General features: G+C 46.6%; 6 protein-coding genes across 7 annotated transcripts in view; 5 read left to right on the top strand and 1 right to left on the bottom strand.

Annotated features, from left to right (window-relative positions):
* Positions 1-6549, top strand: part of RCC1L (RCC1 like) — a 10175-nt gene extending 3626 nt beyond the window's left edge. The window contains exons 6-12 of one of the 2 annotated variants that reach the window (XM_078873687.1): positions 49-100; positions 535-619; positions 2051-2232; positions 2688-2775; positions 2965-3131; positions 4465-4550; positions 6131-6549. In XM_078873687.1, the coding sequence (XP_078729813.1) occupies positions 49-100; positions 535-619; positions 2051-2232; positions 2688-2775; positions 2965-3131; positions 4465-4550; positions 6131-6134 (664 nt within the window). In that variant the 3' untranslated portion in view covers positions 6135-6549. Of the gene's footprint in view, positions 1-48; positions 101-534; positions 620-2050; positions 2233-2687; positions 2776-2964; positions 3139-4464; positions 4551-6130 lie in introns of both variants that reach the window. The other variant, XM_078873686.1, reaches the window with a different exon arrangement.
* A 4911-nt stretch (positions 6550-11460) lies between these two features.
* PHKG1 (phosphorylase kinase catalytic subunit gamma 1) lies at positions 11461-34958 on the top strand. Its single transcript, XM_078873702.1, has 10 exons — positions 11461-11668; positions 16428-16553; positions 18040-18215; positions 24531-24585; positions 26731-26796; positions 28484-28647; positions 29373-29463; positions 30004-30157; positions 31783-31908; positions 32290-34958. The coding sequence occupies exons 2-10, from the start codon at positions 16456-16458 to the stop codon at positions 32566-32568; spliced, it is 1209 nt and encodes a 402-aa protein (XP_078729828.1). The 5' UTR covers positions 11461-11668; positions 16428-16455; the 3' UTR covers positions 32569-34958.
* A 5506-nt stretch (positions 34959-40464) lies between these two features.
* PSPH (phosphoserine phosphatase) lies at positions 40465-46759 on the top strand. Its single transcript, XM_078873685.1, has 6 exons — positions 40465-40943; positions 43193-43364; positions 43893-44027; positions 44515-44660; positions 45227-45375; positions 45891-46759. Exons 2-6 carry the CDS (start codon positions 43225-43227, stop codon positions 46011-46013), a joined length of 693 nt encoding a protein of 230 aa, XP_078729811.1. The 5' UTR covers positions 40465-40943; positions 43193-43224; the 3' UTR covers positions 46014-46759.
* CFAP119 (cilia and flagella associated protein 119) lies at positions 46164-53907 on the bottom strand. The gene is made up of 9 exons (XM_078873684.1): positions 53736-53907; positions 50165-50196; positions 49569-49634; positions 48914-49083; positions 48276-48346; positions 48043-48159; positions 47899-47962; positions 47206-47331; positions 46164-46954 (listed from the first exon to the last, which is right to left on the bottom strand). The coding sequence occupies exons 1-9, from the start codon at positions 53754-53756 to the stop codon at positions 46776-46778; spliced, it is 846 nt and encodes a 281-aa protein (XP_078729810.1). The 5' UTR covers positions 53757-53907; the 3' UTR covers positions 46164-46775.
* A 12069-nt stretch (positions 53908-65976) lies between these two features.
* On the top strand, positions 65977-85741 carry LOC144945285 (tricarboxylate transport protein, mitochondrial-like). Its single transcript, XM_078873683.1, has 9 exons — positions 65977-66296; positions 74325-74432; positions 75111-75210; positions 77993-78131; positions 78414-78498; positions 79309-79413; positions 80454-80569; positions 81032-81105; positions 81527-85741. The coding sequence occupies exons 1-9, from the start codon at positions 66125-66127 to the stop codon at positions 81639-81641; spliced, it is 1014 nt and encodes a 337-aa protein (XP_078729809.1). The 5' UTR covers positions 65977-66124; the 3' UTR covers positions 81642-85741.
* An 8093-nt stretch (positions 85742-93834) lies between these two features.
* Positions 93835-135009, top strand: SBSPON (somatomedin B and thrombospondin type 1 domain containing). Its single transcript, XM_078873682.1, has 5 exons — positions 93835-94578; positions 121184-121369; positions 122442-122532; positions 124228-124401; positions 128312-135009. Exons 1-5 carry the CDS (start codon positions 94230-94232, stop codon positions 128418-128420), a joined length of 909 nt encoding a protein of 302 aa, XP_078729808.1. The 5' UTR covers positions 93835-94229; the 3' UTR covers positions 128421-135009.
* Positions 135010-144179: the final 9170 nt, after the last annotated feature.

The raw sequence follows: 144179 nt of genomic DNA, 5'->3' as shown, positions 1-144179 counted from the left end.
GATACATGCTTAAGCGTGGTATTGTCGTTTCCTTCTCTTTCATTACAGGGGCAGCAGATTAATTCATAAAATTGAGGGCATAGAAGGGAAGGTAGTGGAGGTAAGACACAAGTGAAACGCTGTCACAATCTCACTGAAGTTGTTTTTTTTTTCAGCGCCGAGTCTACCCTTGCAGTAGGGTGCCACTCAATACGCAAACGAAAAGTTTTTAGTTTTTTTTGGGTCACACCCTCTTAATTTGCTTCTATTGGTGAAAAACAACTAGACAAAAAACATCAATATTCCATTCAGGCTGGTGGAGTGAGCAAAACGCTACAAACGAGACGTAGGGAATAGGAGACGTGACAAATGAGACGTTAAAAAATAGACAAAAATATCTCATTGTGGAGTCGAATTTCTCGGCTGAATCGCTGGAGGGTGGTGATAGGTTGAACCATTACATGCCTATTATTTGCGTTGCCTAGAGCCCTACTGCTCAGCAGTATGCTCGCCACACTGCTCGACAATCTCTGATAACACACTTCCGCATTGCAGGTGGTGTGTGGGCAGGACCACAGCCTGTTCCGCACGGAGAAAGGCGAGCTGTATGCGTGTGGCTGGGGTGCAGATGGCCAGACTGGTAAGGGCGAAAACGCCAGAGCAGTGTCCTCTAACAGTGTTCCTCTCGTCACACTGACACACAATGCCGTGTAACAATATACGGTGTGAATGGATTGCGTGTATCGTATTTCACTACATAACAGGATAACGTGGAGAAGGAGGCCATCGGTATAGAGCGAGAAAACAAGCTTCCGTAAAAAAAAATCTAAGATTAAATTACAGAATTCGAATTAGTTCAACAACAAATCATTAGGTTATGGTGACAATTTTTATTATTTTATGTGAAGAATGAATGGCAAGTGTAAACATTAAGAACATGTTTTTAAGTTAATTTATTGGCCTTACAGCAACAGTTGTTTATAATTCATATTTAGTTTATTTTGCTTAGATCGTGTGGGTATGTCAATTATTAACTATAGATTTTTATCCACACACGACTTAACAAAAACAGCATTGTTAATATATTGGCTACAAAAGCCTAGTATAGAATTTACGTTTGTTTAAACAAACAAACTGGACCGGTTTTCCTTGTTTAAACAAATGCTGCAAGAAGTTTAGTTTCACAGACTAAAACATTATTTTTTACTGTGGTTATACAAAACGGAAGTCATGTTTTTCTTTAATTTTTAAGAATATGCCACAACAGTGCATAACGAGTGTTTTACATACATAATATATGAATAGAGACGAATGATTTATATGAATAATGACTAGTTATTTGTTTGAAGCTCACATTGTTTGCCTCATCATTCCATGCGTAATGAGCATAATTCACTAAGGCACATTTATGAAATTTCCATATTTCTATTTTGAATACCTCAAACAAGCATTCAGGCGCATCTTAGTTTTCGGAGGGATTTGGAGTTCGTAAGTGATCTAACTGTGAATGTAATGTATCTTGGGGGAAATGGTGGGGGGGGGGGAAGTGTGGTGCTCATCACACAAAAACACGCAAAATGCAAAACGTTGAGCTATAAAAAAATATATTATGGGGGTGAAGTTGCGCAACGTGTTGTCTGTTCTTTTTAAAGTAATCGGTTTACCTGCGGACATTTGTGGTCACATGGGCACCGAGTCTGTGACCTCTCAATGAGTGTCGAGTATTTGATTTCTATAAATGTTGACATGATAAGCCACTTCGTTGAGCTATCATTTCTGATGGCCAGGGTACTTCTGAAAAATGTATATATAGCTCAGTGGGCCTTACCTGCTAAAATAAAATATAAATAGATTGCGGAGCAGAAAATAATGAAACCACCATACCTAGAAAAAACACTTTTTTTTTGCAAGCACTGTGAATCCACAACCTGGATAAATCTGCCCACGGACAATAGACAATTAACATTATAGGAGGAATCTTTTAAAGACGGACATGGATCAATTAAATCTTCCCATCGTTCACAATGGAAGGTCGAGCGGTCCACGTTGTCGTCACGTGTTGCGTCCACAGGTCTGGGCAGCTATGAGATGTGCAGCACTCCGACGCGGCTCGGAGGTGACTTGTCGGGTGAGCCGGTGGCCCAGGTGGCGTCGTACGGAGACTTTTGCCTGGCAGTCAGTGAGTCGGGCGAGCTGTTTGGCTGGGGCAACTCGGAATACCGGCAGCTGGCTGCCATCACAGATGCCGTTCAGGTACCGCGTTTTGACGAGGTGCAGGTGTGCACGATGTACAGCTCTTTTCTCAATCCATTGCTGGATGAGGGCTTACCCACGCCGTGCTGGTCGTGAGGAGTTATTTTGTCATATTTCACTATGCTGGTGATTGAAGTTTGGTTAAGGTGGGAAGCGTCGATGGTGAAGCTTTATAATAATCATACAGCAATAGATTTTGCTGCGCTGCCCTCTGCTGACGTAACCCCACAGCATCCTACAATACCTATGTTATGCGTTGTTGTAACCCATCCAATGTGCTGTCCAGTCTTAACTCTGCTTGTCTTTTGAGATATGATGAGATTAGGTGCGTTTTTGGTGATTTGGCCATAACTGTTTGACAAGTTGGCTGTCTCACATTACCAACTAGAATCACCCAACACTCAAGCCCTGATCCTGCGCAGTTGTTCCGTTGACGTGTGTTAATGTCTCCGCAGATAAATGTTCCCAAACGCATACCGTTTAAAAATGTGGGGAAAGTGAAAATGGCAGCTGCTGGTGGCACCATTTGTGGAATCCTTAACGGTGAGAAATCGGTTTATATTTTTCCCCCCGCTTTGTTTCACCTACGTTCTGCCTACATACTGATTCATTAGTCGATCGTGATAATTTACTGAAAGGCGGGGACGATGGAGGTGGGTGTATCATCTCACGTCGAGTCATATTTTGCCGCCAACACTGATCCCTCTTTGTTTCTCCCGTGACCGCCATCAGAGGAGGGCGAGGTGTTCGTGTGGGGATACGGGATCCTGGGGAAGGGGCCTCGGCTCTCGGAGACGGAAACTCCCGAGCAGATACCACCCTCTCTGTTCGGACGCACCGAGTTCGACCCCGACATCAGAGTGAAGATGCTTCGTTGTGGACTCCACCACTTTGCTGCCGTGAATAGTACGGGGTGGGGTGGGGGCCAGGGAAGGGGGGGGGGGGTGACGCGGTCAGGAGTCATTTGTTTCACATTTTTGGAGAGTACAGTAAAACCTTGGATTGCGAGCATAATTCGTTACGGAAACGTGTTTGTAATCCAAAGCACTCGTATATCAAAGCACTCGTGTATCAGTTGTGATCACGTGACGCTCGGCAGACAAAGCGTATACACGTACTACTCGTATTGCAAGACCTCGCTCGTTTATCAAATTCATATTTATTTTAAAAATGTGCTCGTCTTGCAAAACACTCGCAGACCAAGTTACTCGCAATCCAAGGTTTTACTGTAGTAGCGTAGTGGTTATCGCACTGTCCTATGAACCCTACAACACAAATTTGATTTCTGGCCACGGTGAACATCAGTGGTGAGTGATATCCGATTTGGAAGACTTCCCCATACCGTGTCATTCATGGAACTTGTGTTTGACCATACTTCATCGCATTGCTCGCTGTGGGGTTTGTTGAAAGCATGGCGCAGGAACAGTTCTGATATCCCTCACCGTTTATGTTAGCCATAGCTGGGGATGCAACTCAGGTCACCGGATTCACTGCACTACAGCTCCAAATAACCCGTCATTCTTGAATCAAAACGTGACCCTGAATTGTGACAAGTCATCAGATCGTTGGGGGGTTTGGGAGATAAATTGATACTTAGCTGTGTGATGTTTTTTTGGTTTTGTACCGCATATTTTTTGGCAATTTATCCGACGTTTCGCTCCACGTGCTGGGAACTTCTTCAGAAACTGAAGAAGCAGCTCACGTTTCCAACGCTTCTAAAGCACTGACGACTGCTGCTGTTGTTTGAAGTAGACCAGCCGATGTTATTGAAGTAGACCAGCCAGCACTTGTGCATACAAGCTTATTACACAAGGGTGTCGTGGTGGCGAGATGTTAACTACCTCACCAGGTATACAGGAGGTTGTGGGTTTGATTCCAGCCCTACGCTTCTATATTTGGAGTTTGCGTGTGTCTCTCCCTGTGGTCACATGGATTTTTCTCTGGGTCCTCTGGTGTTTCCATCCACGTTTAAAAACATTCGTTAAGATAATTTGGCAGCTATACATTTCCACGTGATAAGCCATTTCGTTGAGCGATCATTTATGGCCAGGTCGCTTCTGCAAAAGAGCTGGATAGCTAGCTCTGAGCCTTACCTGCTAAAATGAAAATAGTTTTTCGATATTTTTTTATAGTTACACAAGCTTATTAGCACATGCGCATACGTGGTGTGTATTTAATTTTGATGTGCCTATTTATCTTTCCCGATGTGTTGTTTTATTTCCACCTGTTCAGCACGCGGTGAACTTTTCAGCTGGGGTAAGAACCTGCGCGGGTGCCTGGGAATTGGCCGGCCAGATGACCAGTACTTCCCCTGGAGGGTACGTCGGTGAAGAAGCTTTCATTTTTAAGTTCTGTTCTTTGCGTTCCGAACCAAAAGGAATTTGTCTCTTCGTGTCTATCAAACCAGAGAAAAAAAGTTACATTTCTGTGCATTGTCCAGACCTTTTATCGGCAATAACTATTTAACAGTCAACACATTGTTACATGTTGAATTATGCAAACTTCATATATTATTGATGAAATACTACTACAAATAATAAGGGTAATTAATGTATGTGTAGTGTCAGTGAGTCGGGAGACGAGGTTTGTAGAGGCACCTTTATTGAACACACACGATCCCCACCTGCACAGTCGCTAGCCTATACACAACACTAGCCGTCTAACATCGACGGCGCTGACCGAGTTAGTTAACAGGCTATCCAGCAGTGCAATACCGAGCGAACACGGCAGCGACGATGGCGACGAGATGACGCTCTCGGCCCCTTTTATGGTACCAGCGCGGCCTGGCTCCGCCCTGGCCGTGCCTCCCTTCTCGATCCCACGAGCAGGTTCCAGGGGCTTCCAGATGGGGCCCTCCATGACCCTTGCCCCAGTTCCTCCGCCCTGCCAGCACACCCGTGTACATGCTCACCGGCGTGTGTACTGTTTGTCCACCGCAGTTGCCGCTGCTGGTCACCAGCCGGCGCTATTACAATGCATATGCATGAGAGATTTGCATTGCGATGTTTGGCTAATATGATTAATGAGTGTATGCTGTTTTGGGGGGAAACTAGAGAATGCAGGAAAGAGCTCGGCATAATAGGGGATATAACCTTAATGCTTTATATATGGCGCCGTTGTTGATGCCAATAGCATCTCGCAATCGCTGAGGAACCACAAGCTCGAATGCAGTTGCCAGGTGGTGAGCCGGCGCCAACAGTTGCTCTGCAGTCCTCTATATATCAATGTTTTCGGCCAATTGGTGAGTGTTTATACATGTGGCAGGAAACCCACACATGAAGGAACAACACTCTATCCCATTTACAAGAGAGAGATGATATCAGCATTCACTTTGCTGTACTGCATTCTGCTGGCCAGCCAGGGCATTGCACCTCGACGCCCACGGGAAGGGAGTCGCGCAACATTTTGTCATTGGTGCGGTGAGCCACCAACCCTGGCTGCTTCCTGCACAGTGCTGAATTACTAACCACGTGCAGCGCAGCCACCACCCACAATTGGGATTTTAGAGTGAATGGCCGTGCCACAGCTGAATTTATGAGACTGAATCAATCGTCTGTCATCGTTTTAACCCTCTTCTTGGTTCTTTCGGTAAAGTCACGTAGAAGGGAAGTAATAAAATAATACAAATAAAACATAATAAAATAATTCTCACGACGTTTCGGCCACAACGCAAGCAGCCGTCCTCAGGTGAAGACCAGGTCTGCCGGGGAGACAGTGTCTGAATGGACGCTGTCTCCCGTTGTGGCCGAAACGTCGTGAGAATGATTTTATTATGTTTTATTTTTATTATTTTATTACTTCCCTTCTACGTGACTTTACCGAAAGAACCAAGAAGATGAATCCCTGCAGTCACGAAAGCTTTAAATCCTTTTAACCCTGTTGCAACTGTCATGTGTAGGTAACGGTTGCAGGGGAGGTGGTGGACGTGGCGTGTGGGGTCGACCACTCTGTGGCGCTGGCCAAGACGTTGATGTGACGTTTGCCGACATGACCGGACAACAACCAAACCTGTGGCGCTACCCCCCCCACACCTCCCTCAGTAGCTTGGGGGGGGGGGAGGTGCATGACACATGACACAGTGTTAAAGTGTTAAAGTGTAATCTTATGAGAATAAGATCACACTTTAATTGATGAATCGGTGTATTGTTAAATGCCCAATGCCCAGTAGTGTACATGGATTTGTCCATTGTTATGTATATTTTGTAAACTTGTTGAAAACCGTTAATTTGGCTGATTATAGGAGCCTGGAATAGCATTGAGAATAATTGGAGTTATATTTTGTGAATTTGTTTTCATATTAAAAGCCATTTAAAGGTGTGATTGTTTATATCATTTTGCTACAATATAAGATACTTTAAAGATGTGGGTAATGAATAGTATAATTATGTTGTCACCGTTTATAATTGGGAATAGCGTGTCAACAAGTTGGAACTTTAATTAACGTAGAAATATTTTTGTCCACCTTTATAACGGAGAAATACTCGTCAAATACCATGGTGTTGGACATACTTGGACATAGTCTTACTTATCATGCTCGGATGATGACTTATTTTTACAAATTAGCCATATTTTATGAAAACAAATTTCCTTAAAAAATTACTTGCCTTCTATATTATTAATATTTGTTTTATATCTACGGACATTGCATGATTAGAGGATAACCCAGGAGGGTCACTTGAGTCTTGGCAAAATAAATTTACGATAGCTCAACGCATTTGTGAATAACACCGTCTTAGAAGGAAAAAAATATATAAGAGAACATTTTGGGCAATGACCCTTTACATCAGAGATACTTTGCTAATAGCAGATATAGTTTTTATAGCAGAGATCCATTTATATGAAAAATTGCCATTATGACGTATTTTTTCCTTTTTTTTTTCCTTTTAGGGCAGTGTTGTTGATGAATGTGTTGAGTTTTGTTATTAAGTATTACAAATGTATTACAAATGGTTTCGTTTAAATCGGGGAAACAAATGTTGCGGGGTTTTAAAACAAAGGCCTGCTTTGATGCAGTAGCACGGCAGCCAGACCCACTGTGGCCGTGTGTTACACGAGACGGTACGCCACATTTGATTACACATTTTGTTTATACATGTCTGTCTATGTTTAACATGTTTAAATATTCAAACTCGTTACCCAATTGGCCCATTAAAATTCCAAGCCTGTAACGTGGGATGTCTTGCCAAGACCCAGCCATGCGGAAGAAGGTCGGCTGTGCCTTATTTCAAGACCAAAATATATTCCGTACAGCACAATCTTAATTGAGCTAATATTTGCAGTCCTCGTTACAGAATATAGCATTGCCTAATGTCAGGTAAAGGGAAAAGGGAATGGAATAGGGGGGGGGGCATCGTGGCATGAGATGAATTCATTTGGATCTCTTAAATCTCTTAAGTATAACCTTTCATGCAACAGCCCATGGCAGTAGACATCACAAATACTTAGGTCCCTTTAGGTGACCTGGATATGAACTCGTGGGCAAAATATTCTAATGTCCCTTGCTAGGAGATGAAAGTTTGCCAAATTGTATTGAGATTGATGCATTTATTTAGGATTATATACCCTAACTGTGCTAGGAAAGCAACGTTGAACGTACTAGACAGCAGTGGCCAAAATGTCATGGGTGGTGAGAGGGTTATGTGCCTTGCATCCCTTGAGACTTGTGGCTCGCTGTATGGAGTATATTTTAAGCATGGTTCTTAGGGCACGTGGTTCCGCTGAAGGGGAGACATACCAAAGAGACGTTTCTATAAACAGCAATATTGGCTTTTATTTTTCGATTTAAAGCTTTCGTGACTGCAGGGATTCATCTTGGTTCTTTCGGTAAAGTCACGTAGAAGGAAAGTAATAAAATAATAAAACATAAAATAATTCTCACGACGTTTCGGCCACAACGCAAGCAGCCGGCTACGTGACTTTACCGAAAGAACCAAGAGCAATATTGGCATTGAATGTGTCGAGTTAAAATGGCCAATTCCCATCTGGTAGATCCTCTTATCATCGGACACGACCTGAAAGCATACTCCAAGTCGCGCGTCACATGGGGTGCACGAGGGACAACATTCGGAGGGGTTACCGTTTTTAGCTCTGCGGCTGTTTCATGAATACAAAGGATGAATTTACACAGTCCCACAGGGGCTGATGTAATGCCTTTGTAAATTGCAGTCCATATTTTAAGCCACCGTTGCTTCACAAATTACTTGGCCAATTCTGTCCGGTGTGTTTTTCGGGCCATGCCACGTGATGTCTAACATTTCGCTCCACGTGCTGGGAGACCTTCAGGAATTGAATTCAGTTTCGAACAATGGGTTTTGATAGAACTTGGTTGACTGAAATATACGGCTGGGTTTGGTCTCTGGGAAGGGTGGCAACCCTGAGGGGGAGGGGGTTATTTGAGAAACAGACACGTCATTGCAACTGCCGCACCGGGAAATGTATACATGAATGAGGTAACCGGAGGTGCCAATCGATACTGGGAACCTCTGGATTTGCCAGTCCAGCGTGCCAACCATCACAGCACGGCATTAACAAAAATCAAGAAAACAGCTTGACCTCTGCATCTCTCATTACACAAGGAATAGCTGTTCTAAGATTATGATACTGTACGTTCTCAAGCCGGTGGTACAAACTGAAGTGGCCTTGTACAGCAGTCATTACTCATGGTCACTCGTAGGATCCCGTGCCCGCATGTAACGTGAACATTGCGTACACTCGCGCGTCTAATAATACATTGACCTTTTTTTTAGCTTGCAGTGACGTTCGTAAGGAGTAATTGAGGTCCTTTTTTAATGATCACTTCACCTAAACCCACGCTGACCATGGGCGTGGTGTCGTCGAGTCGAATGACACTCCACGACCCCCACAGGCGTAAGGGGAGGAGGTCCTCATCCAGCAGTGGCTTCACTAAAGGGACTGTCACGTGTCCATCCATAGAGTGCTGTGCGGCGAAATCGACCTTCAACCCGTACTGACCAGAGTGGTGAAGTATAATTCTAGATTTGAAGCTTTCGTGACTGCAAGGATTCATACTCTTAGTTCTTTCGGTCTCCGTCATCAGGTGGGACCGTCACAGCCAGATTTGCACAGCTGTGACGGTCCCACCTGATGACGGAGACTTGTGTTGCCTCCGAAACGTCGTGATTTTTTATTAATTTTAATTTCATTTTTTACCTACGTGACTTTACCGAAAGAACTAAGAGTATGGTGAAGTATAGTCAAAGTACCCGTCACGGACCATAAAACGCGGGGAGGCCCTCATCCAGCAGTGGATTGACCACATCACAAAATTAAAGCCCTAACTGTAAATCGATTGGGTTGATGGAATTTCGCCCCAGTGTTGATCAGGGGTTCATATCTCGGTGTATAGATTTTCCCATGTCGCTAGTTTCGACGTTGGCACGCGAAAAATAGCCTGCGGATGTGTCTGGCCTAGTGTGGAAGATCAGGCCAAATACGCTCGAGAGGGTATTTGAATACAGCTGTTTCCAGTGGAGGCCCTTCTGCCAGCAGTGGCGTGAGCCAGCAATTGCAGGGTCCGCCCCTTTACCTTCGGCATCATGCCCGGCATTGGAAAATGCGGGTCGTGCGTGTACCATGGAGAGTGGCGCATTGGCGAAACAACATCAAAGACAAATTTCCCTCTTATCGCATAAACCTTTAGCAGTCTGTTGGAGGGGGCAAGTGCTGTTAGCGAGTAGCACCTATGAAGGCCGGTACGGCACACGAGGGGGTGGGTGGCCAGCACCACGCTCGGCCGCCTTTGTCTCCCTAGCGGCGATGTTTACACATCGCACCAAGTACTCATTTAAGGCTGAGTTGACCTAGGGAGTGAGGGGGGCCAGGACCGGTTCAGATAATTCGTCACTGGTTTTGGTGGCCGTGAACGGGAATCGAACTCGAGTCTCCGGGTTCGTAGCACAGCGCACACGAAGCACTCCACAAAACCACAACAACCACCAGCAAGTGGCGATGACGTCTGCATGACGCTCGTGCCAGGCTAGGTGCATTTTAAGGCCACGTGAAGCGTCAAACGCCCGCTGGCAGGAGGGCACGGGGTCAGACCCTGGTGGTGCCATGGGTTGACTGACTGAGATGACTGCCAGATGCACCACCTGTGCCTCCCCCCAACTGTGCCAACATCAAAGCACAGGTACACACACACACATCCTGGCATCTTGCTATATCTCTCTTCTTTTACAATCAGAGGAAACAAGAAGATGCTCGGTGTAGTCGGCACTTTGCTTCGTTCATCATTTCGTTTTTTATGTTTTGCTTTATGTTAACCCCCTTTTAAATGAAAGATTTCACGCTCTGCACTCCTTACCCCCCCCCCCTCTCTCTACCCCCCTCTCCCTACTCCATGTCTATGTCCCCCCTACGTTTTCTATGTAATATTTGTAATATTAATTGTTTCTCTCTGTTCAGTTTATCAGCATTTGTAGCTGTGAGAGAGGGCGGGCACAGAGCTCCTCAACTCGGGCAGAACCAGAGGCACGAACTGAGTGGGCAGCCCAAAATAAGCAGCGGATCGCGTTTCTCGTCTTCTCGACGGAGACTTCCACCCCCCCATCCACCACCACCCCCCTATCCACCACCATCATCATCATCGTGCTCTGTGACGCACGGAGCCTCCATTGCGGGGGGAGGAGGAGGGGGAAGGGGAGTGAGAGGGTGGCTGGGGAAGGAGGAGGAGTTAGGGAGGAGTGAGGGGTGGGTGGGGGAAGGAGGAGGGGGGAGGAGTGAGGTGGGGGAAGGAGTGAGGGGGTGGGTGGAGTAAGGTGGTGGGTGGGGGAAAGGGTGAGTGGGTGGGGAAGGAAGAGGAGTGGGGGAAATGGGAGGGGGAGGGGTGGGGTGGGTGGGGAAGGAGGAAGAGTGAGGAGGAGGGGGGGAGTAGTGAGGGGGTGGGTGGAGTGAGGGGGTGGGTGGGGGAAGGAGGAGGGGTGGAGTGGGTGGGGAAGGAGGAGGAGTGGGGGGTGGGGGAAGAAGGAGGGGTGGGGTGGGTGGGGAAGGAGGAGGAGGGGGGCAGGAGTGAGGGGGGTGGGGGAGGAGTGAGGGGGGTGGGTGGGGGAAGAAGGAGTTAGGGAGGAGGAGTGAAGAGGAGGGGGGCAGGAGTGAGGGGGGTGGGTGGGGGAAGAAGGAGGAGTTAGGGAGGAGGAGTGTGGGGGGCAGGAGTGAGGGGGTGTGGGTGGAGTGAGGGATGAGGAGGTGGGGGCTGGGCGGGCTGTGTGAAGGACGACTGCGTGCGAGGGGGATTGTTGGGGGAGTGTAGCCGGCATTGAATGAGGGAGAGGAGAGAGATTCGCATAGAACGAGATCCGTGTGGAATCTCTCTCTGTGTCTGTGTTGTTGTGGTGGTGGTTGTTGTTGTTGCGGGCAAGAGAGAAGCAGGTTCTTAATCTTTGTTCGCCAAATCCGACACGGGCTGATTCTTCTCGAGGTGAGTCCGATTGTATTATTTTAGATGTTTAAGAGGCGCTAAGTGTAGCCAGTCGTGTGCTTTGGGTACAATTGCAATGGTATTGTGATGATGCTGAAGCCTGCTTGCACTGTCTCCTCGCCATCTGTATGCGTTGTACAGTCGGTTTTCATTATGTACTGTACGCTGAACTTCTTTCGCACCGTACGTAGGTGCAGTTTGCATGGCACTACAGTATTTTTCCATCGCACATACCGTGATGTATTCACATTGTGCAGTACAATATACTTTAAACACAACGTATTTAAATGAAGGATCCGTGTTTGAACACCATTACATTGTTATACGTTTGGATAGTCGCAATACAAAGTCGATTTGCATGGAAACAAACGATGAATCCCCCGTGTGGCCTGTCACAGACAGATTGTTGTGGGGGGTGCTGTTAGCGAGCACCTATTAAGCCCGGCCGCCTTTGTCTCCCCAAGAGTGGGGCGATGTTTTGCGGACGCGCCGGTACTCGTTTGAGGCCGAGTCTACCTAGGGGAGGTCCGGTGCCCTCCGGTTATCGTCACTGCCGGTGTTGGTGGCCGTGAGCGGCGTGAATGTTTATTATTGTACACGCTTTTATTTAACTCAGTTGTTGTCGTTGCTGTTGTTGTCGTTGTTGGCGTTGTTGTTGTTGTCGTTATTATTACAGTACACGCTTTTATTTAACTCTGTTGTTGTTGCTGTCGTTGCTGGCGTTGTTGTCGTTGGCGTTGTTGGCGTCGTTGTTGTCGTTGTTGTTGTTGTCGTTGTTGGCGTTGTCGTTGTTGTTGTCGTATCCTCAAATCTTGTAACTCAATTTTAACCCACTTCCCAATGTGGTATCGACTGAAAACTTGCTATAGTTATGTCATACTGTTGACAATACTATATTATATCATTAAAAATTTAAATACATATTTTTAAACATTCTTTTTTCATGTTATGTTTCGGCTTGGGTCTAATTGTCCCTTACGTTATGGCAAGCCTCGGGGCCACTTCCTGGAGTCGTGGAGTTCTTCCGTTACTAGTACATTTAATTAAAGCGTGTTGTTAAAAAAGTAATTTTAAATATTACTTATTACGTTCGCACGTTTAGCCATTAAGTTCGTGGCAAGTCACAGAATGTACCCGCACTGCCCTCTTGTGTGACGTTCTTCACTGTCAACACAATCCACGCGGAAGCTCAGCGTTGGACCCCGCGTTCAATAATTTATCCATCGCAGTGTAACCCTTGAGACGAATACACGTTACCGTGTTTCGTGTTACGCAATGCAGGGTTTGCTGCCACGTGGTGTGATACTCAGCGGAACCAACAGGGGATTTGTGGTGGTAAGAGGTCTTTCGATTTCGATTTCTCGCCGAGTTGAATCCGAGACCTCTCTCCCTGTCTCTGCCCACCCAAACCATCATCACCATCACCGCGAGTGGTAGGGTAAAGTGAGTACTCGCGCGTATTCTATCTAACAGCGACGTGTGGACGATTAGGCCAACGTTGTGGCTGGTGCGTGGTGACGAGTTGTGTGCGGGGGCAGACCTTATCCGCCGGCAGTGGCATGAGCAGGCAATTGCGGGGCTGCTCCTCTACCCTTTGCGATGATCGACTGAACACTGTTGAGAAACTGCTCTTTGTGTTGAAGTTTTGTTGTTCCCCGCATACCTCCGATTAGCACGGTTGCCTACGTACGGTGCGAAAGAAGTTCAACATGGTTTGTTGCAGAGGTCGCAAACGGGTTTTGATTCCTTACCCGTACCCGGCCGCACCAGGGTCGCAAACGGGTATCGGGTACCTGATTGCGACCTCTGGGATGAAGCCATGTTGCAGGAGCGGGTGGGTTGATTCTAGCAACTTGAATTGTGAGAAGAGACAAGACGTTGGGAAATGAGTGACAAACGGTGACTCACCAGTGACTCACGGCCTACCCGTACCCGGCCGCACCAGGGTTGCAAACGGATACCCCGTACCCGGCCGGGTACGGGTATCGGGTAGGGTACGGGCATCGGGTACCCGGTTGCAACCTCTGGTTTGTTGTCTTTCTCCCCAGCACACATTCGATTGGCACGGTTGCCTAGGTACGAAGTCATTGTGCATTACATAACTTGCTCTCTCTGACACTTTGTTGCGGCCCTTTTTGAAACCATAGCGATGGGAGAACACACAAACAACAGCAGCAGTAGCAGCAGCAAGCAAGCAAGCAGCAGGTCGTGCTGAATGCACGTGCAACTTTAAAGGGGCTGTTGTTGTGCTCGCTCGAACAGCACTTGCCCCAACAGTGTGTGGAGGCTACACGGGGGATCTTTGTACATGTGCGGAGCGGTGGTGCAGCGGTTAGCACACGAGTTCGATTCCCGTTCCCGGCCAAAACCGGTGACGATTTTCTAAACCGGTCCTCGGCCTTCTCCCCTATGTCAACTTAGCCTCAATTGAGTACCTGGTCTGGTTTTTAAACATTGCCATAAGGGAGACAAAGGCGGCCGGGCGTGGGGCTGGCTACTCCCACACCCCCTTGTGTGCCGTTCCGGCCTTCATAGGTGCTCGCTAACAGTGTGTTAATCCTACACGGGGATTTTTGTGTTTGTGCGCATGTGTAGTATAATTGGCACAGGCTACATAGCAAACAACTGTGCTATCAACACAGCCACCCGAGTTCCATATCCCGGTCACGGCTAACATCAGTGGCGAGTGATATCAGAAGCGTTTGCTCGGCGTGCCCTGCGTTCACCAACCCGCAGTAAACATCGTGCTGAAGTATCGTCATATTTCGATTTAAAGCTTTCGTGACTGCAGGGATTCATCTTCTTGGTTCTTTCGGTAAAGTCACGTAGAAGGGAAGTAATAAAATAATAAAAATAAAACATAATAAAATTGTATTATGTTTCGTGACTGCAGGGATTCATCTTCTTGGTTCTTTCGGTAAAGTCACGTAGAAGGGAAGTAATAAAATAATAAAAATAAAACATAATAAAATTTTATTATGTTTTATTAATAAATAGTAATAAAATAATAAAGATAAAACATAATAAAATTTTATTATATTTTATTTTTATTATTTTATTACTTCCCTTCTACGTGACTTTACCGAAAGAACCAAGAAGATGAATCCCTGCAGTCACGAAAGCTTTAAATCGAAATATGACGATACTTCAGCACGATGTTTACTGCGGACTTTACCGAAAGAACCAAGAAGATATCGTCATATTGTACTACTCGCTTGATCGACACGGCCGTGGAGTGGTGTTTATCATCCAGCAGTGGATTTACAAAGAATTCTAGTTGTATACAGTACTTTTCGATACTATGCACGGCATACAATTCCTGTCTATTGAACTTAGTGTAAAAATTAACAGGGTAATTCAAAATTTCCCCCCACTGCCTCCTTAGTGGCAGCTGTTATTTTCAACCACCTCGTTCCTATTTTTGTATTGACCAATTCCCGTATATTAACCATGGCTCATGATTATATTTATTACTAACTTTTTTGCCCGTCCAAGGACGGGTTGAAATTGCATTGCATCTGAACTATTCAATAGGGGTCATCCATAAATTACGTCACGCGATTTTGGACGATTTTTGACCCCCCCCCTCGTCACACGGCGTCACAAAAAGTCAGACCCCCCCTCAAATATGACGTCACAAAGCTCTGCCCCCCCCCCAAAACCATATTTCCATTTTGAAAATAAAACATGCTTCAAATCGCTTTAAACTATTGTCATTGTAGTGCGTATTTAATGTGTCGCTGCACTCTGATGTAAGAGTGTTATAAGAATTAGTGTTGTCATAGCAATTCTATATTTAATTAAAGTTGCGCATTTTGATGTGACGTCACATTTCTCACTCGCCCCCCGTCACGTCGTCACAAATGTCTGACCCCTCCAGGTGCGTGACGTCATTTATGGACGGCCCCATAGAAAAATTGTGCAGCTCATGATTATTAATGAGGGGGGGGGGGGTTGCCCCATGTGGAGTGGCGTCACCTGCTAATGGTTATTGGGGAGGGGTGCGGCATGTGTAGTGACGTCACCCGCTCATGGTTATTGGGGAGGGGTGCGGCATGTGGAGTGACGTCACCTGTTAATGATTATTAATGAGGGGAGGGATGCTGCATGTGGAGTGCACGACCTTGTGCGTTATTTCCACGCGAGCATGAATATTAATGAAGGGGGGGGGCATCTTTTGCTGAGACGTCACGCACGGATGTAGCACTGTGCTGCGTAGATTTATTTTTTACTGTTACTTTCTGTAAAGAAACGTCATATTTGAAGCGACTTTGCGTAATCAATTTTTTTATTCAGCTCGACCTTCCTCTGCGTTAGTGTAAAAATCCACCCACTCATGAATATTAATGAGTTGGGGTGGGCCTCATGTGGATTGACGTCACACGCGGGACACACATTATTGGCTCATATTAGTAATTTTTTTCTGAGATACAGTATATACTGTGCAGTAGTGCAGTTTATATGTTCCCGTGACATTTTTCGGTTCAAATACTACGAGTACCTAAAATTTGTCTACCAAAACGTTTTGTGATTTTTTTACATGTTGCAAAACTACCTTATTGCCAACTCAACTAAATATAGAGGAACTGGAAGAGAGTTTACAAACGTCTAAAACTGCGTGAGATTGTCTTCGTGAATATTTGTTTTCATTCACTATCCACGTGGTGCGTAGATGCCACCATTCAGCAGCGGACCGACAGAAGGGTGGTGTGTGTGCGTAATAGTTTCCCCCCCCCCTTCCTCTCGTTTCCTTCCCAAGGTGAAGTCGAAGACGCCGGTGTGCAGGTATGACGCGTGACCTCGCCATTCCCGATGGCGATCACACAGAGCCGGTTGCGGCGCAGGACTTCAACGACAAATACGAACCAAAGGAGGTCCTCGGCAGGTGAGCTGGACAAGGGGAGATAACTGAGCTAGGCCCGAGGTAGCCTCTTAGACAGGAGAGACAACAGACACCAATCGGCTCGTGCACTCCAAAGGGTTCTGGGCCCACTGCTCGCCGGCTGAGTTCCGCTGTGACTTGATGTGGGATCTGTGGCGTAGCTTTTGAGTGTTCAGGTAGGTCCACCTACACAAGGTCCCACGGGCCAAATGGTCCCCTATGCTGAATTTATAAACATTATTGCCCACATTTTCTTGGTTCTTTCGGTAAAGTTTCGTGACTTTACTGAAAGAACCAAGAATATGAATTCCTGCAGTCACGAAAGCTTTAAATCGAAAGTTTTGCCCTCGTGTGCCATGCCAGCCTTCATCGGTGCTCGCTGACAGTACTTGCCGCAACAGTCTGTTAAGGCCTTTTTTTTCCTCCCATAGCACATGGTGGTGAGGTTATCCTGCCATCTGATTAATCACAGGTAGGCATGTTATGTGCACGAGTGGCTATAATGGCCTGGAAATTGGTGCGTGCTGTTCCTAATCTCAATTTCTAATCGGGATGCATTGTTCTGTAAACAAACCAATGCAGTGCCTTACTGGGAAGGAAACTTGGTTAGGTTGTCCAACAGATGAGTGAGACAGATAACATAATGTCACTTACACATAAATAACAAAATCTGCCCAAATTAACCCCTTGTTTCTCTGCTCACGAGCATTTATGATGCAGTCCTATTCCCAATAGTTTAAGTGAAAGTGATTTCCTGCTCAATTGAGCATTGAGGCATCGCTCATCTGTTGACAGCCCTCAGCCAGTTGCAGTAAATTCCACATTGCTATGACAGAGGCAAGGCTTTCTATAGGACAAGCCATGTCGACTTCCCCACAAAGCGATACTCCTTTTAATGACCTCAAAAGGATGATGGGCTGAGTCAATTTCCACTCAGGAGTTGCCTCCTGGTTGTGAGCCACACTACCACTGAGCCACCTGACTGGTTATTCTTAATGCAGAGACACGTTTTAGAACACGAGAAGGGATGATTGCCGATGGACTAGACTGGTGACAGATTATTATAAAGGAACACCCACGAGGACAACCATCACGGAGACGGAGTGGTGAGAGATCAGCTCCTGTGCAGGTGTGAGATGGGATTGTGGCTTTGTAAGAATTTAATGGATGCCGACAGTGTGGGGAAGCCTTCATCCAGGAGTGGATTGAAAGGGCTGTAATTTGTGTTTTTATTTTTGTCTGCACCACTGTGGAGCAGCAGTGCTATCATATCATACTATATTCGAAAAAGGTTTTGCTCGCTGGATGGAATGAGGGAGAAAGGGAGGGACGGTCACGCTCAAAGGATGATGGGCCGCTAGTCATAACAATTATTTTGCGACTCGCGCTAACTTTCTGTTATGAATTTTGTCATTATTTACCGATTTGATTATTCGCGTCGTGGTTACGAACTGCTTCTCATCGTTCTCACGGTGTCCGTGCGGTGCAGTGGCGTGAGCAGCGTGGTGCGGAGATGCGTGCACAAGCGCACGGGGCAGGACTTCGCCGTGAAGATCATAGACATCACGCCCGAGCGCCTGAGCGAGGAGGAGCTGGAGGACATCTACAGCTCCACCGTGAAGGAGGTGGACATCCTCAAGGCGGTCTCGGGACACCCCCACATCAGTGAGTTCCCACCGAACCTTCAAGCCTCAAAATCTCACACCGTCACCAAAAACGTCCAAGGGGGTAACCGTTGCAAGATTAGCGGGCAGAAAGATAACTGCATCTAAGTTGGACCCAAAGAGTGACCAACGTAGAAGTAAGAAAAAGGTTGCACATAGAGGAAGACCTGATGATGCAGGCAGTGATGATAAGGAAACTGGCGCTATTTGGACACACGTGTAGGATGGACAACTACAGGAGAATTAAAAGTATGTTGTTTGGAAAAATTGGAAGGAACCGGAAATATAGGAAAACCTAACAGAGAATTGCTTGACGACGACAGATTTGTTCCAGAAAGATGTGGCACTACTTGAGCACACTGGCACAAGACAGAGGAAAGTGGAAACAAATGATAAAATGTGCAGTGGACACCTACTAGCTATTTGTCCATGACAGGCGGACACAATTAGGAAATAATCCTAATTGAATAATCTTCGTCATCATCAGCCATATAAAAATCTCGATCATGCAATGTAATTATCCACCTCGCACCTGTGCACACAAGCTGATTTCATCACTCCATCTCCCCGGCGGATGTCCTTGGATAAGTTCCATTCCTGTCATAATAATAATGGCAATAATTTCCAACCCTTTATCGGACCATTTTTGTCGTTCATGAGGGTTTGTTGACCATACTTCACCAAGCTGGTCAATGGCGGGTTTAATGGTGAACGGTGGGGGAAAGACCCAGATCCAGTACAGATATCATGACATAGATTTATGATTTGATAACCACGGCATGAAATACATTTACATTTGCATCTAATTATAATCGTAGCGGATGATTCACTTTCTGACCCGCCCCGACTGGACATCTGTGATAAATAACTTTATAGCTAGTCAGATTTCTCCAGGATGAATAAAGATTCTGATTCTAAAATGCATCAGCACATACCTGAAAAAAAAAGAACCACAATAAAACTCTTCCGGGAGATCAAATCCACAGCCGAAACTTTGCGTTCAACGCCGTGGTGTTGTCACTCAAAACCCTGGAGCGAATTCTAAAAGTGCCATCGGCTATTTATATATTTCGTGGTAAGCGTATTATATAAGTTGCAAAACTGCTTGTGACCTAGCACGAGCATGGAAGTCTCAGCTACAGTACGCTACTCAGCCATGGACAATGAAACATCCAAAATTTGTACTCGCGAGCGAATACTTTCCCGCGGACTATTGTTATGCAACGGGCCTGAAATAAATAAATAAATAAATAAATAGACGGGCAGCGTCGCTTACCCTCGGATGTCCTTTGCAAGCACTGTATTAATAAATCACAGTGGCTATTTTCCGTTTATTATCCTTACTCAGGGATTCTGCCGTGGTGTAATGCTTAGCACACTGCACTGGTTGTGCAGAGGTCGTCGCCCGTTCCATATTCACAAAAAAACGGAACAAAAGCTGAAAGGTGTGCAAAGAAGCGTGGAGACACGCACGCTTGGAATTACACTGAGGCACAGTAGGAGTAGCACAGGGATTAGAGAACAGGTTAAGGACATCGTTCAACCGGTACAGGATATGGCTGATCGGCGTATCTCCGTAGCCACCCCAGCCGTCTGGGACTCTCTCCTGCTGCGCAGTCGAAGCATCCGAGCATCATCCACCTTCAAGTGGCAGCTCAAGGCTCTCACCCATTCAGGCCCTCACCTGTTCAGGCTCTCATCTGTTCAGACTCACCCATTCAGGTTCTCACCTGTTAGGTTCTTACCCATCGACGCTCTCACCTGTCCAGGCTCTCACCCCTTCAAGCCGGCATATGAGGAACTTTGAGCTCTGCTCCTCTGAGTTCTCGATTGAACATTTTGTCCCATTCCCCAAGCCCAAATAATAATAATTATGATTATATGGCCTTGAGGATGACTGCCATTGGTCAGGAATAATGACGCAGTGGTAGCCAAGGAACGGAACTGATTCGATAAGATGCCTAGCCAGGAGATGGAGCGATGAAATCAACTCGTGTGCAAGTGCTAGGCAGATTGTCACATTGCAGGATTGCAAGAGATGGCACAGGCTCGTGGAGGTCTTCATCCAGCAGTGGATTGACCTTGGAGAATGATGATGATGATGATGAGCTTTGTTGTCAATGTGAGGAGCTGATGTGCTCGTCCGCGTTTGTTTGCTCAGCTGCGGGTATAGACAGGGTCATATGAATGTGTACGCTCATAGAAGAGTACACGCAAGCTCACATTTCACACTAATACAGTACTTGTATTACCACGCCACAAACAACCACTCCAAGCTAATAATTAATAATGCCCTTTTATTTATCCAGGAAAGCGTGGATATTACGCAGAAGACCTTTCGTCAACAGTAACTGAACCTGCAACAGATTTATTTTTTTATATATTGGATTATGCAAACTTAATTTCTGTATTATTGACTTAAATACGACTCTGACTAATCATATCAATTATTTCTGCAGTACCATCATGAAGTAGATGTTCAGCCCAAGTGCCATTTAATGAGTGTTCAGCAGGCCGGAGGAAACGAGCACCCGGGATAAATCCCACCACAAATATGAGGGGACAACACTCAAACCTCTGCACAGATGGATTCAATCTATTGCTGTGCTGCCATTACATGGCCGCTTTCGCAGCCCAACCTTACGACGCATGGGGCTCACTCGGGGCGATTTGATTTGCTTTGGTTTGCCTTACATTGCCTCTGTCCTCCGTTACTTTTCCACGCCACTCTCAAGTTGCTGCCAATTATGCAAATTCACACAGTGCTATGTTCATCCGGTGGCAGTCTAACAGCTCAGCTGTCCACCTTAAATAGTATGCTTTTCTGAATGCGAGCAATGGAGAGATACTGTAAAACAATGATATCAATTTTAAAAGGCCATTTAAAATCCTCTGCTGGATGAAGGGCCTCCCCAGGCCATGTCGGTCATGGGGGTTGTTTGACTATACTTCTCCACTCTGGTCAGTGCGGGTTGGTGAAGTGGGAGGGCCAGGATCGACTCAGATGCCAGTCACCACTGATGTTAGCCGCAGCCGGAAATTTAGCGAGCAAAACTTTAACCAAATTTAACAAAATGATAAGCAAATTGCGCAGTTGTAAAAATACGTGGAAACATATTCCGCCGACAGTGAAAGTTAGCAGGACACTTCTGAAAATGTATCTTCAGACTCTTGAGACTTTCCTGGGTAAATAAATGTTCCTGCATATTGTACGTTGCCGAGGTCACAGCGGCACTAACCACTGCGCCGCCACTCCGCTCCCCTGAGGGATACTGATACGTTGTTAAAAAACACACGCATCTGTGATACGGATTACGATGACATAATTGGAGTGAATACATGGCGTTGGAAAAATGTAGCGATTCTGAGGGTGCCCCTTCTTTGAGAGCGAGACCCGTGCCATCGCGTTGCCACATCTACGTGGATTCAATTCCACGTACATGTGGCAATCTGAGGATCATTCAAAGTTCGAGCCGCTTAAAAATAGTCGGCTGACGCATGAGGCCCATCATCCCAGCAATGTGACATTTACAGCCCCATCCTTCTAGATTTGAACCTTTCGTGCCTGCAAATACTGTTTTTAAAACAGTCTGCATCAGCAGCAGGCCATGCTTTCCCACCTGATGACAGACGCTTGTGTTGCGCCCGAAACGTCATGATTGAATTTAGTTGTTTTCATTTTTTTATTTTTTACCTACGTGACTTTACCGAATAAACCAAAGAGAATGAGCCCCCATCCTGTAAATCATCACAGTCGATGGGCAGCTTGCTTGCATTATGGATGAAGTGGGGGCACTTCCACTTTTTTCAAGACGTCTGGCAAGCGTGGAAGAGTAGGCCAAATAACTCGTCGAGAGGCTGTATCGAGCTCTCTCTAGTGGAGGCCCCTCTGCCATCAGTGGCATGAGCAGGGAATTCCAGAGGTGCACCTTTACCTGTTCATCATCGACAGTGCAAACCCGTTAAAAACATGTTTAGCTCGGCTAAGTAATTTAGACTTTGTGTACCGTACTCAAGAGAAAAGGGCAGATTGTGCCTGCCTGTTTGAAATCCTCCAACGTGGATTATTTTGTTTTAATACTTTGTATAGGGATATTAAAAGCAACAAACACGTTTTGTGCATTGAAATTGTAAAGCCATTCGGTGGTGTCTTGGGTTACCAAACAGATTCCTGCACAAGAGTGATTGGTTGGTGGTGAGAGTGGTAGATTGTACTTCGCTGAGGTCACAATTAACTCCTTAGTTCCCCACTTAAGACGGAGACTCGCGTAGACTCATATGGAGCCCTATAGAGTTATATAGTGACCCTTAGACTGACGGGAGAGACCCATTGACTCGCATTGGACACGCAAACTCGCACTGACCCCATACAGACTTACAAAGACACCCAGAGACTCGTGTAAAATACCTATATCCCTGCATAGAGACCCACACACCCAGAGAGAGATCCGTGATTTACAATGCAATGTGATGTAATCTATGGATCATACTTGGCCCCTGCTGTAATTATCTGACTCCTTATTTCACCACTTATAGAGGAGGTAGCCACTCGTTCCAGGTGTAGTTCTAAAATGGTCGAGCATCTTCAAGACAAGAAAAAGCCAGGTAGCTCCTTCATTGGACCTTGAATGAGTGGCTGAGGGAACGCGATGGTTGGCTATGTATGGTGCAAAAGAAGTTCAACAACATACATACAAAGTGACCACGGATAGATGCGGAATGTGCGGTTGCTATAGCGACGATTCTAAGTTGTAGAAAAAAAGTCTTAAGAGAAAAACTGGCTTGGATAAAAACAGCAGTTTTTGTTTTCAATGCCAGACCCTTGATATTAATTAGTCGGAAGGTAAGGCCACTTTTTTCAAGATCGGTGGCTTTAAACGTTGTTCTAGGAGACCAAGTGACAAGTTTTCAAGTTTTTCTTGGCTTTGAGTGATGAATCTGGTTCAGCCATCTCATGCATATGCAGTAGAGAATCACAACCGTGCGAGTGAGTGACATGAATTCTAATGATCTTCTAGAAGGGATACAATGCAAAAATATAGCATGAATGCAGGCGAGTCTATGCCGATAGTAACTCGAAAATGTGGGTAATAAGAATAGATGTTCTGGAGGTCATGTCCTGTTTGAAGAATCCATTCGGAACTGCTGTAGAGCAGTATATGTCCCTGTGCTAGTTTGTTGTACTTCCCAGAACCTCCGATTAGCACGGTTGGCTACGTACTGTGCGAAAGAAGTTCAACATACATACGAATTACAGTGGCAGGAGGTACAAAACAACGGAATCGCTTCGGAAATTGCTACATTTGTTCTCTTGGCGACACTAGGAGGCAGCACCTGACCATCCACCTTGCTACGGAGAGAGAGAAAGTGTCAAACCCATATCGTCAATTCTCAGAGGTGGAATTCAGACACATCGATTTGAGAGGGTTTTGTTGTTGTTGTTGTTGTCATGGAGTCTTTGGTGACTGAAATGGAGGCCATCGATGCCTCAACTTCAGCACCTGCTTTAATCACAGTTGCTGCATTCACCACAATGTGCATTTTTGTTTTCTTTGAATGGCAGCGCTCAACCCCCTTGCATTCGAACCTGGGATTCTAACTGCCGGATCACAGTGGCGACACGCCATGCCGTCACACGCGTTGAGACTGTTCATCTAGACACATTATTAAATATAATTTATATCGGGGCCCCATGCTGTGCAGTAGAATCCCCAACTATTATTCACTCAAATCAATCTGACCTCTCCCTATCTCTCTGGTACGATGAAGGGTCATTTTCCTGCACCGTTATCTCCAGTACTTTACTTAAAGAGATATGTTCCTTTTCGATTTAAAGCTTTCGTGACTGCAGGGATTCATCTTCTTGGTTCTTTCGGTAAAGTCACGTAGAAGGGAAATAATAAAATAATAAAAATAAAACATAATAAAATAATTGTCACGACGTTTCGGCCACAACGCAAGCAGCCGTCCTCAGGTGAAGAACAGGTCTGTCGGAAAGACACCATCTGAATGAACACCACCAGCCTGGTGGTGCCAGCCATTACATGGTGTTCATTCAGACGCTGTCTTTCCGACAGACCTGTTCTTCACCTGAGGACGGCTGCTTGCGTTGTGGCCGAAACGTCGTGACAATTATTTTATTATGTTTTATTTTAATTATTTTATTATTTCCCTTCTACGTGACTTCACCGAAAGAACCAAGAAGAGACATGTTCCTGTTCATGGTGGTGTTATTGACAACTGCCTTGAGATTCTGTTGACCCTAAATGGTGAAGTATGCTGCCTCCTGTGACACTCCTTCCTCGCTCTTTTGCAGTTACCCTCATAGACGCCTACGAGTCCAGCACCTTCTTCTTCCTGGTGTTTGACCTGTGAGTGACATTTGAATCATCTTTTACAACACATAGGGGTTCTAGATTTGAAGCTTTCGTGACTGCAAGGATTCATATTCTTAGGTTTTTTCCTTAGTCCTTTTTACACGCACCTTTACATCATCTGCACCTAGTTTAGACAACAAAGGCTCATTCCTAACAGCGTGCTTCAGCCGCACCGAACCTCACAAAAATAATATTCAGGGCCTACCTTGGCTCCTCCCACCCTCAACCAATATATATAAAAATACGGTTTTTCTTGTAATTTCTCTCACTTGATACAGCTATCGTACTGTGACTGTTCCACCTGAAGACGGAAGCTTGTGTTGCCTCCGAAACGTCGTGATTTTTATTTTATTTTTTATTTTACTTTTATAAATTAAATTTTTTTTAGCTACATGACTTTACCGAAAAAACCTAAGAATATGAACACATAGGGGCTCCGCTGTGGCCAGATGTTAACTACCTCGCCTAGTATGGAGGAGGTCGTGTGTTTGATCCCGACACTGACGCCTGTGTTATTTAAATTTAAAGCTTTCGTGACTGCAGGGATTCATATTCTTGGTTCTTTCGGTAAAGTCACGTAGAAGGGAAATAATAAAATAATACAAATAAAACATAATGAAATTCTCACGACGTTTTGGCCACAACGCAAGCAGCCGTCCTCGGGTGACAGAATCCTTGATGCTGTCTTTCCGACAGCTCTGTTCTTTTTATTATTTCGCCTGTATTTTTAGTTTGCGTGTTCTCCCGGTGGTCGCGTTGATTTTTCTCCGGCTCCTCTGGCTTTTCCCTCCAAATTTAGAATCAACATCACGCGTTTAGAGTATTTGGCTGCTATACATTTCCACACGATCAGCCACTTCGTTGAGCTATCATTTGTGGCCAGGTCGCTTGTGAAAAAGAGCTGTATCGCTCAGTGGGCTATATCTGGTAAAATAAAAATTAGTTTAGTTTAGAGTGACGCAGAGGTCACCGCTCACCTCGCTGCACTCTCTACACGTTGTTCAATGCTCCCCCCCCGAACGTGAATCTGCTGAATACCTCTTTTCCACTGGCACATCCGAGCTTGGCCAGCGCGGGGGCATTCGCGGTACACCGTCTGGCTATTTGCCGAGCCGAAATTGGACCCAACACTGAATTGCTCACCTCACGAGACATCTGAATCTGGTTCGGAGCCAAGTGGGGCTAGAGGTGGTAGTTTATTATTTCCGTTGTTATGTGTGACACGGTTGTGACCGGTGTGACGTCATTAGACGTCACGGCACTGCAAGGACACAACGTCTACATTACGTCGCGACTCATTCGTTGAGCGTGACCTCAGCTGCCCGGTTTGGCTTCTGAAGTGGAAAAACAACCGGAATCTTGCCGAGATGCACCATACTCGCTCGCCATGGCACCAGCACGGCTCAGACGTGCAGTGGAAAAAAGGCATATGTTGCTAAAGCAGCCTTGCTGGGCCAAATCAATCCTAAGTGAGGTCGGAGCTCTGACTTCTTGGCACGGTCAGTATTAAACCTCATTGCATGCTCTGGGAGATTGCCAGGAAATGCCAGATGTGTTTTGCTTGGGGTGCAAGGGAGCTGTGAGATGGCAGTACACCAATTGCATCACGAATCCATCTGTGCAGAGCATTGACTGTTACCCCGTCTCATCTGTGAGGGTTTTCACCAGCTGCTCTGGTTTCCTCCTACATGATGCCGAACACATTGGATCATGTTTACAAGAAATATCATGGCCCCAACCCCCCCACATCGCACAAAGTGCTTGCCACAAATGAACCACAATACTTTGCTGATCTCGTCAAGGAACATAAACCATCACACGAACTCCGGTCATCCTCGCAGCGACTTTTGGCTAGACATGATACGAAGATAGTTACCGCATCGCGCGAGTTCAGATGCGCTTTTGTGGCCATCTCGAATACTCTTCCTTCCGATATTAGGAAGCCACTAGAGCTATTCACTTTTAAATCATCTCGATTAAAAGCTAATTTCTTTAGAACTGCATTTCTTGTTTAGTTTGTTCTTCCCCCGCACCTCCGATTAGCACGTTTGGCTACGTACGTTGCGGTAGAAGTTCAACATACATGGCGTGCTCATGGGCACGTGTGTTCCGTGTTGCAAACAATGTGTGCACGTGCAGGATGAAGAGAGGAGAGCTGTTTGACTACCTGACAGAGAAAGTGGCGTTGAGTGAAAAGGACACCAGGTAAGTGGCGCATCCCGCCTCTGTTTTACGTTTTTAAATCCTTTATATTAAGTTCACTTGCTTGCTTGCGCGCTTACGACCGTGCAAATCTTTCGGTCGTTTTTTAACCCACTTCCCGTGATCCAATCGAGCTGACATTTTGCACACAGACTCGTTGTGCGTGACAATTTATTTTCGTGAAAACATTTTTCCAAAATGTTCTACTTTTTAGGAATTTTTTTTTTCATATTTAATTGAAAATACCAATGTGATAAAAATGAAACTCTTACTCAAGAAAAACAGAAATGAGTAATAAAATTAAACAGATGCCACGCATATAAAGGATTTATAGTGAAAAACGTTGTTTTTACGGGTTAATTTTTTTTCAATCGTTACAAGAATACGCACGGCGTTCCGCCCCTGTCATTTTACGTGCACAGTCGACTGCGGCCGCGTAATGGCCACTGTGGGGCGTGTCGTGGATATTCCTGTCAGAACTCCGGGTGATAACTGTGAACGCATTGGACTTGCGTTCCAGAGGTCACTGGTTCGACTCCATCTCCCGGCACGGGAGTTGAATCGGTTCGCGATTTTATTAAATCCCCCAGCTCCTGTCAACCCAGCGATATAAATGGGTTGCACCATAGAAAACTTGGTTGGAACGTGTCACGCCTGGTTTATCGCGAAGCGCGCTAACCACTGCACCAGGCCTCTAACCTGGTATTTTGTCTCGTGTAAAGCGCTCTGAGGTGTCTTTGCATGAAGGCCACTCTGTAAAATGTTTATTATTATTTTAACACTAGCCAATAGCCCGTCCAAGGATGGGTGTATTGCAGTAAATCTGACATTCAAGCGAAAAGCAGACGGTAAAATCATATCCAGTGCATCCATTGGTGTGCCATTTGTAAGGCCGGTAACACAGACTTTCACGGTTATATCCCATGTTCATTATGACGCCCTTTTTCCCTCTACGTCTCAATAGTGTTACAGAGCTCGCGTGGCATGAGGGTTCTGGCTTTTTAATGAGGGTTAAGTTCTCGGTGAGGAGGCGCCCCCCCCCCCCCCCCATGTGGAGTGACGTCAACCGCTCATGATTATTAATGACAGCGTTACGGAGTGAGCGTGACATATATTAATGATTTCTTTATTAGCTTTACTTTTATCAAGAAAGGTCAAAATGAAAGCTAATTCGCGTAAACAAATTTCGTTTCTGCTCCACCTTCTTCATGTGGAGTGACGTCACCCGTTCATGATAATTAATGAGGGTGGGGGGGGGTCTATGTGGAGGACCCCACCTGTTCATGATTATTAATGAGGGGGGCTGGTCGACGTGGAGTGATGTCACGCGCGTTACACACAGGCATTCTTGGCTCATATTAGTGATCTGCTATTGAATAAAGGACGTTTTTCTCAAGACGTTGATTATTTTTCTGAACATTTATTTCCTAATTATTCATTGGCAGTAGGGCATACGTACAAATTACAAAACCCAACACACGTCATCAACAGCACTGCCCGAACAGGAAACATATATACATCTATGATAGGTGACGTTCAGGCAGTGGTCCACCGCAGTAGAGAAATGTTTTTTTTTTTAGAGTACTCTGGTATTTTAGTGTCAACCTGCACGTGTGCCGTACCCTTGATCCCTAAATATCGCATCTCCCAACGCTAACCGCGTGTCCGTGCGCTCCGCCGTTTGCCTCAGGAACATCATGCGCTCCATCTTTGAGGTGGTCCACTTCCTGCACGCCAAGAACATCGTGCATCGCGACCTCAAGCCGGAGAACATCCTCCTGGACGACAACATGAACATCCGCCTCTCCGACTTTGGCTTCTCCATCCAGCTGCGGCCCGGCGAGCGCTTGCGAGGTAGCCGAGGTTTCCCACGGGACTAGGAGCCCCGGTACAGAGCACAAACCGCGACGTGGGGATTGGGGGTACGGAAACTCCGGAACCTCACTCCCGAACTCGGTACTCCTGGGGCAAAAGACGGGGAGGAGATTGGTGCTCGCTGTCCCACACGCACCGCACGTCGGGATTACGAGTGAGAGCGTCGGTTTTTATATTTTGGGGGGGGGGGGGGGGGTTGGGAAATAAGAGGAGAGGGACACACATGTGGGTTGTACCACGTGTTGTTCTGTACTGTGGATGATGAGGCCAAACACTTTGTCAATGGTGCAGGCTGTGGTGACGAACGACCTCCAGTTGGGGAGACCTTATTCGCAAGCAGTGGCGTGAGCAGGACATTGCAGCGCTGCACCTGTACCCTTTGCGATGGTAGATTGAAAACTAATTTCTGTAGAACTCTTTGTGTTTAGGTTTATTGTCCTTCCCCCCCCCCGCACCTCTGATTAGCACGGTTGGCTACGTACGGTGCGAAAGAAGTTCAACACACATACATATCCGTCGTTTCTCTCAGTTCCTGAAAAAAGCTCCCACAGCACGTGGAACGAAACGTCGGACAACACGCGGTGCAACCTGAAATCACCGGGGGAGAGCTGGAAGGCGCAGCCGCGCACACTTGCACAGTCCTTGGGAGCTGAGACTTGGCGTATTTGAGACTTACTTGTGGGCGATGCCGCTTGTGTCTGCAGAGTTGTGCGGGACACCCGGCTACCTCTCTCCCGAGCTGCTCAAATGCTCCATGGATGAATCTCACCCCGGCTACGGCAAGGAGGTCGACCTGTAAGCACGATCGTCTTAAGAGCTCGCCTATGATAATGTACACGGACAGCCCTTTTTGTCCACGCTGGAGCGGTCTGTCCACTCGGGTCAGCGGTGTGACAGTCTGTGATTTTCAGACCAGACTAAAATAATGTATTTTCTCTTCTGTTCAGATTAATTTAAGTAAAAAAAATTCAGTGCCCATTCGCCAGAGGTCGCAAACGGGTTTTGATTCCTTACCCGTACCCGTACCCGGCCGCACCAGGGTCGCAAACGGGTACCCGTACCCGGCCGGGTATGGGTAGCCGGGTATCAGGTAGGGTACCGGTATCGGGTAGGGTATGGGTATCGGGTACCCGATTGCGACCTCTGCCATTCGCGCTTCCATTTCAGCTTTTTGCTGAATTACGCCGCGTCATGAATCGCGATCGATTGACAGAATTCACTGCTGGATGAGGGGCCAGTAACCACCGCCATGCCGTGTGTCTTGTTGTGGGGGGGGGGGGGGTTGGGGGGATTATTTGACCATCGTGTTTCATGGCGTGTGGCGCCACCTGGCAGGTGGGCGTGCGGCGTGGTCATGTACACGCTGCTGGCTGGCTCCCCGCCCTTCTGGCATCGCAAGCAGATGACCATGCTGCGTCTCATCATGGACGGCAAGTACGACTTCAGCACGCCCGAGTGGGAGGATCGGTCTGACACCGTCAAGGACCTGGTACGTGGGTGCGTGGTGTCGAGTACGATCCAACAACAGCTGGTGTCTTGCGTCGCTCCCATCATATCCCGTCTCCTTTCCCTCGGATTCGAGGATGGCGTCGACGGTTGTCGATTCTGCTGGGTTTTCGTGTGGCTCGACAGACCTGCATGGAGAGACGGCGTTTTGCCGCATTCGATGCGCAGAAGCCACTCACCTGGACGCGCTGATTGTGATGAACGCTGTTTTCGTTTTTGTTGTTGTTGTGCCAAGCGTTGCGTCGGTTGACATTCTGGGCATTCTCGCTAATGAGATGCTCCATCTCAAGGGATATTGCAGGTGAAATATTCTAATAAATAAATAACTCGCTTTTATATTGTTCCCATAATGTAACAAATGTCTCGGAATGCAATTTAGTTTAACCGGGTGTGGGGGGGGTGGAAGGGACCCCGACGTGGGCATTTATTTGTCATTAGGGGGACATTCGTTTTTCAATTAATTAAATTTGCAACCATTTTAATTATGATGATAGGTTTTTCCCCTTTTTTCTGGCAACAAAACAGGTGTTAAGTTGTTAAAACACCAAACTGAAACCTTTTACAAGGAATCATGTCTGCATTAACCACAATACTTGTGGTCAAAATGCAAACAAAAAACATACTCTGATAATATCTGCATTGTCTTTGAAACTGATTGGTTCACACCAGAGACAGCTTTCTTTTGAGTCGTCTCAAAGACAAAGAAAGTGGTCTCTGGTGTGCTGGCGCTCGGTGGATTATTACATTGCAAAATGTTCCAGGTGGAGAGACAGCTTTGGGGGGAGGCCTTCATCCAGCAGTGGATTGATCTCGCTCGATGATAATGATGATGGTAATACAGTGACATCCTTTTTTGTTGGGGATGCGTTCCTCAAAGGGTGCGACAACGAATATCGAAACGAGGTCAATCAAAGCAATTTACAGGGTCGTAGCTGGAGGCGGAGGCTGAGAGGCGACGGATACGAGAAAGGACGGACGATGATCAGAGGTCGCAAACGGGTTTTGATTCCTTACCCGTACCCGTACCCGGCCGCACCAGGGTCGCAAATGGGTACCCGTTCCCTACCCGTACCCTACCCGAAATGAGTGACAAACGGTTACTCACCAGTGACTCACGGCCTACCCGTACCCGTACCCGGCCGCACCAGGGTCACAAACGGGTACCCGTACCTGTACCCGGCAGGGTACGGGTAGCCGGGTATCGGGTAGGGTACGGGTATCGGGTACCCGGTTGCGACCTCTGACGATGATGCTGTCGGCGATGTGAGTGTGGGGTTGAGGCGGTGCAAATTGGGTAGTGGTGTGAATTACGCGACGACGTATTTTCTAAACGACGTAAAAGGGGGAGACGTAAATTGCGGTATTACTGGAATTACATTATTAAAGAAATTACATCGACATTGTGAAATTGGGAAGCCATTTGAAGCTACGCACTTGTAAATCTAGCTTGCAAACTCAGCTTTAGAACTGCTTTGTGTGTTTAGTTTGTTGCCCTTCCGCCGCACCTCCGATTAGCGCAGGTGGCGACGTACGGCGCAAAAGTACAACGTGCGCGCGTACGACTCGACCACTTGCCACTGTTGTTTCCGTGGCGATGCGCGACGTCAGATCTCGCGCCTCCTCGTAGTGGAGCCAGAGAAGCGCTTCACGGCGGAGCAGGCCCTGGCGCACCCCTTCTTCCAGCAGTACGACGTGGAGGAGGTCCGCCACTTCAGCCCCTACCGCAAGTTCAAGGTGCGCGCGCCACCGTCGGCTGAACTAAAATCTAAACTAGAATCTATTTTTTTTATTTGACCAGATAAGGCCCATCGAGCTGTATCGCTCTTTTTCAGAAGCCACAAACGCTAGCTCAACGAAGTAGATTTTTCTCCGGGTCCTCCGGTTTTTCTCTCCACATTTAGAAACGTGCGTTTTGAGTATTTGCTATAAATTCCCACACAATAAGCCACTTCTTAGGGCTCAGTGGGCCTTACCTGGTAAGAAAAAAAAGTTTAGTTTTAGAGTTCCAGGACCAGTCCAGATAGCCATCACCGACGTTGACTGCGCGTGCCACCGTGCGATATACGCTAACCCTTACACCACCGCCCTCTTCAACACACACGCATGCACACGCAGACCATCATGCTGACGGTGCTGGCGTCGGTGCGCATGTACTACCACTACCGGCGCGTGCGCCCCGTCACCACGGAGATCTTGCTGCGCGACCCGTACGCGCTGCGGGCCGTGCGGCGTCTCATCGACGGCGCCGCCTTCCGCATCTACGGCCACTGGGTGAAGAAGGGCGAGCGGCAGAACCGCGCCGCGCTCTTCGAAAACACGCCCAAGGCCGTGCTCATCCAGATGGCGGCCGCCGAATACGACGAGGAGGAAGATGAGGAGGAGGAAGAGGAGTAGCGGTGGCTGCGGCTGCTACTGCCGCCACCTCTCTGGTGGAGGAGGCCATTTCCGTCAACGGTGAAATTTTTTTGGCTCGTCCGCTCGGAGAATTGGCACGTCTAAAGAGGCTATTATGGCCTCCTTCCCGTGATGGCCAGGATATCTCAACAAGAGGTGGGAGTCCTCGCACTGTGTCCCACCACACGCGAGGGTGTGCTATGTGAAATGGGGTCCCCGTTGGCTTTTGTCAGTAAGTTGTGTAAAGGTGCAGCGCTGCAATTGCCTGCTCACGCCGCTGCTGGGCAGAACGGCCTCCCCTCCGAGAATATCCCGAGAGCCCCTCACGAGGGTATTGTGGGCTATTCTTCCTCACTGGCCAGACACACCACACGGCACCTGCCGATTAGATTAACGCAGGTCCATTGGCCAGACTAAAATTTGGTATCACCTAAGGTAAGCGCATCTTTAGTTGTACCGATTTATTTATACGGCGAATAAGTGTGATTTTTTTTCATAACCAACTCATTTCAAATGGTAGTTATTGGCCAAATGAGTCAATTGGAATTCACTGAAGTTATGTTGCATTTGGTGGCACCAACAGGTGAAATATCTGGTCAGGGCTCATGGACTAAAGAGGCCAATTGCAGTGGCAGAAGATACCGAGTTTGTTATCATTACAAACAAAGTGTTGCCAGGTCGAACATATTTCCCCTCTAGCACCCGATTAGTGCAGCTAAGATGCTTGCAGTAATGAAAACATTTCGTTTGCAGGATGTTTTAAAGTGGTAGGCCTTGTCATATACCATCCCTGTGGTAGAGTAACAGTGACAACAGAAGTACTTAGATGTGTATGGAACTCTTTATTGAAAAGTTTTCAGCGCCAGTCAGGTTTATTGAATTCTACACTTGAGTGTGTTACAGCCGTTTGTCCATCCACTGCTGGATCAATACTTCCCCTTGCAGTGTCAGTCACGAGGTTTTAAAAAAATCTTATTTCCCCACGCTGGTCAATGCTAGTTGGTGAAGGCGGGGCGGGGGCAGGTGAAAGGACTGATTGGGATATCACTCGCCACTTATATTAGCCATGGCCAGGAATCGAACTCGGATTTGCGGGGGTTCTTTGCAACTGCTCCCCACCTCCCGCGCCCCCTCTTTGCAATGTATTGATTGTGAAATATGTAGTTCAAGGGGAATTCTTTGGGCTGAACATCCAAACTCCGGTATGGATTTTTACACTCGCAAAATAAATCCTGACTCATTAAGTGGGAAACTTCTCTTGCGATGAAACATCAGGGTCGTGTTCAGTATTCGCAGGAGTCGCTGCCTGGTCGTTGAAGTGGTGGTAATTATCGAGAGTGCGGTGTGGATTGGAAGGGGCGATGCCATCCAACTACAACGTGGAATGGATATTTGAAAGGACCTTCAACTTCCTGCAAAGTTTTTATGTCATTGAGTGTTTTTACCTGGACAATCCCGGGAGATGGAACATCTCGTTTGCAAGGGTGTCCAGGGTGTCGAGTGACACAGAGCCCAAGTTCTTCTTGACATGTATACATATGTATGTATGTGCTCATACATACAGCAGCCATGGTTATATTTTTTATGTAACGGCAAGAATATTGAACAAGACTGCTTTGAAATTGATTGCTATTAATTTTTGTTCACGTACGATGGTGTTGAGCAATACAGCTTGCATATTAATTGATGCCACTGCGTGGCTTTAGACTCTTAAATAGATGCAGTTATTACTTTCAGAGTCTACTACGTAGGTTTATTACGGTTGTGCTGTATATTTCCGACGTGTTTTCGGGTTCTACCGCGTTTCGTGTGACATATCGCTTCACGTGCTGGGAGCTTCTTAATGCGGCGAGAGTTGACCATGGCTTTGGTTCTTCATCCAGCAGTGGAAGAGGGGGGGGGGCATGACTGAAGATTTCAGTTGCTGAAGAAGCTCCTGGCACGTGATGCGAAACTCTGAGATCATGGCGAAACAACATGCGGTACAGGACAGCCCGAAAACACATCGGGAGGGCCCTACTTGCAGAGTTGTTTTAAGTTTGCTTACTGTACTCGAGCATTCAGGGGCACGTATTTAAAGATGTTGGCGTTGAGCACTTGGCTTGTTTGGTTGAGTATCAGTACCGTTGTTATTTCAGTTCTGTTAAGTTGTCGAACGTAACCACTATTTAAAATGTTGTAGCGTCGATACATTTATTTTCTGTAGTGCATTACAGTAGTTATTTATTTTGTCATTTTAAATTTTAAGGTCAATGTTTTGCAAGATAAATTATGTTTGTTTTTTGGCAAATGCTGGTGGTATGCGCTGACCTCTGTGCACGAGTTATTGTATGAATGCATTTTTCATTGAATACCTTCTAAAAAATAAAGGATGCAAACATTTTAAGAAATTCTGTATTGCCCATTCATTAATGCTTGGCGCTCCAATCTCCCATTGATGGTCTCGTGTCTCAATCGGTGCTGCCCTGGCTGCCCCTGGGGCTCGTTGTGGTTGTACTGTACGTATATATTGAACTTTTTTCGCACCGTACGTAGCCAACCGTGCTAATTGGATGTGCGGGGGAAGGGAAATGTTGCTGTATCTCTCGTCTCTCCCGTGTCTCCCTGACCACCCACCAGCCCTGTTTCTAATCCCGACATAGTTTTTCTATTATTTAAAATATCTCGAGGTGCGATTGTATTTAGACACTATAAATTAACTGTCACATTTATGACTTGTAAGTTATGTAACAAAAACATGTGAGTTTATTTTGGCAGTATACGAATGGAGGAGCAATGGCAGACCGGTTGGTGCACAATGCTTTGAATCTAAGAAAGTAACGTTTGGTAATATCCCGTGGGTGTGTGGTTAGGAGACATTTGCAAGCCAAGTAAGCGCTGAGAGATCTTCTGAACGCAGCTCATAGACAAGTTTAGGGATCCTGGCCAGGGCTATTATCCCATAATCTAAAGCTCTCCCTTTTGCAACCACGGCCTGTTTCAACAGCCTCAATTGATACACAACCACGGCCAATCAGAAATAAGTTCGATCAGCTGTGAAGTGGTGCATCACAGAAAACTGCACCGTAAATCGTACGCCTTTAGGCGTCCTATGGTCTACCACCGTTTGAGACGAGGCTCGAAAGAAAGCTGTCTGGTGTGGACCAATCAGTTTCAAAGACAATGCATATATTATCAGTGTGTTTTTTTTGCATTCTGACCACAAGTATTGTGGTTAATGCAGACATGATTCCTTGTTAAAGGTGTTTTTTTTGTTGCCAAAAAAAAGGGAAAAAACCTATTCTCATATTTTGGTACTGGTAAAGGAGGTCCCATTGATGCAGCGTCATCAGCAAAAGTGCAAGCAACTGATGATGCCACGAAATGTAAAAATCCCCAAAATTATAATATATCTTTATTTTTTAGAGTACGTATGTTGGGGGCGGGGGTAGGTTAGGATCCTAAACTACACGTGTTAATACATTTCTCATGACTGGTTTCTTGTGATCTAAAATGGAGATTGTCAAATTGTAGATCTTGGGTAGGGGATTTATTTAATTAAATATAACAGCATATTTTTTTTATACATACGCTTTCACGAATAACATGACCCGTCATTGTTTTCCTTTGGATTATATCGCGTAAGTATATTCTGTATCTATGTACCGAGTTTAAGTTATTCTTTTGTTCTTTCTGTAAAGTCACGTATAAAGATAAAATAATAAATTAAATAACAGCATACTACGACGTTTCGATTGCAACACAAGCAATCGTCATCAGGTATAAAAGAAATAGCAACAAAAATCTAACCAGAAAACTATAGACAGACATATAAGCTTATATGTCTGTCTATAGTTTTCTGGTTAGATTGATGATGATTGCTTGTGTTGCAATCGACACGTCGTAGTATGCTATTATTTAATTTATTATTTTATCTTTATACGTGACTTTACCGAAAGAACCAAAGAATAATTCCTGCAGTCACGAAAGCTCCAAAATTAAGATCGAGTTTAAGTTACCACACGTTTCTGCAAGTTGAATGTGTACACACTGGGATACTGTACCCGGAGGATACTGTGGTAGGAAGAAGAAGAAAACAATCCGACACAAAAGAGAACAGCAGGCTCTGGGAATACACAGGGCACAGTGTCCAGGCTGGCGTCTTTCCATGAGAGCCAGAGTTGTGCCAGCATCGGCAGCAGAAAGGCCGCTGGCCAAACGAACTCGTAAATTGCGATTTGGACGCTTGGCTTTTGCATGTAATTATTTTGCTCGAATTGTTTTCAACAATGGGTGGCTCATGAGTGGGAGCACTGATGAGTAACCGCTGAGATGCTGTGTTTGAATCCGGGTTTACATCCGTAAGGGATCTCAGCAAGGGCGTAGACATGGAGTCAACATTGGGGGGGGACCGAATCTTCCAGGGGGTCTGGGGGTCCCCCCCCCCCAAAAAAAATCTAAATTGGAAAACGAATTTCCTGTCATTTTCTGCCTAAAATATAAAAAAATCGCTAACACATAGCATTCACTTTTTATTTTATGTTTTACAATAATGTCTAATAGCGTATTGTATTACATGGCTTTGTTTTTACCTTTTCTTGTTTCATTGTATGTAATGGCAGAGATTAGAGATTAATAAAGTACAACCATAACCACAATCATATAAACAGAAATCTTTTTTATAGCAATATATTGGGAGGGGGGGGGGATATTTTGAGCATATTTGAATATTGGGGGGGGGGGGGGGGTGCCCCCCCAATTTCTATTATAATTACGGCCTTGAATCTCAGTAAGCAGTTCTGTAGCATCTACTTCCACAGGCCGTTCTCTGAACGCTAACGCGGGGTGATTTCTTGGCGAGACTTCCAAATGGATAATCTTGATTTGAAGCTTTCGTGACTGCAGGAATCCAAATGGATACTTTGTCGCACGCCACGATACAGAGAGCACCGTTGGAATAACTTTGGAGGGGGGGAAGATAATGAAACGTGTCTTTTTAAAGCAGTTAAAAGTGTGATGACTATACAGGACAAACTCGAAAGTTACCAACACGTTGCACTTCAGTCAATATCGAGGGAAACAGTGAGTACCCTCGATGATGGAATAATGTTATATTATTGTTGAGGTGAGGAGGGATAGAGTAGCCCAGTCAACATCGGACCCTGGCCACCGTTGACTCAACGTTGCACGTTTGCTGGCAACGTGGGACAGGAGTCTGGGAATGTTGGGGTCTGGGTCTGGGTCTGGGCTGCGTGATGGGCAGCAGAGGGCAGTGCTGCAACATCCAGTTCGCTGCTGTTCGTTCAAGCCCCTCGCCTTCACTGACGCGGAGTGACGGAGAGTGGTGAAGTGCGTGGATGGGAATTGTACTTTTCCACTCGTACTTTAACGCCAAATTCGCCAAGAAAATTCTCCCTGCATTGCCAAGCATCCCCCAGCAGAGGAGGGCAGCAGCATCTTCTTGACGGCAGACTTTGGGCAAATGAAGATTATACCTCGTACTCGAATATGGTATGGCTTTACTTTATCCACTGTATCATGTTTAATGGGATTGTATTCATCCAGCCACTGTTAAGAAAGTGGGGCTTGGGCAGGAGACGTGCTTAGCTCAACGAAGTGGCTTATCATGTGGAAATGTATAGATCCAAATACTCTAAATGCATATTGATTCTAAATGTGAAGGGAAAAACCGGAGGACCCGGAGAAAAATCCACACGACCACGGGGAGAGAGACACGCAAACTCCAAATATACAGGCATCAGGGTCGGGATTTGAACCCACGACCTCCTGCATACCAGGCGAGGTAGTTAACATCTCGCCACCGTGGCGCACAGAGGCATACGAGAGGAGGTGAGTCCCAGTGTGTATCAGGAATAAATATTTGCTAATCGGTGCATACAACCTGCTTATGACAGCAGGTCATTAAAATAGGACTAAACGTGGCATGCAGCCTGACAAGTTTGCAAATACACACGAAGAGAAATGGCATTAGGGGAGGCTCTCATCCAGCAGTAGATTGATTGTACTCTGCACCCCTAGTATCATAGCCACCCCTGGTATGTGCTACCACCAGTGTTGGTGGTGCTGGCCCATCGGGGGGGGGGAGGCTAAGGAAAATATTTGTGTGGCTCCGCACTCCGTGGTTCCGTGCAGTGTTGATGTAAAATAAACGTCGAAGAAGACGGAGTGCGCGCGTTGAAACGAGAGAAGAGCAATGCAAGCGAGATGGAGATGAGAGCGAGTGAGAGAGAGATTACCGGTAATTTGGTTATTTTTTGGATGGAAAACAAATGAACGCAACGATGAAATCCGTCCGCGTGGAGCAGGTGCTGGGTGCGAGGTCGGCGGGCAGCTTCGCGAGGCCTTTCATCCAGAAGTGGATTGACCATGTTGCTGGCGACGATAAGAATCCGAGGTCGAATTTGACGCGCACCAATTTAGTTTTGTTGTTAAATAATTTTCATGAATTCTGGGTTTGCGGGTGGGGGACGGTGGGACTCGTTGGGGCATCTGTGAAAAGAAATAGTTTGATAGCTCATCGGATACCTCCGATATAAATAAATATATTATTTGGGTCTTTCGGTAAAATCACGTAGATAGGTTCAAAAAAATAATAAAATTATCTAAATAAACAAAAAACTACGACGTTTCGATCGCAATACAAATCACCGTCATCAGCCCTTTTTTCCATCTGATGACGGTCGCTTGTGTCGCGATCGAAATGTCGTAGTTTTTAAAATAAATTTTGTTTATTTTAAACTAGATTCGAAGCTTTCGTGACTGCAGGAATTCCTCTTTGGTTCGTTCTGTAAAGTCACCTAGAAATACATTTATTTTTTGAACCCACCCACGTGCCTTTACCGAAAGACCCAAAGAATACGAATTCCTGCATTCACGAAAGCTCTAAGTCAAGATGAATACACATTCTAGATTCGGACGCATTCACACTTGGTGTTTGCATGTTCACCACAAGTATATGTGGTTAACGCAGACACGATTCCTTGCAAAGGTTTAACTTTGGTGTTTTAACATCCCAACACCTGTTTAATTGCCAGAAAGGGGCAAACCTTATTATCATATTATTATAATTAACCTTTCACCTGAAGACGGTCACTTGCTGTTGCGATCGAAACGTCGTGATCTATTTTTTTTTACCTACGTGACTTTACCGAAAGAGCCAACGAGTATCAATTATCATAATTTATTACTGGCAAATGAGGTCTCATGAAGTCTAGATTTGAAGCTTTCGAGACTGCAAGGATGTATACTCTTAGGTTTTTTCGGTAAAGTCACGTAGGTAAAAAATAATAATACAATAAAATAATAGTACGTGAAAATTACTCAATTAACACTTGATACAGTCAATTTGGCTGTGACGGTCCCACCTGAAGACGGAGACTTGTGTTGCCTCCGAAACGTCGTGATTTAATTGAGTTATTTTCATGTATTATTATTTTATTTTATTATTATTTTTTACCTACGTGACTTTACCGAAATAACCTAAGAGTACGAGTTCTCATGAACCCTTTCGCGTGGTCGTTTTCTTTTTTTTCTGCCCAATCCGCCACTTGCGCCCTCCACTGCTCGGCTGTTGTACAGCAGAGCAAAGCCCGACCCTGATGTGAGGCGTGGTGGGGGGTAGAGAGAGAGAGACGAGGAGGAGGTGGGGTGGGGGCAGCACCACGCGCCGGCCACGTGAACCCACGTCACAAGTCACCGCAGTTTCCTCGCCTTCCCATTGGCCACAGAGGGGAGCAAAACCGGCCCGCTGATGTAACACCCGGCACGGCTCTCGCCACCCACCCACGCCACCCCCACCGTCCCACACGTGGCGCGCGGGGCCCCCTCCACCACGTGGATGAGACCCAATCACAGTGCGTGACGGGCGAGGCTATAAATGCCGTGGCGTTGGCCGCTGTTTCTCGCTTTCGCTCGCCTCGCTCGCACGCAAACGCCGCTTTAAATCCCCCACCACCCCCCCCCCACGTGCAACTCGCGATGACAACGCACCGGCTGAGCTGCTGCGGGCTGTCGTCATTCACGTGCTGAGCAGAGAGAAGGGAACGAAGGGAAGGAGGGGAAGGAAAAACGAATGTACTATTCGTTCGCATTTAATTTATATTGCAACGGAGCTGTTTGCTATTTCGGGGGTGGGGAGGTGTGGTGTCCTCCGCGTTTATCATTTGCACTATTTTTTAACGCTGATAGGTATTTATTGCCGTAAATTTATTTATTTAGTGTTTTTATTTTATTGCCTGTCCAGAGATACGGCCGGATAGATTGAACATTTGCCGTGCCTGTGTGTGTATATAAAGAGAGTCCAGTTTCGCATGCGTTCGGGGTTGGCACATCAGCTGACAAGACACGTTACGCCGACATCCACGCTGCCGTTCAGTGTAAGTACTGAGTTACATTATTATCTCGCTCAGATATATTATACTGTACAGTACGTCTTGTACATTGAATCTTGCACATCGTTAGTTTGTTGCGAAGGTGAACGATGATGATGTTGATGATTATTACATAAATCGTGGCGAATTGGGGATGTTTCATCTATCAGCGGATTGATCACTGATCGATTAATTGGAAGCTTGCTTGGTTGATCGGTGATGATGGGGCAGGTGGAGAGGGGTTTCCGATATGCATCACGAGACGTCAGTGTGTGAAACCTTTGTGCCGGAGTTGTCAATGCCCCCGTCTTTCGAGGACATCATTAGAATTCACATCACGCGATCCGACTAAAGACGCGTAAGAACTCTTCCTTATTCACCGGCTGATGTTTCCTAACCGTATGTGGTGGAATTGTAGGGCTCTTTAAACCCAGTAGCAGACTGCACCCGGCTTGACAAAAGCTGAGCTTTAAGGGAGTTGTTGGGAGCAAGCGCTGTTGGCGAGTAGCACCGATGAAGGCCGGCACGGCACCACGCCCGACCGCCTTTGTCTCCCGACCGGCGATGTTTAGACACCACACCAGGCTACTTGCACTGTGGAGGCCCAGAACCGGTTTTAGGATAATCGTCACCGGTGACCGTGAACGGGAATCGAACTTGGGATCACCGGGGTAGCCGAGCGCGCTAACCGTTGCGCCACCGCTCCCACGTGCAAATGAACGCCGTGAGTTTAAATCGCATTTCAGAACCGAATACAAAATGTTCCTTCTCGTCGGTAAGGGTTTGGTGTAAGACGTTTCTGGAGGATTTCCACGCCGTTTGATTGTTTGCTGTGATTGAGTGGCGTTTCAACCCAGGGCTTATAATGTCATACTGCACGGCTGTTATGCGTGTCGTGCATTTTAACAAGTTTAAATGTTCGCGGTCGATATGCAAAACTGAACATACTTTCGTGATAAGTAAATTTATATGTTGGAATAAGATATAAAATAGTTTTTAAAAAGATATGCATAAGTAGTCGGCACTGATTAATTAAAAACGAATTAAACTTCTTACGCGTATAACATAATTACAGGTTCTTTGTCAATCCACTGCTGCATGAAGTCCTCCCCCATGCCATGTGGGTTGTTTGGTCATACTTCACCATGCTGGTCAATGCGGGTTGTTTGGTCATACTGGTAGTTGGCACAGTAGGGGGCACAGGTGGTGCATCAGCCAGTCATCTCGCTCATCTCAGTCAGTCGACCCGTGGCACCTGGGTCTGCCCCGTGACCTCCTGCCAGCGGGCGTTCGACACTTCACGTGGCCTCAAGGTGCACATGGCCTGGCACAAGCGTCAGCGTCGTGGTGACGTCACCGCCACTTAGTGGCGAATGGCGGTTGTTGTTGGTCATACTTCACCACGCTGGTCAATGCGGGTTGGTGAGAGGAGTGGAGGGATGGAAGTCAACCAGTTGAGGTGGTAACTGGCACTGGTGTCAGTCGTGGCCGGGAATGAAACTCAGGTGGGTGTACAGGCGATGTAGCTAGCAAGGGGGGGGGGAGGGCCCATTTCACTCCTTGCACTGGAGCCCCATGCCAACCACACAAACACTCCCGGACTCCCACTGGCACATCCGAGCCGACGCGGTGGAGGGGGCTGGGGCCTTCACGGTACAGGTTGTTCTCCACTGGGTATCTGCCAAACCAAGCAAAGAACAAACATATGCTGGCCTCATATCGGAATGTGGCTTAGGGCCAAGCAGGGCCAGGGATGGTGGGGGGGGTGGGGCTGATAATGGGCCATTAATTTTTTGTGACGTTAAGTCCGTAACACTGTGAGGACACAGCATCACCTCTTCATCATCCACACGTTGTCTCAAATTGTTAATTGCATGCAAAGTAGTCGGTGTCACGGCTCGGCTCCTGCAGTGGAAAAACAACCTGGCGTCTCCACGCTGCGCTTCGACCCTGGCACCCCGAGTTCGATTCCCGCTCACGGCCAACACCCGGTGACGATTATCTGAACCGGTCCTGAGCCTCCCCTAGGTCGACTCAGCCTCAAATGAATACCTGGCGCGATGTGTAAACGTCGCCACTGGGGAGGCAAAAGGAGGCCAGGCATGCTGCTTGGCCATCCCATCCCTTCGTGTGCCGCTCCGGCCTTAATCGGTGCTGCTCGCTAACAGCACTTGCCCCAACAGTCTGTTAAGGCTATACGAGAGGCGGGGGGGGGGGTCTTTATCTTTGTTAAATACGACGTCATTTTTTTCTAGTGTGCCTTGGGCTGCGAAACTCCGAAGACGAGATGTCGACGCTGTACGAGACAAAGGCCATCCTGCGCGGGGCCGATGCCGTGTGCTTCGACGTGGACAGCACCGTCATCACGGACGAGGGCATTGATGAGCTCGCCAAGTTTTGCGGAGTTGGCGACGAGGTCACGGAGTGGTACGTGTGGCCTGGGGCACGCGGGGGGGGGGGAGGTGCAGTCCCAGGGCATTCCACAGATTATGCAACCTCAGTCAGAAGTTCAAAGATTACGAATATCCACACTTCATTGTTTGTATTACTTTTACAGCCCTTTGTAAATTCGTTGCTGGATGAAGGCTTTCCTTGTACCGTGTCAGACATGGGGGTTGTTTAACATAATTCACCATGCTGGTCAAGCGCGGGTTGGTGAAGGATGGGAGCCCAGGACCGGTTCAGATATCCCAATATTATCCTTGACCAGAAAGTGAACTCTGATCGCCGGGTTCATCGCACCGTGCATGAAACCATCGCACCACTGCTCCACCCCACGTTATTATCTGTATACTGCACTGCAATTTGATCTTTAAACATGAACAGGTCACGTGTGCATTCTCACAGAGTTTTAAATTAACCCTGTAGGCTACTTGCCTATCTGCCACCACCACCACCACCACCACTATTGTAAGTCAATCTTTGGTGTGTCCGTCCTGTGTTCTTACATCGCAGGACGAAACGGGCCATGGGGGGTGGCGTGTCCTTCCGCACTGCCCTGAGGGAGCGGCTGAACATCATCCAGCCAACCTGCGATCAGATAGCGGAGCTGCTGCAAGTGAAGCCCCCACAACTCACACCTGGAATACGGTGAGGACGAGCTTCAGGCATTCAATCCGTGTTTGCTTACAGGTAACATGTGTAACCCATGCAGTGTGAGAGTTATGTTACTTGTTAATAGGCAGGGCTTAATTGCATCCCCTGGGTCTTTTCGTGAAAATGTCCCAACACCACGTACAGCACATCCAGTGTACCTCTATGGCTGTGGATCCGAGTTCAATGCCTACTCCTGTTTTGCCAGCGACCCGGCGAATATTCAGTGCTAAATTAATTCCTGTTAACACACTCTGGGTTGCTTATTCATAGCAACTGCATTGGTTTTCACCGTCGTGCTGTATAGTTCTTCAATGTGTTATTTTGGGTTGTACCGCGTATTGCACAACTCGAAATCACACCGGGGAGTTTTATTAAAAGATAACTTTTTTTGCAAGCAGAGCATTACCATTACTTTCAATCTTTAATGCACTTAAAATAAGCCTAACCACACAGTCTCATGGTTTTCTTTTGTGCGGAGCAGGGAGCTCGTGTCTTGCTTACAGCGGCGAGGGGCCCACATATTCCTCGTATCTGGCGGATTTCGCTGCTTGGTGGAGATTGTGGGCCAAGAGCTCTCCATCCCACCGGAAGATATCTACGCCAACCGACTCTCGTTCTTTTACAACGGTGGGTTCTAAAGGAATGACCGCAGAAGCAGCGTGTCGCGTTTGGATAACCTGCTCTCGGTGTTGTCCATGTGATATTTCTACATGGAACACATTTTGAACTTCTTTCGCACCGTACGTAGTCAACCGTGCTGTGTGTTGAACTTCTTTCACACCGTATGTAGTCCACCGTTGCTTAATCGGAGGCGTGGGGCAAGGACGGCAAACTAAACACAATTGTAAAAAAAAAAGTGTCACGTAGTGTCACGTAATACCAATGACCGAATCACCCAGAATGTGTCGGATCCAGTTAGATCTCAAAAAGCGTATCAGGGTTGTGCCTGGAGTGTTTGGATGGGCAACCACTAAACATTAAACAGGTGCTATAAGTCTCTGTGGGGCAAGGTGCTGAGCAGCAGAGGGACAGTGCAGCGAAATGCACTGTACTGCGAGTGCTGACAAGCGTGATAAAGTATAAAAAAAAACTCGCATGACCTGCATATTGCAATGGACAAAGGGGTTGTAAATGTACATGTGGTTTCATGCAAAGTTGTTGATATAACATTGAAGTGATGTTCTGTTTGGCAGGCGAATATGCCGGCTTTGATGAATCTCAGCTGACATCCGAGTCGGGAGGGAAGGGCAAAGTAATTGCAGCAATCAAGGCAAAGTACGGCTACAAGCAAGTAGTCATGATTGGTGATGGAGCCACAGACATGGAGGCTTGTCCACCAGCTGTGAGTGTACATTTGTTTTCACCTGTTGCTACACCGTGGTCTTTTTACCCATGATGGTCCACACTGATGCAATGGGCCGTTTTGCGTTCAACAGGGCCCCATCGTTTCGAGGCTTTTGTCAATAACATCTGCCAACCCATCAGGATTTAAGAAGCATGACTGCTTATGAGACCCAGAAAATAAACAAACGGGTCCAGAGTTTGCTTGCTGAAACAAATGCTGTTGGATAATTATATTAGCCTGGAAAGCCAATAGGCAAATGACAATAAATATTATATCTGTATGTGGAGACACATAAACAGAGTTTTGGCTGATATATGCTATTACCCGTGATTTTCCACAACGTATGATGATGTGTATTATTAATAAAAAAACACATTTATTCAACCATGGAATTTCGTTTTCTGTGTTCATAAAAACTTGGACCTCCTATGCACGTTTAAGTTTTCAACCTATAATTTACTAAAATAATATCATGTACTCATTGACGAGCTTTTCCTTTTCTGTGGCCCCAGGATGCATTCATTGGCTTCGGAGGGAATGCAGTTCGATCCCAAGTTCAGGAAAACTCCAAGTGGTTTGTCACCAGCTTCCACGAGCTTTTGCATGAGCTGCAATCTGCAAACGGCTGTATCTAGAAACTTTTGGTCTGATTGTGACTGTGTGTCTAGTGCTCAGTTTAGCAAATCTAAGCAGGAATAGAGGTGGCAATCTATACAAGCGACCTAATCTGTTCAACGGCAGTCACTGAAAATGTACTGTATTGATGGAATAAAACACATGAATGCTTTTTAAATGTGGAACCAATTTTAATTTACAAATGTAATAGCATATGTTTAGTATGTCCTAATTGTGGTAATGGCCAGTGTTGGTATATGGTGCATAGCAACTGCTTACTAATGGATTACATTTCTGCATGTTTACGCATTTGTGTAATGATGACAAGAATCATCATGATTTTGTAAAGAAACTTTTGAAAAATATTTAAAAGTAGTTTTTAGATATATCAAGGAGGGGGGATATTTTCTAAAATAAGGGTTGTTGTATTGATTTCCCTTAAGCACAGGGTATGAGAATTCTGTAAAAATGTTATTTTACAACTCTGTTGCATTTGAATACGATGTTACGTATTGTGGTTTACATTTGCTATTTCATGTATGACTTGAAAATATCATTTGCAACGTCTCCTCTGTCCCCAATATTGGTTTCTTGAAGTAATATAATCTGTCTTAATTGCATTTTAAGCTATTGTCGATAAAATTTCATTTGTGACATTATAACCCTCCAAGTACACGTTATGTACACGTGTGGAAAGACAAACAAACGCAGCACTTATGTTCTCTCAGTGTCATAAATGATGATAAAATTTCATTGAGAAACACTACTATTCGCCGAGTCTGTCATTTTCTATTGCTCTTGCTGGAATTCTTGCCGCTGGAATTGCGCCCTTCGATGCTGGCGAGCCTTTCAGCCAACTGCTGTTCGCTCTGCTTCATCTGTTCGGCAATGGTGGCATGGACGTGGGAAAGCTGTGACGAAAGCTCCCGCTGAATGTAGCTCTTCAGATCAGTCTTTTCCTCTAAACCAGACGCGCGCGCACACACACGTAATACAGTGGATAGATTACATGCGTTTTGGCCATGAACTAAAACTTGATTGTGGCGACATGAAAGTTTGGCAGCCTGGCACAAATTCAGCAATTCAGCCATCTGGCGTTCACTGTAAGATTAGCCGTGGCGAAATCACTTACGGTGCAGGTTTCCCATCTGCGTTAATGCGCTTTGTATGAAAGCTGTAACGGACCAACCAACAGCAACGCAAATGTTTTACCTTCTACAGGGGATGCAGGTTGTTCGGGAACTTCATTGGCAATAACAGCTGGAGGCCCTTGTTCCATACAGCCCGTGTCTTGGCTTACTTTGTCCCCTTCATTGTCATCCCCGTCATTGGCATCCGCTTTTATCAAAACAAAGCAACATGTCACGTATTATTACTTAACAATAATTTAGCTACATTTAACAACGCACGTGTCCATTGAATGTACAAAAGCTCTCGCCATTATCCAGACCACCAGCTCAAAAGAAATGAATGTGTGGCCACTTTGTCATTTAGACCACCAACTAGAATAGGCTGCGAGCTTTGCACATGCAGTGCGCACGCCTTTGTGTGTTGTTAAATGTATTTTATTCCAGCCTGCATTACATTTTCTCTATTGTGATGGGTTTCCTCATCAATGACAGATTCGAAAGAAAAATGCTGTTTGGTAAAATATTAGCTGACCCAGTAAAAGCTCGCGTGTGTAAAGCACATGGATTCGAGAACAAATCTCAAATCGGAGGAACTGACTTATGTAAGTGGACTTGAGTGGGACACATCTCAATCGGGGATCATGGACAACATTAGTGTAAGAATGTGGCATCGCAGGACCGTGAAAGATGGTAGGTAACAGCATGTGGGTGCATTGAGCAGTGGATAGACTGGCTGATGATGAATGTAGGTCATTCCAAAACAAAGGAAACTTACCGTCTGGAGAGGATGGGGATTCTTCATCCAGGCCCGTGTACGAGATAGATAAATCTAAACGCACCTGCACAAAAGTTACGGGTAAACATTCGGACATTTTTTCTATATTTTCAACCAGTCGATGCATGTTATCTTGCAGCTTACCGTTGGGGTGAAGACATACTTGTATAGTTTATAGTGTCGAAAGTAAGTGTTGACAACATAATCGATTATCAGTTTCACCTCTTCGGCATTGAATAAATCGATGCTAAATGGAGGTCTCTGTAAGAAAAAACAAGGAACGATGGTTAATTCATGCTGTTATTTTGGGACCAAACGTTGAATGAATAAGCCTTCAATCTTTAGCGGCGCTAAATGACGTCAAGAATAAGGCTTACTCTGACTGCATGGCATAACACGAGCTCCCTGAAGTATGAGAAGCACTGCTCCAAATTCCCCAGTGGAGTCTCTGAAAATTGAAATTACACAAGTCAATAAAAAAAAATAAAACGCAGCTTCCAACAAATGGGTCATTCATTTAAAAAAGGTGTGTACAGAACTAAGGTCCATAAATATAGTGTCAACTCTTCATAGTGAACAAGACCAATGTGTTTCTAAAAAAAAACTGGTGGTTACGTAAGCACTAAGAAATGTACGTTGCAATAACTGTGTTTTGGTCCAAATAGAAACAAGTATAACCCGTAAAAACTAAGTTTTTCACTATAAATCCTTTATATGCGTGGCGGCTAGAGTCCTCTCGTCCTCTGGCTTGAGATGGCTGCCACCTATGGGTCAGATGATTGCATGGCAGTATTAAGCAATTGGTAATTAAATATAATATTTTTGTCCTAAAAAGTGTAAAATTTAGGAAAAAAATGTTCACGAACATTAATTGTCACGCACAACGAGTTTGTGTCGAAAATGTCAGCTCGATTGGATCACGCGAAGTGGGTTAAAAAACGACCGAAAGATTTGCACGGTCCTAAGCAAGCAAGCAAGTGAACTTAATATAAAGGATTTAAAAATGTGGACTCACCAGTGCAGACCTCGTGTGTCCGCTTGACTATTGTGAACAAGGCGGACGTTTGTTCCTTGTTAAAGTTGTGCTCGCGTGCAAACTGCACCGTGTAGAAATACAAATCCAACTCAACTTGGGTCCTCTCTTCATCCATGTGCTGCCTGAGGCCCAGGACATCTGACAGTGTCCTGTGGAAGTGTATCCAATAGAATTAGTATCATGCCACGTGCATTCGGCATCATTAGTAGTTGTAATCCACTGCTGTATGAAAGCCTCCCCAAGTCGTCGCCATCTCTCATGATGTAACAAACCACCGAGGACCTGCACACGAGCTGATTTCAACGCTTTATCTTTTTGGTGGACGCTCTTGGACACGTCCCAGTCCTTGTCTGCCACTGTTATTATTCTAATAACTAACAAAAACCCATCATGCATCATCCCTTCCAGTGACTCGTCCTGCTCAAACCCACGTACTCTACTGTCTTAACAGTTTGAAAGGTGTTATTAGGTCAATACAACTGGTGAATAAATTGCCCTACTTGCGAGCAGGTCAAATTGTATGTCATCACAGTCCCAAGCGTGATAGTAGCTTAGCACAGCAATACTTCTGTCGTTTCAGGCAGGGCAACACGCAATGATTATCTCACACAGCAATGTGGAAAGAAAGGCTTACTCGCGTAACTGATGGGCTGTAACCGCTTGCTCCAAAAGGTCCATGTTATTCACGGTCAAGTCGGCCCTGGAGAGAGCAGAAGAGAATCACACTGCATATTACTGGTAGGAACCTCCTGGTTACACCAGCCCACAGGGGATTATTGTGTCTGTCCGTCGTGTATCCAAAAATGGGAGGGGTGGGGCTGGGTGGAGAGGGGAGGGGCTGGGTGGGGCTGGGTGGGAGGTGGGAGGGGTGGGGCTGGGTGGGGAGGGGCTGGTCACCCCGTGGTGCCCTTGTAAAACTCAACGTTTAACCTACTCACGGCGGCTTGTGCCCCCCCTCACAGTCGGCCATATTTGCGGAATACACCACGCCGCCGTTGACCCTGGCCATTGACCGAGCAACCCAACGTTCCTACCAGCCCTCTCCGCAGGATTGTGTAATAGCAGCTCCAATTAACAATGTATATATTGTTGATAAGCAAATCACAAGAAACATGCTACTGCATTCACAGCTACAGTGGGTATCTGTCAACTACAGCATGAACATAGGTCTGAAATATCAAAATGCATTCTTCACTTATGAAGCATGCGTTATTTTGAGAAAAGACTTACCATAAGCAAATGCGAGCTTTGTGTTCCTTTGGCTGAACATGAAGAAAAGAAACACAATTAGTGCATTCTCATTTTATTCCAGTCATAGACATTATTTGGCCATACTTCCCCATGCTGGTCAGTGTGAGTTGAAGGTGTGTGAGAGGCCCAGGATCAATTCAGACCGCTTGTCAATGTTGTCCGTGGCCAAAAATCGAACTCAGGTATTCAACCACTGTGCCACCTCTACACTCTGTATTCTCATCTAAGAACAACATCTAATGTGACTTGATTATTAAACCAATGTAGCACTCATTGCTTCAATTAAACCATGGGCAGGTTTCTTTACTGCCTGTGTGATGTGAGGTTGAAGCCAGCAGCAGCATGGTTAAACTCTATTCAGTCGCATTGGAGTTTGGAGGGGGATAAGAAGTATTGGTAACCCACCTCTACCAACTTAAATTAGTTTATCAAACTTGTTCTAAGTATTGTAAGTACATGACACCTCAATTTGTATCAATGATTTTCCGTGACGTTGCTTTTAGCAACACCGATTTAATATAAATGTGTACGACTCGACTGGCCTTCAGTCGAATGGCAATTGATTTTGCTGCATAAGAAAGCCGTCGACCCAATGAATTCGTCATTAACCGCCCTCCTGCCAAGGGTCTGGTCATTTGTTGGGAATTACTACTCTAATGAGCCAAGAATGTCTGTGTGTAACGCGTGTGACGTCACTCCACATGCCGCACCCCCCGTCATTAATATTCATGAGCGGGTGGATTTTTACACTCACGCAGGTCAAGCGGAAATAATTATTTTTTCGGAAATTCGCTTTAAGTTTTACGTTTCTTTATTTAAAGTGAATCTAATAAATAATTCTACACTGCAACAAAGTGGATTTGGTGTCTTTATTTCTTCAGCACTTGAGACAAAAGGTAAGCATGCTTCTACATTATGGTAAAATAGATATTTCTCGGTGATTTTACAGATATTGTATCGAATTCCAATTTATTTCAACCCCAGCGACCGAAAGCAGAAGAGAATAAAGTAGTAGAGCAGTGAATTTGAACAAATTGAAGGTCAGTTTATATACAGTGCTACAGTGACATGAAGTTAGGTGTTTCATGACGAAGTTTTATGCAAGAATCACTGCCATTAAATTTACACAAGATTATACTCTGCTCCATTTTTTGCGTAAATATTACAGCTTCCGTCCGAGGACGGGCAAACAAGCTGGTGCTAAATAAAAAAAAACAATGCATCTTTAATAACACGCGGAAAGCGAATGAATGGATAAGTAATGATCATGCAAAGCAGGTATATATGCAGTTTCCGGTTGCCACCTGTCCAATTGGCATCTTAGAATCAGAATCTTTCATTAGACTGGAGGAATCCGATGAGCTATAAAGCTAGATTTGAAGCTTTCGTGACTGCAATGATTCATAGGTAAAAAAATACAATTAAAAAAAGTAAAATAAAATAAAAATCACTTCTCTTTTTTAGGTTCGCGAGTTCAGAGCGTTCGTTTTTGCTAATGTTACTAGTGGGTTTCTTAGCATTCTTAATCAGCGTAACATCCCAATTTCTGACAATCTATAAACGGTACTGGCCAAAGGACTAAATTTCGCCGTCACCCCTAAATAAATACCAGTAGAGGATGTGATTTCTCAGATTGATGTAGCCCTCAGAGGCATAGGACACATCCATGCGGATGTAGCAAGAGCTGAAATAGCCACTATTCTTAAGAATGCTAAGAAACCCACTAGTAACATTAGCAAAAACGAACGCTCTGAACTCGCGAACCTAAAAAAAAGAGAGGTGATTGAAATTTTATTTTCATTTAACTTTTATTAATTTACATTTTTTTACCTATGTGACTTTACCGAAAAAACCTAAGAATATAGCTATAAAGCTATTTTTCACATATGTCCAGCAAGTTGGTAGGGTGGCAGGGAATTTATTTGTACCGATATTTCGTCATATCGTGTTCAACGTTATCTGAGTGCAATATATTTCATAGCAATGATGGATCTACGCTCACTGAAAAATATGTGCGGATTTGATGTGGTGAAAAATGTGGCAACCCTAATCTAGATGATTCCATCAGTCTGCAGTTGGAAGGTCGTTCTCTCTCCTGCTGCTCCAAGCTCTGACGAATGTTGATCCTGATTGTCTGTATTACTGACTCCACGTCTTAGGAAACTACCTGCTCAGCCTTACCTCTTAGCCTCTGCCTACGATTCACGAATGTCTCCCGATGCAATGTCTTCGACGCTATTCTCATTTGCACTTCACCAGATCCCTCTTCAAATTAATATCTACGCATTGTCAAACTATGTTACTGAGCCGGTGTCTCACATTTCTTACATTTGGACGCTCGATAAGTTCCAAATCCGTTGCCAGCATTGTGGGAATTTCAGCAAAATCCACTGTTGCACTGCACTATGCCCCAGCGTCTATGTCCCCCACCTTCACGCTGACCAACGTGGCGTGCAAGTACGAACAGGACCTTGCCAATCCACTGCTGGATTAAAGGCTTCCCAACATCTGTTTTCAGTTTCATTCATTTGGTAGAGCCCTGTGAGCCATTGGGCTCTTGAATCGGGTGCCACCGCAACAAAAAAATGAACAAGAAACATCTTAAAGTGAATTTCGATTTAAAGCTTTCGTGACTGCAGGGATTCATCTTCTTGGTTCTTTCGGTAAAGTCACGTAGAAGGGAAGTAATGAAATAATACAAATAAAACATAATAAACATTTTTATTTTATTATTTTATTTTATATAAAGAAATATATTTTATTATGCTTTCTTTTTATTATTTTATTATTTCCCTTCTACGTGACTTTACCGAAAGAACCAAGAAGATCTTTTGGTGACTACACGCAATTAGAAAAATCCATGAAAAACCAGCAAAGTCTTCCAGAAAAGGCACCGTATATCAATACCCGTGGGGGTTACCTTGACCATACTTCACCACGCTGGTCAGTTGGGGGGGGGGGTGTGATGGCGGGGGCCGTGGGAGCATAGATGTACATAACAATATATTTTCTTGTCAATGCCCTCCCCACCAATGCCAATGACCTTGTTTGCCTCTCATCCACTGGCTATCCAGCCTCTAACCTGCTTAGCTTTCGAGGTCTGCATTGGTACAGGGTGGTGGTCCAGATGTCTTGTGACCCCCCTCCACAATTAATTGCTCCTTCGCATATTCATCTCTGTTTTTCATAAACCTTACTTTTTAAATAAATACATTTACTTTAAGATAATCAAATGGGGGGGGGGGGGGTCGCACGACATTTGGACCACCCCCCCCCCCCGTACAGTACATAAGATGTCTGTTGATATTTACAACTGTGATTTCGAGTTGACAGAGCTACGTTAAAAAATTATAAAAATAAACAACATTAACTTTAAAGAAATCCAACTTAATCTGCGTCAAAGGGCGCAACGCTGCACGGTCTACTCGGGAGAAATTAATCACCGCCGCCCTCCCATAACCACGACGACCTCGTTCTTACATAACGCGCAGCGCAGTCAAATGCCGTCATACAGTGCGATGGTTTCTCTCTCTCCCTCTCTCTCTGTTACCTGTTGAATTTTTGCACTCATCGTTCAGGCTCGTTGCACGCACGTGATAACGTTTAATCGGCTTTAACGACGACGACGACGACTGTCCTCGGCTTCACCCCCGCGGTTTTAGTCGAAGAATAAAATGAAAAATAAATCCGCGGGGTTTGGAATTGGGCCCCGCAGAGTCGCCGTCGCCAAGGCAACGGGGTTCGCGACCCGCCGCCACGCGTTGCCAGATGAGAGGGGATACAACAAACAAAAAAACCTCTATGATTTTGTGTGTCTCTGTGTGTGTGTAAAACTTAAGCATATTTTTTCACGATAAAAGAATATTTGTGATGTTTATATACTGGGCGCTATTGGGCACTCGGGCGGGGTTACGTCCGCTCGGCTGGCCTGGGAACGCCTGGGAGTTCCCCAGGAAGAGCTAGAGTTTGTGTACAGTAGTGTATAGTGTAGTGTATAGTAGTGTAGTAGTGTATAGTAATGTAGAGTTAGAGTCTGTGTATAGCAGTGTATAGTTTAGTGTATAGTAGTGTATAGTGTAGTAGTGTATAGTAGTGCAGTGTATAGTGTAGTAGTGTACAGTGTAGTGTATAGTGTAGTGTATAGTCGTGTATAATGTAGTGTATAGTGTAGTGTATAGTGTAGTGTATATTCGTGTATAGTGTAGTGTATAGTAGTGTATAGTGTAGTGTATAGTCGTGTATAATGTAGTGTATAGTAGTGTATAATGTAGTGTATAGTAGTCTATAGTAGTGTATAGTGTAGTGTATAGTAGTATATAGTGTAGTGTATAGTAGTGTATAGTGTAGTGTATAATGTAGTGTATAGTGTAGTGTATAGTAGTGTATAGTGTAGTGTATAGTAGTGTATAATGTAGTGCATAGTAGTGTATAGTGTAGTGTATAGTAGTGTATAATGTAGTGTATAGTGTAGTGTATAGTGTATAGTGTAGTGTATAGTGTAGTGTATAGTGTAGTGTATAGTAATGTACAGCTAGAGTCCGTCGCCAGGGAAAGGGAGGTCTGGACCGCCCTGCTCAACACGCTGCCGCCGCGACCCTCCCCAGGACAAGCGGATTGAGCAACGAACGGACGAATCTGTATCTATACTGGATAAATCCGATGAGCTGTAAAGCTCCCTGTCACGGATCTCCAGTCGGGTGCGGGTCACAGCACGTTACAACAACAAACAATACGAAAAAATACGATAAGAAGTGCAAAGTATAGGAAAAGTAAAAAAATAGCTTGAAAAAATATGTGTAGTGGCATAGCGCTGGCTGCTGGTGAAAAAGGGTATCTGCGGCGTACGGCAGTCCTGACGTCAGCAGGCCAGGATATACACGAGAGGGGGATTTAGGGGAAAGGTCACAGAAGGGGCACACCGAGAACCTGGGCCACTGTTGGACGAAAGCTTCCCTAATCCGCTGCCATATCTCAGGAGCAAAAGTAGCTACACATGTAGTAGTAGCTACACATGTAGTAGTAGCTACACATGTAGTAGTAGCTACACATGTAGTAGTAGCTACACATGTAGTAGTAGCTACACATGTAGCTACACATGTAGTAGTAGCTACACGTGTAGTAGTATCTACACATGTAGCTACGGGCCCCGCACTTTCAAGGGCCCCGCGCTAAATGCTTTCAAGCTGTCAATTCCGGTTCAGTGATTCTGCACTTGCTCTATTACCATAGTACTATACTGCCTTCAACTTTTATGAACGACCGGGTGTTTATGGTGAGCGATTTGTCGTATTACCACGCTTGGGGTATAAGAGGGCCCCCCTGTGGGGGACCTTGGGGCAGTTGCTAGAGTGGGATCACGTCGTGCTCTTTAAGATCGTTACCATCTCGTCGCCATCTTAGCTGTCGTCTTCACTGTTTCGGTTTAGCGCCGTCAGTGTTAGACGGTTAGTGTTGTGTATAGGGTAGCAACAGTAATAGTGTGTACCCACGTAGAGTTGTGTATAGGGTAGCAACAGTAAGTGTGTACCTACGTAGTGTTGTGTATAGGGTAGCAACAATAATAGTGTGTACCCACGTAGAGTTGTGTATAGGGTGGCAACAGTAAAAGTGTGTACCTACGTAGTGTTGTGTATAGGGTGGCAACAGTAATAGTGTGTACCCACGTAGAGTTGTGTATAGGGTGGCAACAGTAAAAGTGTGTACCTACGTAGTGTTGTGTATAGGGTGGCAACAGTAATAGTGTGTACCCACGTAGAGTTGTGTATAGGGTGGCAACAGTAAAAGTGTGTACCTACGTAGTGTTGTGTATAGGGTGGCAACAGTAAAAGTGTGTACCCACGTAGTGTTGTGTATAGGGTGGCAACAGTAAAAGTGTGTACCTACGTAGTGTTGTGTATAGGGTGGCAACAGTAATAGTGTGTACCTACGTAGTGTTGTGTATAGGGTGGCTACAGTAAAAGTGTGTACCTACGTAGTGTTGTGTATAGGGTGGCTACAGTAAAAGTGTGTACCTACGTAGTGTTGTGTATAGGGTAGCAACAGTAATAGTGTGGACCCACGTAGTGTTGTGTATAGGGTGGCAACAGTAATAGTGTGTACCTACGTAGTGTTGTGTATAGGGTGGCAACAGTAAAAGTGTGTACCTACGTAGAGTTGTGTATAGGGTAGCAACAGTAAAAGTGTGTACCTACGTAGTGTTGTGTATAGGGTAGCTACAGTAAAAGTGTGTACCTACGTAGAGTTGTGTATTATCCCAATGGTGTTCGTTAAATAAAATAAGTGCCTCCAAGTATTACTGCCAACGAGTTAGTCACTACAAATGTATACAAGTAAAACTAAACAATTTTTTCTTATTTTACCAGGTAAAGCCCATTAAGCTGTTAACTTATTTCTCAGAAGCAATCCTGACCACAAATAATGGCTCAAGAAAGTGGCTTTTCAAGTGGAAATTTAGAGCAGCAAAATCGTCTCAATTTATGTTTCTAAAATGTGATTTAGATAGATTTCACACAACAAAATATAGCTTTGGTTTAACTGAGAACCATTAAAAATAACTAATTCGAGGAATGGGTGAAAACTCCTTCCAGCATCCCTTAACCAGTTTGATGCCATTAACCCCGTGCCTGTGTTGCCCTAATTCACGCCTTCTCGAGCACGCTGTTAATGGCTAATATCTCTGAGATAGCTAGAGATAACATTTGGACTATGACACGGGGGTGGGGGAAAAAAATCCTTCCACAATTTAAATTAGTACTTTATTATAGCTTTTTTTGGCCATTGAGTGCAACAACCCACGAAGTGATTTGATACCAAGATGTTCCTAGCATCATAAAAAAAACCTCCACCCCACAACTTACGTGCGGAACGTGCGCGAGTAAACTCAACAAACCCGGTAGTGCCACACAAATGACCTAACTAAAAGTGTAAAGGTGCAGCCCTGAAATGGCTTGCTTACAGCACTGCTGGAAGAAGGGTCTCCTCTGGAGAGAGCTCTAGAGAGTCACCCCTTTTGGAGTTTTTGGCCTACTTATTCCACGCTGGCTGTTTTTTTCTTTCTTTCGTATGGCATTGTGAAAAGCAACAATTTTTATGTTTTCTCAATGATCGTCACAAATGAATGCAAAGGTTCCTCATCCAGTCAAAGGATGTGCGGATTTCAGCGATACCGCCAGGATGTGCTTGATGGTTTAGACTTCTCCACAGTCGCAATTGGGTGATTCTTTGATCTTCCATTTATGGAACGTGTAGACGCATCTGCCGTGTTGTGTTCCAGCGCGGTTCAGCGTAGTCCATGGTCGTCTTGGAAGAGAGAATCCCGGTACTTCCACCGTCGGATCGTGAATGATGTTTTTGTATGCCACGTCCATTGCCGCCCATGATTCAGACCACCGAGTGACGGTGTTTTTGTTTTCGGCTGCTAGGGCGGAGACGCACATCCAGGACGGTTTTCTCGATTTTAGCCTTGGGCGTGGGGGTATCTTTAGACCTTGATGGAGCGACAGAGTGAAGTTTTTCATGATCTTATTGTACTCCTCCTCATCACACTCTCATCAATATACACTGACCTGCTTGGTGTAGTGCGGTTAAATACTCCTCCCAGCTCACAAAGCGTTGGGAGGCCTTCATCCAGCAGTGGATTGACAAATCTGACTGCACATTTCGCATAGTTTCCATGGTTACAAAGGCTTTCGAATCATTTCAATATATTTCGATTTAAAGCTTTCGTGACTGCAGGGATTCATCTTCTTGGTTCTTTCGGTAAAGTGACTTTACTAAAAGAACCAAAAAGACATTTCAATATAACCAACGTGTACAGACTGATGGGGTTGAATTGTGATATGAAAACACACTAGAAAGGGCTTTAAACTAAATTCCTATATTGAATGTAATATTATATCTGTATTATATTATTACTTATTAATCACTTACATTTACTGCTGAATGAAGGTGCCCCCGTCCATATTAGACATCTATTTATGATTTATAATTCGCTTCTTTTGGGTTAGATCGTGGAGGTACAATGTCAGTTTAAAAAATAATATATTTATTGGTTGTGAAAGCATACGTATAAAACATTTATTATGGTATTTTGTTACAAAAATTTTCAAACGTAGATAAAATTAAATAGCACTGTATTTGTAAATTCAGACGAGGGAGCTATCAATCTTTTTTTTTGGAATAGTTTTTGTTCACAGAGGTGAAGATTCTACAGGTTTTGTGACATTGTTATCATGAAGTTTATTTCTTCTCAGTTGTGATTTTATCAATAGATTATTTTATCTCATTCTTATCTCACGCGTGACGAATGTGATGTTTTTAATACCCCTGTTCTAGTCGGTGACTTTGAGACGAAAAGAAGAGATGATTTGTACTTTGCTCGCGGGCCCAGAGTGCCAGGGAGCCAAGATGTGACCAAAAATAAGTTTCTTGGAAGGAGACGACATTTTTTTTTTCAATAAAAGGTCATGGATAGAAATTCTCATTTTAGGCACGCTTGTATTTGTATCTAAAATTATCTGCTTATATTCAGAATAGACAACTTGGCAGTGTTAAATGTTCCACTCGGCAGGAGCACATTGTCACACCACATTCTGCAATTAGGAAATATGCTGGATGGGCAATATCCGTGGTGCGTACGGTGGTACAGAAACACGCGGTGCGGTCGACCTAGCTACCCCAGTTAAATTTCTGGTCATGTCTAGAATCAGTGGCATCTTACATCAGAAACATTCCTGAACCTCCCTTCCACTTCTCCTACCCACACTGACCAGGGTGATGAAGCAGAGAAGCCCATGATCGACATGACCTTCGTTGGTGCATTGAGACTTGATTTTTTGTTTAACAAGGCAATTTACAGTATTGCAGAGACCTTGATACGTGTGTATGATGTTTGTTTGATTCACAGAGAGTCTGAGGATCCAACTCCTCCATAATTAGTCAACTTTCCCTGCAATAAAAAAAAGTTGTTACTTGTAAACGTATTGACGCTCAAATAACCCAACTACAGTACATCATAAAATGTTGTCTAAATTATTTCTCCAGTTTGACAAGGTTTGATTCTTTAGATTCAGTCAAAATAGATAAATAGATAAAAAAGCAAATTACCGGAAAAATATAAACTGTGGCCCACAGCCCGTGACTTTATATCATAAGTCACATGAGGCCTACCAATTCAATCTTAACCCTAACTCTTCTCTTTCAGCTGTCTTACTGTAAAGATATGATCGCTACAACCTCTCCCGATCTAAATCCACACTGAATTTCCCTTAACAATTTTTATATCTAATTCGTTATCCTATTGAGCAATATTTTGGTAAATGCCTTAACTGAAATACCAGATCAGACTTATTCTGCTGCACTTTTTCCTATCCTCATTCCTATGTAGTAGTATGATAATTGTCATCGGTCATAACATATATTAATTAATCATGTGAACGTTTTCAAAACGCACAATGAATACGTTTTAAAAACATAGCAAGGGATACTTTTGGTTTGCAGATGAAGCTCAGATTGTGGTGGATACTAATAAGCAGCATTATCCAAGTGACGTAATAGATACACTGTAGCGTGGGTAGAGCGACGCCTGGTGGATAAAGTGCATACTACAAAAGTACAAATGCACCAGGGACTTTGGCTTCAATCACTTTTCATCAGTCGAAAAGTTAAATTTTATTACTCATTATAACAGCATCCCATAACGCTGTACATTAGTTATATATGAGGATCAAATCTCATATACAACCACTGCCAAGCGAATGAAAACCTTACTACCAAGGAAAATCTAAAATGAATAAACAAACACTGTAAAGAAATGGCACAAAAACAAAAAAAGCACAAACAACGCAAAAGTTATCACAGCAGAGAAATGTGTCCATTTGGTCTACACATCCCAGAGCACAATTCCAACTTCTCAACAAAAAGCCAGGAAACCTTCGCAGGAGAGGCGTCGGAGTACCAAAAAGTATTGGTTCAATACTATTAGACTACATTTCGATTTAAAGCTTTCGTGACTGCAGGGATTCATCTTCTTGGTGCTTTCGTTAAAGTCACGTAAAAGGGAATTAATAAAGTAATAAAAATAAAATATCATAAAATAATTCTCACGACTTTCGATTGAAAGCTTTCGTGACTGCAGGGATTCATCTTCTTGGTTCTTTCGGTAAAGTCACGTAGAAGGGAATTAATAAAATAATACAAATAAAACAGAATAAAATAATTCTCACGACGTTTCGGCCACAACGCAAGCAGCTGTCCTCAGGTAAAGAACAGGTCTGTCGGGAAGACGCTGTCTTTGCGTTGTGGCCGAAACGTCGTGAGAATTATTTATCATGTTTTATTATTTTTTATTTCATTATTTCCCTTCTACGTGACTTTACCGAAAGAACCAAGAAGATAGTAGACTACAATTAGGCGTTTGCTGTCACGACTTCCTCATGCATACGGGGTGAGAGAATTCATGACAGACAAAATGCAGTTTTTTTTAAGTGTGTTTAGCTCTACATGACTATGCACTACTACACTATACACTACTATAAACTACACCTCTATCCACAGATTCTAGCTCTACAATTACTATACACTACTATACACTACACTATACACTACTATACACCACTATACACTACTACACTAGACGTTGACCTTGTCATGCCCCTCACCTCTAAGTTTTTACTGGTAGGAACGAAGTGAACCAGCCTACAATAGATTATATCGTCCGTCCGTCCGATGTCCGATTAGGTGTAGCAACATCAACCCCTACTGCAAACACTTGGCAGGACCCTACAAAAACCTTTAGACTCAGTGAGGCTTTCCTGGCTAAACAAGTGTAACATTCCCTTATAATTCCCTGAGATAGTTTTTAAATAATTCCCTGAGATAGTTTTTAATTAAAACATTTAACTTCAAAATTAACTCACAGCGTCTTAAAGCCTACAGCTAGGCCTAAAGCCTAGGACTAGGCCTCAAACTCTCCCTTCGTATCGTACCCCCGCCATTTCATTTTATTATAGCCATTCATTTGTTCGTTCCTACCAGCCCACCCCGCAGGGACCTGTTAGTCTGCACCCCAATTTGATTTTGAGGCACAGTTAATAGGAAAAGCCGATTCTAGTGTGGGGGTGGGGATATAAAAGTTCCTTATGTGATTTTTTGCAAAATATTAATTCCAACTGTGTTCCTGGGAATACAATATGACCTTCGTCAAAGTTTCTTATGCCCATAATCAACAGCATCTATGGGATACGCAGGGTAGTATGTGAGTGTTGCTTCTCTATGGAAATTGGTGTACTTCATAAGAACTGTTATATTTTGTCTGTACTTGAACACTGATAAATACAAGTTTTCAAACATGTTTTTTTTTAGCAGAGGTCAGTCATAATCATGGGCCACTGTTGGACGAAAGCTTCCCTAATCCGCTGCCATATCTCACGATCCTGTGATGCAACAATCCACCCAGCACCACCAAGCACTGGATTATCCTAGGAGCAAAAGTAGCTACACATGTAGTAGTAGCTACACATGTAGTAGTAGCTACACATGTAGCTACGGGCCCCGCACTTTCAAGGGCCCCGCGCTAAATGCTTTCAAGCTGTCAATTCCGGTTCAGTGATTCTGCACTTGCTCTATTACCATAGTACTATACTGCCTTCAACTTTTATGAACGACCGGGTGTTTTAGGTTAGCGATTTGTCGTATTACCAGGCTGTATAGCAAATTTAAAAATACAATTACTTTACTATGCAAGTTAAACATTTGTGTTTTAATATTAATGTTTTTTTTTATTTAGGGTCCCTTTATAACATATGTCGCAGGCTCTGCACTAGCTTAATCCAGCACTGGCACCTACATCTGCTTTCATCGCTCCATCTCCTTGGTAGCTCGCTATCCCACTGGCGAAATCCTTATTTATCTGACGGTAGCCGGGTAAGATTTCACACCCTCCCCAGGTGTCGCAATCTGGCCCCGACAAAACCGCTGACGCTATCAACGACCAGCGTCGCGGAGTTGATGCCGAAGCTGTTCCAAAAACCCGTGGATAGAGTTAGGCATCAGGCAGGAACGTACCACGGCATACCATCCTCACGCTCACGGGGTAGTTGAGCGTGCGAACTGGACGCTAGCGGGTAAAACTGAGAATAAGTAATATAAAAAAAAAATTAAACACGCTTTTATGAAATGTACTAGTAATGGAAGAACTCCACGACTCAAGGAAGTGGCCCCGAAGCTTGCCATAACGTAAGGAGCCGTGGTCAATTACAGCCAACGTCAGTTGAGCGTGGACAATTAGACCCAAGCCGAAACATAACATGTAAAAATGAATATTTAAAAATATGTTTTTTTAAATTTTTAATGATAGAATATAGTATTGTCATCAGTATGACATAAGTATACCAAGTTTGCAGTCGATACCACATTGGGAAGTGGGTTAAAACTGAGTTGCAAGATTTGAGGATACAACAACGACAATAACAACAGACAGAGTGAGTTAAATTAAAGCGTGGAATAAATGGTAGCGACGAACCAACCGGACTGGGACGACCACCTCTCCCCTATGTCCTGTCCATCTGCCACACATCTGTGTGTGTGTGTTAGTGTTAGAGACGGCTGTAAGAATTCTTCTTAACGCCTGTGGTCAGTGTGGCCAGACAGAAACGACATGCTTCACCGTGCCACCGGCTCATTGTGTAAAGATGAGCGCCGTTGGATGCGATGCTTTTCTCGTAGAAAAGGGAAACTTCAGTTCAATAATATCATTTTATATAGCGTCATTTCATGCAATTGCATCACACAACGCTGCACATGAATTATCCACTATGAGACCTCCTTTACCAGTAGCAGAATATCGTAATAGGTTTTTACCCTTTTATCTGGTACAAAAACTGACACCTTTATACAAGGGATCATGTTTGCAATAACCACAACACAAGCAGTCAAAATGCAAACAAAAAGTATTTTGACTGCTTGTGTTGTGGTTAGTTTTTGTACCAGATAAAAGGGTAAAACCCTATTACAACATCAATTATCCAATTCCGGACACAGATAATGCAAAAACAAAACTCCACTACTTACCAAAAATATGACATTTTTAATACATAATGATTAAAATACACATGTGAAAATCAATTGAAAGAAATAAATCCGTCTGGTGCAATACCGCCACCTGATGGCCGAGTGGTTTAATAGCAGTAGTGGTGAGATGTTAACTCCCTCGCCTGGTATACAGAAGGTCGTGGATTCCATCTCGACCCTGACGCCTGTTGTGTATTTGGAGTTTGCGTGTCTCTCTCTCTCTCTCTTTTCTCCCCGTGGTCGCGTGGATTTTTCTCCAAGTCCTCCGGGTTTTCTCTCCACATTTAGAATCAACGTGCGTTCAGAGGATTTAGCTGCTATAAATGTCCACATGATGAAAAGCCACTTCGTTGAGCTATAATTTGTGGCCAGGTCGCTTCTGAAAAATAGATATATAGCTCACTGGGCCTTATCTGGTAAAATTAAAATTGTATAAGAGTTGTTTATAGAAACTTAAGTTTGTTGCAAAAGCGCTAACCTAGTGGCCTAGATTATTTGGCTTCTATACATTTCCACGTCAGCCACAAATTTGAGCTGGCATCTGTGGCCAGGTCGCTTCTGAAAAAGAGCTACTGTATATAGATAGCTCAGCGGGCCTTACCTGGTAAAATGTAAATAGTTTAAGAGTTTAGTTTATAGAAACGTCAGTTTGGTGGTGGAAAAGCACCACATCGTGGCCTAGATGAGAAGTGGCATAATTGTTTACATTTCCTTTACGCTACTTGGCACGACTGTCTTGTTTTTGTTATTATTTGTTGTTGTAACGTTCTGAGCAGCCCCTACTGGACATCAGTGAAAAAGAGCTTTATAGCTCATCGGATTCCTCCGGTATAAATACATATTTAGATTCTGGTTGTGGAGGCACTGAGAGGGAGAATTCCCCAGGGTTGTGGAGCGGCAACGCAAAGCTCAGCCGGGTTTCCGACCTTCACCCGATCTTTGAATCAGAATCTTTATACTAGTAGGAACCACCTGGTTCCACCAGCCCACAGGGGATTATTGTGTCCGTCCGTCCGTCGTGTATCCAAAAATGGGAGGGGTGGGGCTGGGTGGGGAGGGTGGGGAGGGGCTGGGTGGGGAGGGGAGGGTGGGGCTGGGTGGGGGGTGGGAGGGGTGGGACTGGGTGGGGAGGTGCTGGTCACCCCGTGGTGCCCTTATAAAACTCAACGTTTAACCTACTCACGCCGGCTTGTGCCCGCCCTCACAGTCGGAATACACCACGCCGCCGTTGACCCTGGCCATTGACCGAGCAACCCAACGTTCCTACCAGCTCCCTCCGCAGGAATGTGTTTTAATACGGGGAGTAATCCGATGAGCCATGAAGCTCTTTTTCACAGATGTCCAGAAGGATGCAGGGCTCACAGAACGATACAAAAACGCGATAGGAGCGCATAGCAAAGGTCACTTGTTTTTATCTTTGCAGGTAAAGCCCCATTGAGCCGTTAACTTGACCTGTGACCTGGCCACAAATGATAGCTCAACTTTGTGGCTTATTATCACGTGGACATTTTATAGCAGCAAAATCACAACGGCACGGCTGCCGTACCACAGCCGCGACCAGGCATGAAACCCCAAGGCAATGATTGGGTTCTGCTTTGAGTGTTAATCCCGTGACCATCACCACCGTTGCCCTTTGCACAAATTCACGTGTAAATATGTATAGCGATCAAGGGACTGGATAAACAACGAAATGTGTGGCATTTAAAGAAACGTCAGACTTGGTGAGATTGACATTTGCACAAATTCACATGTAAATATTTATAGCGATCACGGAAATGGGCAAACAACGAAATGTTAGGCATTTAAAGAAACGTCAGACATGGTGAGATGTTCTCGCCTTGTAAATGTGTATTATCATATTTTTGGTTCAATATGAATTCCTGCAGTCACGAAAGTTTTAAGTCTAAATTGTATTATCATTATCATCATAATTCCATTACCACCATTAATTTAATTCCAGTGTACAGTAACTTCATCGCATCCTCTGGACTACAGCACTGTCATGTAATTAAATGTAAAGGTGCAGCCGATATTTTATTTCGCAACTTTTAGAGGCAATGACGCTTTCCACTTTACTACGGGGATCTCCAGATCCACTCTAGAGATATAACATCAATTCTAGATTTGAAGCTTTCGTGACTGCAAAGATTCATACTCTTAGGTTTTTTCGTTAAAGTCACATAGGTAAAAATAAATAATAAAAATAAAAATTATAGAAATAAAAATTATAAATCACGACGTTTCGGAGGCAACACAAGTCTTCGTCATCAGGTGGGACCGTCACAGCTAGATTTACTGTATCAAGAGCTAGTAAATCTAGCTGTGACGGTCCCACCTGATGACGGAGACTTGTGTTACCTCCGAAACGTCGTGATTTATAATTTTTATTTCTATAATTATTTCCTATATTTTTATTATTTATTTTTACCTACGTGACTTTACCGAAAAAAGCTAAGAGTAGAGATTAGATCAATAATTTAGTCACCATTATAATCTTATCCGCACATTACACTACACCACACGTTTATGTCAGAAACACCATGAACTGGACACCAAAACAAATATATCACAAATTATATATTTTTAAAAAAACCCGAAAAATCAATTAAATGGGAACTATTTTACCCGACGCATCACCACCCCCACCCTCGTTAATATATTCAGTGGGTGGGGAGGGGCGGGACAGGGGGGCGTGGCTCCGCACTGGAGGCGGAGCACGCGCGGAAGGCTCCACACCGGGGCTCTTCCCGGCTCCCCGTGGAGACGAATTCCTGCCACTCCTCCTCACGCATCCCCCTCGCTCCCAGTCGGAACCACGAGCCCACGAGTTCTTTGCAGGCTCCCCACCCACCCACCCACACCCCCGCTGCAATGCTGCCTGCAGGTTCCACCAAGTTCCAGGCCCCGTCTGCGATGAAGCCATTGACGACAGGTCGAGGCGTCTTGCCGGGCGCGCTGTCACCGGGGCGATCCCGCGTCTTCGCCGCCGCCGCCGCTGCAGGCGGACAGAAGCTCACGCACCCGGGCAAAGCGATCCTGGCCGGTAACGAGGACCCCCCCCCCCTACACCCCCTTACACTCCCCCCCCCCTCCAAAAAGAAACACTCCTTGCTGGTACACACGCAACACTCGCACCGGTGCACCAAACACTCCTCGTGGTACCGGCCACACGCACTCCTCTGCTAGACACTCTGCATGGTGCATTGACTCACACCCACTCGCACTCCTCACTCGCACTGGCAACACTCGCATCGGTGCACCAAACACTCCTCGTGGTACTGGCCACACTCGGCACTGGCCACACACTCACTCACACTCACTCGCATCACACTGCATAGATTTACTGCTGGCACGCTCACGCTCTTCCGGGTACTGTCACACTCCTACCCCCCAAACACTCCTACCCCCCCCAACACTCCTACCCCCCCAACACTCCTACCCCCCCCCCCCCAACACTCCCTACCCCCCAACACTCCTACCCCCCAACACTCCTACCCCCCCAACACTCCCTACCCCCCAACACTTCTACCCCCCCAACACTCCTACCCCCCCCCCCAACACTCCCTACCCCCCAACACTCCTACCCCAAACACTCCTACCCCCAACACTCCTACCCCCAACACTCCTACCCCCCAACACTCCTACCCCCAACACTCCTACCCCCCAACACTCCTACCCCAAACACTCCTACCCCCAACACTCCTACCCCCCAACACTCCTACCCCCCAACACTCCTACCCCCCAAACACTCCTACCCCCCCAACACTCCTACCCCCCCAACACTCCTACCCCCCCCAACACTCCTACCCCAAACACTCCTACCCCCAACACTCCTACCCCCCAACACTCCTACCCCCATTACTCCTACCCCCCCAACACTCCTACCCCCCCAACACTCCTACCCCCCCAACACTCCTACCCCCCAACACTCCTACCCCCCAACACTCCTACCCCCCAACACTCCTACCCCAAACACTCCTACCCCCATTACTCCTACCCCCCAAACACTCCTACCCCCCCAACACTCCTACCCCCCCCAACACTCCTACCCCCCCAACACTCCTACCCCCCAACACTCCTACCCCCCAACACTCCTACCATACCACCAACACTCCTACCCCCCAACACTCATTCACACTTCTTCCCATCTCGTCGTCACACTGTCTCCTACTACTGCCCACACTGCTCACACACTTTATGCTACGGTGCTGTACTGCAAATCGTTGACACTCCTGGAAAACACTCGCATCCTGGCACTGTCACACTCCTCACGATATTGTCACATTCCTGGCACACTTGACAGAGCCTGCTTGTGTACAGTCTCAACCCCAGTGGTACGACCGACGTTGTTGTCACCCGAGGTGTATTACTCACGCCCCGGTTACATTCGTGTCACACCCCGTGGTTCTGTCCGCACCTCTGATGCACTCACACCACCACCACGCAGTTTGTTCCAACTCTGTTAAAGTCAGGGGCGCCACGCTGGCGAGATGTTAAATCCCTTGCCTGGTATGCAGGAGGTCGTGGGTTCGACCCTGTGACGCCTGCATGTTTGGAGTTTGCGTGTCCTCTCTCCGTGGTCGCGTGGATTTTTTACTGGGGGTCCACCGCTTTTTCCCCCCCTCCACATTCAGGAACGTGCGTTTCGAGTACGTTTTTGGCTGCAATGCATTTCCACACGATACGCCCCAGTAAGTTGAGCTATCAGTTGTGGCCAGGCCGCTTCGGCAAACTCGCTATATCGCTCTAAATAGAGTTCATAGTTCTGTTGCAGCCTTACGCGTTCACCGGTGGTGTTCCCATCATCTACTTAACGTGCTCTCCCCCACTTGCATGTGGTGCAAACCGGCTCATGTGTTCATCCAGGGTCATTAAGTTGTTCTGTTTTCCACATTCGAGGAGCTTCAGGCGGTGAATAACTGAGGTGGTTCGTGGCCTCGCGAAAAAAAAAACCACGCTCCGCTACACGCTGCGTCGACATAGTCGAGAATACCGGGGGGGTCTCATCCACATGGCAGTGTTTACATCCCTGTACGAGTGAAATCAACACCCAGGGCATCCGGGTGCGGCTCGCTGGTGCTGCGATGGCTTTAGTGATGCATTCTAATGCATTATATACACCTGGTTTTGTCCCAAGAGTCAAAGGTGAAGCCCTGCAATTGCCTGCTCAGGTCACTGCTGGCGGACGGGTCTCCACTAGAGGGAGCTGTAGAAAGCGCCTCTGGTGGCTAATTTGGCAAACTCTTCAATGCCTTTTGTGGTGTCCTGATGTGTCTTATTGCGCACGCTGTGACGAATGCTGAACCACATTCTGTGTTCACTCATAAAACTGCACCATACTTTTTTGGGTGGGCCATTAATTTAATTGGCTGGCTTTGCTCGCCAAAATTATTGGGCAACATTTGATGCAGCAAGTGAACTCTAGACCGGTTTTGACCTTGATGCGTCTGGTTAGCAGAGCGAGGCTTGTCACACAACATGGCACTGGATTAATTGTGCATATCGCAAGTGTATTCAGTATATTAAATACGTACGTTGACAAATTGTACACATTGAAGGGTGGGCGAGCTTCGTAGTTAAAGCAAAATTTCCTGCAAGTGAACATGTAGTGAAAATTTCGCAGCGTCTTACAGCCTCTGCATCACAAAAACGATGAGAAGCGTGAACGCATCTCACCGGCGAACGCGCAGACAAACCTCCCTCCTACCTGTCGCAGCAACACGTGGTAAGGGGCCGTCCATAAATGACGTCACGCACCTAGGGGGGGGGGGGGGGTCAGACATTTGTGACGATGTGTGACGAGGGGGGGGGGTTGAGAAATGTGACGTCGCATCAAAATGCGCAACTTTAAATTAATATAGAATTGTTATAACAACACTAATTGTTATAACAACACTCCTACAACATCAGAAAGCAGCGCCACATTAAATACGCACTATAATGACAATAGTTTAAAGCGATTTGAAGAATGTTTTTTTGGGGGGGGGAGGGGGGGGCAGAGCTTTGTAACGTCGTATTTGAGAGGGGTCTGACTTTTTGTGACGCCGTGTGACTAGGGGGGGGGGGGGGGGGTAAAAAAAATCGTCCAAAATCGCGTGACGTCATTTATGGACGGCCCCAAAACCGTGGTGCGACTCGCCAATGCGTGGCCAAATGGCAATGGAAACTCCGTTTTCACTCCGCTCTGCTGTGCATTATTAAAATACAATAATCTTTACAGATCTTCTCACGTGTACGACCGTCACAAATCCTTCCTGACAAGTTCACCGCTCGTGCTCACGCAACCTTTGTGGCATGCTTGCAGCTGTCATTATTTTTTCTGCAGATGTTCACGCGTTATAACCATTTAACCTACCCTATCTGCTGCATCCTTCCCAATGAGTCAGTTGTGTGTGACGTTGTATTCTACTTTACATATTGTTTGTGTTCTCACCTGTATCCTCTTGCGAAATAGGCACACATTGCCTCAATGGGTTCAACTTGTCTAAAAATAAAGGAACACTTTGGCAATGTATGTGTGCGTGTGGACTTGAATGCGTGCCGTGATTTTCCCTGTGCGCAAGTACGGAGCATATAACACATTCCTGCGGAGGGAGCTGGTAGGAACGTTGGGTTGCTCAGTCAATGGCCAGGGTCAACGGCGGCGTGGTGTATTCCGCAAATATGGGCGACTGTGAGGGCGGGCACAAGCCGGCGTGAGTAGGTTAACCGTTGAGTTTTATAAGGGCACCACGGGGTGACCAGCCCCTCCCCACCCAGTTCCACCCCTCCCACCCTCCCACCCCCCACCCAGCCTCACCCTCCCCCACCCTCCCCACCCAGCCCCACCCTCCCCACCCAGCCCCTCCCCACCCAGCCCCCCCACCCTCCCCACCCAGCCCCACCCTCCCCTCCCCACCCAGCCCCACCCTCCCCTCCCCACCCAGTCCCTCCCCACCCAGCCCCTCCCTGCACGACGGACGGACACAATAATCCCCTGTGGGCTGGTGTAACCAGGAGGTTCCTACCAGTATAAAAGTACTGTATATTGCTGAGCTATCATGTGCATTTAACGCACATTAATCATATTCGCGTATTTGCACACATGGCATTGTTCAGTATGCAATATTGGTCAACAAGTTGTAGATGTGTGCCAACTAAGAACAGCTGTCAAGGGCACGAGGGGCAGCGAGGCGTAGTAGTGGAGGTGTGTGTGCGCTCTAAATTAGCACCAACTGTTCTTCAAATGGACAGTGGAAACCTTGGTTCAAGGACTTCCAACACGGGCATTACAGTCGAGTGCCACACGTGCTTCTGCGTCGGACTCGTCAACATTCTCATCATCATCATCAGCCACAATCAATCTCCTGCCGGATGAAGACCTCGCAAAGCCGGTCATTATGCGTGTCCCGTTCAAAGCCAACTTTCAACTTGTACTGTTTGCAAACAAAAACAATAAAGGACTCGCACGAGGTTGTGTGAACTACTCATCGTCATCACCAGTCACGATCGATCCACTGCCGGATGAAGGCCTCTCCAAGATGACCATCGTCCCTTTCTAGGGACTTATCCTCCCAAAACCAACTCACTTTTGTCACGTGTATGCTCATAAAACTAAAGTAATCGCTCGCCACAGGATGTGTTTCTGTGTATGTGAAGCGATGCTTTTACGCATGCATTGCGTGACACTGCACTTTTTCCTGGCTCAAACATAACATTGAACGAGTTACCAAACCAGTCACACAGTCCTGTACAGTTGACTAGTTGAGTACAAAAGGCCTCTCTCTGCCTTTGTCAAATACAAAATGTGTAGGCGTTGGCAGTGGTTAAATGGAGGTGATTTCAAAATTACTATAAATAACTTAAGCATCCAGTCGAATTTGCATAATTAGAACGGTACAGTTAGTAAACAGAGCGTCCTTGAGGGTTTGCAAAATTTAAATTCCATTTAAAATATTGAAAATGTTTTAACTGCATCTTAATGCATTGCATTACAGCATAGTATTACCATTACCGTCACAACAGTTTAAATATGCATGCGTATAACGTCATTGAGACATGTTGTGCAAACGCTAATATACATAAATATCCTATCGTAATTAAATTATTTGATGGCATTGCGGTAATAGTCCACTATAATTGCAACAGTACACACAATATCCATGGATTTCACGAGGCCACTTATCTAACCGTTAATTCCCATTGTGCATCACAATTCCGTGCCTTGCGCCGTCAAATTAACTTAAAAGCTGCCGCGTTTGCTGTTGGGTGACCACTTATGCTTATGAAGAATGATTTGGTTAAATCACTGTTATGGGGCTGCCATGCATGTGGCAGGGTGACTGGTGGTGTGCGGGGAGCGGTAGTGCAGGGGTTAGCGCACTGCGCTACGAACACGGCGACACCGAGTTCGCATCCCGACCACGGTCAAAAGCAGTCACGCTTATCGGAACCGGTCATGGGCCTCCTCTAGGTCGACTCGGCCTCAAATCAACACCTGGTGCGGTGTCTCAACATCGCCACTGGGGTTGCTGGCCATCCATCCACCCCCTTCGTGCCCCGTACCGGCCTTCATGGCTTGCTACTCGCTCACAGCACTTGCCCCCCCAGCGGTATGAGGCTACACGGGGGATCTTTGTCTTTGTGTGGTGGTGGTGGGGGGTGTGGCTGTGGTCTGGTGGCGCGTGGGTGCCTGCGGCTCGGTGGTGCGACGCGATTGGCTGCGCGCGTGGGCACGAGCTCGGCTCGCCTCACTCTCTCCGCCAATGAGAAGCGAGCCTATTGTGTCAACGGACATGGGACCATTGTGTGCTGTCACGTGCTTTGCATAATGACGATGCAGAGAGAGATGAATATACGGCCCCATGTGCCAATTACACAGATTGTTCATGTGCCAAGTTAATGAAGTTAATCCGGAAAAATGATGAACGTTACATGGAAATCAGGGTCCCATTGGTGTATGGCAGGGGTGGGGACATTTTTTCTGCCAAGGGCCATTTGGATGTTTACAACATCATTCGCGGGCCATACAAAATTATCAACTTAAAAAATGGCCTGTTACGTTTGGTTCAAACATTTAATTAACTCGCCTCTAATGCGATGGCTGGAACTGCTTCTCTTTGGGTGAGGCGTGTGATGTTAGCTGGTATTGACGATGTTGCTACTCGCAACTGATTTTCCAGGTTTGCTCCGAGAGTTATTGAATTTCGAGTCCCGCCTGCGGTTGCCTTGGCAGGGCCAGACCCAAATGATTTCGTGGGCCTCATACGGCCCGCGGGCCGGACGTTCCCCACCCCTGGTCTTGTATAGTGCAGTCTTCAACCATTATTCACGCACGCTAGCTGGGCTCTAGCCCTGGTATATAAATAAGGGCCATTTTTGTACTAAACAGTTGCCTATTTTGCATTGTTTTCCATCTCGAGCGGTGTTGGGGTTTTGTTATTTATGCTTGTGCGCCACTGCCTTCGCATTCTCAACTATGTGTGTTCATTGCATGTTAACTAGGAGCTGTGGTGTCGTGGTTATCATGCTGCTTTATAGACCCAAGTTCGATTCCCACTCACGGCCAACATCAGTGACGAAAACTGAACAGAATTCTTGGCCTCCCCTAGGTCGACATTGTCTTAAACATGTACCTCGTGCGATGTGTAATCATCGGCAGGTCTGTCAAGTAGACAGAGACTCTGTCTACTAGATAGAGACTCTGTCTACTAGACAGAGACTCTGTCTACTAGACAGAGTCAGACAGAGTCAGACTCTGTCTACTAGACAGAGTAAGACTCTCTACTTGACAGACCTGTTCTCCACCTGAAGACGGCTGCTTGCGTTGTGGCTGAAACGTCGTGAGAATTATTTTATTATGTTTTATTTTTATTATTTTATTACTTCCCTTCTACGTGACTTTACCGAAAGAACCAAAGAGTACGGAGACATGTGACTTTGGGAGACATGTGACTTTGGGAGACATGCGATTTGGCTTGCAGTATGCCAGCCTTCAGATGCACTCACTAACCAGCACTTCACCCAACAGCCTGTTAAAACTATGAGCCTGTTAAAAGATATATGAGGAATCTGTTGTTTCCCATTGTAATGGATGCATGTTCCTTTGTGTGTAGTGTATCATATTTGTGCCTACGCTATACATACTGTATAAGCATACATGTCGATTTCATATGGGATTGGTACAGCATTTTTTTACAGCCCTTTGTTAAATTTCGATTTAAAGCTTTCGTGACTGCAGGGATTCATCTTCTTGGTTCTTTCGGTAAAGTCATTATTATTTTATTATTTCCCTTCTACGTGACTTTACCGAAAGAACCAAGAAGCCCTTTGTTAGTCCACTGCTATAATAAGCCTTCCCACACTGTCAGTTATGGGGGTTGTTGTTTGACCATGCGTCACCACTTTGCTCAGTATTGGTTGGTAAGTGGAGAGTGACAAATATACGAAATGATGAATACAAGGACATTTCTATATTTACTACTTGACTCATTGGTTTGAAATATAATCCAACCTTGTATGTAATTTTTCTTGCATTTACCACAAAATACTGTAAACAATAATATTACACGGTGGTACATTTCATACGAGGGTGCGCTATTTCGCGTTACCCTTTTGAAACGCATCATGTTGATTTGGCAAGTAAAAAAAACGACTTGTGTAGGCTCTTAGTAAATCAAAAGGCTGCTTTGTTGCCACCACCAGCCCAGGATTGCTTTGCCTGTCCTTGTGGAAATCCTGTAGATGCCACGGCAGTGATTGACAGCGTTGACCACATTCGTAACCATCGACCTTTAGCCGGACTGACACCACAGCCTGGGTTTTCTGACAGTTGCCCTGACCGTGTTGTCAGCTTTCACAGACCCAAATGTTATCTCTCCACCCTGTGATATAAATCAGACTGCCGATGTTATGCCAAATTGACTGCCGATGTTTTATAGGTAATCCATTCGTCCGGAGAGCAAGTGCTCACGCCATATCAATTTTAATTATTTTATGTTGATGACTATGAAAGGTTGGCTTGATATGAATTGCATTAACGCACTGGGTATGAAATTAAATGTTGTTTTTGTTGTTGTTGTTGCTGCTGCAGGTGGGATTGCCGGAGGAATTGAAATCTGCATCACATTTCCGACCGAATACGTGAAAACGCAGCTGCAACTCGACGAAAAAGCAAACCCACCGCGCTACAAAGGCATTGGTGATTACGCGCTTTAAGATAATCTTGTTTTCGGGTACCGCGCAAAAGCCGTTTGAAATTGAATTACAAAAATGGCAGTGGTGCACTGGCCCATTTGGGAAAAAACCCCACGTCACATTAATAATTGAATTAAAAGTGATTTCTTGCTCGAATGAGCAATGAGGTGATGCTCATCTCCTGATTAAAGCCTTTAGCCAGTGGTGTAAATGTAACATTCCTATCACGGGGATGAGTATATCCCAAGGACAACCATTGTTGACTTCCCCACAAAGTGGTGTCAAGTTTATGAACTCTAGAGGGATGATGAGCAGAGTCAATCCAAACCACGATTTGAACTTGCATACGTCTCATTGTGGACTGTTCGCTCGACCACTTGGCTACCTGCTCTGATAGAGTGCTGCCTTATCATGACCACTTCTGGCTAATGGAAATATATTTAGATAGTAGGCTTACATTCCATGCAACGGCCCTTTAGAGAAGAGAATAAGGTCATTGCCTGAAATGTCAGCCTACGACTGAATGATGAATGTTTTGACCATATTTTTAATGATCCCAATATTGAGTTATTTTGTTGGCTATCAGAGTTTTAGTTGTATTTACATAGCACCTCAATGTTTCAGTCACGTGTTGTTTCGTCTGTTAATGATGCTTACCGAGGAATTTGTGTTCCCATTTTAGGCGATTGTGTTTCTCAGACAGTGCGGGATCATGGGATTAAAGGCCTCTACCGTGGCCTCAGCTCGCTGGTCTATGGCTCCATACCCAAGTCTGCGGTCAGGTATGCGAGATGACCACTATCCTCAGCCATGATTAATCCACTGTTGGATGAAGGCCTCACGAAGCCATCGCCATCACTCATGATCCAGTAATTGAACAATTTAACGGTTGCGAGCCACGAACTCCACCACTGAGCCACCTGGCTGGTTATTCCGAACGCAGAGAAATCTTTCACAACACTAGAATGGGATGATCGCCGATGGACGAGACTGGTGACAGAATCGGAGCCAAATCAAGGAACCCCCAAGAGGACAACCACGGCGGAGACGGAGCGACGTGATCAACTCGTGTGCAGGAGTGAGAAGAGATTGTGGATTTGTAAGAATTTTACAGATGCAGACAGTGTGCGGGGAGGCCTTCCATCCAGCAGTGGATTGTCAAGGGACCGGGCTTGTTGTACATCTACAGATACTGTATACAAATTGCATGCTGATGTTTACAGCCACTGAGCATAGGGGTTGCCGCAGGGGGGGGCTGAGCATCCTCGCGACTGAAGGCCGGGTCTTGTTTATTTAACATTGACCGTGCCGAGCCCTCCCCCTGAGCGTTGTGTATTTGTGTATGGCACCCCCTTTAAATAAGGGCACACTACAGGGTTGTGTAATGTTTCCTTCGGCAGATAATGGAACAAGTGAGATGGAAAATATGAGACTGACAATGCAAAGTAGCAGGCATGTAACGGCGCATTAGATTCTTACGCTCCCAATTCGTGCATGAAATGTGCGCGTGATAATTGATTATCTACATTTTATGTAAATTAAATGCAAAGGGGAGTGTTGCATTTATGTCGATGGAGCAGAAAATAAAAACTGTACAAATGAGACAAAACAATTAGAAATACAAAAGACGCAATAAAACCAAACGCAAAAAATATCGATTCGATTCATCTTGACGATTCATTGAATCGTTGAGGCGGGGTGTCGTGCTGGTGAAATGTAACGTGTGTACAAACTGGGACAGTACGAACAAAAACTAAACGTAGCCAAAGCTTCAAAAGATTCGTCACCCTGAATTGTGATGGTGTATTGAAACACATGAATCACTGCATGCCTAAGAGCTGTAGTTTTCTACAGCAGTGTGATTTCTTTTCTCGGAAGGCCTGGCAGTTTTGTCATGAAAGACATCCATTATTTCTTCTTGCCTGCGGCGTTGGGCCATATACTGCATTTCAAAAGTCAAAACAATTAAAGTGGTTTCTCAGAATATAAAGATGCAGCTAAACTACAGATGCAATGAAAACGGTTGCTGCAAATTCTTCATTTTAAAGAAATTCTACTCTAAGCATCTTTTGACTGTATTCTCTGGAAGCCCACTCATAGCCCAATGTAATGGGGCAATTGCATTGCATTGGCTGCGGCAGCAACGCGTGATAGTCGCTCCGTCACAAGAACTGTGCAATGGGTCCGAGATCCCCTCGCCTTAGGAGTGGATAATCAATTTAGCTGATGCTATTCCGCCTTCACATGGCTGCTTGTTCCGGTCTGCGTTGATTTATGAGAGGAGGAAACATTTTGCAATTGACTCGAGCAGGGCATTTAATCATGACGTAAATTTCTGCAAGCTTCAGCTGAAAACAGGCAGGTATATATAAAAAAAAATTGAAGCTATTTTATTTGACCTTCAACAGATATATTTTTGTTTGGCATGTTTTTCAAGAAAAGTGTCTATCCTTTTAATAAAGGTCACAGAGAAGGGTCAAACATGAAAGGTATAATTTTTAAAAAAGAAAATAAGACTAGCTAGCTGCGGAAATGTCTCACATGTGTGGCTGTGTACACAGGATGCCACGGTGGCGAGATGTTAATTACCTCACCTGGTATATAGAGGGCGTGGGTTCGATCCCGACCCTGACGCCTGTATTTTTGGAGTTTGCATGTTCTCCCCGTGGTCGTGAGGATTTGTATCCGGCTCCTCCGGTTTTTCCCTCCACATTTAGAATCAAACAGGCGTTGAAAGTATTTGGCTGCACTAAATTTGCACGTGACAAGCCACTTTGTTGAGTTCTCATACGTGGCCAGGTTGGGTCTGAGCTCTATAGCTCAGTGGGCCTTACCTGGTAAAATAAAAAATGGTTTCGTTTTAGAAAGACAAGCGTGCGTGTGGGGGGCTCATCATTATTCTACTTCTGGTTCTGGAGTAAAAAAAATCAGACTACGAGACGCATGTTTCAATCAAGCCATCAAATAAAATGAGTAAATCTGCTATTCGTTACATTCTTGTATCGCAAGGCTGTTTCACAGACGCGAATAGTCTGCCACTAGGGGGCGATGTTGCTTTGTAGTTTTACCCAATTTGGTAAGTAGCAGGTAATTTTAGAAATTTGGACCGTGATGCCAGCACACGTGGCCTACTCTAAATATCACGGGATTTTAATGTTCACTGTGAAGCAGACGGTGCATAGCATATGAAAATACACACACAGTATTAACCGGGGCGGCCGCCACGCTGAACCATGAAATTCTGTTAATGGATATGCAGATGAATGATGGGACCAATCGTGGCTGCACATCGTTTTCCTCCCTTTGGACAGACACGGACTGAATCTTGCATTTTATCTTTGGACAATCACATACTGAACCTTGCATGGTGTCTTTGGTCAGACACGGGACTAAATCTTGCAGTGTATCTTTGGGCAGACACGGAATGTGAATCTTGCATTGTGTCTCTCATCGTGTGTTGTCTACAGTCTCTCTTTGGTTTCCTCAATACATTTGGATAATACATTGGAGCAAGGCTTGCGTGCTCTGGAAACATTTCAAGCGCCTATTTTTGTGCCCCCGCAGGTTTGGAATGTTTGAGTTCCTTAGCAATCACATGCGGGATGACCAGGGCAAGCTGAACAGCACACGTGGCCTCCTGTGTGGGCTGGGAGCTGGCGTGGCCGAGGCTGTACTGGTCGTGTGCCCTATGGAGACCATCAAGGTATGGGCATGCACTCACGCAGCTGTGCATCGCCTCTCCTCTCTTGTAGCTGCTTGTTACAAAACAGCACTCTTCCACAAATAGCCTTTTCACGGGCTACATCCATCAGCCCTGTAGCATAGTTGACTAACAATAAAGTTTCGTCACAGTTGCAATCACTTCAAATACATTATTATGATCATCATCATTCAGGATTCTTTGATGTTGCTGAACAATAGTTGTTGAATTTTTTCACTGCTTGAAGTGGACGGCACTTAATTTCGATGTTCTTTCGCTTTTCAGGTGAAGTTCATTCATGATCAGTGCTCTAGTAATCCCCAATACCGTGGCTTTTTCCATGGCGTGCGAGAGATCGTGCGGAAACAGGGTAATGTGTGTTTTTTTTTATTGCACTCTTATAATTATTATGATTGGAGCATTTGGTGCCCACGCCATTCTTATAGTACATGGTGATTACAGAAGTGCTGTTTCACAGACGGTGATAGTATGCCAGTCTGGGGGAGGGGGGGTGATATTATGATGTGGTTTCATCAAATTTGTTAAATTGGTTTATGACTCTGGCACACATGACCTACACTTTTTTTCGTCCAATAACGTCACAGATTCTTTGAATGTCTACTGTGATAGCAGGTGACGCATATTTATTTTGGCGTCACGGTGGCAAGATGTTAACTACTTCGCCTGGTATGCAGGAGGTCGTGGGTTTGATCCCGAGCCTGATGCCTGTATATTTGGAGTTTGCATGTTCTCCCCATGGTCGTGTGGATTTTTCTTCGGGTCCTCCGGTTTTTCCTTCTACATTTGGAATCAAACATGCATTTCGAGTATTTGGCTGCTATACATTTCCACATGATAAGCCGCTTCGTTGAGCTATCATTTGTGGACAGGTCGCTTCTGAAAAAGAGCTGTACAGTTCAGTGGGCCTTACCTGGTAAAATAAAATAAATAAAAAATTCATAGTGTTATTTGGTTAATACTTGCACAGTAATAACCAGGGTGGCCAACAGCTTTGAACCATGAACCCTTGCAACACCAAGTTAAACCCACTACCGCTCGGCCATGTCACAGTGCTGTTGGACTCTAATGAACGTAGCGTTAACTGTAATCGTTAAGAGTAATAACCTTCGCGTTCATTGTACAGCAGCGTATTAAGTCAGAATGTGTTGTTCCAATTCAGGAATAAAAGGAACGTACCAAGGTCTCACTGCCACCGTGCTCAAGCAAGGCTCAAACCAGGCCATCCGATTTTACGTCATGACGTCACTCAGGAACTGGTATAAAGGTACTGTTCGTATTGTTTTTGTGTGTATAATATGTTGAATGCCTTTGTTTCTTAAGCTAATTATTTGTAAAAAAAATAGTAATTTTCTTACTGTACCAACTGCACTATCAGCATCATGACATTGGAAGAAAAATACATTCAGATATCTTGAAAAGCAGTGCATTACCTCATTCTTAAAATAATGCCCCGTGGAAATAGACATTACAGAACTATTCCTGCGATCCCTTCAAGGGATCTATTTTATCCACACGCCAGGGGTGCATCTTTCCGCAGAGAAATTTTAACTGCATGGGCTGTCAAAATGAACATTTAAACATTATTTTTTTTCAAAATTCAGTCTAATAAAATGAAGAGCTAAATTTAATTCGATTGAATGTTTGTGTCTTGTCGTTGGTAACATCACTGAGACCATCAATAAGAGACCATCTGCCAGACCCTTGATATTAATTACTCGGAAGGCAAGCCCACTTTTTCCAAGATCGATGGCTTTAAATGTTGTTCTAGGAGACCAAGTGATAAGTTTTCAAGTTTTTCTTGGCTCTGAGTGATGAATCTGGTTCAGCCATCTCATCCATACGCTGTAGAGAATCGCAACCGAGCGAGTGAGCGACATGATTTCTAGTGATCTTCTAGAAGGGATACAATGCAAAAAATTGGCATGAATACAGCCAAGTCAATACTGATAGTAACTCGAAAATGTGGGTAATTATCAAAATAGATGTTCTGGAGGTCATTTACTGTTTGAAGAATCCATTTGTAGAGCAGTTTATTTCCCTGTGCTAGTGTGTTGTCCTTCCCCGCACCTCCGATTAACATGATTAGCTACGTACGGTGCGAAAGAAATTCAACACGCATGCATACATACATACATGCTCAACCACACATTACCACCTGGGTGTTAGTCCAGAGTTCTCAATAATACTGCTTGGTGCCGTCACCCCCGAGCCACCGAGCCACTTTCCAGCTTCATATTTTCCCCCAATGAACGCATCCCATACGACTTCACGTTTGTGTTTGTTATTGCCCGACATTTCACGCAGGTGACAACCCCAACAAGGAGATCAACCCCATTGTTACCGGCGCATTTGGTGCCACTGCCGGAGCGGCCAGCGTCTTCGGCAACACGCCACTCGATGTCATCAAGACTCGCATGCAGGTCGGGTTTCAGAATTTAAAAGAAATTGTGTATTCTGTTGATGGTTTCCAAACAACAATACAGAAGTAAACATGAATACACGTTTGCTGAATGCACGTGTTGAATCGCGGTGTTCTTCAGGTGTGATTTATGAAAATAGGAGGAAAGAAGGAAAATGGTAAGAGGAAGGAGAGGAGAGGACGGAACATTTTGGAGAGAAAAGTGGAAAAAATTGAGACGTCGGGATGAAGTCACGTAATGGGGCAATACGTCAGATCAGAATAGAATCAACAAAGAGAACAACATCTTCCTGTGTGCCATTAATGAGCCTTGCGACAGGGCCCCTAACAGAATATTTTATTCCGACGTCACAATATGGGCCTGCCGCATTTTCATATTTTAGAATTTGGAACGACGCATCCAGATTTTATCTTCCCGTGGTATTTACACGTGTGCATCGCTTCTCTGTTGTTTTCGTTCTAGGGACTGCAAGCTCACAAATACCGAAGCACGTACGACTGTGCTTACCAGATCTTCAAGTACGAAGGTCCCAGGGCGTAAGTTTTACCGTGCCACCCTCGGATTATTACGCACGATCACATTTAGAAGTGAGATATGATGCTGCCTTTGTATAATGGTCAGCAAGCTGAACTTGCAATCCAGAGGTCGCATGTTCGATCTCCTGGTTCCGCAGTTGAAACAATGGCCACGTTTCTTCAGTTCCACTTTGTCCAAGCTGCGTTTATAAATGGGTACACCAACGATATTTATAATTGTTTCACGGGCACATTTCGTCTGAGACCTGGATAATCCACCGCACGTGGTTACACCCATGGAAAAGAGAAATCCAGAGTTAATTGCATATAGCATCTTAAGTGCCAAGGATGTTACATACATTTTGAGATTGTGAACAGAACGGGGGGGAGGGGAGCTGTCACCTTAAAATGTGAAAATGAGTTTCTCTCTTTTTTTTTAAAGGTTTTTCAAAGGCACGGTGCCACGTTTGGGCCGCGTCTGTCTCGATGTCGCGATCGTCTTCATCATCTACGAGGAGGTGGTGAAAGCTCTCAACAAGGTGTGGAAGACCGATTAGGAAGCCTTCCAAGGTCCGCTTCGGGGACGAGTCTTCTTGAGGACCACGTGGCGATTCCTGTCGGGGACATTTGAAACGTATTACGAGTTGTGTAAATGTCCGTATGTTTACACAAGATAAGAACATGACTTATCCGAGTGGCTTCTATGTCGTCAACTGCCAGACATGGGTACAGCTGTTTATTTCACTTTGATTTGACTTGCACTTTCAAGACATACCATGCTATTGTTACCCCCACTCTTTGGGTTTGTATAATTCTATTGGACCCATGGGAAGAAAAATAATTAGCTGTGCATTTGGAAAGAAAACTGGAGAATATTATGAATGCGTAGGTCTGGAAGGACAAGTTGAAGTGTAATCAAAGTGATATTGTACTAAGAGCCCTCTCCTGGCCTTTTTGAGTAACAATATTTAAAGAGTGAATTGCGCTGTGATGTGCATTTGCCAAGCTTCATAACATACCGTGATGTAATTTTTATTGGAAATATTGTACCAATGATATTTTTGTTGACACTTGAAACAAAAAAACATGTCATTTTTTTTGGGGTGGGGGGTGAACTAAACAAAATAAGATTGTTTACCAATTAGGTTTTTACATCGTTTTGAATATTACGTTTTTTGTGTTTGGATGAGTAACCGATAACGTGTCTGTTTTAAACATGTTTGTTTCAATATGACCTTTGAATTAAGGGCAGACAACGCAATGTTAATTTAAGAACAGATAAATATGCAATTAATACGTTCAGAAGGAACCGTAATTGCATAAATATCTGCAATCAATACGGTCTTCAAACAATTTACCATCAACTTTTTTTTTACATTTCATATCTGGGTGAGTAATGCCATTTCATGATACATCAGGACAATTGCCTCCCCTTTGCTGTCAAGAATGTGAAATTTCTTTGACAAGGTAAGGGATGGGGGGTATCCTTAAAGAAATCCACAACATCTTATTGTGCAGAAAGACGGCTTTTGTTGAGAGTAGGCAGATTAAGTGGAATAAAAAAAGTGATTTATCAACTTCATTTGTGCAGCCATTTGCGGGGAGATGATGCAATGAATAGATAAATAAAATGTCCAATGAAGCTAACGTGGATAATCTTACTAAACAAAGCCGGCGATTATCAACTTTTTCCAGGACACCCCACGGATATAGGGAGGAAATGTACCCGTGACGTCAGAGCCATATTACAATGAAGGAAATGATTTCGACATTAATCGGTAGGTTAACATAATATCGGCTTTTTTTGGGGTTGATTTGCGTAAATATATAAATGTGTCGTTAAACCCGCCACCACACGATACAGCCAATTAGTAAGGTTTGTCACGTAAACAGAACGTGCCAATTGGTTATTAGTACAGCACACGGGTGTGTTGGAGGGCAAATCCACAACATTTACAATCTGGGTACGATATTTCACCAGTAATTACAATTAGCTTCATCAAGCGACAGCCAGATTCGTGGAGAAATCCTCCTGTTTCGTTCCTTAAATAGAGGGATAGATGTGATGACGTCGGGTGGTGGCGGGTTTAACGACACATTTATATTTACGCGATCTAAACTAAAAAACCTATGTTATACATTATATTGGTTGCGAAAGCCTAGATATGTTAACAGTACGTATTTTGATGTTGGGTTTAAAATCGAAAGCATTAACTTAAAAAATAATATACAGTTCTGTATTCAAAGTCCTAAGCTGGAAGAGAATCTGACGTTCAAAAATCGTTAAGTAAAGAAAAAAAAATTGCCTACCCGTTCACATGTCGTGAAACTCCAAAGTGCACCTGCATTAAATGTAAAAAAAAAATGACCGGGTCATCGTTTTAAATGTGTTAAGTCACCAAAAGTGATCTCAGATAGTTTGAATATGCTATGTGTCTAAGCTATGGGCACAACTGATCAATAATGATAATACTAATAATGCTTAATGAGCATTCAGAGGGCTCATGCAATGAGCATGGTTGTAGGCTGGCTGCCATCAGAAAAGCCATTGTGTGCTGTATAGTGAAACTGGGTGTTTTTAAATGAATTACTCCATCATTGCGTAGTACTGGTGCCATGTTTGTGCTTGTAATGGGGGTGCCTTAATTGTTAGTGAAGAAAGATTTTACTACATTGCCAGATTGTTTGCCGATTATTGTACTGGTTTGCTGTTTATTGTACCGGATATTGCTCGGACTAAACTGTTTACACTTCACCAAAGTCGCAAATGGGGTAGTGGTTGTTGTGTGCAGTATTTTACGTGTCGCAAAGAGTATTGCATATACGTTGGGCTCGCCAGTAGTTTTATTTATGAAACTCAACAAACTTTGATTTTAAGAATCGAAAGAATAAATCTGATTACTGCAGTGTGATGCTGTGCATTGGTTTGTAATCGCAAAAAAAACGGCAAATGGTTGGAGTAACAACATTTTCACAAAAAAATGACTGCTTTATTAAGCCACTGGTGGACCAAGGCTTTCCAACTTAACCACTCCGGTAACTAAGTTATAATCATACAAGACAAATTATGGGAATAATACGTAAAAAAAAAAGTTAGATTGCTTTGTAAATCCATTGTTGGATGAAGGCTTTCCATCGTGGGTGGTGTGGCCATACTTCGTCATGCTGACGAGTACGTGTACGGATGGATATCACTTACCGATGATGTAGACCGTGGCTGGAAATTGAACTTCATCGTGCAGTGAGCTAATTGCCGTCAACAAATTCCCTCGAGCAACTGACAGCGTTACTGAGTAGAGAAGAGAAAAAAAACCTCATGGGGCCAAAGTGCTACGATTACAAAGCCTGTGAAATGTACACGTGCAACGACTCCGATGCCTTGTTTCAAAACCAAAAACGTGTATCGCATATTTATTAGCCGTTTAATACATTTCTGTCTCGGTGTTTGTAAAGAAAAAAAAATACAAGGATATTCAAAGTAGTGGTGGTCTTCTGAAAAAAAATCCATCAGGAAATCACTGATATGATGTGCAAGGCTAGTTAAGGTCTGCTCGCCAAAATAAGGTATCAAATTGTTGCTTCGGGTTCACTTCAGACATAAAATGTCACGTTAATACAAAACGGTTGTTTTAACTGTCGGATGAAAAAAAAATCTGTTTCTGTCGTCTGACCAAGAAATACTACGTTGATATTTACGAAACTCCAGCCTGCCCTTTAAGGCCAAGACTTATCTTTTGCAAATCTCAATATTTCCAGAATGCCAATTAACGAAAACATCAAGATCTTTTTCTCTCGGATACAATAACACACTAAAAAAACCCTCGTGTCACTAAACATTATTACTTTGTTGTCCAAAAATGTTCATGCTCCTCGTTCCCCGTAGCGTTTTAAGGTTGTGCCGCGTGTTGTTTAGCATCGACTCGGCCTCAAATGAGTACCTGGTGCGGTGTGTAAACATCGCCACTGGGGAGACAAAGGCGGCCGGGCGTGGTGCTGGCCACCCACCCCCTCCGTGTGCCGTTCCGGCCTTCGTAGGTGCTACTCGCTAACAGCACTTGCCCCTGCAGTCTGTTGCAGGCTATACGGGGTGGGGATCTTTGTGAGCATAGAGCCCCAAGCGTGACCTGTTAAACACATTCCTGCGGAGGGAGCTGGTAGGAACGTTGGGTTGCTCGGTCAATGGCCAGGGTCAACGGCGGCGTGGTGTATTCCGCAAATATGCCCGACTGTGAGGGCGGGCACAAGCCGGTGTGAGTAGGTTAAACGTTGAGTTTTATAAGGGTACCACGGGGTGACCAGCCCTTCCCCACCCAGCCCCACCCCTCCCACCCTCCGCCCAGCCCCACCCTCCCCACCCAGCCCCTCCCCACCCTCCCCTCCCCACCCAGCCCCTCCCCACCCTCCCCTCCCCACCCAGCCAAACCCCCCCCACCCAGCCCCTCCCTTCCCACCCAACCCCTCCCTCCCCACCCAGCCCCTCCCTGCACGACGGATGGACGGACACAATAATCTCCTGTGGGCTGGTGTAACCAAGAGGTTCCTACCAGTAATATATTCCATTGTCGGGGAGTCGGAAGGCCAATGGTGTCGTGCTTAACATTGTCATTCATAACTTGATTGTATGCCTTCATGAATATGATTAAATAACAAGACTCAATGTTACGTCTTATTTAGTTCTTCAAATCACACCCTGGATCCAAAAACAATAATTAGCACTCACTACTCTCTGCTTTGGTTGAGTTAGGTTTCTCTCTCTCGAATATATGTATATTGACAGATGTACATACATGTAGGATCTAACCATTCATTGTTTCACTTTAAATGTTCACTGACCTAAAAAGGATTTCTAGAGTTATTAAATGCACAAAATTATGTTTGGTAACATGTAAATGCAAATATCTTTAATAATCATTGTAGAAGCTGTGTTTGAAAGTCATGCGCATTGCATTATGGGTAAAACCAAATAAGTTATTTTGTGATAATTGTTTTTTTACCCTTCTATCTGGCAACAAAACTGACACCTTTTTTTTACAAGGAGTCATGTTTGCATAGACCACAATACCTGCAGCCATAATGCAAGCAAAAAACATAACTCTGATAATGTATGCACTGTCCTTGAAGTTGATTGGTCCACACCCGAGACAGCTTTCCTTAGAGCCTAGTCTCACATGGTGTTGGACCAGATGACGCCAAAAGGCGCACAACTCAAAGACAATGCACCATCAGAGTATGAGAGCTCGGGGTAAGCATTTACACCATTGGAACCTCATTTGCCAGTAAAAAATATGATAATTGGTTTTTTACCCTTCTATCTGGCAACAAAACTGACACCTTTTTTTACAAGGAGTCATGTTTGCATAGACCACAATACCTGCAGCCATAATGCAAGCAAAAAACATAACTCTGATAATGTATGCACTGTCCTTGAAGTTGATTGGTCCACACCCGAGACAGCTTTCCTTAGAGCCTAGTCTCACATGGTGTTGGACCAGATGACGCCAAAAGGCGCACAACTCAAAGACAATGCACCATCAGCAGAGGTGTGGACTCGAGTCATGTGACTTGGACTCGAGTCAGACTCGAGTCATGAATTTGATGACTTGCGACTCGACTTGGACTTGCATAACAATGACTTTGTCCCACCTATGAGATGTGGACTCGAGTCATGTGACTTGGACTCGAGTCAGACTCGAGTCATGAATTTGATGACTTGCGACTCGACTTGGACTTGCATAACAATGACTTTGTCCCACCTCTGACCATCAGAGTATGAGAGCTCGGGGTAAGCATTTACACCATTGGAACCTCATTTGCCAGTAAAAAATATGATCATTGGTTTTTTACCTTTCTATCTGGCAACAAAACTGACACCTTTTTTTATTTTGTCTTCCCACATTTTATTTAGTTATCCTATTGGCTTTCCAGTCCAATATTATCTCGCAGCATTAACCGAAGCAAGCAAAGTCTTTTCTGGTTTCGAACCTCTGGGTCTCATCAACAGTCAACTTTGCCACTCAAATGCCGATTAATTATAATATGTGATTGGCAAGAGTATACTCCTTATAAAACATTGGACCCCGTACAATGCAAACGCAATTTCATACAGTATATGCTTTACAATATAACAGTTACATTTGAATAGAGGCTGTAAATGTGTGTGGGATGAATGCCCCCTTTTTACCAGTTTCATTACAACTGTGGACTTTGATCTCGTCTTGTTGAGACAAATAATCCATTCGCAACTCTCAAAGAGAAGTGCGACCGCGTTTGTTATCGTTAAGACCGTTAGAAGAAAGTGTTCACAGAACTCGAGATCCCTTCAAGCGCTCTTCTTATTCTACACGCGAGGGGGCGCCCTTCCCCATGGTTTCTGCATGACAGTAAAATTGATACATTGAACAACAAAAAAACTAAATTTTTATTTTAATTCTCAGAGTTGGACTTTAGCCAAATTATGTCGAAAATCTGATTTAATATTACGGGGTTTTCTTGCAATCATTGGTGCCTGGGCTTAGGCAATCAATTCAATACGACACCTGATGGGAATTATAATACAACAAAATCACAGCGCTGTGTCAATGCAGCTCTGGATCAAGGCTTTCCAGCGCCGTGTTGACTGTGTGTGGTTTGTTTGAGCATGCTTCACGCTGGTAAGTACGGTTGTAATAGCAAAATACATTATTGAAATAATAAAACCATTGCAGTGCTGATATATAAAATTTTCACATTTGGACCTTAGTCAAAACATTGAAATCGAATTTGTACGTTGAACTTCTTTCGCACCGCACATAGCCAACCATGCTAATATGATGGGTGTTTTTATGCACGCATTGGTGACCGAGCTGACACTATTCATATTCTGATGGTGCATTGTCTTTGAGTTGTGCGCCTTTTGGCGTCATCTGGTCTAACCCATGTGAGACTAGGCTCTAAGGCAGGGGTCGGCAACCAAAATAACAAGAAGAGCCATTTCTTTCCAATTCGGTACAAAATTCAGTATTTCAAGAGCCGCAATGCATCTGAGTACATACTGTACATACGTACATATCGTCAAGAAGCAGCCCGTAAAGAGCCGCATGCGGCTCCGGAGCCGTAGGTTGCCGACCCCTGCTCTAAGGAAATCTGTCTCGGGTGTGGACCAATCAACTTCAAGGACAGTGCACATTATCAGAGTTATGTCTTTTGTTTGTATTATGACTGCAGGTATTGTGGTCTATGCAAACATGACTCCTTGTAAAAAGGTGTCAGTTTTGTTGCCAGATAGAAGGGTAAAACAAACAATTAAAACTATTCATTGTCTAAACAAATCGAGAATGCATTTTAAACGATGGTTGGCTAAACCCTGGATCTGAATCCAGGTTCTCATCGGTGCTGGCAAAACACATACAAATTTTTTTTTTTAATCTCTGAATGATCTTATCAGCGGTCAACAACAGAAGAAAACCTTGTAGCAATTTTATTTTAATCCTATCGGTATGCATACATCTTAGACCGTAAATACTGCAGAAGAAATATATGTTCAGAAATACATGTTGGTGCATATAATTTGAATTTAATCATCAATCTCAAAAAAACATCACCATCCATGTAGCTCCAGATGAGGTCTGTACAAATGTGGTGACTTGCTAAAATTGGGTTTAAATTAACACCTCTGCTGGATGCATGCAAGTGAATATTGGTATGGGTGCTTTATCAGTTCCTGGGATGAATGGCGTTAACGAGCAAAGGCTTAGATGGGTCTCAGAGTGGAAATTAAACATCTTGCAGGCCGGGTGGCTCAGAGGTCAGAGCGTTGAGCTGTTATCACTGAGATCCTGGGTTCGAAATCGGGCAGTCACCTTTCATTAAAATGGGGTTCTTCATGAGTTGATGGTCTCAAGCAACGCGCTGCTCTCTCCTTGAACGAATCTGAGGTTGTGGCTCTGTGATATCCACTTACGTGCGCCATCCTCTAACATGAAGGGGTTCATTGGCCTCCGGGAGATGGATACTTCATCTCATGTATATATAATTTATGACATGACGTGTCGTTCGAACAATTGGGATAACATCGGGTACAGATTAAAAAAACGAAATTAAACATCAAAAGTGGGCATATTTATGTTGTGTATTTTTAATCAACATCTTTTAATTCACCTTCATGAGGACAATATTTTACACGTGTACTCCATAGGCTATATAAAAGCCATGTAGAAAAGCCACGTGTTGCTTATGGCAAGGCATGAAATGTCAATAACAGCTACGTTCTCTGTTGAAGCATGCTGTGGGCATTGTTGATGAACCCCATTTAGTCGGGTCCCGTAGCTCTCAAGGGATCCTCCGACTACCATAATATAATTTAATTCAAATCACAGCATGGGTCCGTTACGCTTGGCTCCACCGAAGGGGTTCGGATTTCTTTTTTCTGCGATGGGAAGCCCCGACAACGGTTTGGGTGAACGAAGGTCAATTGGCTTTGCGATGCAGAGCTACACAAATTCTCGATTCGACTGGAGAAAAAAATAGAAACGACGCGTCACTTGTAAATAAATTGGAGCCACCTGCGTATTTTGTCATCTCCATTTGCACTCGCCGCATGCAATTTGGGACACGAGACGGGATTTAAATGGATGGAGAATACGTGGAGGGGGGCAGGGGGGAGAAATTGGACACGCGCAGGTCGCGGCTATGTAAACGCCACAATAGAAAATCGGGGTGGGGTGGGGGTACCAATCAAACACTACCCCCAACCAACAAGCCAGCCGCTCGTAAAAGCCCAAACAACGAATCAACTAGCCATGATTACGATCCCTAACCATAACTAAATGGGGGTGGGGAACCCACTGACCACTAGAACTGGTTGGTTGTGTTTTTGGCTCGCCATCGAATAAAGATGATCACCACATCGCACGCTTTCGCGGCCGTCTGGAACGTTCTTCCGATATTAAGAAGGCACTTTTAAATCTAGATTATAAATAATTTCTGTAGAACCGATGTTTGTATTTAGTTCGTCGTCTTTACCCCCGCACCTCCGAACCTCCGATTCACGCGGTGGACTACGTACGGTGCGAAAGAAGTTCAACATACACACACATATTAGCCTAAACCCCAACCGGTTATCCAACCGACCACGAGTACGAGCCCTTAACCGAACGAGTCAATTGGCTACTATCCTTCCCCCCAATAATAACAAACTCGCCAACCGAGCACATACCCCTACCGCACTAACCAACCTCCCTGTCACTGACCATAACCCCCCTAAACCCTATCCCCCACCCCTCCCCCCACATATTCCATTCAGCACGACCCCTTTTCACGTTTCCTTCGTCTTCCACGCTTACGGTCGTCACAGCACCCGACGGGGGTCGCCAGTCGGCACGAGGTCGCAGTGCGCACCGGGCACGCGATGTTCACGGCCCACGACCTCACGTCACACAGCTCGGCGGACACGTGACCTACTCTAGAGCACTTTCTTAATGTCACGCAACACAACGAACAACAACAACAACCGCTATTCGCCACTAAGTGGCGGTGACGTCACCACGACGCTTGTGCCAGGCCATGTGCACCTTGAGGCCACGTGAAGTGTCGAACGCCCGCTGGCAGGAGGTCACGGGGCAGACCCAGGTGCCACGGGTCGACTGACTGAGACGACTGGCTGATGCACCACCTATGCCCCCAACTGTGCCAACTTGCTGCGCTTTAGCCAAACAACAAAACAACAATAACCGCCATTCGCCACTAAGTGGCGGTGACGTCACCACAACGCTTGTGCCAGGCTATGTGCACCTTGAGGCCACGTGAAGTGTCGAACGCCCGCTGGCAGGAGGTCACGGGGCAGACCCAGGTGCCACGGGTCGACTGACTGAGACGACCTGTGCTCCCTACAACAAAACACATACATTTGTGTCTCCGACTACAAGCATCGTAGCCGCACTGGTCCGCTACTAGAAGGGAAATATTCTCAACGTGCCAGCACCGCGTTTCTAATTTTAGGCAATGCAGGTTTCCCTTAGCCCTGCTGTGGGCTCCACAGTTGCTATTCTTAGGTTTTTTCGGTAAAGTCACGTAGGTAAAAATTTTAAATTAATTAAAGTAAAATAAAAATAAAATACAAATCACGACGTTTCGGAGGCAACACAAGCTTCCGTCTTCAGGTGGAACCGTCACAGCACGATAGCTGTACTTTTATTAATTTTAAATTTTTACCTACGTGACTTTACCGAAAAAAACTAAGAATATGAATCCTTGCAGTCACGAAAGCTTCAAATCTAGAATCCACAGTTGCTGGCATTGAGCAACTTCGCTTCTTTGTTACTCAACACAATCCAGCACCCCCACCCCCGATTCAGGTGAAAGGGAATGGGAGTTTTGTGGTATGGACGACTACAGCCTGCATAGGCTCGCGATTGCGAAACGCAGAGAGACGCGTTTTATATTTTGCTGTTTTCTTAGGTTTTTTCGGTAAAGTCACGTTGGTAAAAAAATTAAAATTAATAAAAGTAAAATAAAAGAAAAATCACGACGTTTCAGAGGCAACACACGCTTCCGTCTTCAGGTGGAACCGTCACAGCACGATAGCTGTATCAAGAAGAAAAAAAAACCCCTAAGAATATGAATCCTTGCAGTCACGAAAGCTTCAAATCTAGAATTGTTCTGTTTGTTTGAACACGGCTCCGTGTGTTCTTTACCAAATATTGAAGTGTACTACCCTACCCGGATTCTCAGGATTATAAGCCATTGTTTTTTCAAACAAAAAGTTAGGGGCGTGTCTGGTAATCAGGTTGTACCTGTGTGTGTGGTAATGATGAGAAAGGAGTTGGTTGGAAAACAGATGAAGACGAATTCCACTTTGCTATGCTAAAGTATTCCAGTCGTGAACAGAATAACAGATTCACACGTCCGTTATGTTGTGTTGAGTAAACTGAATTAAAGTTTGTTTTTATTCCGTCAAAATAAGTTGCGCGCGTGACAGATTTCACCCAAGCATAGTGATTAATTATTTCAGGAGGCCTCCTTTGCCAGTACCAAAATATAATAGGGGTTTTCCCCCTTTTTCTGGCGACAAGGAATACATGGATTCCTTGCAAGAGGTTTCCGTTTTGTCGCCAGAAAAAAGGAGAAAACCCCTATTATTATATTTGATTAATTATTTTCAAGGCACTCAAATACAGTACATCTTAACCGATACCGCAGCCTGCACCCATTTGGCTCTCAATCGTAAACAAAAAAAACATGAATAATATTAATTTATACATAGCTTTGATGAAACAAAGTAGCCGTGTACTTACGTGCCCGTGCTAAATTTGTATTTTCGACGATTTGCCTTCTAAAAAAAGAATATCTGCCCGTGTCTCGCACCGCCCAGAAAGGGGGCATCTCGCACCCCCAGGGGATGGCGTGCACCCCAGGTGAAGAGCCCCCCACTGGTCGAGCGAAAGAACTTCGTGGAAACCCGCGGAGAAAACGACGACAGAGACGCAATTGCGTGCCTTTGCACAACGGCAGGTTATTAACGTGATCTGGTTAACCGGGCAATTTCCATTCGAACAATTTGCCGTAGTTAATCACCTGAATGGGAAACCCATTGATTCGCAAGCACGCGAAGCCGCTCGCGGCTGTGAATGATAAACATACTCGTGTCTTGGAGGCTAACGATGACGAGTCACTCAATTTACTCGAGTAACACGGCAAATTAATTCGATTGAGTCTTCTCCGTTTTATTGGGAACCCGAGAACGTGATTTGTTGCATTGCCTCATTCCCCCAGGGCAAGCCCCCCCCTCTCCCCATCCCCCAGGGCAAGCCCCCCCCCCCTATTCCCACCCCACGCCTACCCCCAAGAAAAGCCCCCCGCCCCCTCCTATCCCAACTCCCCAGGGCAAGCACCCCCCCACACACCCCACACTTCCCAGGGCGTGGTTTCCGAAGCCTTTGTTTAATTACACGGTGGGGTGAGCCCATCCACTTCACTGCGCACGCACGCGGTTTTCGAGAACACGCGCGCGCGCGCTAATTATGTACACGGCTTGGCCTCCCACCTCGCGAGCCACCTTTGCTCACTCATCCACTCAGACACCCACCCACCCACCGCACTCTCTCCTCGGGCCAATGTGCTCAGTTGCTCGGCTGGAACATGTATACCGTGGGACAACCACAGCAAGAAAACAATACTTCAGCATCTTCTTGGTTCTTTCGGTAAAGTCACGTAGAAGGGAAGTAATACAATAATAAAAATAAAACATAATACAATATTTTATGTTTTATTAAAATAATAAAAATAAAACATGATAAAATATTTTATGTTTTATTGTTATTATTTTATTACTTCCCTTCTACGTGACTTTACCGAAAGAACCAAGAAGAGGAATCCCTGCAGTCACGAAAGCTTTAAATCGAAATACTTCAGCAGTTGCTGTGGTTGTCCCACCTGAAGACGGTCGCTTGTTGTGGCGATCGAAACGTCGTGATCTATTATTTTTCTACCTACGTGACTTTACCGAAAGAACCAAAGAGTATGGATTTCTGCAGTCACGAAAGCTTCAAATCAACATGGACACCGTTGCGTAGATTCGCATCCTCCGCCCGCCCATCTATTACGAACTTCATCCAAACGCAAGCCACTCAGTGCACCGCTCATTCCCTCCCGTAGAGGCAATGTGGTCCAGTGGCCCATCGAGAACCATATATAATTATATAGCGGATTAGCATACCCCACCCACGCAGCCCCTCCCCACCGCTTTAAAGGGACTGATTTGGTTCAAACCACTACACAAGACCATCACCGTGGGTGACGACGATAGGACCTGGGCCGACCCTCGCTCAGTCATTGAATCATCATCATCAACAGCACTATCATCAACAACAACGCCAGCATCAGCAGCAGCAGCAACACCATCGTTATCAAGGGAAAGGCGAACACACGTGTTGCCTCCATTCCCACGTCAGCTCACCTACAGGACAGCCTATTCTGTTCATGACACAGGTGAACACTGTACAGTCAATATATTTTTTACAAATAAATATATTTTAACGAGGGTATTGTACGAGACTTATCCAGTTGAGCAATTGCAACCGACAGTCTCCCTCACTCCCTTTAATTGCTTTCAACTCCGAGCGCAGCCGCGCAGAGAAGAAGAGGCGGCTTAAGAGATCTATCATCTCACAATGCAGCTGCTGCTGATGATGCTGCTGCGGCTGATGATGATGATGGTTCTGCTGGTGCCATCTCCGAGCGAAGCAGCTCGCTCCTGGTCGCGTGTAGGAGGTGGTGGTGGTGGTCGTGGTCGTGTCGTGGTGCAGGCGAGGCTGCCTTCATCATCATCATCATCCTCATCATCATCCTCCTCGTCATCAGCCTCCGGTTGTGCCGGGCGTTGGGTCCCGCGCTGTTGTTCCGAGCGGAACCCCGACTGCTTTGGCTACGAGAAGCGCGGGGCTCGCTGCTACTGCGACGCGGCGTGCGCAGACACTGGCGACTGCTGCGAGGACTATCGGCGCGTGTGCGCCAGCGCAGGTAAGTCGAATGCGCACGTGGATCGAACGCAGGCAGTGTCTCTGCTCGTCTGTCCATCCGAGGCTCTCTCTCTCTGTCTTAGCCATGGGGGTGGGTAAGAATGTTGTGTACAGGTGTGCAGAGGGGGCAGGTGAGCGTGGTTAGTGTATGGGGAGGCAGTGTGGGGTCTGTCGGTCATGGGTTTAAGTCGCGCGCCTACATCACGGCTGCGGCATGGATACGGTGCAGGATAATTGTTTTTATTTTTTTAGCCGGGCAACGTCGGCGCCACGTTACGGCGACAAAACGCACGGACATGGGCACGTGGTCACTGTGTCGACTGTGGCCTTTGTAACCTGGGCAAGGGGGCGACAGGTGAATCTGGCAGGCGTAGGGGTTGGAGCTATGGGTTAATATTATGGTGATAGCCACAAGTGAAAAATGTAAGGTTTCTTTAGTGAAGCCGACTCCAGGGCAGGCCATGGAGGTCCTAGGCATGGTGATAAAGCAAGGTCTGGGAACATCCGTACCGAGAGTTGCATAATACTTTCAAAAGTATTTGGCAGACAACCACAGGGTCGCATACCGTATACACCGCGACGGCAATAATAATAATAATAATGTGTGTTTGTGTACCCGGAGCCGTCCCTAGGGCATTGCGAATTGAGGCGACCGACCCGGGCCCCGCGCTTTGGGGGGGGGGGGGGGGGGCGCGCTTCGACGTCACAGTATCGGATGTTAATACTTTCGGTTTAGTTTTGAAGGCGTCGGGGGCCCCACGGAGTGGGATTTTCCCGCCTATGGATGGCCCTGCGTGTACCGAGTGCAGATCAACCTGGCCATGGGCATAGAGGTCCAAGGTGGGTCTAGCCACGGGGGGGAGTTGCGACTTGGTGAGTCAAGTGCAGCTGCTCGGTTTGTCCATTTTAGACGGAGGTGCATGTGGTATCGAGCGGAGATAATGCTGCTGGCCACGGGGCGACCTGTTATCTACGGGAACACAAGTGCAGGTGATTAAAGTGCAGCTAAAGCTGACGGGAGTGGCAGCCAAATGAATGGAACTTGCCCGCCGAGAAGATGACGCGATCTACATTTGCTCGTGCGCAGTTGGTGCTGGGTGGATAATTATGACACGCCACAGAGGTTGAGAACGACGAGACTGATGGGGGGTAAGGGGAAGGAGGAGGGGATGCCGAGCGAGCAAGGAGCCATGGCTGATGAAGAAGGCTGGTGACTCGCAAGTTCCCACGATGGAGGGCATGCCCCATATCGCAATGCGCTCTCACACAAGTGGGTTTTGTCAGTGACCTGTCAATCATATAAACACATTCCTGCGGAGGGAGCTGGTAGGAACGTTGGGTTGCTCGGTCAATGGCCAGGGTCAACGGCGGCGTGGTGTATTCCGCAAATATGGCCGACTGTGAGGGCGGGCACAAGCCGGCGTGAGTGGGTTAAACGTTGCGTTTTATAAGGGCACCACTGGGTGACCAGCCCCTCCCCACCCTTCCCTCTTCACCCAGCCCCACCCCTCCCATTTTTGGATGCACGACGGACGGACACAATAATCCCCTGTGGGCTGGTGTAACCAGGAGGTTCCTACCAGTATAATGTGTATATTTTCAGTATCGCTGGGTTTAACTTGTTACACCAAACGCGCTGCTGAGATGCTCACGGTGTGTATTTTTGATTGCCGTGTTTTTGCCAAGGAGTTGATGAGTGTGAGGACCCCCCCCCCCCCAAGAGGACCCCCACCCCCCATCCACCCAGAGGGTTTTATTGGGTAGGGGCGCAGATGTTCACAGAGTTGAACTGGGTCCCCGATGGGAGCCCTTCTCAACGATCTGCAGGATAAAGCCCACTCTGGGGACTCGAATAATGAACCTGTCAATAAACTGCAATTTCCACAACAATCACAAACCACAGTTTAAGTGACTCTTCATTAACCCCTTGCACCGAGTACGTACTTGTTTAGTTTATTTATTTTTGTTTTGACTTTTATCTTCCTTTTTCCCTTTGGACAAAATAAAAAGAAAATCCAGGATTTATTTTTGTTGGCAATAAAATTGATTTTTTTTGTTTCATGTTCGTTGGCCAGATGGCAAACTGCCCCCCCATTCCCCCTCAATAAATATGTAACGAGACAGGGCGATCCATTTATAGACACCCCACTATAAAACAATGAGGAGAGAAATCAACATTTTATTTGAAGACAACATACGTGTAAAATCACTTATCACTCTAAAGCTTTCGAGCCATCTCTTTCATCATACCAAAGCACATTTTTTGATAAGTAATTCGTGGGGCATCTATACATGGATCAAACTGTACAATGCCAGCATCATCATCCATGGTCAATCCACTGCTGGATGAAGGCCTCTGCCACATCTCACAATACTGCGATGTAATAATCCACCATCGTATAAGAACTGCACAATGAAATGGCACAGCATGTATTCTTTATTTTTCCTTCTAGAAAAAAATGCTTGGGACAGGCGGTCGGTCAGAATATATCCCGAGGACACAACTGTACATCCCTGACGCTTTTTCTTCTTCAAAATCTGGTCGCGACGCTGGCAACGTGAAATTTGCGGTTTTGTGCCCATGTCTCTTCATTCCACTCACATGTTAGGGCTTAAAAGTAGTGACCCCCCCCTCCCCCAGCTGTAATGAAGGCGTGTAAGCTTTTAATGAGCGGGGCAGCTGGCCCCTCTCGCAAGGCTGTGGACGAGGAGGAGGAGGAGGGAGGGATTTGCCGTGTCCCGTTGCGGTTCAATGGGCGATCATCCAGGCCACACCCTGGCTCTACCGAGTCCCAGGGTGGTGGAAGCAATGGGGGGGGGTGACGGTACACACTCTGACCCCAACCCCCACCCCTCCCGTGACCTTAGAGTCCTTGAAAAGGAACTCTCAATATCGCCACCCAAATGGGGGTATCTTGTCGCCACCAACAACAACAACAACCGCCATTCGCCACTAAGTGGCGGTGACGTCGCCACGACGCTTGTGCCAGGCCACCACCACCACCCGCAAATGTTATCCCGATGGCGCTATGGACATCATGTCCGTTCGGAAATCTAGCGACGCAGTGTGGCACGCATTGTGATAAAGGGTTTTGGGTTAGATCACGTGAGAATAAATGTGTCAACTCTTCACCACCCGACACGGTCAGTAAGGTTTGTCACGTAAACGACGCGCCAGTTATTTACAACTTCAGCCAACCGGTATGTTGGAGAGTAAATCCACAACATTTACAATTTAGAGTACGACGTTTCGCTGGTGAATTACATCCAGCGAAACTCAACAAACACCTTGATGGTGAATAATATTGATCGCGAAAGCCTACGTGTTTAAACCGCATGCGTTGTGTTGGAGAGTAACCCAGGCAAGAGATATCCGAGGGCAAACGCCTGAGGTCCTTTCTCGTGACCTGTGGAGGCCCCCTGCATTTGTCCTTGAGCGCGGATATGACATCGGCAGTAGTTTAACGAGCAAGGATTGGGGAAAATTAAAAATCCTCATGAGGTTTTTTTTTCAGCATCAGAATCGTTCTTTATCCTGGAGAAATACGATGAGTTGTTCAGCTCTTTTTTTGGAGAGACGTCGTCACGCTGCCTTCAGCGTCCTCCCCACTAACTCTGTGACGGCCCGTGTCCCGGACGAATGACAGAGTAGCAGTCAAGGAGGGAATGGACGAGTCACCTGGAAGTCGTCCTATTATCCGTGACCTTTCATAGCAAACGGCAGTTGTTATTGCGGATAATACGATCCGCCAACAACGCGACCTTGGCATCAAAACGGATCGGGGGGAGGAGTCTCACAGTGGGAGAGTATTTGTTTGCGTTTCGGCATTTCTCGGGATGATGATGGCGGTGCATTTTTGTGGAGGAGCTGGCCCATTGGGGGCCCAAAGCAGCAATTATGTTTGTGCCCCCCCACTCTCTACAGCCCCTCTTGATTCATAAACTCCCAGTAGGATGACAAAAGCGATGTAGACAAGAGATACAGATGGAGAGGTTTTTTTTTTTAAAAAACACAGATTAGGGGGAGGAGCGGAAGAGTGAAGATGAATGGGAAAGCTAACTTGAGCAGGGACATGAAAGTGGCCGGGATTAAGGGGGGGGGGGGTCATTCACAACCGGAAGTGGAGGAGGGAGACCTGGGCCCCCCCCGACCCCAGAGCAACTTGAGAACAATGGCAGCAAGAAGGAGAGAAATAAGATCTCGAGCTGTAGTGAGATGAGAGACACGGACAATAGAGATGTAGTGAGACGAGAGAAGAGAGAAATGGATGCGGTACGGATGAAGAGAGATGATTGCCCTTTGTTTGTTTTCACGTGACATTAATTGGCGCGCGAGTGTTTGAGTATTTGAATTTTGAGCTGATGTTTGGTTTTCCCGATTCTTTGTTTGTTTGTCACGAGTCCAGGGGTCGTTTTGAGCGAGCTTCGTGCGGGCCCTGTGGCTTTGCTTGCACAGAGGTGCCACGAACTGTGCACGTGCCTGGAGTCTGTATTCTTTGAATGCATGTAGAACTTCTTTCGTACCGTACATAGCCAACCGCGCTGATCGGAGGTTGCGGGGCGAAGGACAGCAAACTCCTAAACAAGAAAGCCGTTAAATTTCGATTTAACGCTTTCGTGACTGCAGGGATTCATCTTCTTGGTTCTTTCGGTAAAGTCACGTAGAAGGGAAGTAATAAAATAATAAAAATAAAACATAATAACATAATTCTCACGACGTTTCGAGAAGACAGCCTCGACAGACCTGTTCTGCACCTGAGGACGGCTGCTTGCGTTGTGGCCGAAACGTCGTGAGAATTATTTTATTATGTTTTATTTTTATTATTTTATTACTTCCCTTCTACGTGACATTACCAAAAGAACCAAGAAGAAGAAAGCCGTTCTCAGGAAAAAGAGTTTTTTGCAATCCGCATTGGCGGTTCTTAACCTTTACTGCAGCCTTGCACTCGTTTTGGTTTTCAATAGTAAAAAAATGAATAATGTTCATTAAATAATTAGGTTTGATGAAACAAAGTAGTTGTACTTGCGTGCCCGAAAGGGCATGCACCCCAGGCTAAGAACCACCACTGGTCTAGATGATTTCATTTTCAGTTTCATTTACTAGGTATAACCCTGTGAGCCATGCGGCTCTTAACTCGGTGGCTTCCTAATATCGGAAGCTCATCAAGTAACACTCGGAGAATGAAAAAAATTCCGTTTGCTTTGCTAAACAAAAAAAAATTTGACCCAAACGCAGTCATTTTTAAATCCTTTATATTAAGTTCACTCGCTTGCTTGCTTGTGTGCTTACCACCGTGCAAATCTTTCGGTCGTTTTTTAACCCACTTCCCTTGATCCAATCGAGCTGACATTTTCCACACAGACTCGTTGTGCGTGACAATTTCTTTTTGTGAAATTTTTTCCCCAAAATTTTACAATTTTTAGGAAAAAAAAAAATATATTTAATTACCAATTGCTTAATGGTGGCAGGCAATCATCTGACCCATAGGTGGCAGCCATCTCAAGCCAGAGGACGAGAGTACTCTAGCCGCCACGCATATAAAGGATTTATAGTGAAAAACTTTGTTTTTACGGGTTAATTTTTTTTTATAGCCTTAAGTGCTCCTTTACCAATCCCTGGACACTTGGCGATGGACGGTCCCCTCTCAGATTCATGGGAGACTTGGGCTACAAAGGAACGGCTGTAAACTTACATAACAAATATTTACGGGTCACCATTAAGAGAGGGGAGTGGCTTTGTAAATATGTTTGGAGAGGAGTGGGGGTGGGGATTTTTCCCTCTTTAGTTTGTTTTGTTTTAATAAGTTACAAGCTGAAAACTTGCCAAGAAAAATCGGTGAAGCGATGTTTGCCCAGTCCCGTTCAAGCACAATTGAACAACTCATTACACCGTTGTTAACACTGACTTATAACAACAGCACTGCTATTTAATAGGACGATGTTTGGGGCCCATGGCCTGAAGAACTGTAGAGAGTGGTTGAAAGTTGTACATCGTGGTTCCGTAAAAAAGGCAGATGTTCAAAAATGAAGGTTTTGAATTTTAAAACGTTTATTTGCATGTGCCGAGGGCGGAGGGGGGCGGGGGGGGATACAGCGAACGAGTTAAGTTCCAGAGATCTGTTCATAAGTAGACTTGTTCGTAAGTTTAACTTTACTCCTGTCGATTCCAAAAAATGTTGTACGGCATGTACACTAACCACGAAGAATAGCTTTAAACATTGTATAATCTCCTGTAGATGCCACTGGTTTTTCATGTTCTGCAGATGTAGATGCCGCTGGTTCTTCAAGTGGTGCAGATGTAGATGCCACTGGTTATCCACGTTCTGCTGATGTAGATACCACTGGTATTTAATGTTCTGTAGATGTAGATGCCACCACCAGCAGCTATTGCGCGGCGGTTGAACTCGGTCCCAACAGGCAACTGGACATACGGACAAGTTTGTTCGTATCTCTGAAAGTTCGTAAGTCGAATGTGCGTAAGTAGATGAGTCTCTATATTTGGTCTTCTACTACCAACCCGCCATTGAGAGGCACCGTTAAGAATGGTCAAAGAAGCCCTCCGTGACTGGAACGGCGTGTGGACATCCCCGCTCCTCTCGTGCAGCTGTGCATCGACGATGGGCGAAGGCGATTTGTCGGTAACGCTGAGCACGGTGGCAATGGGGTTCGCACGACGGCCTTGCAATGTAGAGGTTGCCAGTTAGATTCCAACACCCCCCCGTCCATTTCGTAGAGCAATGCAATAACCAGTGATTTCACCCCGGTCCTCATCCAGCAGTAGATCGATAGAGGTACGTACGTATATATACACACGTGTGCACGTGTGAGAGATGTTACTACAGAACGTGGGGCAGGCCGATATTTTAACCACGAAAGTCTTGAACAGTGTCGCGCGTTCAATACGTCTGCTGTGAATGGTATGGGGGGGGGGGAGAAACAACCTTCCAGTAGGTTCACACCTGGGGTGGCTTGCCTTGTCAAAACTTGCTGAGCCGGAGAGTTTTTTTTTTAATCCACGCGAGGACTCCACGTTGACATCATCGTCGCTGTATCCCAAGGTGGATAACAGGGACGTTTTTTCATTGCAACGGTTTTATTTAACTTGAAAGCTGTGTCGTGGTCAAATCTTGTAATCAAAAGTTAGTCTACTTCCTGTTGTCCAATCAATTAAAAAATTTGCACACGTACTCGGATCCGGTGACGATGCATGCCTCTGTCAAAATCGACATCAATTAATCAATTAATTGCCTCTTTTAAAGCCATTTAATATTTTGTATGGACGGCTTATTCATTAAATATATATTTGGGTCGGTCAAAAAACGCCGCGGTCCGTAAACTCTGGAATCGCGTCGCTCAAGAAGCAGGCGCCACGCGTTGATGTGGGAGCATGCACCGCATCATTGACGTACTTGTCGACGGTGAGTTAAACGAAGTTGTGAAAAAAGTTATTAAACTTCATTCCTCTGTTTGTATGTCGTGGTCAAATCTTGTAATCAAGATGTCGCCCACTTCCCGTTGTCCAATCGACTTCTTTACTTTTCAGTGCACTTTAAACTAAAACCGTTGTTTGAATTTTTTTTTTAAAGGAGTTTATTTTAAAACATCACGAGGTGTGTGATGTTGCCATAGTTAAAATGTTAATTGGTTGAGAGGTGGGGCACGATTGTAGCATGCAGTAGCCGATGCAAACAGTAGCTGTTATTTCACAATTTAATTGAAGGTAATACATTTTTTACAGCCCCTTTTTTCTCAATCCACTGCTGGATCAGTGTCTCCTCGACACCGTGGCTATTATGGGAATTGCTAGACCATACTCGCCCACGTTGGTCAGCGTGGGTTGGTGGGAATGTCGTCGTTGTGATGATGGCACTGCAACGCGCTCACCGCTGTGCCCCCACCGCTCCATTGGCAGTGCGGTGTATATCCGAATCCGTACTCTTTTGGTTCTTTCGGTGAAGTCACGTAGGTAGAAAAAAATTAATAGCTCACGACGTTTCGATCGCAACAACAAGCGACCGTCTTCAGGCGAGGTATGGATTCCTGCAGTCACGAAAGCTTCAAATCGAGATTGTATCCGAAGACTGTCGGCCCCGTGGTGCAGTGGGGGAGTTTGCGCACGTGGCCATGAACGCGGCGACCCACGGGCGGTTGTTTGGCCACGGCTAACGTCAACGGCGAGTGACATATGAACCCTCCGTACCGACCAGCACGGCGAAGAGTATGTCTATGGGACCCCTTTTTTTTTTGGAAGTATAAAAAAAACAAATGACGAAAAATAATAATAGGGTTTTTACTCCGGTAGTATGACCGGACCCAGCCTTTATTCGGCATTGCTTTAGTTTGTGATGTTGTTGTTGGTATAATGGCTGTAATTTGTGTTTTCTAATTGTCACACAAAAGGGCTTGGCACAATACCTTGGGAGTAGTCATTGTTGAGTGCCCACGTTTGAATCGTGCGCCGAGTTGCTTGTGTTCTGTTACTTCAACCACTCCCTGATGTATAATCACTCTCATCCACCGCTCGCTCTGACCATTCTGCTTTAATCTGCACAGGCCCAGGCAGGCCTGGGTTTTTATACTTCATGTAGTGTATACACATCGAGTGTGCTCCTTTTTATGTTAAAACCGTATATATATTTTTTGTATTCTTAGCTCGAGTATTAACTAAACGTTTAAACGACCGACACCTGTACAGCGTGTTTGCATTCCACGGATTTGACAGTCACGGGGTGGGCGGGCAGGGGGGGGGGGCTACTTTGTCTCGGAATGAAAATAGAATCTGTGGAGTTTGCGACGGATCATGGCCACGTTGCATTTGGGGCTCTTTTGACAACGTCTTTGTTTTGAGCGAGCATTCTTGGGCTAAGACATTTCGATCGTGTGCGCGTGTGGATTTCCCCTTCCCCCACCCTCTCCTGCTTGCAATCTGACACATTTTGATGAACAGGGAGAAAAATAAAGCGCACGTGGCTTTGCAACAGGAATCTTATTTGCCCTAAAGTCGGTGAAGGGGGGGGGGGGGACCCTCTCCCCACTAAACATATTTTTTTTTTGTCCGAATGTCAAATGATCAAACGGCTAAATGTCAAATAAAATGTCGAGGCAATCTATAAAGCGTTGTTTTTCACTCTGGAAATTCTGAAACATTCAACACTGAAAAGAGTCACAGTCTTACATTCTTAAGAATGAGTCCATATACTGTGGATTATTTTATTTATTTTTGTTTAGGGTCCCCCACTGCCACCCCCCCCCCCGCGCTTTATTCCAAGTGTGCTGTCATCGTGACGGCACGAGAAAAAGAATCCATTCGGTAATCTCTCGAGCAGTGGACTTTGTGCAATCGAGACCAGCTGAGAGGGCTTCTCCCCCCAGCCACCCACCCCACTGAAGAATCCTTCACGTTGCCTTCCTTCTGTCACACAGCCGAGGTCGCGCAAACGCTCGCCACGCGGCAGTCAACTTGATGTATTAACCCTCAAGTGATTGGAATTTGACCAAGTTCGGTGGACAGCTATTCCTGCATACGGTGGGATTTTTTTGCAGTCATTTGGCAACCTGGCTGGGACTCTCGGCTTGCCACACACGAGAACTCGGTTTTGTATGCATTAATGTTGAACTTCTTTCGTACCGTACACGGCCAACTGCACTAATCGGAGGGGCCGGGGGAAAGACGCCCAACTCAACACAATGTTTTTCTAAATAAGTACGTTTTCAATATAGGTAATTTTAAAAGTGCATACCTCCAGTGGCTTCCTAATATCGAAAGAGCATTCCAGACGGTCGCAGAAGCGCATCTTTGTTCGATGGCTATCCAAACACTGCCGCTGCGAGGATGACCGGAGTTCGCGTGATGATGATGGTTTATACTCCGAGATGAGATCTGCAAGTTATTGTGGTTCATCCGTGGCGAGCACTTTGTCCGCGATGAGTGCAACCTTTATATGTATCGCGGGCGGCTAAAACCTGGACTCGAACCCAGACTCTTGGCGGTGCTGGCTCGGCGCTCTGTGACCTGTGAGTCACCCGGCCTCCTGATGCTGCCGTTTCTTGACACACGTCCCCCCCCCCGACCCCCCCCCTCCCCAAAGTAGCCAGTGCTTTAAACAGAAGCGCACTGCTCTGATGCCCCACTTGTGTTTGTGGATGGGTTTGTGTGCTTGGCCAAACCCAAAATGTGATCTTATTCCGTTTAACCATTTACGTGCTATTGTTGGTGTTTTTAAATTGATCTGTGCAAAATTTTGCTCTTGTTACAATGATGCTCCCCATTATCCGAGTCTACACATGGAGTCAAAATTAATCTTCTTATGCGAGCTTTTTGCTGCTTCTGCCGTATAGCTGATGTAGAGACAGAGCAACAACTGCAATTTCACATTCGGGTGGCCAAGCCAGCTAACCGCGTCAGGAGTAGCATATTGCCATGGTGTCTCCTTCGCCTTTGTGGATCGGGGCATTGTGTCGTTACACGCTGTACAGTCTGTTCTGGATGACCACAGTCCAGTGACGCGCGGTGACGTCAATGGCTGGGGAGGCACTGGCTAGAGCCACGGGGGGCGTGGCCTCAGGGGGGCGTGGCCTCATGGAGGGGGCGTGTCCTCACTGAGGGGGGCGTGTTAGACACGTCCCCCTCAGTGAGGCAGATGTGATAGCTGCCTCCCCTGGTGCTTTTTTATTGCAGTTTCATGACGAGACCAGCGAGCCTAAATATCTTTTATACACATACGTGAAATAAGTTACCTGGAGTATGGAAGGCGAGGACTTGAAATGAACGGGTCTACAAACATTACATTGGTGACATACTGAGATAGTAACCGGCACGCGCTTATTGCCCGCGCTCCATCCAGTTACAGAGGGGTTGCGCAATCAGAGGGGAGGCTGAGCTTGTCGCTGCCTCACCTCTCGTCTCTTCCTGTATTTGCAGCGGAGCACCGCAAATTTGGCGATTTTGACTATAAAAATGATTGAAATCGTACAGAAATAACATTTATAACACGGATCAGTGGAAAACAATCGGATGAGAGAGAGAGAGAGTACTCCACTGCACTGCACACTTAAGAACATTTTTTTATCATCTGGTTCAGTGTGATGTGCGGATTGCGATTTTTTTTTTTACAGAAACGTTAACTTGCTCGTCATGGGTGACGAAAGGTTGAACTCCGTTCCACCGTGCCTGAGATCACACACGAAGGTTGCCTGGCGGTCGCAGCCTGAACTAATGCTTCGGAGTGCTTTATGTAACCTTGGTGAAAGCTGAAAGCTTTGCGCCGATTCAGGATTAACGGAATTTTGACATGCTTGGAGATCGTGGTTTACAATGTGCAGGTAGTCGTGTATTTTAAGAAAAAGCTTTTTCCACTGCGCAGGCTTTTTTTTGCGGTTGTGCTGCTGTAGCAACGGCTCTCCGTGTTTTTCGGGTTTTGCCACGGTGTTGCTTGGCGCGATGTCCGTTTCAGTCCACGTGCCCTGACGGTTCTGCTTCGGTTTCTTCTTGCACTGAAGGCAGTCCCTGAAGTTGGCTCTTGGCCACATAGGCGCGAAACGTCGGACATCGTGCCGAATAGCACGCGGTACATCCAGACAATGCATCGGAGAGCTACAGACGTAAAGTCGGTGCCAAAAACGTGCGGGCGAAATATGTTTAAAAAATGCTCGTGTCAGCATTTTGCAACTGAGAATTCCCTCAAATGTACAATAAAGTTACGGGATGTTTTTTTGTTGTTTGTTAAATAGCTCATCTTTAAAATCTAATGCACGCATAACATCTGAGAAACAACTCCAAGGACAGTTTGTTTATCACGCTACTTATGTTGCCGATGTATTATTGATGAGCTGGCAAAAGCACCCACCTTAAAACAAATATAATGGCATTTTGTTTTAGAGGCCAAAACCAGATTGAAGTGTATTCCAGCCAGTGAGTCATCGCAGAGAGACTGAGCGATGGCATTGCCAGTTTCTTTTTGTATTTTTTTTTGCCCGCTCGGGATGGGATTATCATCGGTGGACAATTGAGACTACTCTAAAAATGGGCACTGCATTGTCCCAAACTCCAAAGCAGATTTTACAAGGACGTTTCGGTAAAAATAAAAACTAATTTAATCACGCGCATCACAGTAGTTATTTTGGCTCGGCGAGCTACAAAGCTTTGTAAAGTAGCATTAATCTAATTTACGATTTAAGATGTGATTTTTCCGAGTCTGCATAATATTGTGAAGTAAATGGGCAAACTTGCGGGTTTGCATTTTTCTCCGTGTATCTAACAAAAATGTAAGTGGCCAAGTGACCATATGTGGTTTTAGGGTTGGGGTCTTGCTGGTCAATAAAAAAAAATTCCAGCCCTGTGCCAAGACACTGCTGCATGGATGAAGTCCTTCCCCACACTGTCTGTCAATGGGGTTGTTTGACCATACTTCACCATGCCGGTTAGTGCGGTTGAAGAGGCAGGCGCAGGACCAGTTGGGATACCAGTTGCCTTTTTTTATGTTGCAGTACCCTAACTACACTAACTAACTACTGCGCCAAAGTTCCGCTCTTTTGCTGGATAGGTCATGAATAAACTTTTTTTTGTTGTATATGTAATGCGGGCGTAAGCGACCTTCCGGAGGTGACGTCACGGGGGGTGGAGTCATGTGACGTGGGGGGAAGGTTCGGGGCTTTAAGCGGGTAAACCGGAAGGGGAAGGCAGTCGGGGTGTGAGCGGAAAAGAGTGAGGCCACGCGGGCAAGTGTGGAGAGGGGGGGGCGCCGACGGCCATCGGGAGCCAACCCCGAAGATAAGAGGAAGCTGCGGAGTGGTGTGCAGCTGGGGAGGAGACAGCCGGGAGGGCTGCGTGTTAGAGGCAGCGGTGTGGCTGCCAGGAGGAGCTGCGGAGAGAGAGAGAGAGAGCAAGAAGCTGCGAGAGCTGCGGAGGGAGAAGAGCAGCAGCGAGTACAGCCAAGGGGGGCTGTGTGAGAGAAACAGCAGCGGAGCTGCTGTTGTGGATCGGGCCGACATTGGAGTCAGCACCGTGGAGAAGCTACAGAGTAAAGACAGCCGTGTGGGTGTACAGCACGAACCGAATAATAAAGGACACTGAGCCAGACATCGTGGTCCAGTCGTTTATTACACTGGTGTCGGAAGTGCAACGGCATGTCGAAACAAGTGAGGAAGAAAGTTAATCCGGCGCCTGCATCGGCTTCTTCGTCCGACGACGACGAACTCCCCCCAACCACGGATCCTGTTGGGGTGGTGGAGGAGAGCCCGGCTGAGGCGTCCACGGGAACGGGAGTGGAGGATGTTGGCGCGGTGGCGGGTCCGTCGACATCATCAGACTCGGATCAACGATGGCAAGCGATGGCGGTACAACTGGAGGCACTTAAGGACGTCCTGGCGCATCTATGCCATCTCGTCGCGCCAGGGACGATGGATGATGTAAGTGGTGCTCCGCGGGCCGCCACGTTGCCTGTCCTGCCGCCGCCATTGCCCACGCGGCAAGAGGCCGCCATTTTGCGCGCTCCGTGGCGCCAAACCGCCATCTTGGCCACGCCGCGGGCCGACGCCATTTTGAATTTGCCATCACAACCACCACCATTGGAAGACGACGGGAAGAGGAGTCGGAGTCGCCACCTTACAACGGTTAAAGAATTTTCCGTCGGTGGGGACTGGAGCGCGTTCGCCTGCCGCTTCTTGGCAGCGGTACGCACAGCAAGATGGACCGATGCGGAGGCTTTGGAGGTGTTGCCGACTCTCCTGGACGACGAATCTGTCCGATTCTTCCGTTCCATAGCGACCGATAAGAAGGCAACTTTACGTGGTGTTTTTCAAGAAATGGCCGATGCTTATGAGCCACCAGATGATGCGCATCGGCGATTCGCTCAACGACAACGAGCACCAGAGGAGTCGCCCGTGGCGTTCAGGGGTGCGGTGCTGGAGCTGGCCATGGCAGCTTATCCTGAGACGCCACAGGACCTGCTTGAGCCTCTCATATTAGGGAAAATGTTGGAGCTGTCTCGGGATCTAGGGATCCCCATGCCTGTGTGTGGGCATGAGAAGCTAACTTCCCGGACGGCTGCTAAGTGTCTCGATGCGCAATTCAACCTCCGTCGCTGGAAACAAGTGACGGCGTGGACGGGGGGGCCCGTCAAAGAAGGGGAGGCGCTGGGGTGGAACCCTGCGCAGGCCGTCTATGTTCCGGATGACCGGAGCCCTCAACAACTGACGGCCGCCTCCGCTCCATGGACGGGACAAGGCGGGCCGAGACCGCGCGCGGTGCTACCAGAACGGGGCCGTCAGGAGGCGAGGCCTGCGCTTCGGCGCAACGAGGCCGAATGTTTCCGCTGCGGGCGTAGGGGCCACTACGCCAGAGACTGCTGGGCCCGCTTCCCGGCTCCGCCGCAGCAGGAGGCCTCGGCACCGGTCAAGTCGGCTAAAGATCCTCCGAAACAGGCATGTCGGCACGCACCAGACACTCGGCAAGGCTTTCCACCTCACCCACCACCTGTGTTGCGCGATCCTATTGTTGTTGTTAAAGAAAGGCCAACGATGGGGCCTTTTCATTCAGTTACGCAGTGGCGCAAATTGGCACGGAGAGTTGTCGCGGCCGCTACGGGTTCGTCCACTGTACCGGGGTCCATACAAGGGGTGGACGTGCGCATTTTGGTTGACTCGGGGGCGTCTGCGACTATTATATCGGATGTCATTTTCCATCTGTTGGGCATTCCGTCGGGGGCTGTGCGTCCGGTTTATGGGTCGTGCGTCGCTGCGAACGGGGGTAGCATGGGTATCGTGGGTCAGGTGGATGCTAAGATATCTATTGGGGATGTGTCGGCCTCGGGTGTTGTGTTGATATCGAGATCTTTGGCGGTTCCTTGTTTGTTAGGCACCGATTTTTTGGCTAAGATGCCCATTTTGATCAAAATCAATGAGAATTGTATTGAACTGCCGGGGGGCCGTCAAATCTCGTTTCTGCCGTCGCCCTGGGGGCGACCTGCTTCAGCCGTACAAGTGCAGGCGCTGTCCGTCGCATCTGTGGACATCCCACCTGGTACACAGATGCTTATACCCTTGCGGTATCGGAAGCCCCTGCCTGATCGGCTAGGAGCAGTAGGGGTCTTGTTGTCACCGTCCGCCACGATAACAGCCGGGTTGGCGTTAGTGGGGGCACAGACCATCGTTCGGCCGGATCAATTACCGTTTTTACAGGTGCTTAATGCGGGGGGAGAAAACGTCCGTGTCCCGGCCGGTACGGTTGTGGCACATGCCACTACGGCGTTTGCAACTCATGATTGTCCACATAGCCGGGGAGTTGTTGCTGGAGTTTCCGAGCCAAGGAGTTCGGATGATCGTTGGGTTGCTCATTTATGTGACGAAAATTCTTCCCTGTCCACGGAGCAACGTGGTGCGCTGCGTAAATTGTTGTTGACATATTCCGATGTGTTCAGCTCCGATGATTTGGATTTGGGCCGCACTTCCTTGCTTTACCATCACATTGAGACGGGCGATGCTGCCCCTATTCGATTAAATTCGCATCGGATGAGTCCTGCGGAGCGAGAACACGTACGGGGGGCAGTGGAAGACATGTTGGCTGTGGACATTATATCGCCATCTAACAGCCCATGGGGCGCTCCAGTCGTTTTGGTTAAGAAGAAGGATGGCAAATTGCGATTTTGTGTTGATTTCCGCAAATTGAATAAGATATCGGTGGCAGATGCGTACCCCCTGCCGCGTATGGATGACTCCCTCGACGCATTGTCGGGGGCTAAGTTCTTTTCCACACTGGACCTCTCTTCGGGATTTTGGCAGCTTCCCCTTGACGAGTCCTCACGGGAGAAAACCGCATTCCGTACGCCGCAGGGGTTATTTCAATTCAACTGTCTCCCGATGGGATTGAATGCGGCCCCTGCTACATTTCAAAGATTGATGGAGCTCGTTTTGACGGGGTTGCAGTGGGAGACATGTCTTATATATTTGGACGATATCATTGTCTTCAGCCGCACATTCGATGAACATTTGACGCGGCTGGAGACAGTGTTCACGAGGATGCGTTCTGCCAAATTGAAATTCAAACCAAAGAAATGTCACCTACTGCAACGGTCCGTCCGCTATTTGGGGCACATCGTGAGCGCTGAGGGAGTGTCCACGGATCCGGAAAAGACGGCGTGCGTCCGGGATTGGCCGACTCCGGCCACCGTGGGGGATGTTCGGCGGTTTTTGGGATTTGCCTCGTATTACCGAAGATTCGTGCCGGGTTTTGCGACGATTGCGAGGCCTTTGCATCTCCTTACGGGTAAAGGACGGAAGTTTGTTTGGGGACAGCCGGAGGAGGCGGCCTTTCGGAGTCTGCGTGATCTATTGGCCACGGCCCCAACATTGGATTATCCCGATTTCGATCACCCATTCATTCTTGATACGGACGCGAGTGACACAGGTATTGGGGCGGTGTTATCACAGTCTAAAGGGGGTGTAGAGCGTGTCGTGGCGTATGGTAGCCGAGTCTTGTCTCCTGCGGAAACCCGCTACTGTGTCACTCGCAGAGAACTATTGGCGGTTGTTTTTTTCCTACGGCAATTTCGACCATACCTCTACGGTCGTTCTTTTATTGTGCGTACGGATCATGCGGCCTTGCAATATGCCCTTAAAATTGACCAGCCATCCGGACAGTTGGCACGTTGGTTGGACACGCTACAGGAATTTTCCTTCCAAATTCAACATCGGAAGGGAGTGCGCCATGCGAACGCTGACGCACTTTCCAGATTACCGCGGCGCGCCCCTTGTAAATGTGAGTCGGGGACGCATAGGTGTTCGCCGATTCCAAACCCCCCTCAGCCGCTCACGTTGGCCGTCGAGAAGTCGGACACTCCGATGGAACCGGGACCGGCTGACGGGGTTTTGAATCTGCCGCGGTCTGTCTGGATCCGGGAACAGATGATGGATGAGTCATTGGTGTCCTTGCGGAAGCGGTCTGCTAAGGACAATGGGAGTCCGAGTACGGCTGTGGGGCCGCAAACCGCTCTGAGATGGTCTGCTTATGTGGCGGGAGGGGTTCCAGGAACGTTGGCGCCTGGTGGTACCAACGTCCTTGCGGTTCGAGTTGATTAGGACCCTCCATTGTGACACTCTCTTACATTTAGGGGTGCAGAAGACCTTGTTGACGTTGCAACGTCATTATTTTTGGCACGGCATGGCGACAGATGTCGTAGGGCACGTGCGCGCGTGCCCTGCGTGTGCACAACGTAAGCCGCCGAAACATCCTTACGTGCCGCCTCTCCAGTCGATTCAGGTGTCTCGAGTCAATGAATTGGTGGCGCTGGACATATTGGGACCTTTTCCACCATCGGCGAGGGGTAATAAATATTTGCTGGTAGGGGTTGAGTACCTCTCCCGTTGGCCGATGGCCTGGCCGTTGCCCGATCAGTCGGCCGCGGCCATTACCGACGCCTTTTTGTTTGGGTATATTATGGATAAGGGGGCGCCTGAGAGACTCCTCACGGACCAGGGCAGGAATTTCTCTTCTAAATTATTGGCGGAAGTGTGCGCGGGCCTTGGGACTAAGAAAGTACGGACATCCCCATACCATCCGCAGACGGATGGTATGGTTGAACGGCTGAACAGGACGTTGTCTGCCATGCTTTGCCATACCGTGAGTGAACAACAATCAGATTGGGATCTGCACATCCCCGGGGTGCTTTCGGCGTACAGGATGACGCCTCATGCGGCTACAGGATATTCGCCGTTTTACCTTATGTATGGTCGGGAAAACGTGCCGCCGGTGGATGTGCAATTGGGAACTGGGGTGAAGGGACCTCGTAAACCACTTCCTGAATACATTCAGGACACGGTTCGCCGAGTCACGGAGGCGCGGGAGAATGCCCGCGTGGCTACGGCCAAAGCCCAGGCCCGGAACGAGCGATATGCGCGACGGTCTGAGGGGGAGTGCCCTTGGAAGGTTGGGGACCTAGCCTGGCTTCATTGTCCACAGGTACGTCCGGGGACCTCGCCGAAATTGCACAAACCCTGGCATGGTCCCGTACGCCTCATTGCGGTTCCCAACCCACAGTCAGCACGCGTCCAGATTGGGTCTCGTCGCTGGGTTGTGCATACGTCGCGCTTGAAACCATATGTTGCTCCCTTACATGATGCGTCATCCCCCAATGTTGCCTTGCCGGGGTCTGTTGCTGCTGACTCTCCCCTGCCTGCGTCCATTGATCTCGCTAGAGCGCCTGTCGTACCTGTTCCAGACAGGCCGGCCGTGACATTGCGGGGGACGAGGGGCCCTGCTCGGAGGACGCCTGCCAGGTCTGCGGGACCTTCGAGCCCTGCAGCTCTTCCGACCCAGCTGCGGGCACGGTCACAGGACAAGCCCAAGACTAACTCTTTAGGGACACGGGACGTCGGTGGACTTCCGGCTACGACAGGGGGATTACCCCCTGTCATTCCTCGACTTTCATCGCGTTCCCGTTCTGCGAGTGGGCCGCCGACCGTCCGGGACGGGCCGGCGACCCGCACACGTTCCAAATCGCTTACGTTTCGTTGATTGTTGCTGTCTTGTTATTTTTTTCTTACAGTTGTATTTATTGCATGCTTTTGTACGTTCGTTGATGTTAATTGCGTTGTTGTTGTTCTTGTTGTTACATTATATGCTTAGTGTCCTTTAGGGGGGGAAGCTCGGTTCGCCGCATTACGATTTGCTATTGGTCAGCCGGGGTCGGCTGGGATTTTTCTACGGGGGAGGGTGGTGTAATGCGGGCGTAAGCGACCTTCCGGAGGTGACGTCACGGGGGGTGGAGTCATGTGACGTGGGGGGAAGGTTCGGGGCTTTAAGCGGGTAAACCGGAAGGGGAAGGCAGTCGGGGTGTGAGCGGAAAAGAGTGAGGCCACGCGGGCAAGTGTGGAGAGGGGGGGGCGCCGACGGCCATCGGGAGCCAACCCCGAAGATAAGAGGAAGCTGCGGAGTGGTGTGCAGCTGGGGAGGAGACAGCCGGGAGGGCTGCGTGTTAGAGGCAGCGGTGTGGCTGCCAGGAGGAGCTGCGGAGAGAGAGAGAGAGAACAAGAAGCTGCGAGAGCTGCGGAGGGAGAAGAGCAGCAGCGAGTACAGCCAAGGGGGGCTGTGTGAGAGAAACAGCAGCGGAGCTGCTGTTGTGGATCGGGCCGACATTGGAGTCAGCACCGTGGAGAAGCTACAGAGTAAAGACAGCCGTGTGGGTGTACAGCACGAACCGAATAATAAAGGACACTGAGCCAGACATCGTGGTCCAGTCGTTTATTACATATATATAAATATACAGCCATAATATACAAACCAACCCATTTTAATTAATCATTCCCTACAGAATGACAATCCAAATGCCTCATTATAACAACTGTGCATCCTCTATCGCTGTTCCAGCATAAATAGATTGAATTATTTTGTTATTATTGTAATTCCCGACCCCCCCCCTCTCCCCGTATCTGCTAGTGCCGGTGAATTGCTGCCAAATGTCTAAGCAACTCTTTGTGAAATGAAAAATGCCTTGAATAGGGAGCCGAGTGACTCAGTGGGCAGGGGAACTTCTTCTGTACGGCGGGGAAGTTGATCACAACGTTTGTGTGCCCATGGCGAGGTTGGTGGGTGAGTCGGGGGGGGGCGGCACCCAATGGTGGCCTGGTGAAATTTTCTGAAACTCTGCCGATTTGAATGATTGAAGCGGGCAGAGCACCGCTGAAATCCTGGGTTCGAATCCGGGTTTCATCCGCCGTCCTCTATGTACAACATTTCACGCCTACTTATTTCGTCATTGTCAGCGTCTTGTTTGTCTAAAGAAAAAAGCAAAAAACGAAAGCTCGCAATCATCTGGGTTTTTTTTTATAGTGAACATCACGTTGAATCTGTCGTGTTTTTGTATTGATTGTTGTGGTCACGCTTTTGACCTACCCCTTACTAGACATCTGTGAGAAAGAGCTTCATAGCTCATCGGATTCCTCCAGTAGAAATACATATTCTGATTCAGAATTTGAGGCCAGTGACACGGAGTGGATACAAATTGGAGACCGCACTTCCCACAATGGGTCCTCCAACTCTCATCCACTCGGTCTCTCTCGCCTCTCTATGTAAGGTGCTCTGAAGGAGGACCATTGCCCGAAACGTTACCCACTATATATTCCCTTTTCAAGGCCACAGTGTTATTGAGGAATGCGGGTGGGTTTTTGTTACTTGAGCTTGTTTCACCACTGCCAATGCAGCAGCATCGCCGGATAATCTATTTTAATGCCTAATGAAAAACTATTTTATTATGTTATTTTACCTGTTAAGGCCGACTGAGCTTTGCACCTGGCCACATGATTGCTCAACGAAGTGGCTTATCGTGTGTAAAGTTAGAGCAGCCAAACACTCAAAACGCACGATGACTCTAAATGTGGTGGGAAAATCCGGCAAAAAATCCACGCGACCACGGGAGAGAGAGAGAGACACGCAAACTCCATATCATACAGGCGTCGGTCTGGATAAAACCCACGACCTCCTGTACACCAGGCGAGGTAGTTGACGTCTCGCCACCGTGGCGCCTGCTATTGAAGGAGGGCCACTGCCCAAAACGTCTTTTACGGCAGCGCTAATGAGACACGCGCGAGTTTGGGTTCGATCGCAGGTGGCTGAAATTGAGCATTTGAATTGAGGATCTCGGCGATCCTGGCTGAATGCTCTGCTCTGATCGGAGCCACCCGGTCACCTCCCAAACTGTAGCGGCATTTTTTTGTTTTAACAATGCAAGCCAGCAAAGAGGTCTGCTGTGGCTCCGTCCTTGTGAGCCTGCATGAGTTTGCTCAAGAGTTAACGATTTATCTTGAGAGGATATTGTCAGGAATTTGTGGGGTGCACAAAAACTCCTCACGGTTAAATCCGTGCTATAAGCACACGCCTGGTCAATGTCTCTCTTTTGGAGAGAGAAAAAAATTACGCGATTGTGCTGTGTAATTGAGTAAAACGCATACGATACACATTGCACAAGTCGTATTTAAGTACTCCCGTCAGAAGAAATTCATCGTAATTTCTACGATTTCTTCTGCTTTGTCTCGCTTAGCAGGTCCCGTTTGCATTGTGTCTTTGTGGGGATTCCCAGGACCGGTTCAAATAATCGTCACTGGTGTTGGCCGTGAGTGGGAATGGAACTCAGGTTGCTGGGTTCATAGCGCAGCGCGCTAACCGCTACACCACCACTCCCCACATTGTCACTCACACGCGCAATTTAATCTTCATGCATCGCAAATACAACCCAGCTGGTTGATTCAGCCTATCAGCCCTCTCGGGTTGATAAAATAAGTACCGCTTCGCATGGAAGTCAACAGTGGTTGTCCTATGTATAGACTCGTGCCCGCTATAGGAAAACGTAATTTCCACCACTGACTCTCCATTCTCATTCTCGCAGGAATTATAGTTGATTGACAAATCGATGCATTGTTACCCCACCTCGTATATACCGGAATGTGTAATATACCGGCACGTGACTTTGTGCAAATGAGTAGTTCATCTGTGTATATCTAATAATGCGTTTTAGCCTACGCATGTGAACTGAGACTTCGTGTCTCTGTCCAACTCTCAACATGTTACGTAACGGCAGATGTACGACTCTTGACAGCCGTTACGCGACCGTGCTTCTGGCTGCTGGCCTCGTCTTGGCACGAGTGCCGCTGGCCGCTGTAAAGTGCTGTGGTGGCGAGATGATGTTATCTCCTTCGCCTGGTCTGCAGGAAGTCGCGTGTGTGGGTTCCATCCCGACCCTGACGAAGCCTGTATATTCGGAGTTTTCGTGCGTCTTTCCCCGTGCTCGCGTGGGTTTCGCTACGGGTCCTCCGATTTTTTTCCCCCCTCCACATTTTAGAAACGTGCGTTTTTAGATTATTTGGCCGCTATAAATTTCCACGTAAGCCACTAAGTTGAGCTATCGCACCTCTGATTTTAGCACGGTTGGCCACGCTCGGTGCGAAAGTTCAATATACGTACATTTGTGGCAAGGTCACTTCTGAAAAAAGCTAATACCTCGGCGTGCTTTACGTGGTAAAAATAAAAAATAAAGTTTTCGTTTTCCCCGTGCCAAGCGGTGTCATGACGCTGGAAAACCGCAGGTGCCACGCGTAACACACGAGGCACGACTGCTGCGCTATGAGACACCATTGCAAGACTGATGTAATCCATCAGAGAAGTGGTCATTTGCCTGTGAGGAATAGCACTGAATGGCTCTGTTTATTTTTAAAGGTGGCGTTGAACGCAACTTGGCAATGTTTAAATATGCTTTTTTTATAATAATAATAATAAAGGGAAGTTAAAGGTACAGCCCTGCAATTGCTTGTTCACATCACTGCTTGCAGAAGAACTTTCATTAGTGGAAGCTCACGAGCCCCTCTAACAAGGTACTGGCCTACTCTTCCACACCACTCATAGTCCAAGATGCATGGCTAGCATGCATCTTGGACTCTGAGTGGTGTACTCGCTTATAAGGTACATGATGCACCATTTTTGCCAGCTGAAACTGTGAACGCACAGAATGGTTGGACTGACGTGACCGGGTGGTTCAGGGCTGAAGAACCCTGGGTTCGAATCCGTTTTGCGTCGGTCCCGTGATTTACAAGTCTATTGAGTTGATGGTCTGAGCCTTGGGTCACGGAAAACACATTGCAATACATTTGTTTTCCCCCCCCCACTGAAATTGGATAAATTCCATCTCTTGGAATAGAATTAATAATAAACATTAGCTTGCCATGTGACAAACCTTTATCTGTAGCAGGGCATGTATGAAATTGTGCCGTAGCGTGTTGCTTAAACCAGTTCACTTGAAGGGATCCCTCCAGCAGCAGCTCTGTACAAGCTGCCTCCTGTAGGCTCTTCTCTAAAACAAGGTGATTTATACACAACGTGAAAACAATTTCTGACCAACACAAAGCATACCGATACACCACGACCATGAAACGCACGCCATTACCAACGCCGTACAGGCAGACTTGGAGGCGTGGCCATGTCGTGTCATCTCTCTGGGTATTGTGACGTTTGTCATCTGGGGGGGGGGGCTTGGGGCCGGTGGTGGTGGTGGGGAAGCCGGGAAGGGGGTGGGACCGGTGGTTCCAATTTGAGGGGCTACCATACTCTAGGTGGTGTTGAGCACCACTGGGCTAAGTGGATATTTTGTGTGGCTGTAAAGTGGATGTCTGCTCATCGAAACTTCCAAAGAAACCGTACCCCTCCCCCCCCCCGAGCTGTCATAAATCTAACCCTGCGATGGCGCATGCCCGCTTTGAAGACTCTACACAATTCAAGAGGACATGTGGTTTTGTGTTTCACGTAGCTCATGCATGCGTGCTATTTCGTAGCGACGAGAGAATTTCATAAACCCATCTCTGCAGCATAACTCGGCTTTATCTTAGATGGCAAGTTTGTTTGGTTCATTACAACGATTCTACAGACTGTGTGCAGTGTAAATCGTTGTGGTATCTTTTTGAAAAATAGCCTGAAATAGACTCCCGCTAAACATTTTCACATCAACTGTTATTACAACACGATAGCGTAGTTTATTCTCTTTTTTTTTACTTTGCTGTGGAAAAACACCAGTCGTCAAAGTGCCTCTCTCACTTGCTTAAAATTTCGAGACAAGACGGCAGGGGTTGGTACGTTGGCCAACACTCGTGCCTCACGGCAAAAAAAGGGGGCCTGGGTTCGATTTCCGACTCGTGTGTGTGTGTGCCTGTCTGTGTGGAGTTCGTAATGTCTCTCCCCCTTGTTCTGCATGGGTTTCTCCCGGATTTTATGATTTCCCAAACCGCATCCAAATATTGAAAAATTACCTGTAAACTACATCATGTGGCCTCCTTTGCCAGTACCAAAATATAAATAATAATAATAGGGGTTTTCCCCTTTTTTTCTGGCGACCAAAACTGCAACCTTTTGCAAGGAATCATGTTTTACATTAACCACAATACTTGCAGTCAGAATGCAAACAAAAAACAATTGCAAGTATTATAGTTGATGTAAACATGATTCCTTGCAAAAGGCTTCAGTTTTGTCACCAACATTTCCCCCCATCCCGACTGCAATAAACTTGGCAGGACCCTCCTGAAAAAGAGTCCTGAGACTGAGTGACGGCATTCCTGGCTTAAACAAGCCGCTTTAAAGCAAGCAAAACCAAACGACAAAAAGCCTTCCGCCACAGAGAGGCACGACGTGAAAGTCAAAGTCCTTTCCTGCTCCGATGACCGTTGAGACGGCGACCCGTCTCCCGCGTGCAGCCCAGAGCCCAGCTGTGGGAATTCCACATTCCTACGGCAGCGGAAGAGTTTGTCCAGAGGCCACAACCCCTGTGTGTTTGTGAGTGCAATCGGAGCAAACGACTTGAGAAGCCCCCAAGCGCGCACCAAAAAAAATCCCAGATTCAATCCAGCTGATGAGTGGGCCGTGTGATAAGTGAAATTTTTCGTGGCTGCGAGGGGAATGTGGGGGAGGTCACAAATCCCAGCTGTCCGCGAGGGTCACGGAGAACCGCCGTCGACTGCGTTCGCTCTGTAAAATGTCCCGCGGTGCATAACTGAGCTGGAACGACTCGCAGTAAACAGCCTTGCTCCCAAGACAAAGGTCCCCTGTATAGCCTTCACGGACTTGTTGGGAAAGTGCTGTTAGCGAGCACCTAATGGAGGCTGGCACGGCACACGAGGGCTTGGGTGGCCAGCACCACGCCTAGCTGCCTTTGTCTCCCTAAATGGCGACGTTTCCACATCGCACCAGGTACTCGTTTGAGGCCGAGTCGACCTAGTGGATGCCCAGGACCGGTTCAGATAATAATCATTACTGGTGTTGGCAGCCGTGAGCGAGAATCGAACTCGGGTTGCCGGGTTCGTAGCGCAGGACTCTAACCGCTGCACCACCGCTCCCTAGATCCAAACAGAGACGCACACACGCTTGCCTTTTATGAGACTCTCTCGTGTGGCACGCTGGGAAAAAAAACGCACCGAGCCTCTACCCATTGCCCCAGGGGCTTTGTTTATCCGTTGCAAGGGGCATTCAGTATCTCCCCCTCCACTCCCACCCATAATCTTACGATGGAAAAGGTGGTGTCAAAACAACGACGCGCCGGGCTTGGCATCGAATTCCTTCTGTCCGCCATGCACACACCGCGCGCGGTCGGTGGAACCGGCACGGACGCCGCGAGCCGGCAACACGTCGCGAACGTGCGCGCGGGGGAGCGCCCTTCGTAAACGCCAGCCGAGGACGCGGGCCGGAATTTGACGAAAACGTGTCGCGACGAAAGTCAAACTTTATTTGGGTTTTAATACAGGGCGGCCCGTTGGGAGACTCCTTCGCTGAAAATAAATCGGCAGAAGTTTTATCGGAAAGGATAATTCACTTTCGAAGGGTTCTACACGGCACCTGCCAATCTCGGTACACGTGCGACATATTTCGTATCGCTCTGCCTCTCTGTAAACATCGGAAGGCCATGGCCTGCACAATTGGAGAGCCACTGTGGCGAGATGTTAACTTCCTCTCCTAGTATGCAGGTGCTCGTGGGTTCGATCCCGAGCCTGCATATTTGGAGTTTGTATATTCTCGTGGTCGTGTGGATTTTTCTCCAGATCATCCGGGTTTTCCTTCCACATTCAGAAACATGCCTTTTTAGAGTTTTTGGCTGCTATAAATCTCAAATATAAGCCAACTTCGTTGAGCTATCATTTGTGGTCGGGTCACTTCTGAAAAGGAACTATAAAGCTCAGTGGGCCTTACCTGGTAACACATTCCTGCGGAGGGAGCTGGTAGGAACGTTGGGTTGCTCGGTCAATGGCCAGGGTCAACGGCGGCGTGGTGTATTCCGCAAATATGGCCGACTGTGAGGGTGGGCACAAGCCGGCGTGAGTAGGTTAAACGTTTAGTTTTATAAGGGCACCACGGGGTGACCAGCCCCTCCCCACCCCTCCCATTTTTGGATGCACGATGGACGGACGGACACAATGATCCCCTGTGGACTGGTGTAACCAGGAGGGTCCTACCAGTATAAAACAAAAATTAAATCAGCTTTTGAGAAGGGTCACACGAATTGTGTGGTGGACCTGTACATGGATTGCTGTGTAACTTGCCGACGGGTCGGGCACATTGAATAGCACCTTCTCAAACGTACATCGTGCATCTGTGCCGATCCGTTGTTGGCACCCGCTGGTGGAAATTCCACGTTCCCACGGTTGAGGCTAGCGTTTTACGTGGCGAGCGGCGCCTGGGGGAGAAAGACCAACGGCCGTTGACTTCTTGTAAAGTGGTGCATATGTTGTCCATCCCGGAGGAATTCTGGGGCCAGAGTTAATCCCCAACGGAGATTTGAACTCGCAGGCTTCGCGTTGTGGTCGTGGATGAGTCAAATCGGAGTTTGGTTATTTTTATTTTATTGGCAAACAATGCTTCACAACAGCACATGGTCATAAAATTGTAAATAAGTATTTTTTTTTTTCAGTGACATGGCCCTACCCATGTAGCAGGAGTGCACTTACCAACAACACATTTCTACCCAGCAGCGTTTAATTTAAGAAGCCTCACCCCCGCTGCAAAATCTAGCGAAAATAATTGCCATTTACATTGGCCGAGTTTGCCTCGTCCTGTGTCCCCTGTCAACGTTGTCTCGTCGTGGTTGCAGCCACCGACTGCGCGGTGCTGGGCTGGGGCGCCTGGTCGCCTTGCAGCAGCGCGTGCGGCGTGGGCAGCCGGGAACGCAGTCGCCAGGTGACGGTGCCTCCGCACAACGGTGGAGCCAAGTGTCCCCAACTGCGCCAGCGCCAGGGATGCTACAGCCACTCGTTCCAGCTGTGCCAGGGAATACGAGGTGAGCGGCACGGCACGTTGGCGAGAGACGGACACTCCAGTGGCGTAGCGTGATTTTTGGCGTGGGTCCTTGGTTCAAGGGACGAAAATGAAGGATCGCCTGTCACGATTTCTCCAGCGCACAACTGGTTTGGGTAATGATTAAAATCATCGTGTGTTTTTTTTTTGGTAACTTACCCATTTTTATACATGTCGTGCTATATCGGCATTGTGTGGACTTGCAATGTGTGAAAAGGCGCTTCAATAGCTCATCGGATTCTTCCAGTCTAAATATTCAGATTCCAATCGTGTCACGAGACAAATCATTTCCATCCGGATCTTTTGCAGAGCGGTGCGACCCATTCATGGTCTGACAGAGCGGCCCACTGAAGTAGATCTCGCAGAGCTACCTCTGATGCACACAGTAGGGGGCGGCACTTTCCCACATGCCCTATCACAGAGAGTAACGTTCTTTGGATGACATTCAAAGCATTCATTTTTTTTATCAGATCTGGAATTTTGTGACATTCGGCCGAGAACTTAATTTAATGCGATGGGTTATTTTTGCGTGCCAAACTTGGGCATCTGGTTCAATCACAGGTGGCAGAAACCTGGATTGGAACCCCGGATCTTGGCGGTGCCACCTTGGTGCTCTGCCCTTAGGCCAGGGGTGGGGAACCTTTTTTCTGCCAAGGGCCATTTGGATATTTACAACATCATTCGCGGGCCATACAACATTATCAACTTAAAAATGTGCCCGTTATATTTGGCCAAACATTTAATTAACTCACCCCTAATGCGATGGCTGGAACTGCTTCTCTTTTGCAGGGCCAGACTAAATGATTTCGCGGGCCTTATACGGCCTGCGGGCCGGACGTTCCCCACCCCTGCCTTAGAGCCACCCAGCTATACCTCCCTTAGAGAGCGATACAAACCAATAACAAACAGAAAATAAATTATTTTTTGTGCGCGTGTCGTAACATTTTGTGTGACCGTTGACGATGCGACCCGATACCATTTATCGTCGAGTGCACTGCCCTCTACCAACGGATCGCACTTCTCGCTCTGTCTCCCTCCTCACATTCGCACCGCAGAAGTGGCCCAGCTGCTGCCAAACTACTACACACGGAGCACAAACGACCCCTGGAAGAGGCCCCACATGATGAAAAATGAGCCCGCGACCAGGTGAGGATTCTGAGGTTTAGCCAAACGACGGCGATTCGTTCGTAACGCGTAAGTTAGCGGGGAGGACCATTGCACCAGATGTGTGGTGACCTCTTGTGACCGCATTTGTATCGACTGCTCTTGCTGCCATTCCGGCATCTTGAGTGATTTGTTTGAGCCACGTATCACGGTGGGGTGGGGGGGGGGGCGACCATGGGGGTGGTGCCATTTGTTTGAGGGTCGCAGTCCACTTCGAAGGTCGACCGCAAAATAAAGTGCCGACGTTCACCCTAAATTCGGACCTCCTGATCTCGCAGCCCGTGACGATATAGCCCGATCCCATCGGACCCCCGGAGTTGATCCGATTTTTTAAGCCTGGATAAGAGCTTTGATAGACGGCCACCGAGCATTAGACTCGTGTAGAAGATGCTCTGGGCAGTCGGGGGCACTGCAGCAAATGCCATTGTTGCTGTCACCACCCACCCACCACCACAACCGGCCACCACCTTCAGCCTATACTGTGCATTTTGGTGAAGTGTAGTCCGATGGTTCTCTCTGCCCGCATGGTGTAGGCAAGCCCTCCCCCAGCAGCGGATCGATGCACACAGGCTGCGTGTGTGGCATTACGCCCTGCATGTACCCGAAATTCGCCAGATCTCAAAAGCTAAGCAGCAGGTTCGAGCCTGGTTAGTAGATGGACGCGAGACTTAACCCGGTACTCGTCGCTGTTGTAGGCTCCAGTTGCGAGGGTGGTCCGGAGATCTGCAGTGAATGATTGGACTCTTGCATATTTCTGTGCGTAAGATGTGTGGTGGGTTTTCTCTGGGTGCTTTGGATTCTTCCTCCACAAAGCCACCTCCCTAATAGGGTTGGTCAAACCCAATTTAGGGCCACCATGAAAACGAGTCCTGCGACACGGTAAGGCTTTCCTGGCCAATGAACATCCGTGCCATTTATTACCATTATCTTCAGTTATTATTTTATCTAGCAAAGCCATGGTGGCAGAGGCTATAACGTGCTGCACTACGAACCTGACGATCAGAGTTAGATTCGTGGGCACGGCTAACATCAGCGGCGAGCGAAATCTGTTCCGGTCCTGGGTGTCTTCTTCACCAACCCGCACTGACCAGCGTGGTGAAGTATGGCCAACGAATTCCACTATCTACACGGCATGAGGGAGGCCTTCATCGGTGGTGTATTGACCACGGGGTACGAGTGGAGGATGGTGTTTGCATTGTAGGCGACCCCACTTTTTCAAAAGCGAGATGCCGGCGCGTCTAGTGAAACGCGAGCAAACGCCACCGCTCGCGAGCCCCGCACAGAATTCGCGAGTCCAGTGTGCGTGCCGTTGACCACTGCTCCCGCGGTATCGCCAACAAGTTGCTGCCACGATTACACATTGGGTCAGAAACCCGATAATGTGAGCCGTCAACGCACGTTGAAAGTCCAGTGCGCCGACCATTACACCGCAGGACCACCCGCGCACGAGACCACAACGCGTTGTAAAACAAAATGGTCCGCGACTTGCAGTACCTGCCGTACTGCCACATACCGGGCTGGACTCAAAGATCATGAGTGACGTGCCTGCGTGCATGATTGCCCCCCACACCCCCCCCCCCCCCACTGAATTGGTCCGCAACCTACTTGCTGTATTGCCACATACTGACCGGACTCAAATATCACAACTGATGTGACTGCCCACCCCCCCCCCCTCAGCTCGTGCGTGTTCTTCCGCGTGGACGACGCATCGTCGCCGTGCTCCAGCCGGAGCCCCGCGGCTCCGTGGCTGCGTCTGCTGCAGGCCGGGCGCAGGGTGTGCGTCGAGTGCCAAGCCGAGGCGGTCAGGCGGGGCGAGGGCCGCTGCTCGGGGGACGGCGTGAAGGGCACCAGGTGGGCCTGGGGGGGGGGGGGGGGGGAGGCTGGCTTGTGTGGGCCCCGTGACACTGTCGCGGCGGCGGTGGTGGTGGTGGCGGGGAGTGGTGGCCGCAGCGGTTATTGCACCGTGCTACGAACCCGGCGGCCCCCCGAGTTGGATTCCCGCTCATGGCCAACATCGGTGACGAATATCGGAACCGGTCTAGGCCTCCCCTAGGTCAACTCGGCCCGCAAATTAGTACCTGGTGCGGTGTGTAAACATTGTGGTGCTGGCCACCCGCCCCCTCGTGTGCCGTGCCGGCCTTCATTTGTACTCGCTAACTGCACTTGTCTTCCTCAGGTTGAGGTTGTGTAGAGAGATCAAGTTGAGGCAGTGTCATTTTCACGATTGGTTCAACTGATCGGTATTTACGGCCGAGTTATGTTTTTTTTTTATTACACATTATAAGTGGCCAGTAAGGCTTAAAGTTCTAATACTGTAAATATTAGCAACTGTGGGGGGTGGTGGTGCAGTGATACGCCTACTGCACTCTGCACCCAGCAACCCCCAGTTCAATTCCCAGCCATGGCTATCATATCTTGACGGGTCCTGGTCCTGCACCAAATTTACCTCCCTGCACGGAACATAAAGGTGGAGTTTGGCGATATAATCCAATTACTCTTTGGTTCTTTCGGCAAAGTCGCGTAGAAAAAGAAAATAAAAAATTAAATAATAGCATACGACGTTTCGATTGCAACACAAGCAATTGTCATCAGGTACAAATGAAAGATAAAAAAAACCTAGTGAACTTAGAAATATAATGCAATACAACACAGAGTCGGTTAACATAACAGTCAACACCCTACCTGGTTAACTGTTATGTTAGCCGACTGTGTTGTATTGCATTATATTTCTAAGTTTACCAGGTTTGTTTTTATCTTTCATTTGTACCTGATGACGATTGCTTGCGTTGCAATTGAAACGTCGTATGCTTTTATTTAATTTATCATTTTCTCTTTCTACGTGACTTTACCGAAAGAACCAAAGAGTAATCCCTGCAGTCACGGAAGCCCCAAATCAAGTTTGTAATCGATTTGGGTTGGTGAACGGGCAACCCGGGGCTTGGTTTTTCACAGTGGCTCAGACTTAGTGTCGCGCAACGATTGAAAATATGAAGTGTAATGCTTAGGGGATCGTAACAATTTTGGAATGGAGAAATTCATCGAATGAAGCACGACAAATTTGTCTCTTGTTGCAATGTTTTCGCTAAAAGAATGTGGGGAGGCAAGCTTAAGAGTTCACGCGGAATGCTAAGGAAATCGATGCAGTGGAATGGTAATGCCTGTTATTTGGTAGTTGGGGTATTTATGTTGCCGTAAAATGGTTTCGCTGCAGTAACAGCTGGTGCTGTTAATACATTTTCACACTTGGGGGGGGATATTGGTGCAAAAAATTCCAAAACAAAGCGGACTGCTCACATTCAAGCGATGTGAAAATATTGTCGCAATTTTTTCAGTTGTTAATGCCAATGTAGCTGTCAAACTGACATTAGCTTTCATTTAACCTCAATTTTTTTCTGTTTAAGCTGACCAAATTGTCGTCTCATTCGCTGTCATCGCTACGAACCATGCTCTATCCACTGACGGATGACGGCCCCACCCATGCCGACGTCGTCCGTAGCGGTCCTGTGAAGCAACAATCTATCTCGCTCATGCCCACGACTTGTTTTTATACAGTGATACCTCGGTTCACGAACGCTTCTGTTCACGAACAACTCGGTTCACGAACAGAAAAGTTCATAAAAATATGCTTCGGTTCGCGAACAGGAGCCGCGGCCATTTCAATGCTATTTCCAGGCTGTCACATGGTCGTGACTTCCTGTAGGAAGATCGTGGAGAGAAGAAGAGACACAGAAAGAAGTACTGTGAGTACTGTGAAGACACTTTCAGTGACTTTTTGCTTTTTGGTGTGCTTTTTAGCACATACAGTACTGTACTGTACTACTGTACTGTACAATACTGTACTTACTGTATTGTACAGTTCACCCGTTTGAGTGCTTACTGAAGTCATCTCAAGCAAGCAAAGTTAGTGTTCTGTCTTTATACATTACTATACTGAACAGTACTAATGTGTATTGTAATTTGTTTCATATTTTTGTGCTTCAAAAACCAAAAAAAAGGTCAGAACGGATTAACCGGATTTACATTGAACCCTATGGGAAAATGTGCCTTGGTTCACGACCAATTCGGTTCGCAACCAGAGTCGGTTCACGAATTAAGTTCGTGAACCGAGGTATCACTGTACCTCCATCTCCGCAGAGGTTGCCCTCTTGGGCATGTTCACTCCGTCTTTAACGGCCATTCCATCGCCAGTTTTGCCGATCGGCCAGTCGTCCCTTCCTGCAAATGTGCCCTGCCCGAGCCCACTTGCTTTGCTTAACGATCAATACGATGCCCCCTAATTTTAATTTGCTCCCGAATCCGTGTGTTCCTTTTCCCATCTCTCAGTCTCATTCCACGTTTTTCCACCTCTCCTCGTATATTTGCGCACTTTTAAACTTTTCTTCCATTTGAGTCTCGTTCTGATCCATATCACCACAAGTACCAATGCACTGGACTCTGGCCTCCTCGCTCCAAATATCCGCTTCTCCACCACTGGCGGTCGTTATTTTAGCCACCATGTGCCCTCCACCCCTCTGCAACTTTCTCTCCAGGGTGCCACAGATGCTATCTATCTCGCCTGATATACAGGAGGTTGTGGGTTCGATCCCAACCCTAACGCCTGTATATTTGCAGTTTGCTTGTTCTCTCCGTGGTCACGTATATTTTTCTCCGGGTCTTCCGCTTTTTCCCCTCCAATTTTGGAATCGACACTCGTTTAGAGTATTTGGCCGCTATAAATGTCCACGTGATGATAAGCCACTTCGTTGAGCTGTCATTCGTGGCCACGTCGCTTCTGACAAAGAGCTGTGTGGCCCACTGAGCCTTACCTCTGTAAAATAAAATTAGTTAAATAATGAAGCTTTTGTTACATTTTGAGTCCACGCATCTCATTCTGAACCGTGTCACCATATGTATTCATATTCTTAGGTTTTTTCGGTAAAGTCACGCAGGTAAAATTTTGTAATTAATAAAAGTAAAATAAAAATAAAATATTTTATTTTTATTTGAAAATTTTTATCTACGTGACTTTACTGAAAAAACCTAAGAATATGAATACCTGTGGTGACATTAAAATTAATAAAAGTAAAATATTTGTATTTTACTTTTATTAATTTTAATTTTTTATCTACGTGACTTTACCGAAAAAACCTAAGAATATGAATCCTTGCAGTCACGAAAGCTTCAAATCTAGAATCACCACAGGTACCAATGCGCTAGATTATGTCCTCACTACACGAGCACACGAGCCCCCCCTCACCTCTCTGGAATGCTCTTCCCAGGCAACTCTGCCTACCCCCCTGCCCCCCCTTTGTTCAAGTCTCAGCTCAAAGCCTTCCTCTTCACCCCATGCTTTCAGGGACCCCACCCCCCCCCTTAATTGCTTCCCTTCTCTGCTACCCTTGCACGGTCCCCACCCGTTCCCTCCCGTTTCCCCCCGTGTGCATTTCTGCACTCCGGGGCATGCGTACGTTTGTTGTGCTACGGGTGCATTGTGAATGCTAAGTTGTTTTTGTTATTGTTGTTGATGCAGATATTGATAGTAAATGTCCGCCACTGCCCCCCCCTCCCACTTCCCAATTAAAACAAACAACACGAGTGCTCGCGATGGCTCACGTTCGCGGTGGTTGTTGTTATCGTTGTTGTTGTCTCTTGCGTGTGACGAGGACGTTTTGGGTGGCTGTGCCTGGCAAGCCGTGGTTCGTGGCTGCGCGAGTGCTCACGCTCGCTCACATTCACTCACTTTCCCGATGGTTGTTGTTGTTGTTGTTGCGTGCAACCCCAGGACGTTCTGGGCGGCCGTGTCGGTGCCCGGCTGCCGGGGTTCGTGGCTGCGCGAGCAACACCATAACGACTGCCGCTGCCCCCCACACTCCTCGCTGCTCTTCGTATAGCGGCGATGCACGCACGCATCCACGCACGCAGAGTTCACCACCCTCATCGAAATCCGTGACAAAAAATATTTGTCGGCGAAGTGGTTTTTTTTTTCAAATTTATTTTCCGTTCGCTGGTGGCTGCAAGTGGCCGATAATCGTCAAGCGTGACGATGACTCCGACTGTCCAATGAACACCAAAGCGGGACCTGACTTATGACGAGACAGAATTAACTCGTTTTATTGAAGGAAAAGACTGGGATGTGTTCGAGACTGTAGTGCACGGAGGAAGACCAACACTTTAATTTGTTATGCAAGTAGAAAACCACGAACGGAGTTCACCGATTGGCTGACATTCTACTGAGGGGGGTGCAAAATTCTGCGTCCCTCACCAACAGAATTAAGTGTGAACTAAATGTCTTGCTTCTGGAGTTCGGTTGACGGGACTGAGAGAATGACTCTGAAATCCACAGACGAGGACTGGACTCGGGACTCGGCAGGTTTTCGTTGACGAGACGGAGACTGTGCCCCAAATTAAAACTGAATAAACCTGCGGCCGCATCCTTGGGACGTCGCTCTCGTCTGAGTAATGTCGACGTCCGATCCGGTGCTTCTCTCACTGTGTTATTTTAGTTAGATTTTTTTTTTTCCTCCATGACGGTAGTTCTTGCGATAGCTATTTATTGCGCGGGCGTCCGTGCTCCGACCCTTGCGTTGTGATGCTGTAATTCAATTGCATGTCTGACGTTTCCCTCCACGTCCTGGGGTTTCCAGAATTGAATTCACTTCCTGGAGAAGCTGCCGGCACGTGGTGCAGACGGTCACACACAAATGCCGGAACGACGCGCGGGACATCCCGCAAACGCATCGGAGATCTTCCACGATGCAGGTTTATTTTGGGTTGGATCGTGTAAATATATAAATGTGTCGTTAAACCCGCCACCACCCGGACGCAGTGACGTCATCACATCTACCCCCGCTATTTAAGGGACGAAACAGGAGGATTTCTCCACAAATCTGGCTGTTGCCTGATGAAGCTAATTGTATTCTAGATTTGAAGTTTTCGTGACTGCAAGGATCCATACTCTTTGGTTTTTTGGGTAAAGTCACGTAGGTGAAAATAAAATAAGACAACTAAATGAAATCACGACGTTTCGGAAGCAACACAAGCATCCGTCATCAGGTGTGACTGCTCCAGCAAAATTACTGTAGCGTCTGAAGAGAGCTATTTAGAGACACGTGTTTTATATAGGGTACTGGGGGGGGGGGGAGGCATATCTTGAGGAAGGTTAGCGTCTCGATAAGCTGTGACTTATTTTTCGATTTAAAGCTTTCGTGACTGCAGGGACTCATCTTCCTGGTTCTTTCGGTAAAGTCGCGTAGAAGGGAAGCAATAAAACAATAAAAATAAAACTTAATAAAATAATATAATATTATAATATTATGTTTTATTACTTCCCTGTGACTTATAGTCACGTTGTCTGTTAAAAACTCTAATTGTAATTACTGGTGAAACTTGAGGCGGGGACGACTTCTTGTCTTTCTTTCCGGGCCACTTTATTCACGATGTCAACATTACAGCGCTTGTCTCGGCACGCCGAGATTCCGTCGTGCGCCGCTCGTTTGCTCTCTCACTCGCCGCCTCCCGGCCTCACTCTCTGCGATCCTTCCTTCGTCCGTTTAAGCGTGCCGACGTACGGACTGCGCTCACGCCCTTAGCATCTCTACCCCTAGACGAAACGAGTCCACACAGGACCACACAGGGATACTCTAGCCAGCCGATGCTGGTCCGACTTCAATAATTGTCTTCTGTCTTCAGCCCACTCCCCTCCGAGCTCGTTCGCTCGTCTCTTTATATAGGCCTCTCGACCCTTCCAGAACATCCTGTCCGGAAGATTCCTCTGTGTGATTGACAGGTACCGGTCCCTTCAATTCTGGTCCACGTCCCTACTTGAATCGCACCAATGGTCTTGCCCGCACGTGGCCGCTCTCGACGTTCCCCCAGCCACGTCGCGGTGCCGTTCCCGTGGCGTCTCTCGCCCCACCGCCTTCCCCTGGCAAGCCCAGGGCTGACACCAGTGACACGCGGCCGTGATAAACACGCGCGCGTTACGCCACCACTACACCGAGTAACAAGTTGGCACGTTCTGTTTACGTGACAAACATTACAACTTGGCCGTGTCGGATGGTGGCGGGTTAAATGACATATTTTTACGTGATCTACCCCCCCCCCCCCCCCCAAAAAAAAAACTGTTATGCATGATATTTGTCGCGAAAGCCTACGTGTTTTAAATCCGAGATCTTGATCCATTGAAATTTTGGCCGAATCCTTAATGGTCTCGTGACAAGATGATGGATGTTGGACGCAAACGCAAGGCAACCGTGCGATTTTCGTATTTAAACGACGAGTTTATGGCAGTGACATCGTGATATTTAAACATAGGCAGTGGCCTCGTATATATATGTAAACGACAAAAATGGCCAATGCAATAATATACAGCATGCTCGCTTACATACAAACTGTACTCAAATGTTATGTTATTGTTTTTCCTTAAGTCGCTATTCCGATTTGTGTTTTGTCATGAGCCGTCAAGTCTCTTTAATCGGAAGATCTGCAATCTGGCAAATGCCGCCATCCTGTGGTAGAGAAAGGGACCTCCGACGATGACTCGGCTTTTATGAAGCGTTTCCCAAGCATCTTCAATCGGGATGTTTGGCCACGCTCCGGGCACACGCCGTTTCTCATATGCAGTGCAGAGGGGTGTGTTCGTAGCATGTCGATAAAAGCAGCGTTGGAAGTCCTCCACGGTTGGGAGTTTAGCCAAATCTAATTGAAGAACCCGTTTTGAAATATCTTGCGAAATAGGTGGAGATTGCCATTTCTTCCTACGGCTTTGGGAATCTGGTCTCATCATGGGTGGCCGAAACCTGAATTGGAACCCAGGACATCAGCGGTGTCGGGGGCTCGGTGCCACCCAGCCACGTCGTGCACAACCACCTCGCGCACAACGTGGCAAGTCGCTCCTGAGACGAAGTGTACACATTGTACGAAGTCGCACATTTGTAATTGTATGCTAGCCACCATTGGAGCCACCATTGGAACCACCATTGTATGCTAGCCACTTATCTTTAGTGAATCGTGTACAATTGCGCAATTTTTTGTCGTTGTTGTAAAGTCATGATATAGTTTTTTTTTACCATTTGGAAATGCAGTATTTAAATGTGTATTTACACCGTGTATAAGTTTAACACACAGCTTTGAAAGGTTGGTGACTCCATCATTTGTCCCATCACCACAGGGAAGGGATCGGGGGGGGGGGTGGGGCTGCTAATGAATTCACTATCCAGAGCCACAATGCCTTCAACACCACACATGAATACTGCAGTGGCATTTCAGACTTGTCATCAATGGCTCGTGTGGTTTTTTTTGTTTAATCCACTTCTGGACGGTGGGTGAAGACGATGAGCCATAGACCAGAGGTCGCAACCGGGTACCCGATACCCCTACCCGATACCCGGCTACCGACCCTGGTGCGGCCGGGTACGGGTAGGCCGTGAGTCACTGGTGAGTAGTCGTTTGTCACTCATTTCGGGTAGGGTACGGGTAGGGAACGGCTACCCGTACCCGGCCGGGTACGGGTACCCATTTGCGACCCTGGTGCGGCCGGGTACGGGTACGAGTAAGGAATCAAAACCCGTTTGCGACCTCTGCCATAGACACTGTAGCACAGCGCAGCACAGCGATGGGTTATGCGGCACTGCCCTCTGCTGGCCGCAAGCTGCGTAAGTCAACGGTCATCAGAGCGGCTCGTCAACCTCTCGGCGTGTCACCCACATGACGACGTCTGGCCATTCACTTTGGTCAACGGGCGCTTAAATTCAGCCGGGACAGTCCGGAGGTGCTGCTCCGAGACTTATTTTGGCACCTCGCCTCTCCCCCTCCCCCAATCCTCCGGGCCTCTCTCTACGTGCGCAGTCGACTCAAGGATCGCAGCGTCTGCTTGCGAGTGGGATAAATAACGTCTTTCATCTTAAAGTCATGATCCTTGATCCGGGACGTGCATTTCTCCACGTGGGCATAAAGGTTTACGTGAAGAATGTCCCCTTCCACAAATTCGTAGGAGCCATTTTGCCCGTGAAAGGAGAGTCGTGAAAAAGTGGTCATCCTTCAGGGGCAGCAATGACTGCAGCAGTCTTCATGTACAAGTGCTGGATCACTCTTCGTCCTTTGGTTGGAGTGTGTCACTGCATGACTGCAGCCTCTTGAAGTCGCCGCACCCCCTCGTGTACCACAGTGCTGCTGCTGCTGCTCGCTGCCGTCTGTTAAAGTGCAGCAGGAGGGAGAAGACGAAGTTCCCTGCGTGGGGCAGCTGCAGATGTAGGCCGCCCATGCTGCTTGTAGATGATGCTGCCGCTTTGTCCACGATCCGTCGTTCCGTCAGCCGCAGCTTCCGATCCTTCTCCTTTCTTCCTCACCATCCTCCCTCATCCTCCTTCCCAATCAAGGTCCACGATTGGTGGCTTGGGTGACATCATCCTGTCTTCCTCCTCCTGATCTCTGCAACTGCAGCCCTTTAACTCGCTTACCATCTTTTCGATCCCATCTCAAGATGGCCTTTCAGTTGCTGATGTCTTGCCGCCCTTCTCTGTTTTGGTCCTGGCATTTCGGTTGTTGGATGGTTCTATTGGTGATGTAACCACATTTTAAAATAGTCCCTGCGAGTCACTCACGTGGGAATGCATACAATTGATAATGGGGGTATCCATATTCTTGGTTCTTTCGGTAAAGCTACGTAGATAGAAAACCCAAAAAATGTATAACAAAAATAATAGATTTAAAATAAAAAAAGCAGAAACCACAAAAAAATTGTAAAATAAAATGTAAACTAGAAGTAAATTGAAAATAAAAGCAAAAAACCCACGTTTCGTTGGCAATACAAGCGGTCTTCATCATTTTTAATTTAAATTTTTGGTTTTCTATCTACGTGACTTTACCGAAAGAACCAAGAATATGAATTCCTGTCGTCACGAAAGTTAAGTCAATGGGGGTATCCACTACCGGTTGGGTTGTTCACATTATAAAGCACATCGTTCCTGTGCATCCTGCCTAAGTTTGTGTGCACGGAAATCGCAGTTCCTTGTTGTTGTCTGCTCACAGTTTATCGCCATCGATGTGCAGTTAAACAGTCGTGTTACTTACTAGCAGGAAGTACCCGGCTTTGCCCGGGGTAAAATATGTTACGAAACTTGTATTCTCTTAAAAACATAACATATGCATACACAACTACTAAGCTATTGTGAGAGCCCAGCGTTACTTATAACAATGGGGGTTACTCCTTTTTCTGGCAGTAATACAATAGTTAAGATGTTAAAACGCAAAACTGAAATGAGGAATCATGTCACTGCATTCACCGCATATACTTCTGGTCAACATGCAAACGCCATGCTCTGGTAGTATATGATGATGCATTGTCTTTGAAACCGATTGGTCCACACCAGAGACAGCTTTCTTTATAGCCTGGTCTCAAACGGTGTTGGAGCAGAGGAAAACGCCAAAAGGCGTTACAGAAAGGGTATGACACCTGATATTGATATACTAGCAAGGGGAGGTCCTGGTGAAGTGTATTAACCTGATGATTCGTTTCCACTAAGCCTGCAGCTACCCTGTAGCTAGCCAATGTGTAACTGACGGCGTGTAGTCGTAACCAGTGTCATCTCTGGGGGAGAGACAAAGGCGGCCGGGCAGACGACAACCACCCACTCTGTGTGGAACATTGCCGGCCTTAATAGGCGCTGTTACTGCTCGCCACTAATAGCCACTTGCCCCTACAGTCTGTTCGAGGCTACACGGGGGATCTTTGTCTGTGTGTAGGTGCTGCTACTCGCTACTAACAGCACTTGCCTCTACAACCTGCTAGAGGTTACACGGGAGATTTGTCTTGTGTGTTTGTGTACGTGGGGAGCGGTGGTGTAGTGGTTAGCGCTACTCTGCGCTACGAACCCGGCGACCCGAGTTCGATTCCCGCTCACGGCCGACACCGGTGACGATTATCTGAACCGGCCCTGGGCCTCCCCTAGGTAGACTCGGCCTTAAATCAATACCTGGTGCGGGGAGACAAAGGCGACCAGGCGTGGTGCTGGCCACCCACAATTAACCACGCGACGGGTGTACAAGTCCGGTTAATCAATAACCCTGCCAGCCACCCACAGGCCCAACTCAGTCATCGCATGCTGGTGTACACACGTGCATTGATGTACTAAACAGCACGTAAGGACTTTCACAGAACCACACTTTACTCCCTTGCTGCACGAGGAAATAATTGAAAGAGTGGCCCATTCCTAATGTGCCACACCTGCCGAAACAACTGGTAGAATAATACAGGGAGTGTGATGGATGGGTGTATCGCCTGCACTCACCTTGTTAGTGCCTTACTCCGTTGATCCCCTTACAGTAAAATGTACTCCCGAAACAGCCCCTTATTGGCAGCGTTGCGGAAACATATTGAAGATAAAATTGAACCACCTCCGGTGAACACGTGACTGGATGTACTGGTTGTATTACTGTGTTGTGAAACGGTTGTTGCAATTAAAGTTCTAATTTAGCACCGTATGAACGACATCGCGTCTGTGTGTGAAGTGGACGAATTTATGACACTAGTTCATGAAGCCTGTCTTCGCCAGGCAAAAGTTTTCAATAAATATAATATTAATGAATTTGATATTATTTTTGACAAATTTTATCTCCGATCAGACACTAACTCCTCCAAAAATGTGTAATTTTTTCACGATATTGTGTTCTTGATTCAAGTATTTAAAGACGTACCCATCGGAAGCCGCTCATTTTAAAGGTTCCATTTTTTTTATTAGAAAGAACAAAAAATAATGAACTTAATACTCTGAGGGGAAGCTCCCATCTTTTACCGTTTTCGAATGATTAAAATGTGAACATCATAAAACGCGTATTTTTTTCGTTCAAAACAGCTTGAATCCGAAATATCTCAAAAACAATAGAAGATAAATCAGTGGTTCTCGCTTTAATTTTATTTGCTGTTTATTTCTCTATCAAACGAAAAAACCCACAATCTTATATTTGAACGGTTTCTGAGTGACACGCACAAACATGTTTATGGGGCACATAAAATCGAGACTTGGGGGCCTTAAAATGAAAAAACTCGGATTTTCAGATTTTTCCTGTTCGTCAGCTTTCTACCATGTCGGTAAGTGCCCTCGAGGTTTTTGAGACATACAGATGAAGGTATTTATTTTTAGAAATAATATGACATTTTGTAATCACGCTGCAGCTGCTGCTGTTGCTTGGTTTGCAGTGGTGTTAAAGCACAAATTAACAAACCCAACGCGTTCTTCAAAAGCACTGCCTTAAAAGGAAACAATACACTGCACTGCGTATGATGGACAACGTTCTGGGTAATGTGCCTTCTTCAAAAGCATCCGCGAATGTTTTTGGTTGATATTAGCATGCCATGGTTTAATGTGTCGATACATTATAAACAAGACCGGGTCGAGGGCGGCGCGGTGGCGAGATGTTAACTACCTCGCCTGGTATGCAGGAGGTTGTGGAGTTCGATCCCGACCCTGACGAAAATTTGGAGTTTGCGCGTCTCTCTCTTTCCCCGCGGTCGCGTGGATTTTTCTCCGGGTCCTCCGGTTGTACCATCCACATTTAGAATCAACGTCATGCGTTTGGAGTATTTGGCTTCTTATACATTTCCAAATGATAAGAAGTCACTTCGCTGAGCTGTCATTTGTGGTCAGGTCACTTGTGAAAAAGAGCGACACAGCTCGGTGGGCCTTACCTGGTAAAGTAAGAAGTAACTTTGTGAGCGCTAAGACCCGACACATTGTCACATCACGTCAATTATCTGACATTTTAATGATTGCCAAATTCATCGAACAATATAGCTCAGTGGTGGCCTTTAATCTGGTAAAATCAAGAGAACGTTGAGTTGGTTATTCGGTAGAAATGTCCGACCTGGGCCGTCCGTGTGCTTTTGTTTTGCCTGTGTTGCATCAATTCCCACGGCATGGCAGAGGCAGCTGCATCCTTCCACCACCAGTGGACCATGAGGAATTGGAGGAGATCTAGGGCCCAAAATGCCCTCAAGGCCCTCATCTCCTGGGTCCTGCTGAGGCTTGGGGGCGGTGGGGGGGCCTTAGGGCTTATACTCGAACCCATGAAGCCTCACGTAAGGGGAGGCTACATCGGTTCGAATTAGTAAAAATCTACACTAAGTAAGAAACGAATAGACTAACATTAAGGAGTATTTATTTACGTATTTTAAACACGTGTTAACCATTCTTAATTATATAACATCTTAGAACATTATCACCTCGCGCTATACATTGGTAGGCCAAGAATACCGAATGTGAAATCTTTACTGAAATTGAAACAAAGCGATCTTTATAACAGTTTGAAAATTACTTTTCTTACCTCGTCTTCTTCCCTCTCCTTAAGCGACTCGGCTTGTTGACACGAGCCTTCGCCGACTTTCTGCGCGGCAGAAACATCGCTGTTCAATTTAACACGTAGGCTTTCGCGACCAATATTACCCTTAGTAATATTCTTTTGGGTTAGATCGCGTAAATATGAATGTGTCGTTAAACCCGCCACCACCCGACACAGCCAATTAGCAGAGGTGTGGACTCGAGTCATGTGACTTGGACTCGAGTCAGACTCGAGTCATGAATTTGATGACTTGCGACTCGACTTGGACTTGCATAACAATGACTTTGTCCCACCTATGAGATGTGGACTCGAGTCATGTGACTTGGACTCGAGTCAGACTCGAGTCATGAATTTGATGACTTGCGACTCGACTTGGACTTGCATAACAATGACTTTGTCCCACCTATGAGATGTGGACTCGAGTCATGTGACGTGGACTCGAGTCATGTGACTTGGACTCGAGTCAGACTCGAGTCATGAATTTGATGACTTGCGACTCGACTTGGACTTGCATAACAATGACTTTGTCCCACCTATGAGATGTGGACTCGAGTCATGTGACTTGGACTCGAGTCAGACTCGAGTCATGAATTTGATGACTTGCGACTCGACTTGGACTTGCATAACAATGACTTTGTCCCACCTCTGCCAATTAGTAAGGGGTTTGCCACGTAAACAAGCATGTCAATTCGTTACTAGTACAGCACACCGGTGTGTTGGAGAGTAAATCTGCAACATTTACAAATCGGCACGCTCTGTTTACGTGACAAACCTTACTAACTCGCCTTCAGTAAATCTGAAACTTGCAAGCGAAAAGCAAACCGCGACGTGATATTCATTGCATCAATGCGTGTGCAATGTGTAAGGGTGCGGTGACAGACTTATTTCATTTAAAGGTGATAATCCCTTGTTCATCATGACGTCCTTTTTACTTCGATGTCTCAATAGCTTTGCAGTGAGGGTTGGAAGTTGACGCTGAGGAGGGTGGAGGAGGCGCCTCGCCCTCCCATGTGGAGTGACGTCACCGACTAATTATTAATGGAGGGGGGTGTCCATTGGGATGACGTCACCTCTTCATGATTATTAATGAGGGAGGCTGGCCGACATGGAGTGACCTCGCACGCGGGACACACAGACATTCTTGGCTCATGAAAGTAGTAAATTGGCTGTGTTGGTTGGTGACGGGTTTAACGACACATTTATATTTACGCGATCTAACCCAAGTAACCTCTCTATTGTGGATCGCTCTTCAAGTCAGTGCTGAGTCGCGTAGGACGATGGGCTATAATTGCAGATTCTGTACCCTAAGTCTATCACCGGTCGCCTTTACATAGACGTTGTCATGTTTCCTCCCCCAAAAACTTGAAATCAACATTTTTTACAGACATTTAAAATACACAGAATCAATACTAAATTGAATGTTAAAGTTTCACGAGTGTTATTGCGCTAAAAAAATGGGCTTTAAAAAATCCAGACAGAGTATCAGACAAACTCACACTTGCTTCATTATAGTATGCATACCTGTCCATTCCTTATCAGTGCCTACCCAATTACATACCAATTCAGACCTTATTGTTCACCCCGTGCCCTTATAAATCTCAACGTTCATCCTACAAAGTCCCATTACAAGGGAGACACACAAACAAATACAATTGTTTTGCCTGTATTGAAACAGCTATACGCCGTATGGCCCTGAAAAATAAATTTCCACGTACAGTATAAGAATACGGGTGAACCGTATGGGTTGACAGGTGATGATGCCACAGTGTGACTGCTCTGATTACCAATCTCAAATCGTGCACCATCAACTGCCTCACACAGATCGCTTAAATCTGAGTCTCTCTCGGTCTCTATGTGAATATTTAGGTGGTCTCTGGTAAGCCATCTCAGTCTATATCTCAAAACACGGATCCATGTGTAGTGGCATAGCGCTGGCTGCTGGCGAAAAAGGGGATCTGCGGCGTACGGCAGTTCTGACGTCAACAGACCAGGATATCCACGAGAGGGGGATCTAGGGGGGAAAGGTCACAGAAGGCGCCCACTAGGAACCCGCCAGTAGGTTCCAGAAAGGGGGCGTGGCCGGGGGCGGAGCCAGGCCACGCTGACAGTTTAAGAGGGGCCCTGGGAGGGGAGCTCGGGGCTGTTGTTGGAGTGGAATCCCCGTCGTGCTGCTCAAGTCCATCTTCACCGTCCTTCTCGTCGTCTTCACCGTCCTTCTCGTCGTCCTCTCCGTCTCTACCATCTCGGGGCACCGCCAGTCAGGCCGCCTACCCAACTGTCCTGATTGAGTAGCGTCGCCGACAATAGGCAGACTAATTATGATTGAGTGTTCATCCCGATGGTGCTCGTTTATAAAGAAGTGCCTCCAAGTCTTATCGTCTCCGAGTTCGTCACTACACACGTGTCGTCAACACCACTGCCCGCTCTCATAATTTCGTCTCGCAGCGTTTCAGTTCCCGAAGTCGTCCGTCCGTCCGCCCGCTCCCCCACCGACCCCAGACATCAACGTTGCTGCTCAACTCGAGATTCGAACGTGCCCGTCCAGTGCTCACCGAGCTGCATTGGCTTTCAGTTACCGAACGAATACATTGTGTTCAGGTCGCACTCATTTACGCACAAAGTGCTCGCCACAAATGTACCACGACACCTCGCCAATCTCGTCGAGGAGCATAAACCATCATCACGCGAACTCCGCTAGTCATCCTAGCAGCAGTGGCTTTTGGCTAGCCATTGCACAAAGCCGGTCACTGCATTGCGCGCTTTCAGGTGCGCTTCTGCGGCCGTCTGGAACCCTCTTCCTTCCAATATGAGGAAGCCGCTGGAGCTATGCACTTTTCAGTCCAGACGGAAAGCTTTCTATTTTTTAAACTGCTTTTTGTGGTTCGTTGTCCTGCCCCCCCGCACCTCCGATTAGTACAGTTGGCTACGTACGGTAAGAAAGAGTTCAATATACGGTACATGCAACACGCCTCCAAACGAAATAAAACAGACTTCCAGTTCTCGCCGCCAGGAGGCAGTGCAGGCTTTGTAATGCATCGCATCGGGGAGCCTTCACTTTACAGGGGGCTGAATTTAGGACTTTCAAAAATACCTTTTGGCGGGTGGCCACCAATGAATTAATGAATACTCAGCTCGTTCACTGCTGTTCCTGCGTGAGGCCTTTGGGAGTGACAGGGTGTGATAAACGTACAAAACACACCGTTGAAAATATCGCCCACCCCCTCCCTACTACCCCCCTCCATTGCTCGATTCGTACAGTCAAGGTTATTTTTGTTGTTGTTGTTGCGTAGATGGATTAATATCGTTTGCTGGCCGTTTCGAAGTGTGAGGCCCCACTCTCTGCTGTGTGGGCTCTAGGTCTCTAAGCCCGTGCCATAGCCACGGGAATTTTGTTTGTGGGCCCCGAGGTGCTCAGAAGGTGGCTTGCCAATCGTCTGAAATGTTGAGAAATGATCCTTCCCGTGATATCTCCTGGCATTTGGTGTCCATATCTCAGAGGTGGCGGCAACTGCTCCACGTGTTCACGCGTGTGGCCCCACACGTTGTACACGCCACGGTGGCGAGATGTTAACTACATTGCCTGGTATGTAGCATTCTGATCCTGTATGTTTAGAGTTTGCATGTTATCCCCGTGGTCGCACGGATTATTATCCGGGTCCTCCCTGTTTTTCCCTGCGCATTTCGAAACGCGCGTTTCGATAATTTGTCTGCTAAAAAATGTCCACGTGATGATTTGGCAACTTCGTTGAGCTATCCGTTGTGGCCAACTCGCTTCTGAAACGGAGTTATATAGTTTTCGATTTAAAGCTTTAGTGACTGCAGGGATTCAAAGTTTTGTTTCTTTCGGTAAATTCACGTAGAAGGGAAATAATACAATAATACAAATAAAACGACGTGACTTTACCGAAAGAACCAAGAATACGAATTGTATATCGTAGTGTGGGCCTTACCCGGTAAGTAAAAAAAAACGTATAAAAAGAGTTAACCTCTTCTTGGTTCTTTCGGTAAAGTCACGTAGAAGGGAAATAATAAAATAATAAAAATAAAACATAATAAAATAATTCTCACGACGTTTCGGCCACAACGCAAGCAGCCGTCCTCAGGTGAAGAACAGGTCTGTCGGAAAGACAGCGTCTGAATGAACACCACCAACCTTGGCAGCGTATATTTAAGCTGGGTTAGGGGAGGACGCTGTCTTTCCGACAGACCTGTTCTTCACCTGAGGACGGCTGCTTGCGTTGTGGCCGAAACGTCGTGAGAATTATTTTATTATGTTTTATTTTTATTATTTTATTACTTCCCTTCTACGTGACTTTACCGAAAGAACCAAGAAGATGAGTCCCTGCAGTCACGAAAGCTTTAAATCGAAAAAAAGTTACGTTTATAGTTTAAAGCCGTGTCGAAGAACACCATTCCTACTTCGTGGGCGCAGCTAATCGCCACCACCAACGCCGTCGCTGCGGCTGACGGTCCTACGGAGAGGCGATGAAGCTCCGCACGCTGGAAACGAACGAACGTGGGTTTCAACGCCTCTCCTGTGGCTCTTGTTCTTGCTGTTGTTCTTCTTCTTGGTTCTTTCGGTGAAGTCACGTAGAAGGGAAATAACAAAATAATACAAATAAAACATAATAAAATACAATTCTCACGACGTTTCGGCCACAGGTCTGTCGGAAAGACAGAGTCTGAACTCAGACGCTGTCTTTCCGACAGACCTGTTCTTCACCTGAGGACGGCTGCTTGCGTTGTGGCCGAAACGTCGTGAGAATAATTTTATTATGCTTTATTTTTTATTATTTTATTATTTCCCTTCTACGTGACTTTAACCGAAAGAACCAAGAAGACGAATCCCTGTAGTCACGAAAGCTTTAAATCGAAACTTGTTGTTGTTGTTTCGGACTGTTCCCATCACCCGCGCCTGTTCTCGCGACGGCCACGATCTCCACAATTAAACGGCGACGATAACTCGCTCCTCGCTAAGCCCTCGTCGTGATGCAATTGCTGTCATGCGCTTCTCGGATAAATTTAGACTCCGCGATGGGAATAAACAGCGGAGGGTGGCTCATGTGTTTTTTTTTATTTTTCTTCAATTCGCGTGATGTTGCGCAGAGCTCCTGCCACGCTCGGCTAGTTTGAATCTTAAGCCGCGTGCGATGATTGTCATAGCAGAGGCTGTCGCGTTGCGTGCCTTCGTGCGTTCATTTATTTATTTGACAGTTTCAGACTAATTGGATTCAACCACGACACCCCCAGGCGCTTTGCCCCGCGCAATGAGAAATCAAGCGATGCTCCCGTTTTACTATTCGCTATCACACATGGGAGGGGCTGCTTCGATCTCCTGGTGGGGTAGTTGTAACAATGCCCGCCCAGCAGCGGTGTGAATGGGTTAGGGGCCGTCCATAAATGACGTCACGCACCTGGGGTGGGTCATTTGTGAGGATGTGTGACGAGGGGGGGGGGTTTAAGAAACGTGACGTCACATCAAAATGCGCAACTTTAAATATAGACAACGCGTTCTACTTAATTAAATAGACTTTTTTTTTTAATAAATCTTTTCTCCTACAACATCAGGGGCTCTTTGGCTGCCCCCGTGCGGGCTGCTGTTTTATCTTCTATTTTTTTTTTACTTAAACCCTAAACATAATTTAACGTAAATATAATTCATTAAATATGGCAGGCAATGGGTCACTATGGAATGTCTCGGTGACAACAAAATGGACAGTCAAGCTGTATTGTTAAAGGATAACTAAGGGGACAATACACAAAAAATACAGTTTATTGCATCAACTATTTGTTTACTGAACTCAGAATGTGTGTGTGTGTCATCTGCTGCATACCTGCTGTGTCCGTGTTGGTGTACAAGTGGCTCAGCGTGTGATGCGGCTCTCGAACTATTTTGGTCAAAGACAAAAATGAACAAAATGTATCTTCTTCCTCTTCCTTGAAGGGTTTGGCGACCCCCCTGGTATAGAGGAACGCCGCGGCTCCAGGTCAGATGGCCAGCGGGCTCGATACGACCACCCTGGAGAACAGGTCTGACGACAGCCAAGCAGCTACCCGACTGGATAATTAAAAGTTGCCAGCGCTACTACTGTCATTGTTGTTTTTGGTTGTTTGACTTGCATCCCACTGGGATTTTTGCACACAGCGTTGGTGTACGGTGTTTTTTTTCTGCAATATTTTGCTGTCTTTTCTTGGATTTTCTGTTTGCACTCAGTTACATATTCACTTTAAGATGTTTTTTGTTCATGTTTTTTGTTTGTCGCGGTTGCACCCGATTCAAGAGCCGAATGGCTCACAGGGCTCTACCTAATAAATGAACTTGAACAGTTCCACACTGCCCACCAGGGATTATTTGTCTGTCTGTCGTGCATAGCCCCTCCCAAACATGTACGCTCTCAGATTGGTTGAAGTGCATCACGTGACCGCGAGCCAGCAGCCAACCAGAGGTGCGCCCCTCCCAAACATGTACGCTCCCGGATTGGTTGAACCAAGTTCCTACCTGCCCACTCCGAAGGAACGTGTTTAATCCCAAACCTCCCACGACTGTAGGAGTTAACGGTTACGCTGCAGGGCTCCCCGATTTGTTCGCGGTGTTGCTCAGTTTCTGAAGAACCTCCCGCTGGCACGTGGTACGAAACGTCGGGACATTGCGCCGAACAACACGCGGTTCAACCTGCGGAAGAGGGGGGGGTCACATCTCAGATCTGATTCATCGCTTGCTCTAATCCCATGTAATTACAAAACGCGAAACGGAGCTCACTGCCTCTCTGAATTGTCAGCCACAGCGTGTCCCCTGCCTTGGCATGGCCTCTGCTTCATAGAAACCCACCACTGGTTTTTCGGTAAGCGCTAGGGTTGCTGTCTCTGAGATACAAACTACTGGGACATATCATGGGATTACCAAGATTGTCTCAATTACTGTAAAAGTGGAAAAGCTCCACGCAAATGCATTGTCTTGAGTGTCGCATTATATTGAATGTTTTATTCACGTGTTATTTTACCAGGTTAGGTCCACTGAGCTATGGAGATCTTTTACAGAAGCGGCGTGGTCAGAATTGATAGCTCAATGAAGTGGCTTATGTTGCAATGTATTGCAGCCAAATACTCTAAACGCATATTTGTAAAGAAGATGGAGGAAAGAACCCGAGGAATTGGAGACATCCACGCGACCACGGGAAGAGAGAGACGCAAACTCCAAATATACAGCAGCAGGCGTCAGGGTCGGGATCGAACCCACGACCTCCTGTATACCAGGCGAGGTAGTCAACATCTCGCCACTGTTACACAACTGACAAAAACCGGGACTCTGAATGTCC

The sequence above is a fragment of the Lampetra fluviatilis genome, chromosome 37 (genome assembly GCF_964198595.1).
Source record: "Lampetra fluviatilis chromosome 37, kcLamFluv1.1, whole genome shotgun sequence".
NCBI lineage: Eukaryota > Metazoa > Chordata > Hyperoartia > Petromyzontiformes > Petromyzontidae > Lampetra > Lampetra fluviatilis.
The sequence above is the reverse complement of the archived record's forward strand: the minus strand, read 5'-3'. Positions and strand labels throughout refer to the sequence as shown.

Bases quoted from the DNA above. Each gene is read 5' to 3' on its own strand.
- PSPH (XM_078873685.1), top strand. From the start codon at position 43,225: ATGTCGACGCTGTACGAGACAAAGGCCATCCTGCGCGGGGCCGATGCC. The intron at 43,365-43,892 runs GTACGTGTGGCC...CTTACATCGCAG, and splicing joins GGCGACGAGGTCACGGAGTG to GACGAAACGGGCCATGGGGG. The intron at 45,376-45,890 runs GTGAGTGTACAT...CTGTGGCCCCAG, and splicing joins TGGAGGCTTGTCCACCAGCT to GATGCATTCATTGGCTTCGG.
- LOC144945285 (XM_078873683.1), top strand. From the start codon at position 66,125: ATGCTGCCTGCAGGTTCCACCAAGTTCCAGGCCCCGTCTGCGATGAAG. The intron at 66,297-74,324 runs GTAACGAGGACC...TTGCTGCTGCAG, and splicing joins GGGCAAAGCGATCCTGGCCG to GTGGGATTGCCGGAGGAATT. The intron at 78,499-79,308 runs GTAATGTGTGTT...GTTCCAATTCAG, and splicing joins AGAGATCGTGCGGAAACAGG to GAATAAAAGGAACGTACCAA.
- SBSPON (XM_078873682.1), top strand. From the start codon at position 94,230: ATGCAGCTGCTGCTGATGATGCTGCTGCGGCTGATGATGATGATGGTT. The intron at 122,533-124,227 runs GTGAGGATTCTG...CCCCCCCCTCAG, and splicing joins AAAAATGAGCCCGCGACCAG to CTCGTGCGTGTTCTTCCGCG. The intron at 124,402-128,311 runs GTGGGCCTGGGG...GTGCAACCCCAG, and splicing joins GACGGCGTGAAGGGCACCAG to GACGTTCTGGGCGGCCGTGT.
- PHKG1 (XM_078873702.1), top strand. From the start codon at position 16,456: ATGACGCGTGACCTCGCCATTCCCGATGGCGATCACACAGAGCCGGTT. The intron at 16,554-18,039 runs GTGAGCTGGACA...CGTGCGGTGCAG, and splicing joins CCAAAGGAGGTCCTCGGCAG to TGGCGTGAGCAGCGTGGTGC. The intron at 18,216-24,530 runs GTGAGTTCCCAC...GCTCTTTTGCAG, and splicing joins CTCGGGACACCCCCACATCA to TTACCCTCATAGACGCCTAC.
- CFAP119 (XM_078873684.1), bottom strand. From the start codon at position 53,756: ATGAGTGCAAAAATTCAACAG. The intron at 48,347-48,913 runs GTGAGTCCACAT...TTCAATTTTCAG, and splicing joins GACACACGAGGTCTGCACTG to AGACTCCACTGGGGAATTTG. The intron at 46,955-47,205 runs GTAAAACATTTG...CGTCTGGTTTAG, and splicing joins ACCTGCATCCCCTGTAGAAG to AGGAAAAGACTGATCTGAAG.